We start from the raw sequence: 144,179 nt of genomic DNA, 5'->3' as shown, positions 1-144,179 counted from the left end.
ACCCTTAGAATTTTAAATAGTTTAAAGTTCAACCCTTATACTATTAAAATATTATACGTTTAATATTTATATATATATATATATATATATATATATATATATATATATATATATATATATATATATATGTATAAGAGTAAGTTAGTCTTACCATTAGTAGGCCTCATTCACGAAGTCAATCTATAAGCGGGTATAAGGTTACTGCCTATAAAATTGCATTTTAATGGGTGTCTACTCTCACCCACCGCTTCCTTGACTGGTGGAGGGTCGTTAGCCGAACGGGTAGGACATGACTATAATTCTCCCTTCATTAAAAGTATAATGATAAATATAAAGTAACTAAACGTTATTAAATTCCTAATCTTAGTTACTTTAGGAAAATGTGAATTTGGTGCTAACCTGTGACTTCCCCAAAATCTCGGCCATAAAAGACACATTTTCATTTATGCTTTTAAAATATTTTCAGAGTAAATCCTTTTGATTTGAAAGAGTTGCGGAATTTGTTCCCAAAAACAAAACATGATAAAACAATGTTTACCAAAGCATTTCATAAAAGAAATGTATTTTCATTATAATCAAAACTCGGGGTGTCATGTTCCGATACAGACCAATAAGCATAAACGATAACATTACAAGTCATTCAACAAATATATACATATACAGACTTGTAATCAAAACAACTGATGGTTCATCCATCTCATGCCCTTGTGCCACTTCATGTAATACAATTAAAACTGAGTGGGTCAGGCTTGGGAGCCTGGTGAGCATATAGGGTTTTCAACCCACAATAAATAATCATATTTAATTTTCAACAACCAACAATAACTCAATTACCCATTCTCGTTATTCTCACTTTATGTCCCTAAGACAACTAACATAACGGACCTAGTCTAAGAATATTTCATCGGTGCGACAACACATGCTTCGGGGGTACCTCAGCAATATAAGTCAAATAAGGCAACCATGAGGGGGATGGAGTACAACGAATGAACACCCAAGTTCATTAACACCTACAGGTGGCGAAACTGCTAATGTTTCTACAAGACTATCTAGAAAAGTATGTGGTCGTCATCTGAACTCCGCTAGATGACTAAATCAAACAACAACGAGGCCTCTCATCTGTTTATTACACACCAACTATCTACCCATGTTCTACCCAACATATTAGTAGATAAAAAAATATACATTTGTATACATAGTTTAAAAACCTGTATAGCATGCTTTATTCAACACATATTTCACATAACAGATGAGGCATACACACACATAACACATATCTCATAGAGAATACATCATATCTATGAGTTAGAAGAAAGTGAATACACATTCACACTAATAAACAACAATATACTTAATACACTCGAACCATACTTGTATTATTATCGTGTTTATGAAAGGTAGTATACACTCACTTGTTCAGAAGATGATCGGATAGCACTACGACTTGCAGAAGTAGTAATCCTCAGCAGATCTGGAAGATCTTCACAAAAATCGAACTTCTCGCGGGCAGAGCTTCGGCTCGGGAACCGCACTTCTCGGGATCTTCGGGATCTCGGGACTTGCCTCGGGGCTAGAGTATGATACCGGGGCTTCGGGATATTTCTGGCACGCAAAACGATGCAAAATGGGAGAGAGAAGAGAAGAAATTGGCAAAAGACTCGGCTGCCTTCGGATCCTATTTATAGGAGGCTGGAGCCTCGGAGTACGCGGGGCGTACTGCAGTACGCAGTGCGTACTGCTTCCGAAATCGTCACTGCATGCGTCATCCGAAGTGTCGACACTCTTCGTTGTACGCGGGGCGTACGTCGGATCGGACCGGTGACTCGCCTTCGGATAATGCCGGATTTAAAGATTAAAAATAAATACAATTTATTTAATAAACTTCGGAACTTCATATCTTCTTCATACGAACTCCGTTTTCGATGTTCTTTATATCCACGCGAAGGTGAGACTACGCTCTACAACTTTCGTTTAGACTCCGTCTGCTAATTTCGACTTTATTTTTATTATTTATTTTTAATAGGCCGCGACAGAAAAACTTCGTTATAAATTCATAACTTCTTCGTTTGACGTCCGTTCTCGCCTAACTGTTTATCGCTTCGATACCAACAATGAGATCTTCGATTCTCATTTAGATTGCTTCGGCTAAAAACCGCTCGATCTCAAATCGAGTATTTCGGGCTGCGCACCGCTAAGCCGAAACTTCGATAAATCATAACTTCCTCATACGAAGTCAGATTTTGACGCTCTATATATATTTGGAAACCTCGTTTCAACTACTACACCATTATTCAAAGATATTAAGTTTATTTTACACTTAAATTTTGACGCTTATTTTTACTCTTAATTAATCAAACCACATAATTAAGCAATTAAGCACCAAAACACATAATACTCAAATAATACAATCTTATTATTTCAAAACGGGTTACAAAGGTTAACCTAGACTATTACATTGCTAAAAGTGGCAAGCCCGGAAACACAGGCGTTACAATTCTCTCCACCTTAGAATGATTCCGTCCGCGGAATCACACATCAACAAACAAATGCGGATAGCGACTCAACATGTCACTCTCCGTCTCCCAGGTGAGAATCGGCCCATTCGTGTGTTTCCATCGGACAAGCACTAATCCAACCATTTTGCGTCGCAACTTCTTAGTCTTTCGGTCAACAATTGCCTCTGGTTCTTCAATCAACCTTTTGTTCTCATCAATTCTCAATTCAGAAATTGGAATTATGTCGGGAACTTCTCCCGTGAACTTCCTCAAATAACACACATGAAAAGTGTTGTGAATTCTATTCAGTTCTTCGGGTAATTCGAGCTTGTAAGCTTGGTTCCCAACCCTATGAAGAACTTTAAACGATCCCTAATTATTTTCAACTTTTCAGCAGTTTGATGAACCATCTCTGGTCCCATAAACTGCTTTTCCCCAGCCTCAAGCTAACAAGACGGCGTACGACACTTCTGTCCATACAAAGCTTGATAAGGTGCCATCTTAATGCTCGAGTGAAAACTGTTATTATAGGAAAATTCTACCAAAGGTAAATGTTCATCCCAATTACCTAGGAATTCCAAGGTACATGCTCTCAGCATATCTTCAAGTGTTTGTATTGTTCTTTCACTCTGACCATCAGTCTGCGGATGGTAAGGTGTGCTTAAACATAACTTGGTACACATTTCCTCTTGTAGACTTTTCCAAAACCTTGAGGTGAAACGGCTATCACGATCCGATACAATCGTTAACGGAACACCGTGAAGCCTCACAATTTCCTTCATGTAAGAATTCGCAAGCTTTTCCATAGACCATTTCTCCTTGGCTGCTATGAAATGCGCACTCTTAGTGAATCGATCAACGACCACCCAAATCATGTCATGACCATTCTTCGTTCTGGGCAGTTTAGTGACAAAATCCATAGCAATGTCTTCCCACTTACCCATAGACACAGGCAATGGTTCTAAACTCCCGTACGGTTTCTGATGTTGTGTCTTGACTCTCGCACAAGTCACACACTCGGCCACATATTTTGCAACATCAAGCTTCATCGTCGGCCACCAGTAGTAGGGTTTCAGGTCCCTATACATTTTAGTGCTACCCGGATGAATTGAGTACATGGTTTTGTGAGCTTCTTCCATCAGAAGATCCCTAATTCCTCCTGACTTAGGTACCCAAATACGATCTTGGAATACCTTCAGTCCATGACCGTTTGTACCAAACACGAACGTTTTACCCAAACGTTCCTCCTTTCGGTCATTTTTCTCAGAAGCTTCCTCTTGAGCTTTCTTTATACTTTCCACAATGGTCGAGACAACTTCAAATTCTCAACGCTCTAGGCCTTTTCCTTTCAAGATTGACTTTCCGACTGAGAGCATCAGCAACAACATTAGCTTTACCGGGATGGTAAAGTATCTCATAGTTGTAGTCTTTAAGTAATTCTAGCCAGCGTCGTTGCCTCATATTCACTTCTTTCTGATTAAAGAGATATTGGAGACTCTTATGATCAGTGAAAAGTTTGCACTTCGTGCCATAGAGGTAATGCCTCCATATTTTCAGAGCGAAAACTACCGCTGCCAACTCCAAATCATGAGTCAGGTAATTCTTTTCGTGCTCTTTCAGCTGTCGAGACGCATATGCTATCACCTTTTCTGTTTGGGTCAAAACACAACCCAATCTGTCACACCCCCAAACCGGAACGGCGGAAACGTTCGGGGGCGGATGACTTCATGTGGTAACGTAACAAATGAATACATAGTAAAGAAGGCAATACAACCATCATATATATAATTGAAAGTTTACATTGTTAAAAGGTACAGGTTCAAAACCAATTACAATATGATGCCAAAATATGAATTTAAACTGGCGCCGCAGCGTCCCTTCTTCAAAAGCTGTTTGTTACCTGTAATTACTGAATCCCTGGGACATACATGTAGTTTTGAAAGAGTAGATCAGCATTTAAGCTGGTGAGTTTCATAAGTATTAAATGACAATGTTTGTATGAAATGAAATGTTTTGTTCTTGTTTGTTGCTTCTAGAAAATCCTATATTTTCTACTAGTATAAATGTAGCCTTCTCTCAAGACCAATGTTTGTTTCTAAAAATGTATGTAAGTATAAAATTTCCAATACGTCTGAAAAACCCCGTAAATCAATGTGTTTTCAATACTCCATGTGAGTTTTATAACCATTCTATTGACTAGAAATTCCTATACACAACGTTCTTCAGGCGTTGGAATGTTCTGACGTTTGTCACCCCAAATGGTGGACTGTAGCTAACAGTCAGGGCGCGGGTTGTCAAGCCCGTATAGATCTATACACAAACACCATGCTCCCCCTCCAAGGGATTCTGGTATATAATATACTACTTGAAATGCGTACTCGAACGTACGTGAAGTTGATGTCTCACAAAACTTAGTATAAAACAGATTTACGTGAAAAAAATGTTCGTTTGTTCTTGTATATGAAAGTAAACTTCTTGAAATAGTGTTTCTAGTATGTAAAAGTTTGTAATGCTCTCGTAAAACTATACCTATTATAGTTTTCTAAAAATGTGTCTCGTTTGCATAGTAATCCCTAGTAAAATGTTCACTTGTTATGAAAAGTGTAATTTTTGATGTAGAAGACAAGTTTGTAAACAAAACATATATATGTATATTTTCGATGTAGAAGACAAGTTTGTAAACAAAACATATATATGTATATGGTTATATATATATATATATATATATATATATATATATATATATATATATATATATATATATGTATAAATTTTAAAAGATGATTTGGTATGTTTCGTAATTGTTGTTCATATTCTTACGTTTTTATTAGAAACTTTGCATGAAATAATCCTTAAGTTTGATACTAAAGACCTTTTTGTACTTATCACTTTTGTAAAAATGGTAATTAAACATATTTAAATGATTGTGTTTTAACTTCCTTAATATATAAACATTGCTCAAAAATGTTAGAAGGTGTTAATAAATCTATAAACCACTTTTGACAGTTTTACCCTTTACTGTCCCTGTTTTTAGAAAACTCATAGAAAAATCCTCGTAGGTCAAAAACTGAATCCGTCACCTCTAAGAGTTTATAAAATGAGTCTACCGTGTTCCTAATTTTTATTATGATTTTTAGTGGTCTCAAACTAGTGTGAAAATGAACATCTTCATAGACTGGTCCGAAATCACTTCTGAAATGACAGGCAATTTTATAAAAATCGCCATAAATTGTAGAAAAATCGTATGAACGCGTGCGAGTAGTAATTAGAAAGGTATAAACTTGAACTATTTGCATGTTGTACAGTTTTGAAAGATATTAAGTTTAAGATGGTCAAAACAGTCCGTGAACAGGACTCAACTTTTCTGTAGAAAGCTGTCATTTAAATTTAAGTTATGTTTAGTGTTGTAACTTGTATTCCCCCCCCCCCCCCCCCTTAAAACTTGAATAAAACATGAAAATATAGGGGTATGAACTCACCTTATGTGAATACTTGAAGAATGGAAGGTTGAAGATGAACTTTTGGTTGTTGGTTTGATGCTCCAAAACAGCCACTCTTTTGGCTATGTTGCTGTCACGAAATTTCACAGCAAAAGAGCAAGAAAAAGGGTAGTTTACTCACTGTTTTGAATCAATACTTTTGAGTATCATAACAAGTAACTTCCAGGGGTATTTGGTGGTAAAAATATCAAGCAAAAGGAAGGTGTAGATGGGTGAAATGGTGGCTGAAACACAAAAGGGACAGCAACCCTTTAGTTCATGGTTTTGATGGCTTTGGAAGGAAGTTCTTGTGCTTGAAAATGAGATGAAGGTTGAGAGTAATTCCCTGGAGTATTGGCTGGTCAAATGAGGGTAAAATGAAGATGAAATTTCGTGATTATGAAGGAGGAAAGAATGGAAGAGGATAAGGGGACAAAACCTAGACTAGCTTGTGATGGGATGTGAGTTTAAGTGATGTGATCTTGTCTAGCCACTTGCTTGGGTGGTTGCTTAGAGATAGAGTTAGTTAACTAACTAACTACTAGTTATTTAGTTAGTTAGGAGTTCTAGTTAAGGAGAGGGAAGGTCTTAATCTCGAAAATTAGAAGATGGATTAATAAGCATTCTTAGTAAAATGCCTTAAGTGATTAAGCACTTATTAGTTAAGTTGGCACTTATCTCCACCAATTCTCTTATTTTAATTGATTTAGACATCATAAAACTTACATGAAATCACTTTAATTCATGACCCATAACTAGTCATTCACTAGATAATAATACATATATACAAATACATACATGTATACTTAGTATAAAATAACAATGTAGTTTTTGTGTATTTGAACTTTAATGTTTATGTTTTATTCTTTTTATTCAAAAACACTTAAATACATTTTAATTATACCTTATAATAATTCATTTTATATTTTAATTTATTGAGCAATGTATAATTTCGTGACATTTAACCGGTTAACCATATCGTTAAACACGTTTTGTCACTTTGGTTCGTATATTTGTCAAATTTAGATCCTTCACATCTATTAAGCAAACGTTTTACATAGAACCTAACTTACTTACCAACTAGAGACATGTTGATACAAAAATTAAGTTTGTTGCGTTTAAATGATGTTATATGCTAATTTCACAAACCGGTGATGGTTCGTAGTCATACATCATAACGAAATTTATCAATAGTTACTTGTTTTATATTTCACAATAACTTATTTAAATAAAAGAGGTTAAATTCCTTCAACCCTTCTTAATAAAATACTCATATTGCTTAATAATCAAAACATAACATCGCACGATCATTCCTATTTTTACCAATTGTTACACAATCCAACACCAGACGCATCGCTATAAACAGCGAAGTCTTCAACTCCATCGGGTAGAGAAAGTATCGGTGCCTCGCATAGCTTCTTCTTTAACTTCTCGAATGCTTCTTTATGCTTATCACTCCAAGCATAAGTAGGTCCTTTGTGGGTCAAAGCTGTCAATGGAGTAGCGATCGAGGAAAAACCTTCGATAAACCTGCGGTAATATCCGGCTAATCCTAAAAAGCTTCGAATCTCCGTGGGACTTTTCGGTTGTTCCCACTTCATCACAGCTTCGATCTTCGTTGGATCAACCATTATCCCTTCCTGGTTGACCACGTGACCCAAGAATTGGACTTCACGAATCCAAAAATCACATTTGGAGAACTTTGCATACAACTTCTCCTTCTTCAAAACTTCCAACACTTCTCGCAAGTGTCTGCCATGTTCCTCCTGGCTTTTCGAGTAAATCAGAATGTCGTCTATGAACACTATTACGGATTTATCAAGGAAAGGATTACAAACCCTATTCATCAAATCCATGAATGCTGCCGGAGCATTGGTTAGTCCAAACGACATAACTAAGAACTCGTAGTGTCCATATCTAGTCCTGAATGCAGTCTTCTCGATATCTTGCTCTCTTACTTTCAGCTGATGATATCCTGACCTAAGATCGATCTTCGAGAAATAGCTCGAACCTTGCAATTGATCAAACAGGTCATCAATCCTCGGCAACGGGTATCTATTCTTTATTGTTGCCTTGTTCAGCTCTCTGTAATCGATGCACATTCTCATACTTCCATCTTTCTTCTTCACAAATAACATCGGAGCTCCCCAAGGCGATGAACTAGGTCTAATGAAACCTTTGTCCAATAACTCCTGAAGTTGCATCATCAGCTCCTTCATCTCCGTCGGTGCTAATCGATAAGGTGCTTTTGCTATTGGCGTGGTTTCTGGTAACAAGTCTATTCTGAACTCCACTTGTCTATCTGGTGGTAATCCAGGAAGATCCTCGGGGAATACTTCCGGATAATCACACACCACTGGAATACTCTGCATCACCTTCTTTTCTTTCTTAGCATCAATCACGAATGCTAAATATGATGTACATCCCTTGGTCAAACACTTTCTAGCTTTCATTAGAGAAATGATTCCAGAATTCACTCTACGTTTGTCCCCATACACCATAAATGAATCTTTACCAGGCAGGTTTACTTTAACTATCTTCTTCTTGCATAAAATCTCGGCATCATTGGCGCTAAGCCAATCCATTCCCAACACGATGTCGAAACCATTAAGATCGATGGGTAATAATTCCTCGTGAAACTTATTCCCATTAAGGTCGATTAAGATGTCTTTCATATGATGGCTAACAGGTACAAACTTGCCACTAGCTACTTCGACTAATAAAGCATTATCTAGTCTATCAACAGGCAAAGCTAGCTTTCTACCAAACTCATGCGAAATAAAGGAGTAGTTGGCTCCAGAATCAAACAATATTTGAGCAGGTAATTCGTTTACGAGAAAGGTACCTGAAGCGACATCAGCTTCATCTTTAGCAGCCTCAAGTGTCATCTGGAAGGCTCTCGCCTTCGGCTTTGGTGGAATGTTGGGCCTAGCTGCCTCCTTCTTCTTCGGACAGTCTTTCAAAATATGCCCCTGTTCATTGCACCCAAAACACATCCTTTTGTTGTTCGGACATTCATTGGCAAAATGTCCAACCTTTCCACACTTGTAGCAGGTCACATCCTCGCTACATTTCCCAAAGTGCTTTTTCTTACACTTCTCACACCACTTTGCTTCGCCTCCTTTTCCTCCAAACTTTTTCGAATCAGATTTCGAAAATTTGCTTTTCTTACCGGAACCAGACGTTCCCTCAAACTTCCTTTTCTCACCAACATCAACCTTGTCGGTGGTTCTCCCCTTGATCATGTTCTCAACAGACTTGGCAGCCCAGATAGCTGCCTCCAGAGAAAGTGCCTGACGTACTGGCACCTCGTACTCCCATGGGAGTCCCTTTGCATACCGATCCACCTTTGTCAGCTCATCTGGAACGATGCGCAAAGAAAACTCCATCTTATCGGTGAAGTTATTGGTGTATTCATCAACTGACATGCTGCCTTTCGTCAATGTCAGAAACTTGTTCTCTAGTTCCAACAGATTTTGAGCCGAGCAGAACTTGCCCTTGAACTGCACCAAGAACTCTGCCCATGACAATTGCAGTGGGTCATTAGGGCTTAACATCTTCCCTAGAGTGTTCCACCAACGAACGGCTCCACCTCGGAATTGACGCACGGCGTAGATAGTCCGCAACTTGCCTCTGCAGCCACAAGTCATAAAGGCTAGCTCCATTTCGGAGATCCAATCCATAACCCCAATTGGATCCTCCTTTCCATTAAAGGTCGATGGTTTGCAAGTTAAAAATTCCTTGTACTTGCATCCCATTCCATCATTTCTCCCATCACGGTTATCTTGCCTAACTATCGGTGGGTTGGCTGGACCAACAGACCCACTGAAGTTTCCACCTTCCGAGTGCCCTTCATTTAAATCAGGCTCTTCCACACAAATTGACAGTTCTTCACGATTCTGTTGAAGCAACCATCTAGTTTCATCCATCTGACGATCCAACATCGTCTGAATCATCATTTGCACACCAGCCATGGTTATTGGCTCAGGTGCTGCTGCTACGACAGGTATTTGTTCAATCACTGGTGGTTGATTCCTGTTTTCGTCAGCATTTCCAACTCCACTTCTTGTTCTCACCATTTTGATCTACACACTGAATAAGGTGAAATTAGACCCTCAATCACGATAGATATTCAAATCATCCTTATCACTCCGAAACGTTTACATGCTAGTTCTAATATCGTAGACGCACGCTTAGAATCCTACACACATAAGGTTTCTAGATCCGGTCGGCAACAGACCATAGATCCGAAAAAATAATATCATACATAGCAACATATAACATTTAGCACATAAAGCATTTTAGGCAACTTTCCTAAAATAAACTAGTGCTCGTGTCTAAAACATAACAGACACACATCTCAAAACTTCACTTAGCATTCTAAGTTTAAGTCTAGAAATCCTACAAATTCCTAGTTCGCTTAAACTAATGCTCTGATACAAACTGTGACATCCCCAAAATCTCGGCCAGAAAAGACCAATTTTCATTTATGCTTTTAAAATATTTTCAGAGTAAATCCTTTTGATTTGAAAGAGTTGCGGAATTTGTTCCCAAAAACAAAACATGATAAAACAATGTTTACCAAAGCATTTCATAAAAGAAATGTATTTTCATTATAATCAAAACTCGGGGTGTCATGTTCCGATACAGACCAATAAGCATAAACGATAACATTACAAGTCATTCAACAAATATATACATATACAGACTTGTAATCAAAACAACTGATGGTTCATCCATCTCATGCCCTTGTGACACTTCCTGTAATACAATTAAAACTGAGTGGGTCAGGCTTGGGAGCCTGGTGAGCATATAGGGTTTTCAACCCACAATAAATAATCATATTTAATTTTCACCAACCAACAATAACCCAATTACCCATTCTCGTTATTCTCACTTTATGTCCCTAAGACAACTAACATAAGGGACCTAGTCTAAGAATATTTCATCGGGGCGACAACACATGCTTCGGGGGTACCTCAGCAATATAAGTCAAATAAGGCAACTATGAGGGGGATGGAGTACAGCGAATGAACACCCAAGTTCATTAACACCTACAGGTGGCGAACCTGCTAATGTTTCCACAAGACTATCTAGAAATGTATGTGGTCGTCATCTAAACTCCGCTAGATGACTAAATCAAACAACAACGAGGCCTCTCATCTGTTTATTACACACCAACTATCTACCCATGTTCTACCCAACATATTAGTAGATAAAAAAATATACATTTGTATACATAGTTTAAAAACCTGTATAGCATGCTTTATTCAACACATATTTCACATAACAGATGAGGCATACACACACATAACACATATCTCATAGAGAATACATCATATCTATGAGTTAGAAGAAAGTGAATACACATTCACACTAATAAACAACAATATACTTAATACACTTGAACCATACTTGTATTATTATCGTGTTTATGAAAGGTAGTATACACTCACTTGTTCAGAAGATGATCGGATAGCACTACGACTTGCAGAAGTAGTAATCCTCAGCAGATCTGGAAGATCTTCACAAAAATCGAACTTCTCGCGGGCAGAGCTTCGGCTCGGGAACCGCACTTCTCGGGATCTTCGGGATCTCGGGACTTGCCTCGGGGCTAGAGTATGATACCGGGGCTTCGGGATATTTCTGGCATGCAAAACGATGCAAAACGGGAGAGAGAAGAGAAGAAATTGGCAAAAGACTCGGCTGCCTTCGGATCCTATTTATAGGAGGCTGGAGCCTCGGAGTACGCGGGGCGTACTGCAGTACACAGCGCGTACTGCTTCCAAAATCGTCACTGCATGTGTCATCCGAAGTGTCAACACTCTTCGGAGTATGCGGGCCGTTCTTGCGTACGTCGGATCGGATCGGTGACTCGCCTTCGGATAATGCCGGATTTAAAGATTAAAAATAAACAATTTATTTAATAAACTTCGTAAATTCATATCTTCTTCATACAAAGTCCGTTTTCAACGTTCTTTATATCCACGCGAAGGTGAGACTACGCTCTACAACTTTCGTTTAGACTCCGTCGGCTAATTTCGAATTTATTTTTACTATTTATTTTTAATTGGCCGCGACAGAAAAACTTCGTTATAAATTCATAACTTTTTCATTTGACGTCCGTTCTCGCCTAACTTTTTATCGCTTCGATACCAACAATGAGATCTTCGATTCTCATTTAGATTGCTTCGGCTAAAAACCGCTTGATCTCAAATCGAGTATTTCGGGCTGCACACCGCTAAGCCGAAACTTCGATAAATCATAACTTTCTCATACGAAGTCAGATTTGGGCGCTCTATATATATTTGGAAACCTCGTTTCAACAACTACAACATTATTCAAAGATATTAAGTTTATTTTACACTTAAATTTTGATGCTTATTTTTACTCTTAATTAATAAAACCACATAATTAAGCAATTAAGCACCAAAACACATAATACTCAAATAATACAATCTTATTATTTCAAAACGGGTTACAAAGGTTAACCTAGACTATTACATTGCTAAAAGTGGCAAGCCCGGAAACACAGGCGTTACATAACCCATGAAATTACACTTTGTACCTTACCAAGTCGTTAGTGGAGCATGTGTGGGTAACCAACACACTAACTTGGACTAGTAAGAGTGGCAAAGGATAACTTAATGTTTATCATAGATTGGTGGAGCATGTTTGGGTAACCGACACATCGATTAGGTGATAAAAATTAAGGGTACCAAGTTAATTTGCATGGTTATTCACACCTTGTTTGTGATCCTCAGCATCCCAGCCACAAACTTGAGAGGGCACAACCGAGTTTTAAACATGCCATTGAAAAGTTCAATGAATCTCAAAAGATCTAGGAGTTTCAATCCAATTAAGACCCAATACCTTCTTTTCATGGTGGAAATTGGTGAATCGTCATTCACTTACCTTCAAATATTTTATAGCTTGGATTACGACATCCCACTTCAAAGTTATAAAATATTATGTTGGGTCCTAGCCTTAATATTTCATATTGGGTGTTATATTAAGGACTTGAATCAACTAACTTGAATTTCTCCTATTGTAGATGTCTGGTTCAGACAACTAGGATCTTTCCAAATCTCTTGGAACAAGTTTTCTCCATCTCCTCCAATAATTCTCCCTAACCCACAAGTTTAAAGACTTGAATAGTTCAAGGTCACTCAAGACCTAATGGCAAGTTTATGTGCACTCGCATCTTGGAGATGAAGTCATATATTGACAGGCTGGGAGAGTTGGGTGTCAAAGTCTCAAGGAAGTTGGTTGTTGACTGGGCTCTTCAATCACTTCCTAAGTCACATAGTGGGTTCTTTAAGGACTACTATGTAACAGACTATGACATGACCCTTAATGATCTTACCTATTTGCTTGTTGCTGCTGAATCAACAATGATTTAGGGCACTGGTAAAGCAAATTTGATTGGAAGATCTACTTCCCAAAATTCCATGGACATTGACAATCGTGACATTAGAAGTCCAGAAAAGTCTCCTCTTCCCAATGGAAAGGGATCGGCCATAGTCAAACCAGTAGGCCAAATGGTAAAGAGAAAGGCTAAGTCTGAGATAGTCCCATGTACCATTACCAAAGAGTCCATATGTTTCTATTTCCAAAAGAAGGGGATTTGATTGCGAATCTGTCCAATTAACCTGAAAGTCCATAAGTGTGGTAAAAGTCAACAAATTTGACTATGCTTCAGGTAAAGTTCATTATCTGACTCTATTAAGTTCCTATTTGGAGATTCTTATTACATGATGTGACTAGGTCACATTTTGATGTTTTGTAGAATCAAAGAAAGGAAGCTTAAAGGAAGACTAAGCTAATTCTGATCGTGGAGAGATGGATTTCAATCGCATGACCTGAAGATCAGAATTTTGAGCTGCTACTTAAGAGTTATGATATATTGCTTAGGAATTGATAACATGTTTTTCGTATGCATTTGCATTGTAAGGATAAGTTTTCCCGCAAGTTTTAAATAAAAGAAAAGTTTTGATTTTATTTATTTTAAATTTCTTTACAATGACATTTGTGAAAAATTGGTTTTTATATGATTCCATTGATAGCAACATTAGAAAATGGATTTGATTCTTTCGTTTGTGGTAGTGTCATAATTTACCAAATAAGGAAAGATTCTCATCACCCAAGGTTCAGTTGGATAGAAACTTGGAATCATGAAACTTGTATTGTATGTTGAATGAGAATTTTTATCTTTGGAAAATTAAGATTAATGCCTTGTTCACATGTATATGTGAGTCAAATGAAGGACTAGGAAATCGGGTACACTTAGTTGTGCGCTGATCAGATCCACCACAAAGAACGATAAGGCTATTCGTCATGATTTACTAAAGTTTAGTAAATATGGTTGTCCATACAAGTTTAAGTATAATTCTGAAACATTGGAAAAGTTTCAATATATGGCAGGACGAATGAGAAGAATCAAATTAGGCAGAAAGATAAACATTTCTCCATGTCACACCCCCGGACCAAGGATGGCGGAAACATCCGGGGGTGGAGAACTTCATGTATAGTATCACAACAAGAGTATAATAGTACTCAAAGTAAACACAACCATCATAAATATATTTGAAAAAGTTACACCATAGTATGAGTTTATATGTTTGAAATTCAATTACACAATGATGACCAAAAATGAAATGTTTGACGATTTAACATCCCATCCTCAAAAGCTGTAGATTTCCTGTTTCACTGATTTCCTGAGAATACAAGTAATTTCGAAAAAGTGTCAACAATTAAGTTGGTGAGTTTATAAGCTTTTGGATGAAGAGTTTGAAATCACTTGTTTGTAAATGTATTGTATACCAAAGAAAAATCCCTTATTTTCCTTAATAAATGTTATGTAGTCTTAAATCCCAAGACCGAGTGTATGTGTGCTTCGAAATTTTAACGAAGTATGCAGTTTTAAATAGATAAAACCCTTTTTAAAATAGAATTTCCTGTAAACTTGAAGTGTTGTTAACTCCCTATGTGACTCGCTATAACCATACTGTGACTAGATGACCTACAACAACGTTTGTTAGACGTTTAGAATTTGTTATCACATTTGTCACTCGTAGACCTGCAAGTCCCGTTGTAGCTAGTAGCAAGGTGTGGGGTGTCAATCCCAATATAGATCTATACACAATTCTCACACTCTCCCTACAAGAGACTCTGGTTATAACTTACAGGAATTTTAATCCATACTCTAAGAGTACAATGAAGACGTGTCTCATAATTTCCGATAACGAGTTTACGTGTAGTATGTTTAGTAATTCATAACTACGGTTCTTATGTTCCATCTTGTATATTTGTAATGCTAAAGGAATCTTACCATATAAAAAGTACCTTCTGTTATTTAATTGTAACTTGTCACACCCCCGAACCAGACGGCGGAAACGTCCGAGGGCTGTCGTGACTTAATTGAATACCATAACATTGAATATATATGAAACGTAACAATATTCGTCACCATGCATTAATATAGTACAACCAATAAAGTTTACATGAAGTACACTGTTTAAACATTACATTCCCAAAAATAAATTGTTCGATTCATTAATAAGTAAACTGCAAGCCATCACTGAGTACATTTTCCTTTGATTCACTGGTTCCCTGAGAATACAAGTATTTTGAAAAACGTCAACATGTGAAATGTTGGTGAGTTCATAAGCGGTATTTGAAAAGCAATGTTTTGTATCATTTTGAAAACCACCAGAAAATCCGATATTTTCTGAAAAGAGTTCTTGAAAACATTTGTGAAGATCCATAAGTATGCTTGTTTGTTTCTATAGTTGTAGAGAAAATGTTCATCAAGCTTGTGTACGTTTTGAAAACCCTGTGTATAAAAAAAACCCTAGGAAAACCCGATGTTTTCCTAATTCTTTGAATTCCATGAAGTTAAAATAAAACCATTGCAACGCGTGAAGTTATCAATTCCAGGCGACGTCGGATTATTTTTGAGCATGATTAGTTGCTATAAACACGCGTTACACAAACGACCAGTTTATCACTATACTAACGATCCCGTAGGCGTCGTCCGTACTAATCACGTTATCCGACCGCCCTGACTTCGAGTTATCCCACATCCGAAGAGAAAGAGGACACGAAGACCCCGATGACTCCATTAACCGGCTGGGGATAAAAAAAGGTATGAGGGGTCCCTGACCCGCCTCGCATGAAATACCGACTTTACTAGCAATACCAAAGGACCCTTGGGGACCGATAGTATACAAGCCATTGAAAGTCCTTTTACGCTGTGTTAGATCGTGTAAGACCCAACAACTCGTAAGGTAGAAGTCTTCGGGCCTTAAGATCAGTTCATTGGGCTAGCTAGGCCCAACAAACAAGATTTTACACTTTTGGGGCCCAAAGATAGTGCGTAGATGTCTGTGTACTCTCACGTGTATATTGAATTCCCAAATGTTACTTGTATGAATCGAGGTATCGTCGCGTTAGTAGTTTCGGATTTTTATTGGTTCGAGACCGAACCAATTCGTTTAACAACGACTTTTGGTATTGTTGTGTATTGTATTTCGTCGGTAGTCGCGGTGCCATTATTTGATCAAATTGCGTGTATTGAATTAGCCTTGAAAGTTTTCTGTTTTCAGCTACTCATTGTTTGTAAAATTTACTTTTTCAACCCTCTAATTAAATAACTTTCCGGTTTGGTCCTTAAATCATTTTTCTTGACATTTTAACACCAAAAATTATTGAAATTAATATTTTTCAGCATATTTTTCATTGAAAACAGTTTAAGTCCCTGAAAATGCAGTTTTCTCGGTTATAACCCCTCTTTTTCGTAGTTTTGACAATTTTGGCCCAAATTGGAAAAATTTTGCAACTTTGGTCGTTTTTAAATTTAAAAAGCATTTTAAACCTTTGAAAAGTACTTGGAACACTAGTAGTCCACTGTTTTATAGAAAAACACAGTTTTGGCCCTCCAAAACAGAAATTTCGCATAATGGGCCTTATTGGGCCGAAAATGTCATTTTTAGCCCATTAAGCTTGAAATTTATGTTTTTAATCCTCCAACAAGTATATTTTCAGAAAATACATTATGGAAACTGTTTTGACTCATCTCCCCCATCAGATTTCGAAATATTTCAATTTGGGCCCTTTAACTTTATATTTTTAACATTTTATGTCCAAAAATTGAGTTTTTAGCCCAAAGAAAATGTTACTAAGCCATTTAGCTATTTTTCTTGGAACACTTTATATGTAGAAATATATTTGATGCTAGTGTCATTTAACATAAAGTATATCTCGATTTTTAGGGGTTTATGACTAGATCCAACATTATAAACACACAAAAACACACATATAAGCATAGAAATCATACAAGGCATACAAAACACATATAGATCTACACTTTCACTTGTATTCCCCCCCCCCCCCCCCACAAAACTCATAAAAACAGAAAATAGGGGGTATGAAGCTCACCTTAGGGTGTGATTTCGGTTTTTGAAGAAAAGATGGAAGAAAACTTGGTGATTTTTGGCCTTAGCACCCTTTTCTTGAAGATCTCGAGTTTGATGTGCTTCTAAGAGGTAAGATCACGGTTTTGGCATGGATTAGGAAAAGATTTTGATGACAAAAAAAATCTAAGTCATAGATCCAAGTATAACCTTACCTTAGATGAAGAATTTGTGGAAATATCCTCTTGAAAGCTTCTTAAATTTCGAGATCTTTGAGTGGAGAGGGAGGAAGTTTTCTTGAGTGTTCTTGAGAGAGTTTGTGAGATGTGTGTGTGTTTGAGATGGCCGAGAGTGAAGGAGGGAAAAGAAGAAGTGATCTTTGAAGTGATACTTGCATGGAGGTATGTGATATGTTGCATGGAAATCCCTTGGGTAATGGTGAGGTGTCACACACAAAGTCAACCCTCTCTTCTTTTGGGCTTGGGCCGAGAATGAGGAGGGTGTGAGGAGATTTTTGGGCTTTTTGCCCTTAAGCCCATGTTATAGCTAAGTTTTGATGATTGTTGGTCCAAAAGAAATATAACATGATTTTCACACTTTGTTGGGCTAGTTTTGGTTAATCATGGTTCAAAACTTTTAATTTATTTCATTCTAGGCCCAACATGGCCCAAAATGTGAAAATAAATTAATGTGGGTCCAATTAGAGCCCAATTAAAGGTTCTATGCCCATGATAGTCAAATTGGAAGCTTATTGGTCCATTGAGTCCAACAAGGAAGTCCTAGTCCAATGTGGACCTAAATAAGAACTTCTAGGGTTTCCAATTGTTTGATGACTATTTGTAGCACTGGTATGATGTATTTGATTGAAGTTTTTGATGTCATAATGGTAGGTATCACACATGCTCTTAAGTTTTTGATTCACATTAACTTGAGTGTATAGATTACATGACACAAAATTTCCAGTTGTGACATCATCCCCCCGTTAGAGGAATTTCGTCCCGAAATTCTGTTTGAAAGCTAGATTTGAGAATGTTAGAATAGGTGAGGGTACTTTAGCTTCATTTGGTCTTCGAGTTCCCACATGAATTCTAGCTCACGCTTTGCGTTCCACCGTACCTTCACGATCGGGATGCGACTTTGCTTAGTACGCTTCACCTCCCTGTCCATGATTTCGATTGGTTCTTCAACGAACAGGAGATTCTCATTAATTTCGATTTCGTCAAGAGGAATGACAAGGGTTTCATCTGATAGGCACTTCTTCAGGTTAGAGACATGAAACACGGGGTGTACACCGTTTAGCTCTGCGGGTAGTTGTAGTCTGTAGGCTACCGGACCTATTCGGGCGACGATTTCAAAAGGTCCCATGTATCGCGGGTTTAGCTTTCCCCGTTTTCCGAAACATATAACCCCTTTCCAGGGTGAGACTTTCAACAGTACTCGATCGCCGACCTGAAATTCTAAGGGCTTTCGCCGTTTGTCGGCGTAGCTCTTTTGTCGGTCACGCGATGCTTGCAATCGAGCTCTGATTTGAACGATCTTTTCTGTGGTTTCGCAAATGATCTCCGGTCCCGTTAGTGCCTTGTCCGACATATGTGTTCTTGCTAGCTGGGTATCACCTACTTCAGCTCAACATAACGGTGATCTACATTTACGCTCGTACAGTGCTTCGAAAGGAGCCACCTTGATGCTCGAATGATAACTGTTGTTATACGAGAACTCGATCAAAGGTAGGTGGGTATCCCAAGACTTCCCAAAGTCTATCACACATGCACGAAGCATGTCTTCAAGCATTTGAATGGTTCGCTCACTTTGGCCGTCCGTTTGTGGGTGATACGCGGTGCTCATGTCGAGATGAGTTCCCATTGCCTTGTGGAGTGATTGCCAAAAGCGCGATGTGAACCTACTGTCCCTATCCGAGATAATAGACTTTGGCACTCCATGGAGTCTCACAATTTCTCGTAGGTACAAACGCGTCAATCTCTCCATCTTGTAGGATTCTTTGATTGGCAGGAAATGGGCAGATTTTGTCAGTCGGTCGATTATTACCCATATGGTGTCCAGTCCGTCCGACGTCTTGGGTAGCTTGGTCACGAAATCCATAGAAATCCCCTCCCATTTCCACTCAGGGATTGCCGGTTGCTGTAACAATCCTGAGGGCTTCTGGTATTCCACCTTTACTTTGGCGCACGTAAGGCACTTACTAACGTAGGTCGCGATTTCCGCCTTCATGTTAGGCCACCAATAGTGTTGTTTAATATCCAAATACATCTTGTCTGAACCAGGATGAATGGAGTATCGCGTCTTGTGGGCTTCCTTCATAACAACCTCCCTAAATCCTCCGATTTTTGGGACCCAAATACGGTTCATGAAGTAGTATACCCCATCCTCCTTTGCTTCTAGGTTCTTCTCCATCCCGCGCAATGCTTCGCTTGCCTTGTTTTCCGTCCTCATGGCCTCCGACTGGACTGATGCAATTTGAGTGGCCAGATGAGATTGAATGGTTATCGAGAGAGTTTTTGTACGGCGATTAGAGTACTCCTTCCGACTTAATGCATCAGCTACCACGTTGGCCTTGCCTGGGTGGTACTTGATTTCGCACTCGTAGTCGTTTAGCAATTCAACCCATCTTCGTTGTCTCATGTTCAGCTCCTTCTGGTTCAGATGTGTTGGAGACTCTTATGGTCCGTGAAGATGGTGCACTTCGTACCGTACAGGTAGTGCCTCCAAATTTTCAGGGCGAACACCACGACTCCCAATTCTAGGTCATGGGTCGTATAATTTACTTCGTGCGTCTTTAGTTGGCGGGACGCGTATGCTATCACTCTTCCACGTTGCGTGAGAACGCAACCTAAGCCCTGATTCGACGCGTCGCAGTAGACTACGAAATCTCCCGTTCCTTCAGGTAGAGATAGTACGGGAGCGCTACAGAGAGCTTGCTTCAAGGTTCGAAACGCAATCACTTGTTTGTCTGTCCATTTGAATGGTACGCCCTTTTGAATGAATCTCCTATAGTAGCCCGCTAGGCCTAAGAATTGACGAATTTCAGTGGGCGTGGTCGGAGTTGCCCATCCTTCCACAGCTTTGACCTTAGAGGGATCCACATGAATTCCGTCTTGGCTAACTACGTGGCCTAGGAAATTCACACTCCGGAGCCAGAACTCACACTTGGAGAGTTTGGCGTAAAGCTTTTCCGATCGCAGAGTGTCTAGGACTTGTCGGAGATGTTGGCCATGCTCCTCTTTGCTTCGAGAATAGACGAGAATGTCATCGATAAATACAATGACGAAGTTGTCGAGGAACGGTCGGCAGATTCGATTCATTAGGTCCATAAATGCGGCAGGTGCATTTGTTAGACCGAAGGGCATTACGACGAATTCATAATGTCCGTAGCGGGTTCGGAAAGCGGTTTTAGGAATATCCTCTTCCCAGACTTCGAGTTGGTGGTATCCGGACCGTAGGTCTATTTTAGAAAAATAACTAGCTCCTTGGAGCTGGTCGAATAGATCATCGATTCGTGGGAGTGGGTAGCGGTTTTTAACAGTGAGTTTATTTAACTCTCTGTAATCGATGCACATTCTGAAAGATCCGTCCTTCTTTTTGACAAAGAGCACCGGAGGTCCCCATGGCGAGTAGCTAGGTCGGATAAATCCCTTGTCCAGAAGCTCACTGAGTTGGCTGGACAATTCCTGCATTTCAGCAGGAGCCAACCGATAGGGTGATTTAGCGAGAGGAGTTACTCCTAGAACAAGGTCGATTCGGAACTCAACCTGTCTCTCTGGGGGTACTCCCGGAAGATCTTCAGGAAACACGTCTGGAAATTCACACGCTACCGGAATATCTCGGATGTTAGTTTCTTCCTTGGTCTTATCCACTATGTGAGCCAAGAACGCCAAATTGTTCTTTCACAGATGTTTTTGTGCCTTGATGCACGAGATGAGACGAAGATTCGTGTTGGGTTTGTCTCCGTAAATTACTAGGGTTTCGTGATTTGGAAGACGAAGACGAATGGCCTTCTCGTGGCACATAATCTCAGCATGGTGGGGGCTTAACCAATCCATGCCGATAATCACATCGAAACTCCTAATTGATACTGGCATTAGGTCTATTCGGAAGACGTGTTGGTTAAGGGTTAGGGTACATCCGATGTAGATTTCCCCAGTGGATTCGGTTTTCCCATTGGCCATTTCCACCGTATAGGTTTCATTTAGCTTTTGGGGTTGTTGTTTTAATAAGTGTTTAAACTTCTCGCTTACGAAACTTCGCTCCGCTCCGGTGTCAAATAAGATGCATGCATAAGTGTGGTTTAGGAGAAACGTACCGGTCACAACTGCGGGGTCCTGAACTGCCTCACCCTGACCCATAGTCAGCATCCTTCCTGCTCCTTTGTTTCCTGAATTGTTGTTGTTAGGGCAATCTCGGCGGAAATGCCCCGTCCTTCCACACCCGAAGCAGGTGTGGCTAGGCCCTGCATTGTTGCCGTCGGCATTGATGTTGTGGTTATTGCGGTGGTTGTTGTTGTTGTTGTTGTGGTTGTTTCCCTGACTTTGGTTCTGAGGAGGATAAGTCCTGCAGAACCTTACAGTGTGTCCCCTTCTGTTGCAACTGGTGCAATGTAATTCCCTGCATTCGCCGTGATGATGGAGACCGCACTTATTGCATTTGGGAAGATTACCGGAATAGGGTCTTGAAGCAATTGAAGCAGCTGAGGCTGGAGCATGTGGTGTGGCTGGAACCGGTGCGGTGACAGCGTTAACTGCCACTGTCTGCTGCTTTTTAGAGGTCCCGGGGCCCTGACGTCCCTTCCTCTTGTTGTTCTTCCCTTTCCTGCCATCACCCTCCCTTTTCTTCTCAGTCTCCACTGGCTTCTCGCCCTTCTTGTTGTTATGATCATACAACCTCTTCGCCAATCTCTTCGCACTGTCAAACGTTTCAGGGTTCGCAGCTATCACATTCCCTTGAATGGGTGATGTTAGTCCCCAGATGAATCGTTCAATCTTCTTTCCTTCTGATGTGATCATACCCGGGCACAGCAGAGATAGTTCGCTAAATCTCGATATGTAGGCATCGATGTTCGCATTCTGCACAGTGAGGTTCCATAGCTCTTGCTCCATCTTCTGTATTTCGCCTCGGGGGCAGTACTCAGCCATTAACATTTCTTTCATTTCTGCCCATGGTATAGAGTTGGCTACAGAGAGCGTCATAGCTTCTACGTGTCCGTTCCACCAAGTAAGTGCTTGGTCCACAAAAGTGCAGGCCACGAACTTCACCTTCATCTGCTCGGGGCAATCGCATATCTCGAATACCGACTCCACCTTTTCAATCCATCGCTTCAGAGTGATCACCCCTCCAGTGCCGTTGAAAGTTCGTGGTTTAGCGTTCGTGAAGTCCTTGTAGGTACATGTTTTGGTAGATCCTTGGTTCATCCCGTTGTTCGAACTTCCTGCCCCTTGCCCGTTGCCTCCTCCATTATTCCCCTGATGGAGTTGTGCCATAGCTGCAGTGACCGCAGCAGACACGGCTGCCTGGAACGCAGTGGAGTCAATCTCAGGTGGGGTTGGTCCTGGGTTTCCGCGAGTAGGTCGGAGAGGCATCTTTCTGTCACGAAACGGAAAGATGTTGAGTGTATGTGGTTTCGGTGAGGTTGTGATCCTACTAACTAGGGGTATGGTACGGACTTAGACATTACTACCATCGGACATACAATTATAACTTCTCAACACATAGCAATTTGTAATATCATAGTAAAGCACACAAAAGTTCATTAATATTATCCGCATTTAATACAAGAAAATTTTGCTCGTAAGAGCATACATAAGTGACGCTATTTCGACAGCATAACGGATCTATGAGTAGTGTAGTCACTTAAACATAGAGTCGGAGTACATAGCATAGTTCCTAACAACCTACTAAGACAAGTCTATCCCTAACCGTGACAAGCTGCATCCGGAGGTGGTGCCGAGGTCATATGCCGAAATGTTGCGCCAGTAACTGCGCCATCTCTGCCATGTCACCAATAACCTCGTCCCTCTCATGCTCTGCACGCACTGCCCGAGCTTCCATAGCATACAGCTGTTGTTGCAGTGCGGAGATCTCAGCTTCGGGGGAACGGTTCCCCCTTGGGGGGTTCACTGGTGGAGTGGGGTGGTCTGGTTGTGCCTCGTTCTCATAGGGCGGGACGGGGTCCTGGTCCTCGACTTGGCCTTCCCCGTCGTCGTTGTCGATCTCCCCAAATTCGTAGTCGGTGTCTACGTATTCGTCGGGTCCGACGTCGTATGCTTCCCCTGGATTCTCTCCCGGTTCATCCTCAAGCATCCCGTGAGCTACTAGGACCTGATGGAACTGGATACCCTGCTGCTCTTCCTCCATGACGACTGGGGAAAAGTACAAACTATCGTCACTCTTCTGACTATGACTTATGCTAACTAGACGCTCTCTTTTTGGTGATAAAAGGTATAGTTTTAGGTTCCCTAGCTATCCCGATCTCATCAAGACGTGTGTTAGTTTTACTTTGGAGAGAATGTAGTTGATCAGGCTACATCCACTCCTTGGTATCACTAAGAACAGTCCCGAATTAACCGAGATACTAGCATTATTGTGTTTGGTTCGGAGTTATGTTCCTATTCCTAATGCAAGCAAGAGTGTTTTATTTACATTGTTTTGTTCAGAGTTATGTTAGTCCCTCTTTTTGGTTTATAGTTGCATATCAATGTGTGGCTCGACATGCTAGTTCACTATAAACAAAGCTCTAATACCAACCTGTCACACCCCCGAACCAGACGGCGGAAACGTCCGAGGGCTGTCGTGACTTAATTGAATACCATAACATTGAATATATATGAAACGTAACAACATTCGTCACCATGCATTAATATAGTACAACCAATAAAGTTTACATGAAGTACACTGTTTAAACATTACATTCCCAAAAATAAATTGTTCGATTCGTTAATAAGTAAACTGCAAGCCATCACTGAGTACATTTTCCTTTGATTCACTGGTTCCCTGAGAATACAAGTATTTTGAAAAACGTCAACATGTGAAATGTTGGTGAGTTCATAAGCGGTATTTGAAAAGCAATGTTTTGTATCATTTTGAAAACCACCAGAAAATCCGATATTTTCTGAAAAGAGTTCTTGAAAACATTTGTGAAGATCCATAAGTATGCTTGTTTGTTTCTATAGTTGTAGAGAAAATGTTCATCAAGCTTGTGTACGTTTTGAAAACCCTGTGTATAAAAAAAAACCCTAGGAAAACCCGATGTTTTCCTAATTCTTTGAATTCCATGAAGTTAAAATAAAACCATTGCAACGCGTGAAGTTATCAATTCCAGGCGACGTCGGATTATTTTTGAGCATGATTAGTTGCTATAAACAAGCGTTACACAAACGACCAGTTTATAACTATACTAACGATCCCGTAGGCGTCGTTCGTACTAATCACGTTATCCGACCACCCTGACTTCGAGTAATCCCACATCCGAAGAGAAAGAGGACACGAAGACCCCGATGACTCCATTAACCAGTTGGGGATAAAAAAAGGTACGAGGGGTCCCTGACCCGCCTCGCATGAAATACCGACTTTACTAGCAATACCAAAGGACCCTTGGGGACCGATAGTATACAAGCCATTGAAAGTCCTTTTACGCTGTGTTAGATCGTGTAAGACCCAACAACTCGTAAGGTAGAAGTCTTCGGGCCTTAAGATCAGGTCATTGGGCTAGCTAGGCCCAACAAACAAGATTTTACACTTTTGGGGCCCAAAGATAGTGCGTAGATGTCTGTGCACTCTCACGTGTATATTGAATTCCCAAATGTTACTTGTATGAATCGAGGTATCGTCACGTTAGTAGTTTCGGATTTTTATTGGTTCGAGACCGAACCAATTCGTTTAACAACGACTTTTGGTATTGTTGTGTATTGTATTTCGTCGGTAGTCGCGGTGCCATTATTTGATCAAATTGCGTGTACTGAATTAGCCTTGAAAGTTTTCTGTTTTCAGCCACTCATTGTTTGTAAAATTTACTTTTTCAACCCTCTAATTAAATAACTTTCCGGTTTGGTCCTTAAATCATTTTTCTTGACATTTTAACACCAAAAATTATTGAAATTAATATTTTTCAGCATATTTTTCATTGAAAACAGTTTAAGTCCCTGGAAATGCAGTTTTCTCGGTTATAACCCCTCTTTTTCGCAGTTTTGACAATTTTGGCCCAAATTGGAAAAAATTTGCAACTTTGGTCGTTTTTAAATTTAAAAAGCATTTTAAACCTTTGAAAAGTACTTGGAACACTAGTAGTCCACTGTTTTACAGAAAAACACAGTTTTGGCCCTCCAAAACAGAAATTTCGCATAATGGGCCTTATTGGGCCGAAAATGTCATTTTTAGCCCATTAAGCTTGAAATTTATGTTTTTAATCCTCCAACAAGTATATTTTCAGAAAATACATTATGGAAACTGTTTTGACTCATCTCCGCCATCAGATTTCGAAATATTTCAATTTGGGCCCTTTAACTTTATATTTTTAACATTTTATGTCCAAAAATTGAGTTTTTAGCCCAAAGAAAATGTTACTAAGCCATTTAGCTATTTTTCTTGGAACACTTTATATGTAGAAATATATTTGATGCTAGTGTCATTTAACATAAAGTATATCTCGATTTTTAGGGGTTTATGACTAGATCCAACATTATAAACACACAAAAACAAACATATAAGCATAGATATCATACAAGGCATACAAAACACATATAGATCTACACTTTCACTTGTATTCCCCCCCCCCCCCACAAAACTCATAAAAACAGAAAATAGGGGGTATGAAGCTCACCTTAGGGTGTGATTTCGGTTTTTGAAGAAAAGATGGAAGAAAACTTGGTGATTTTTGGCCTTAGCACCCTTTTCTTGAAGATCTCGAGTTTGATGTGCTTCTAAGAGGTAAGATCACGGTTTTGGCATGGATTAGGAAAAGATTTTGATGACAAAAAAAATCTAAGTCATAGATCCAAGTATAACCTTACCTTAGATGAAGAATTTGTGGAAATATCCTCTTGAAAGCTTCTTAAATTTCGAGATCTTTGAGTGGAGAGGGAGGAAGTTTTCTTGAGTGTTCTTGAGAGAGTTTGTGAGATGTGTGTGTGTTTGAGATGGCCGAGAGTGAAGGAGAGAAAAGAAGAAGTGATCTTTGAAGTGATACTTGCATGGAGGTATGTGAGATGTTGCATGGAAATCCCTTGGGTAATGGTGAGGTGTCACACACAAAGTCAACCCTCTCTTCTTTTGGGCTTGGGCCGAGAATGAGGAGGGTGTGAGGAGATTTTTGGGCTTTTTGCCCTTAAGCCCATGCTATAGCTAAGTTTTGATGATTGTTGGTCCAAAAGAAATATAACATGATTTTCACACTTTGTTGTGCTAGTTTTGGTTAATCATGGTTCAAAACTTTTAATTTATTTCATTCTAGGCCCAACATGGCCCAAAATGTGAAAATAAATTAATGTGGGTCCAATTAGAGCCCAATTAAGGGTTCTAAGCCCATGATAGTCAAATTGGAAGCTTATTGGTCCATTGAGTCCAACAAGGAAGTCCTAGTCCAATGTGGACCTAAATAAGAACTTCTAGGGTTTCCAATTGTTTGATGACTATTTGTAGCACTGGTATGATGTATTTGATTGAAGTTTTTGATGTCATAATAGTAGGTATCACACATGCTCTTAAGTTTTTGATTCACATTAACTTGAGTGTATAGATTACATGACACAAAATTTCCAGTTGTGACATAACTTAACAGAAAACATATGTAAAATATGAAGTCATCAAAGACAAACACCTTGCTCAACATGTTACAAAGTGTTATGAAAGTTGAATGCTATGAACTAGGTTTTAACCTTTCTGCACTGTTTTAGAAAAATCATGGAAAAATAATACATAGTCGAAAACCAAATCCGTGAACTCTCAGAGTTTAGGAAATTTGTCTAGTTTGTTCACAAATTTTATTATGATTTTTAGAAGTCTCAAACTTGTGTGAAAATGTTCATATTCACAGACTCGTCCGGATTCATTTCTGAAATGATAGGCAGTTTTGTAAAAATCACCATAAATTGTGGAAAATTCTTATGGAGATGTGCAAATAGTCATTTTAAAGGTATAAACCTGAAATACATTCATATGAAATAGTTTTGAAAGATATTAAGTTTAAGATAGTCAAAATAGTCCGTGAATAGAACTCAACTTTTCTGTGAAGAGCTGGTGTATGAGTTTGAGTTATATTATGTTGTATTAACTTGTATTCCCCCCACCTCCTAAAACTTGAAGAAAACATGAAAATGTAGGGGTATGAACTCACCTTGAGTGATTTCCTTAGATTAATGCTGAAGAGAAAGGGTTCCTAAGTCAAGATCACTTGGTAGAAGCTTGGAGAGTTGAAGATCTAAGAACAATTATGGTGACCTTTATTATAAGAGATTCATAATCGAAGTGAAGGAGTGAATAATTTTCAATGTAGGATGAGAATACTTACTGATCGAGGGTGAAAATCTCAAAGGCAGCCTTGGAGTCTCGAGTTCTTAGAGAGGGAAATGAGAGAGAAGTGTTTGTTTCTTGGTGAGAGTGTGAGTAAAGTGGAAGGAGAGATGGGGATTTCCAACTTTTGATCAAGTTACCAGCTGGAGGAGAGGTGTGAGAGGACAAATAGTTGACTAGGTAGGGGTGAATAGTGACTGGGGGTTGTCCTAAGTGGGTATGGAGGATAGCTTGTGTCACACTCTATGGGAAATCAACACTCTAACACAATATCTCACCCAATAGATATTGTCCTTGGTTTAACTTCCTCTCCTAAACTATAGTTTAAAATATGATAATATAGGGTCTTATAAATCAAAATATGAGTTTGGAGTGTTTAAAGTATGAAAAATAAAAGTCTGAGGAAATTTTCGGAGTAAAAATCACTTAAAATCACTAAAAAGTCTGAAATTGATAAAAATCCGGAGCGAAGGGGTGAAATCCGCAGCCATAGCAAAAATTCTGAAGCTCCTTTTAGCATTCCGGAGCGATAACCCAATTTTCAGAGGAGAGGATTAGGGCTGTGAGGGTCCGAAGTGGGTAGGCAAGAAGTTTCAGAGGCACTGGGCGAGGTCCAAAGCATTCTTCTCGGATCCGAGGTCTGGAGCAAAGCTGTCCGGTTCAGCTTGGAGGTCCGAACCGCCCCACATTTTCCGGAGTCAGAAGAAGGTTCCGAAGCAGGAGGATAGTCCGGACTAAGGGAGATCTGAAGTGGGAAGCTTCTTGGTTTCTTATAAGGCATCCGAACTAAGAGGGTTCCGGACCAAGAGGAGCCCAGACCAAGAGGGTTCCGGACCATGAGGGTTCCAGAGTAAGAGGGTCCTTTTGGGTTTTCTCCTTTTGTTTTGGGTTGTTTTCGACTGAGGAAGGTACTTAGAGAGATTTCACATACTTGGAGAGATTTGGGAGAGATTTAGATACAACGGGATAGATTGAGAGAGAATTTGTTGGGGGTCTTTATTAATGTTTTTCTTCATAGATCAAAGACTGTAGGCTTAGTTACATCCCATTGTGAGTCTTATATGCCCCCGAAGGTTACGTATAGTGTTTTATAAAGTTGTTATTTCCCTCAATCTGATTAGGGTTTAGAATTTTGAACAGTTGAAACATTCAAGTGTTACATTGCATTAAGATTTAGAGTTATACATTAGTAAACATGAAGTAATCCCTAACATATTAGCAATAATTGAGTTGACCAGTTTGACTTGTTGACTTTCTTTGACTTTGACTTGACCAGAAAGTGACGGTTGTCATACTCCAATCTGAAAAGATGGGAGAGTACTTTAGTATCATGTTTTATGATTATCTTAGTGATTATGTAACTATATCACAATTGATCCTCTAAGGACATCTTAGTGCATTCGTATGACTAAGAAGAGGAATCGTGAATTGTTGAAATGGTTAAATCAAAAGATGAATCATACTTCGTTCCAAAATTGAGTCTTAGAGTAATACTCCAAGATTGTAACTTGAGTGACATAATCTTAAGAAGGTTTATAACACTTTTCAAATGTATAGTAGAATGTTTTCTTACTCTTGTACATTTAAAATTGGTAAGTTGTGATGTTTTGGATAAAACAAAGACCAACTAAGACCAATTGTGTGAAGTGTTTATCTTGATAAGAATCCGCATTACTTCTTGAATATTTGCTTTGTCAAGGAATGGTTATTGTCAAGAGGTCAGTGGGAGTCTTAAAGATCTTGAAAAATTTCAAGAATAAAACCTATTGTTTATCACTAGCACATGACTTGAGGTTTGTAGCCTATCATGTTGACATATTCTTTTTTCTATGCCCATTCTAGTTAAAGGTGACTTTGCATGTGAGTTCTATGAGTTCTCGATTGTTTGCATAACTACTTGGAAGCAATGGTAGGCCTTTATGCTGCCAGGTGGCAAGAAGTTAAGATTGAAAAAGTTCACTCAATATGAGTTTGGATTTGTCACTAACCTCCTCTTCTGGTTATGAAAAATTCACATGGATAGGAAAAAATACACCATAAAAATCTAAGTTTCATAAGGTTTCTCTCAAATTCATGAAAATGATGGTGAGGAAACGCTTTCACTAAGTAGATTTTAAGTAGATAACAATTGTGATATTTGCATTCTCAAAGTCGTTAGTGGAGAGTGTATGGTTAACCGGCACTAAGTAGATTTTAAGTGGATAGCAATTGTGATATTATGATTACGGCATCCCTCTTCATAATTGTTTAGACACACATGTGAGCTATCTAAGGAAAGGTGTATGACTTTGGATACATGTCAAAGCTAGTGGGAGCATAAGTGTTATGCTAATAATTATTATGTTAGTGGGAGCATGATTATTATGTTAAGTTTTGCAAGTTAGCAATGTTAATTATAGAAAACAAAAGTTTCAATTTTCAAAATTGTAGGGTTTGAAAAGTTGTTTCACTATAATTAAGGGAGAGAAAATTATACATCATTTCAAATCTAAAATCTTAGATTGTGAGATTTTAATCAAATTTAGTCATGATTACTTTATTTGCGTTCTAAAATTCGATTATGATTACGACATCCCTTTTCATAATTCGAATTATAAGAACATGGAAAATTATAAGTAATATTGTAGCAAAAGACTGGTAAAGTATCATGTCTTTATGTGAGACATCATGAATCGTGTCTTGTATGCTTCGGATATAGGATCAACTCATGTGCTATAATACTTATCCGTTCTAAATCTTCCAAATGCCTAGGGCATTAAGAGGGAAAAAGGACTAGAACTAGGTATGACTAAAATGATTAAGCAATTGTCGAGGATAATCTGAGGTTTACCAAAGATTGGTTGCTCATGGACAGTTGGAAGTATAGTGTTAATTTTGGAAGGACCATATTGACATATTCTGAAAAAGGCAACTCTTGTTTAGAAGTGATAGTCAAAATGGAAATGTGGAAATGTTTGCATAGGTGGAAGTTATTCTTTAAATCTGTGTAAGATTAGAAAAATTAATGCAAGAAGGATGTTCAAAGGAATGTACTTTGAATTTGAGACTTCGTTTCCATGGAATTGATCTTAATTTGGAATACTATGTAATGTCTATTGATAAGTCTCTGTGACTTTGTGCATAGTCATTACAAGAGGATCAATGCATATAAGTTTAGAATCCAACGGATTTCGGTAAATGGCACGAATTTGGAATTCTTACATTTACGATAAGGATTTGGGATTGTGAAATGAGTATCATTGGAATCATAGACAAACATAGTGTGCATACTTGGAGTATGGCATAACTGCTATTTAGACAAACATAGTGTGCATGCTTGGAGCATGGTATGACTATTGTTTCAGATTCAAGTATAAAGTTGATTATTTGAAACATTATACTATGAATAATGAGCAATTAATATGGTGATTAAATAAAAGGTGTTTTATTTACTCTCACAGGTGTTTGGGGACATATAGGATTAGTATTATTTTTGTGTATCACTTTGCATATTTTGACTTCCCGAATAACTAGTTTATTCAAACTCTCCACAGTCAATCATACTTTGGAAGTAGGTATGAATCAAGACTGTCATGAATTGGGCTTGTAGATTTCTAAAGTGTTTAGACATAGCAAAAGTTGTTGCAACATTCATGAGTGCTCCTGGAATGAGATTCGAGAATTGGATTAAACCCACACTCATTTGAATCACTTCATGGATTTTATCATGAGTGATCATTAGACGATAATATCTTATATTCTTCAAACGGAGACGTGTGAGTTGTAGTCGCGCGTCGGTTGCACATTGACATATGTAAACGCAACCAGTAACTTGTTTGTTATAAAACATATCGTTGGGTGTGATTTGATGAGTACGTACAAGCGAGCATTTGGGTCGAAGTTTACCCATTCCTTTTACCCTTGGAGGGATAAAAGCGATATCCGTGGGCCCCTCGATGATTTAGTGATGACAAAGGTAAGTGCTCGGCCAGGCCTGGACTGATTTAATTTGTTCAATTAGTCGGTCGTCATAAATCGGATATCAGGAAACAACAAATGGACAGAGAGAATGATTATAATCCATGTCTCAGACCACATGATATCAAGAATAGAGAAATATATGATCCCTTATCTAATAGACACGTCATTGACTAGGTCAGAGTTAGACAACAGCTTTTAAGAGCTATAATTGCTAGTCGGGATCTTGGAGTCATATTTGCAATAATAGTTTTAGACTTATCCAAGTGGGAGACTGTTGGATTAGATGTCTAAGCCCATAAATCCTATTGGTATGTACTCGACCCGAGAGTAGCATGGTCCATTTGGGTTGCATAACACCAGGACAATTTGTTAGGATGGACTCTTGAGAAAAGGTTATATATGATGATTTATTAATATATTATAAGTTCTAATATATTAATATGAAATCACATGTCTTAATTAGAATTGATCAAGAATTAATTTGGAATTAATATAGTGATCAAGAGAGACTAATTAAATCTATGGGGACTAATTATGGTAATTAGTTATATTTATATGTATTGGGCTTATGATCCATGTTGGACCAAGTTTATGTATGGATACATAAAGTGTTAGGCCCCATGAACCATGGATCATAAAACCCATGGGTATGGATTTGGGTTATACCCATGACCTTTTGAATCCTACATATAAATAGGTCACTCCATAGCCAACATCGCCACTTCTAGTTCTTGGAGCTCATGGAGTTGATTTAGGTGTGGAAGGAATTTTGTGTCAATAGTCATCTTTGTTTTAGGTGAGTTGTGTAACATCCCAAAATATCAAGAGTAGAGTTGAAGGGCTAAAAGAGTAAATTGGGAAAGAGTGACTCGGTGAGTCCATGGATGGACTCGGCGAGTAGAGTCGCGATTGGGTCGCGTGTTAAGTAGCCGACTCGGTGAGTCAATGAGGTGGACTCGGCGAGTAGGCGCTGAGTGGAGAAAACCCTAATTCTCGGGGTTGAGACCTATATAAAGAACATTATGTTTCCTTCCCAGCCTCTTTATCACCCCCCCCCCCCCCTTGAGTCCCAAAAACCCTAATTTCGTGGAGAAACCCCATTGTTGAGCAAATTGGAGCTTGGAGAGGTGGTTGTTGAACAGATCTTAGAGAAGGAGAGGCTTGGAGCAAGGGGCTTTGCTTGGATCCAAGTTTCATTGCAGTTGGGGCGTTCTTTTGAGGTAATATCTCGTCTTTGAGCTGCTATTTCCTTGGTGCATCATTTTGGGGGTATTAGAGATTATATATTTGGATGTGTTGGAGTTTAGAGGTTAGATCTGAGGTTGCTACCTCAGATCTGGAATGGAGAAGAGTTGGAATGCATGAAAGTCCCTGTGTTGAGTGTTGGATGAAGCCATCATGTCCCAAGCCTTAGCCCTAATGTGCAAAATGCATAGATCTCTTTGGATTCACGTAAAGTTTGCCACTTTACGTGATGGATGAGTTGTAGGAGGCTAGATCTATGTTTTGGATCAATTGCATGGCCTAGAATGCTTCTGTATGGATTCAGACCAGTGGTACTCGGCGAGTCACATGTGTGTACTCGACGAGTTGCTTGAAGATGAGCTGGAACTCGACGAGTTGGAAGAACAACTCGGCGAGTTGGATGAAGATGGCTTGGAACTCGGCGAGTTGTATGAACAACTCGGTGAGTAGGTTAAAGATAGCCTTAGACTCGGCGAGTCTGTTCTTGGACTCGGCGAGTCTTGTCGAAGAGACCTAATATTTTCTGGTCGAGTCGAGAATCGGTGAGTCAAGGGATTACTCGGTGAGTTGTGTGCGAGTGGACTCAGAGTTGTTGGACTCGGCGAGTCTCGGGGTGACTCGGCGAGTTAGGTCGCGGATTGAGGGAAGTTCTGAGTATGGGGACTCGGTGAGTCATCGGGTTGACTCAGCGAGTAGAGTCAGTCAGGGGTTGATTTTGACCTTGTCCAAGGGTTGACCAGTTGTCTTTCAGGGGTATTTTGGTGATTAAGGGTATTTATTGAGTGAGTGTGTTGGTGTCCAGTGGAGGAGTTCGTGTCGGAGCTTGGAGCAGCGGGATCTTATCCTTTCAGCCGGCAGTTTCGAGGTGAGTTATCCTCACTATATCAACATGGTCTAAGGCACCAAGGTCGGCCCTTATCGGATTGAGATCCGGGTAGTTGTTATTATGTTTCTGCTTTGATATGTTTGCATCCTGTGAGTTAGGATGGTATATGTTAGAGACCTGATTGAGATCGGTATCCTGAGAGATAGGGAGATGCTGTGTTAGTGACCTGTTAGGTCGGTATCCTGGTTAGGATGGTGGTATGTTATGTGATCTGTTTGATCTGCTTGTTGACTGTGAATTGCTATATGATTGTATGTATATGTGCACATGGTTGTTTGGACTAGAGTTGGGTTGAGGCGGGTCCTGCTGTGTGCTGTAGGCTAAGATACCCAGGGCGGACCGGTTGTCCCGAAGGCCCAGCGAGCGGTCCGGATAGGCTGTAGGCCCCGAAAGGGCGGACCAGACGTGCCGAAGGCTCGGAGAGTGTAACATCAGGGATTTCAGGTATATTAATTAATCTTTTTTACTTTGAGTTTTGAGAAGGGACTCGGCGAGTTGGTGCGTAGACTCGCCGAGTTAAGACGCGGGTTCTCATCCGGATTGATGCTCGGACTCGGCGAGTCACCTTAGTGGACTCGGCGAGTCACCTTAGTGGACTCGGCGAGTCTGCGTCGTTTAATGAAACCCTCATTTCTCGGGTTTGTGGCCTATTTAAAGGGCCTTATGGCCGTCATTTGCGCTCATTAGTCCCCAGAGTGAAACCCTAGAACATTTGAGTGATTCAAGTGAGGGAAGGAGCCATTGTTGATTCTTGGAGTTATTGTCTAGCAAGGGAAGAGAAGATCTAGCCAAGAGGAAGCAAGAGAGGGGTGGATTCTTGAAGAGCTAAGGTCCAGGACATCACATCTGAGGTACCATTCGAATCCTTCTTTGTTATTGTGATGTTCATATAGATTTAGGGTTTTTGAACCCATTTGTGGCTAGATCTAGCATCATCATGGTCCCTTGGCGAGTTATGGCTCTGAATCTAGACCCATAGAGGTCCATAGCACCTCCTTGCCCAAGCTTTATGTGCATCCATGGAGGTTTTAGATTGGGATCTATGTATTTGAGGCTAAACCTCCATTAATGAGCTATTTGATGCTTAATGAGCACCAAGACTCGGACTTTACGTGGTCATTAAGCTTAAGGGGACTGGATCTATGAGTTACTAGAGTGGATCTGACCTCAGAAGGTTGTTTGAGGTTGTGCATGGAGTGCACTCGCCGAGTCCAATCCCAGACTCGGCGAGTTGGTGCGGGTTGTTCTGAGACTTCGGACCAGGGACTGTGTAACCGAGTCGGGTGAGTGACTCGGTGAGTTAGAAGAGATTCAGAGGGAATCGGGTTCCTGTAGGGACTCGGCGAGTCCATGCCAGACTCGGCGAGTCGGGTTGACCGTTGACCAGTGTTGACTGGTTTGACTTGGTGGTATTAGTCATCCAGAGTCAAGTAGTATTAAGTAAAAATACACCTGTGTTGTAGGAGGACGATAGCTCAGGAGATCGAGCACTAGTGGTTGAGAGCTTTACGAGTTACCGAGACACACGAGGTGAGTCTTCTCACTATACGTTACCTTGAGTGGTATTATGAGTTGAACAGAGGGTCTTATGTGCTATGTATGAGATTATGTGCTATTTATGAGATTGTATGCTATGTGTTATTTGTATGTTGTATGACTATATAGACCGGACCGGAGGGTCCAACGATTTAGATCGGGCCAGAGGGCCCAATGAGCTATGACTGGACCAGAGGGTCCGACGAGCTACGGGACTGGAAGGTCCCGCTGAGACATCTTGACCAGAGGGTCGGGTTAGCCTCGAGTGGCGTATTTGTAGTATGTGGTATTTTGGGGAACTCACTAAGCATTTATGCTTACAGTTGTTATGTTTGATGTCTCATGTACCAGCGAGGACCGTGGGAAGGCGATGGCTTGACATGTACACACACACTGATGGAGATTTTTATATGTAGAGATCTTGGGATTGTTTTGAAAACAGAATTGATTATGGATATTGATTTGTGATGTGATACATTATGTGATTTTGAAAATGAAAAATTATTTTGAAAAATTACGGTGTTACAAGTTGGTATCAGAGCCTTGGTTTGAGGGATTCGGATGCACCTTCGGGCGTATTTGAACTCAAACCGAGGATTTGAGAAATTTTCAAATAAAACAAAAAATTTCTAAAAAGAAAAAGAGGTTTTGGGAAACGAGCAGAGTGGAAGGTGTGTACGGTCAGCCAGCGCCCGAACGGTGAATCCCCAAAATACCTTTACATTATATGTTATGAGTTATGTGATAATTATGTGGTGCATGTTAGAGAGGCTAGGTATTCCTATTAGGACTAGAGTGGGCCTGATTTGTGATGCCTTAGCTTAGCAGATCGCTGCTGCTAGGAGACACTTTGAGAGAGTGAGTAGGTAGCAGTGAAGAGCTCAGGGGAGGGCTATTGAGAGTATCCAGTGCATAGCAAGAGTAGAGTGTTTACGATTTGGGATCCTAGGAGGAGGACTTGGGTTGTATATCGATTCGGTGTGGACGATAGTATTGGGCCCGTACTATCGAAGACACCGGATTGGTGCGCAGTCCAAGTAAGAATCCTTGGGAGTACCAGGAGAGAGGATGTTTGAGTTATCGAGTGTGAGTATACTCAAGAGTATTCCTAATATTTCTTATGTTGTATTTCAGAGGTTGATCATGGTTGGGACACGCCACAACCCCGAGAACAGTGGGGTGAGCGATGAGATCCGTCGGATCATCCATGAGGAGGTGGCCGCTGCCATCTGAGCCGAGATTCCGGAGATGTTTGGGTCTATTAAGACCACACTGATCGAGACGTTTGACGAGCGTTATGCTGCTTTGACTGATGCTGTTGTTGCTGCAGCCACCACAGCTATTGCTGCTGCGAGACCCCAGGGTGGTGATTCGTTGCTGTACCGAGAGTTCAGCAACACGAAACCACCGGAGTTCGATGGTACACAGGATCCGATTGCCGCTATGAGGTGGATCTCAGACATGGAGGGGTGTTTCTATACGTGCTCGTGTCCAGAGCAATTGAGGGTGCGATTCGCACTCAACCAGCTTCGCTTGGGGGCGAAGGACTGGTGGAAATTCGTGACCGCGAGCTATTCTACGGCTGAGCTAACTGCAGTGTAACGCCCGCAAATCCGGGCTAGTCAAATTAGAGGCAATAGGGGTCAAAAACGAATTTTCGACAAAAGATTATTTAGAATAAATAATCTTAACCAATTTTTAGAGTATGTCACAAGGTTTCCGTACGTATAAGGAACGCCGAAATCCGAGTTATAACGAAGAAGTTATGACCCGTTGAAGTTTCGCGACGGAACCGGCACAATACCGGGAAGCGTAAATAGTGAATTTATGATAGAGCGAGATTTAGCCTTAGCGATCTAAACGGAAGTCGTAGAATATGTTAAACTAAGAACATCGATAAAAAGAACGCCCAAATCTGACTTCGTATGAAGAAGTTGTGATTTTTCGAAGTTTCGGACTAGCAGTGTACAGCCCGAAATTCGAATATTTGATCGAGCGGTTTTTAGCTGACATGACCTAAACGAGAATCGAAGATCTCGTTGAGAGTAGCATAACGAGAAAAAGATGGGCAAAAACGGATGTCGGATGAAGAAGTTATGAGGATTTAACGGACCAATCGCGTCCCGGCCCGTTAATAATATAAAATTTAAAATCGAGCCAAAATTAGCCGACGAAGTCTAAACGAAAGTTGTAGAGTACGTTCCCACCTTCGCGTGGATATAAAGAACGTCAAAAACGGAGTTCGTACGCGAAAGTTATGAATTTTTAAAGTTGGAAAGGGAACTTGCGAAACTGATGCATGAAGTGATGACGTGGCCGAACTCCCAGCCGTCGGATGAAACCGCTTCTGATGATGACACCTGGTGCGAGGGTTACGCCCAGTGTAGCGAAGAGACGCCTAGCGTCCGGAGTACGCCCCGCGTCCGAAGCTGGGTACGCGCAGCGTACTTGATCTGGTCCGGGTCCGAGAATGGGTGCGAGCCAGCTGGTGCGAAGCTGGCATCCTTATCCGAGAGAACGCGCCGCGTAGCCGAGGATTACGCCCTGCGTAGTCCGAGGCCTCGCAGCTATAAAAAGGGGGCGAGGGTCTCCGGATTTTTCACACTTTTTCAAACCAATTTCTTTCTCTCTCTAAAATTCTTTCTCTCTCTAAAGGGTTTTAACCCCCCCTAAGCCCTAGTTAAACCCCTAGCACCCTAGGGAAGCCCCGAGGCTCCCGGAGTCCCGAGAAAAAGGAGTTTTTCGGTTTCGAAACGCTGCTCCAATTAAGTCCCGGTTTTCGATAAAATTCGCTGTAAGTGTGCTACGCTTACGCAATTTTTTTATATAGCTTTCAAATAATTATAGGAATGTTATTAGGTCCTTAAAATAATTATTTGAGCTATTATTATGAGTTATATTGAGCGTTATTAACGCTTAATAATAGTCAGACTAATTAATTTGTCGCGGTTATCATTAAACTAAACCCTAGTGGTATCGGTACTAGGTTTTATCGAAGGAATATCGTTTTGAGAGTATCGAAGCGCTGTCCGAGTACCGAGTCACCACCTACTCAGGTGAGTGCATAGTTACTTTCAGCTTACACATAGATATGAAGTATTTTACGTGCTGTGTGTGTATATTATCTGTATACTTGCTATCTATATTGGAAGAACGTTTTATACATGTTTTCAGTGATTCAAACTGTATAAGTATTTTATATCTACATAATGTGCGGGGTAAAACACGGGTAGATATAATAGTTGCTGTGTGACAAAATAAAATAATGAGAGGCCTCGTTATAGCTGTTCTTGATGATCTAGTCATCTAGCGGAGTATAGATGACAACCACGGACTATTCTAGACACTCCAGTGGAACACTAGCAGGCTCGCAACCTGTAGGTGTTTATTCGAACTGTGTGTTTAACCGAACTGTGTGTTTATTCGAACTGTGTGTTTATTCGAACTGTGTGAACTGTGTGCTCACTAGGTATACTCCATCCCAATGATAGTCCTTTGACTAGGTCCCTTGTGTTAGATGTTTTAGGGACGTAATGTGAGGATAACGGGAATGGGTAATTGGGTTGAGTGTTTGATGTTTAACAATAATAATTATATTATTGTGGGTTGAAAACCCTATGTACTCACCAGGTTTCCCAACCTGACCCACTCAGTTTATTTACATCACAGGTGACGATATGAAGTGACATTACACTGAGAGATTTAAAGAGATGTAGATCACTAGTGTAAATAATTGTAAGTTCTGTTTATGCTTATGTTTCTGTATTAACAATGACATCCCAAACGTTTTAAAATGAAATAGATACGTTTCTTCGAAAATGTTTTAATAACGTATTTACCATGTTTTTCTGGGAACAAATTCCGCAACATTTTTATAAAATGAAGTACTCTGATTTTTATAAAGCATAAACAAACCGGTCTTTTCTGGCCGTGATTTTGGGGATGTCACATGGAGTGACCTGGGAGAGGTTTACTACGATGTTTCGTGACGAGTATGTTCCCCAGGTGGAGAGGGAACGTTTAGCTCAGGAGTTTCTGACCCTCAAACAGGGGACCGAGTCGGTGGCAGTGGTTACGAGGATGTTTCATGAGCGGGCGTTGTTTTGCGCGGAGTTGGTGTCCACTGAGCAGGCTCGCATGAGCCGTTATCTGAGCATCTTGAGGAGGGACATCCGTGAGTTCGTGGCGAACTCGACTTATCAGACATTTTCCGAGCTCCAGGCAAATGCCAGGAAGAGGGAGATCGAGCTTGAGACACAGGCGAGGGAGGAGACTGAGTTGCAGAGGGGTGATCGGCGACCGGCACAGTCGCAGCCGGCCGCCAAGCGGGCAAAGCCCGCTGATTCGAGGACAGGCAGTTCGAGGGGCCGCACTTGTGGGAAGTGCGGCAAGAGCCATGACGGGTCGTGCAAGACTGGGGTATGCTACAAATGTGGGAAGGAAGGACATTTTGCGAGGGACTGTCCGAAGGGGTTCTCGGTTTGCTTCCATTGCAACCAGACTGGCCATCGGAAGGCCGAGTGCCCCCAGCTTCAAAGATCAGCGCAGGGATCTGCACCTGTGGTTCGAGCTACCGAGACCCGGCCAGTGAAGGCTGGAGCACCGAAGGCTAGGGGGAGAGCCTTCCAGCTGACTACGGAGGAGGTCCGCGCAGCACCTGACGTCGTGGCGGGTATGTAATCTTTATCTATTTTATGTTGAGTTTATGCTATTGTAATTGCTATATGTTATGCGTAGGTACTTTTCTTGTGAGTTCTATACCTGCATTGGTTTTATTCGACTCGGGTGCGAGTCGGTCTTTCATATCTTTAGCTTTTAGTCGGCACATTAGTATTCCGAGAGAGGCGTTGAGTCGACCTCTGCGGGTTTCCATAGCAGATGAGCGTGAGGTATGTGCTACCGAGGTGATACGTGGATGCGTGCTGGAGATCTTCGGGGTGGAGTTCCCGATTGATTTGATTCTAATTGCTATGGGGGATGTATGTGTCATAGTAGGCATGGATTGGTTGAGCCGTTTCGGGGTTGTCATAGATTGTGAGCGTCAGTTGGTGACGATCCGAGATCCTAGTGGGGGAGTGCTGATAGTTTATGGAGAGGGGACTCGTGGTGGTTCGGTATTCTGTTCGGTTGCCAGAGCGAGGTGGAGTTTGCAGCAGGGCTGCAAGGGATTCGTGGCCTATGAGACAGATGTACGAGAGGCCGTTGAGAGGCCAAGTTCAGTGGATGATGTGCCGATAGTGCGTGAGTTCCGGGACGTGTTCCCCGAGGAGTTGCCGGGCGTACCTCCCGAGAGGCAAGTGGAGTTTCGTATCGATTTGATTCACGGGGCTGCGCCTATCGCTAAGGCGCCATATCGGCTGGCACCGCCAGAGATGCAGGAGTTATCCTCACAGCTGCAAGAGCTGTTGGGGAAAGGGTTCATCCATCCCAGTAGCTCTCCTGGAGAGCGCCGATCCTTTTTGTCAAGAAAAAGGATGGTTCACACCGGATGTGCATTGATTACCGGGAGTTGAACAAGTTGACGGTCAAGAACCGTTATCCGTTGCCGAGGATCGACGATCTATTCGATCAATTGCAGGGGGCGTCTTGGTTCTCCAAGATTGACTTGAGATCGGGATATCACTAGATGAGAGTTCGGGATGAGGATATCCAGAAGACGGCGTTTAGGACTCGTTACGGGCATTACGAGTTCATGGTGATGCCATTCGGGCTCACCAATGCACCAGCGGCATTCATGGATCTCATGAACAGGGTGTGTAGGCCGATATTGGATCGTTCAGTCATTGTATTCATTGATGATATCTTGGTGTATTCGAGGACCAGAGAGCAGCATGAGGAGCATTTGAGGGAGCTTCTTGGGGTTCTGAGGTCGGAGAGGCTATTCGCCAAATTCTCCAAGTGCGATTTTTGGTTACGGGAGGTCCAGTTCTTAGGGCATCTCGTTAACCAGAATGGGATATTGGTTGACCCGGCCAAGATCGAGGCCGTGATGAGTTGGGAAGTGCCGAGGTCACCTGCGGAGATCCGCAGTTTCTTGGGGCTGGCAGGCTACTATCGGAGATTTATCAGGGACTTCTCCAAAATTGCTGTGCCACTTACCAAGTTAACCCGGAAGGGTGTTACTTTCTCATGGGGTCCGGAGCAGTAGACCTCATTTGAGACTCTTCGCCAGAGATTGTGCGAAGCTCTCGTGCTTGCATTGCCGGAAGGGATGGAGGATTTTGTGGTGTACTGTGATGCATCGATATCAGGGTTGGGAGCGGTGTTGATGCAGAGATGGCATGTGATCGCGTATGCATCGAGGCAGTTAAAGCCTCATGAGACGAGATATCCCACCCACGATCTGGAGTTGGGGGCTGTGGTCTTCGCCCTCAAGATCTGGCAGGGTTCGGTGTATGATATACACGGACCACAAGAGTTTGAAGTACCTGATGGATCAGCCAAATCTGAATATGCGGCAGAGGAGATGGTTGGATGTGGTAAAGGATTATGATTGTGAGGTCCTGTACCACCCGGGCAAGGCTAATGTGGTAGCGGACGCCCTGAGTCGTAGGGCAGAGAGTGCCCCATTGCGAGACATCTGTTTGAGGTTGACGGTGACGACTCCGATTTTGGACACCATCCGAGGGGCTCAGGCTGAGGCTGCGAGATCAGAAAATCAAAAGAGGGAGTGAGTGGTTGGTCAGGTATCGGAATTCGTTACCGATGGTCGGGGACTTATGACGTTTCAGGGTCGGATTTGGGTACCTTTTGTGGGCGGGACGCATACCATTTTGATGGAGGGGCACATCGATCGAAGTTCTCGATCCATCCTGGGGCTACCAAGATGTATTTGGACCTAAAGAACGAGTATTGGTGGCCCTGTATGAAGAGGGATGTTGCTTGGTTCGTCGAGAGGTGCCTAACTTGTCGCCAAGTTAAGGCCGAGCACCAGCGTCCACATGGTAAGCTGCAACCGTTGGAGATTCCCGAGTGGAAGTGGGAACAGATTACCATGGATTTTATCACCAAATTGCCAAGGATTTCGAGAGGAGCTAATGCGATTTGGGTGATCGTGGATAGATTGACGAAGAGCGCTCATTTTCTAGCCATCAGCGAGAGCTCTTCTGCGGAGAAATTGGCGGAATTATATGTGAGAGAGGTAGTATCGCGGCATGGGGTTCCGATGTCGATTGTTTCAGACCGGGATGTGCGTTTTACTTCCAAGTTTTGGAAGAAGTTTCATGAGGAGCTGGGTACAAGATTGCATTTCAGTACTGCATACCACCCGCAGACGGACGGACAGAGCGAGCGAACGATTCAAACGCTTGAGGATATGCTCCGAGCATGTGTTCTGGATTTTGGAGGGAGCTGGGACACCTACCTACCTTTAGCAGAGTTTTCGTATATCAACAGCCATTATTCGAGCATTGGTATGCCACCCTTTGAGCTGTTGTATGGGCGGAGGTGTCGCGCCCCCATCTGCTGGGGAGAGGTGGGGCAGCGGGTGATGGGTAGCACGGAGATTGTACTCCAGACGACCGAGCAGATTCAACAGGTCAGGTAGAGGTTGTTGACCGCACAGAGTCGCCAGAAGAGTTATGCGGACATGCGTAGGTCCGAGCTCGAGTTTCAGGTCGGTGATCTTGTGCTCCTAAAGGTCTCTCCTTGGAAAGGAGTGATACGATTCAAGAAGAGGGGCAAGTTGGGACCCCGGTACATTGGACCCTTCAGGGTAATTGCTAGGGTAGGCAGGATAGCCTACCGGTTGGACCTACCTGCTGAGTTGGGGCAGATCCATGATACCTTTCATGTCTCGCAGTTGAGGAAATGTATTGCCGACGAGTTGGCAGTGGTGCCGTTGGAGGATATTCAGGTGGATGCGAGCCTGAACTACGCAGAGAGACCAGTTGTGATTGTGGATCGAAAGATCAAGGTTCTGAGGAACAAGGAAGTGCCTCTGGTACAGGTTCAGTGGCAGCATCGGAAGGGATCTGAGTTGACCTGGGAACCTGAGCGGGAGATGCAGGAGCAGCATCCAGAGTTATTTTAGGAATGAGACTTCGAGGGCGAAGTCAGATTCTAGTGGGGGAGAATTGTAACATCCGGGATTTCAGGTATATTAATTAATCTTTTTACTATGAGTTTTAAGAAGGTACCCGGTGAGTTGGTGCGTAGACTCGCCGAGTTAAGACGCGGGTTCTCATCCGGATTGATGCTCGGACTCGGCGAGTCGCCTTAGTGGACTCGGCAAGTCTGCGTCGTTTAATGAAACCCTCATTTCTCGGGTTTGTGGCCTATTTAAAGGGCCTTATGGCCGTCATTTGCGCTCATTAGTCCCCAGAGTGAAACCCTAGAACATTTGAGTGATTCAAGTGAGGGAAGGAGCCATTGTTGATTCTTGGAGTTATTGTCTAGCAAGGGAAGAGAAGATCTAGCCAAGAGGAAGCAAGAGAGGGGTGGATTCTTGAAGAGCTAAGGTCCAGGACATCACATCTGAGGTACTATTCGAATCCTTCTTTGTTATTGTGATGTTCATATAGATTTAGGGTTTTTGAACCCATTTGTGGCTAGATCTAGCATCATCATGGTCCCTTGGCGAGTTATGGCTCTGAATCTAGACCCATAGAGGTCCATAGCACCTCCTTGCCCAAGCTTTATGTGCATCCATGGAGGTTTTAGATTGGGATCTATGTATTTGAGGCTAAACCTCCATTAATGAGCTATTTGATGCTTAATGAGCACCAAGACTCGGACTTTACGTGGTCATTAAGCTTAAGGGGACTGGATCTATGAGTTACTAGAGTGGATCTGACCTTAGAAGGTTGTTTGAGGTTGTGCATGGAGTGCACTCGCCGAGTCCAATCCCAGACTCGGCGAGTTGGTGCGGGTTGTTCTGAGACTTCGGACCAGGGACTGTGTAACCGAGTCGGGTGAGTGACTCGGTGAGTTGGAAGAGATTCAGAGGGAATCGGGTTCCTGTAGGGACTCGGCGAGTCCACGCCAGACTCGGCGAGTCGGGTTGACCGTTGACCAGTGTTGACTGGTTTGACTTCGTGGTATTAGTCAGCCAGAGTCAAGTAGTATTAAGTAAAAATACACCTGCGTTATAGGAGGACGATAGCTCGGGAGATCGAGCACTAGTGGTTGAGAGCTATACGAGTTACCGAGACACGCGAAGTGAGTCTTCTCACTATACGTTACCTTAAGTGGTATTATGAGTTGACCAAAGGGTCTTATGTGCTATGTATGAGATTATGTGCTATTTATGAGATTGTATGCTATGTGTTATTTGTATGCTGTATGACTATATAGACCGGACCAGAGGGTCCAACGATTTAGATCGGGCCAGAGGGCCCAATGAGCTATGACTGGACCAGAGGGTCCGACGAGCTGCGGGACTAGAAGGTCCCGCTGAGACATCTTGACCAGAGGGTCGGGTTAGCCTCGAGTGGCGTATTTGTAGTATGTGGTATTTTGGGGAACTCACTAAGCATTTATGCTTACAGTTGTTATGTTTGATGTCTCAGGTACCAGCGAGGACCGTGGGAAGGCGACGGCTTGACACGTACACACACACTGATGGAGATTTTTATATGTAGAGATCTTGGGATTGTTTTGAAAACAGAATTGATTATGGATTTTGATTTGTGATGTGATACATTATGTGATTTTGAAAATGAAAAATTATTTTGAAAATTTACGGTGTTACAGAGAGTGGACCAGATAGACTGAAGGCCCGGTGCGGGCGGACCAGTCATACTGTAGACTCAGAGAGTGGACCAGGTGGATTGAAGGCCCGGGAGTGGGCGGACCAATCACACTGCAGACTCGATGTATATGGATAGACTTAGAGGGTGGACTAGGTGGACTGTACGCCGGTGTGGTGGACCAGTCACACAGTAGACCCGAAGTGCATGGATGTTCTATGATCTGATATGTTGTGGCATGTTATGCGTGTATGGTGTTAGTGGTTGGTATTTTGGGGATATCTCACTAAGCTTTCGGGCTTACAGTTGTGGTTTCATGTTTTTCAGGTTCCTCAGGAGACTGTGGCAAGGCGAAGGCGTGATCGTACCGTTCCTCGCGATTTTGTAGTAATGTGATTCTGGGAATACGTTAAATGTTTTGTATTGAAAACCTTTTTGCAAAGATTTAATGAAATCGAGCTGTTTTGAAAAATTTAAAATTGGTTGTATTTTTCGGTTGTTACAAGTTGTGATTCCATTTGAGGTGCAACACTTGGGGTACTAAACTCTTAAGGCCAAATACATCAAGACTTCAAGCTACACAAAAGGTATGTTACCCTAACTAGTCACTTGCACGATATATGAAAATTTCATGCTAGTTATAGGCTTAATACCTTGGAAACACCTTTGCATGTATAATTAGTGAAAACATAGATCCAAGGTATTTAGGGTTGTATGTGCACCATAGAATGTTGTAGTATACAAAACCCATCACTAATTACCATATCCTCAAACATACACTAACTCGACCGTCAGAGCTTCGTCACGGGATCACCTTCCGGACGTCGACTGATGTTATCTCTTCATTGTTGTGATTATAGGGCTCAACCCAACCGAAATCAGCAAGTGGCGGTGTTAAGTTCAAGGTCCATATCATAATAGGCCCAAAGGACAATTTGGGAAGCATGGAATGGAATTAAGGATTCCATAATTAATTTATGTACTTACAATGAGATTAATGATGGTTTTATCTATTTGACAACTTTCATTTGAGTATTCAATCAGTTAGGAACAAAATATGTGAGTTTTGGAATGTGAAATTGAATAATAGACTAGTTAACCTTTCTTTTACAACCTTAAGATCATAATGTTCTTAAAGTTTTCAATGAGCACTTAATAGATTTAGTGAGATATTTTTGGAACCATGCAAACTCACGAAGGCCACTCTCAGTATACACCTCCCAATCGGAATGTAAGAGCTCGGTTATAGTTTGGATTGGTAGCTTTGTATTCAAAGTTCACAATAGCAAAGAATTCGACTAATAACTCCCGATAAATGGGTTCTTGAATACAGAAAAGATTCCTCCATCTGTTGCATGGAAATGAAAATCCGTCTCCAACAAATAACTTAGACCAATGTCTCTCCACTTCTGCAACCATTCGTACCCCACACAACCATGACCAATCCACAATCGGAGCAACCGCAAACTCTCGGTTGTACAACCACCCCAATCAGTTCATATAATTATTAGCATTGCTTGAGAGATATTTTAAGGGAATCGGTAGAGCGGATGAATGCTTGACACGTCAATGTGATCTTTCTCTTGTGGAACTGCTCGATGAGGCCCCATTATTACTGAAGAATAACAAATAGCAAAGAAAACAAACAAAACACCAAGGAATAAAATCAATAACCTAGAATAGAAGGTCGTTCGCCCAGATTTCATCATGGACGTAAAGTCCACTTCGTGAAGTGAATTTGTGATGTGATTCTGATCGGTCATTGTAGGGTCAAAACAAACTAAAACTTTCACTTGGGATTTGTCTAATTTGTAATTCTAAGGCTCAATATCAAACATGCAATCAAAATTTATCAACTAATTGACTCAATTTTGGGCATTTCAACTCCATGAACAACCCTAGACGCTAAATGCTATAATGGGAAGAAATTAACAAGAACATGGAATGGAAAACTTACCAAATGTAGATATGAGACACTAAATCAAGAAATTGTGGAAGAAAAGTCTAAAAATACGGATTGAGTCTACTATCTGTGTTCGTCCGTGAGTATGAGTGGTGTAAGTTATAGTTTGGTCAAAGCTTAGGTATAAAATCCCCCCACCCCCTCCCCGGTGACTTTTAAATTTCATGTCGTGAATTGGAATTCACGTCGTGATGTTGTCTACTGGACTACTAATCGGGCCTAATAAAAGGAAGCACGAGGTGGGCCTTGAACCCATGACGTGTTGTCGCAATTTTTCATCAAAAATCCAATTTTTTTCTTAAAACTTCAATTTATTTATCACTCAATACTTATGAACCCCACACTTGATTTATACCATTTTTAAAAATAATTTGGATGACTTGATGATTAATATCCAAAAATTCAATTAAAAATGAAAAAATTAAAAATGCAAGCGAACGAAAAGAAAAATTGCAAACCAAACTTGGGTTGCCTCCCGAGAAGCGCTTCTTTTTGTTGGAGTCATAAGCCGGACTCCGTGTCACCTCACGTTGAATTTTCTGGAGTTTCCATCACCAGTTGCACCTTTTAAACCTTCCATCGTTTCTTGTATGCTTGAACTCTTCTAAGATAAGCTTTTTTAGAGTTCTCCTTTTTACCCTTAGCATCACCCTCTTCAAGCTTTCTTTTCACTCCCTTATTCACCATAAGTTTATGTCCCTCTTTTTCTTCACTCTTTAGCTCCATAGGTACCACCTTCTTGTCCCAAGTTAGTTGTTTTTCTTTTGAAATAACCTCTTCCTCATCACTCGATACTAATCCTTCTTCACTCCCCTTACTCACCTAAGATGTTGGAGTTTTATAAGAAAATACTTCAAAAACTACTAGAATGGATGCTCTTCGCCTCGTATGTTTGACTTGTTGAATTGACTGAATTTCTTCTTCCATTAACTTTTCCAATTCCTCAAGTTCATTTTCTTCATCTATGTTGAAAACTTCACCTTGAGCATTATCATTCTGAAATCTATCCGCCACTCCAAAGGTAACTTCTTCCTCTCCAAATCTTAATGTAAGTTTGCACTCCCAAATGTCTACCAAATATCTCGCAATATTACGTAAAGGGCGCCCACGAATTATTGGGACATTGGTATCTTCTTTCATATCCAATACGACAAAATCAATTGTGAAAACAAACCTTCCAATTTTCACCAAAATATCCTCCATTATGCCTCATGGATGAGTCACTGAACGATTAGCCATGTGAATCGTCATTCTAGTAGCCTTTAAATCCAGAAGATTTAGCATCTAATAGAACGAGTAAGGGCTTCAAGGAATTCAGAGATGGTATCTTCTTCAGTTTCGGTCACCATAACTTGAGGTTGTGGCTTTTGTTGGGAATTTTTGAAGAAAGTCGTACATTAACCGAAGTGGTTAATTGTCCAAGTTGAGCTTCGATGTTTTGAATTGATGCTTGATGATTCCTTAGCAAATCTTACTGGTCACTCATGAGAATTTCTTGGTCTCTTATCACCGCATCATGTATTTTTTTTTTGAAGCCTCCATAACCTAGTGAGCATGGACTCTAAATCGACCTTCTTTTCAATTCGTTGCTCTTTTGATAAAAGCCTAGACCAGTTTGAGTAAATTTTTCTTATTTTTTCTTTCTATATTCATCATATGGCAACCACTCTTTCTTTTTCTTCATCCAATCTTCATCATATTTGTCTCCACTTGAGTAGGAAACTTAAACCTTTTTATTCTCGTTCTCATCCAAGTGGTAATCGTTGGTCAAATGTGGACCATTTCATCTTTCACAACCAACTCGAATAGCATGTATGGATTGGTCCATCTTTGTTTCCTTCGGTCCATAGTGTTCACCATAGCTGAAACAGAAACTATATCTTCAGAGGTGCCACTCCCAATTCCGTTCACTCTGTCATGTCTATGATTGTAGTATTCACGCGAATGCATGGAAAACTCTTCAATTGTCACACCCCCAAACCAAGGATGGCGGAAACGTCCGGGGGTGGAGGACTTCATGTAGAGTATCACAACAACGAGTATAATAATGCTCAAAGTAAATACAACCATCATAAATATAATTGAAAAAGTTACACCAAAGTATATGTTTACATGATTCAAATCAATTACATTATGATACAAAATGAACTGTTTGACGATTTATCGTCCCATCCTCAAAACGTGGTTGATTTCCTGTTTCACTGAATTCCTGAGAATACAAGTAATTTTGAAAAGTGTCAACACAAAGGTTGGTGAGTTCATAAGCTTTTGACAGTAAGAGTTTGAAAATCGATCTTTGTAAAGAGATGTATGTTACCAAGAAAAATTCAATATTTTCCTTACAAAATTTAAAGTGGTCCTAAATACCAGGACCGAAAATGAACAAATATTTGTCATACTTAAAGATATAAAAGTGGTTTCAAATCGGCATAAAACCCTTTCTGATGTGAGAAAAATCCCGTAATGAATGATGTGTAGTCTTAAATACCAAGACCGAAAGTATACAATAAAGTATGTAATTGTTGATGTAAAAAGTGATTTTAAATCGACATAAAACCTTTTTTGATATGAAGGCGTACAAGTATTTTTCCATACTTAAAGTAATTTCAGTGAGCTAAATAGACATAACTCGCTAATTTAAAGTTAGAACCCGTAAATCTTATGATTGTTAATACCACATGTGAGCTATCATAACCATACTTGACATAGACGGCCTCGTAATACGACATTCTTCAGGCGTCGCCGTTAAATGACACTTGTCACCACAGACCTGCCGGTCTAGCTGTTGCAAGCAGCTCTGGTGTGGGTTTGTCAAACCCAATATAGATCTATACACAACTATCACGTTCTCCCTACAAGAGACTCTGGTTACAATTTACAGGACTTTTTCACTTTGTTACTTTGGAAGTAACCCGAAGTGAATGACTCACAAATTTATTCATTAACAGATTTACGTGAACTAAACTGAAAAACCTTTGATAAATAAGTTTGAAAAGTAATTTATACATAAAGTATACCTATTATAGTTTATCCAAAACATTTGTAATGTATAAGAACTCTTTTATGAAAACATATTTGTGTTATGAATCCATAAACTATGCTCATTATAGCTTAGTATACGTGTTCTAAATGAATGAATAATCTTATCATGAATGACTAAGTTTCAGTTTATGATGATAAACTAACAAGGAAACACATTCAATACTTAGATCTTATTGTTATACACTTTGCTCAACATAATACAAAGTGTTATGAAAGTTATATGCTGTTAACTAAATTTAACATTTCTGTGTTGTTTTAGAAAAGTCATAGAAAAATCATACAAAGTCAAGAACTAAATCCGTACATTCTGAGAGTTCCCAAAATGTGTCTAGTTTACTCATAATTTTTATCATGATTTTTAATGACCTTCAACTTGGGTGAAATAGTCCATAATCACAGACTGGTCCGGATTGGTGTTTGAAATGATAGGCAGTTTTGTAAAAATCACCATAAATTGTAGAAAAATCGTATGGAGATGTGAAAGTAGTCATTTTAAAGCTAAGAACTGGAAATACTTACAACTAAAACAGGTTTTCAAAAAAAAAATGTTTAAGTTGTCCAAAACAGTCCGTGAATGGAGTTCAACTTTCCTGATGAAAGCTGTTAGAAAAATTTAGTTATGTTCTTGGTGTTTTAACTTGTATTCCCCCCTAAAACTCGAGAAAACATGAAAATATAGGGGTATGAACTCACTTTGAGTGATTTCAGTAGATAAGCGTTGAAGAAGAGAAGTGTTCAACTCAAGAACACTTGATGAATCACTTGAAGATTCGAAGATCTAACAAGAAGATGATGATGTTTGTGTAAGCAATCTATGATTTTGAGTAGGAGGATGTGTAATAATCATAAGAAAGATGATGATACTTACTAAATGAAGGAGAAAAGTCTTGGAGTATGCCTTGAAGTTCTCGAATTTGAGAGAGAAAGATGAGAGAGTTTGGAGTGTGGTTCTTGGTGGAAGAATGAGAGAATGAATAAAGTGTGAGGAGAGAGGGTGGATGTTCCAGCTCTAAGAGCTTGGGAATGGCTGAAAATAATGAGAAAAGACTTATGAAGTGACTAGGGATGGGCTGATGGTGAATAGTGACATGGAGTGGGTATGGGAGTGGTTGCTTGTGTCATAGAATAAAGTAAAGTCAACACTCTACCTATATACTTCACCCACTCTTTTGGATAAGGTTTTATCCTTAAAAACATGATTAATTAATAATTAAGGGTCCTTATATGTTAAAATAAAGTTTTGGGTGAAAATCCCGTGTTAAAACAATTAAAAACGGGCCTAAAACGCAACATTAGTCGAAAACCGGGAGAAAAGAGGCTTCCCAGCGAGACCTCTCGGTCCTGGCCGAGGTTCGGTCCTCCTGAGGCTGGGTTCGGTCCCTAATGCTGCTAGGCGTGAAGCGAAGGGGGCGAGGAAGCGAAGGGGCGAGGGCTCGGTAGGTCATCAGAAGCGAAGGCTCGGTCTTCGGTCTTCAGAAGAGAAGGTGATCAGACCCGAAATGTACCGAACGTTCGGGTTCGGGTGATGTGCGAGGTTCGGTTCCAGGAGCCTTCGGGTTCGGTTCTTTGAGTGAGGTTCGGTTCAGCAGCCTTCGGCTCAGAAGGGTTCGGGTCCTAAGAGGACTTGCGGGTCCTAAGAGGGGTTTCGGTTCCTCAAGTCCGTTTTTCGCGTAGACTTCCGCTTTTGGGCTGTTTTTGCCAAATTCGAGGGTCGGGACGCCCCGAGTGATTATAGAAAGTTGAGAGAGATTTTGAAAGAGATATTTGGGAGAGATTTCACATACTTAGAGAGATTTGGGAGAGATTTGACATTCTTGGAGAGATTTCTCATACAAAGAGATATTTGGGAGAGATTTCACATACTTAGAGAGATTTGGGAGAGATTTGACATTCTTGGAGAGATTTCTCATACAAAGAGATATTTGGGAGAGATTTCACATACTTAGAGACATTTGGGAGAGATTTGACATTCTTGGAGAGATTTCTCATACAAAGAGATATTTGGGAGAGATTTCACATACTTAGAGAGATTTGGGAGAGATTTGACATTCTTGGAGAGATTTCTCATACAAAGAGATATTTGGGAGAGATTCTCGATAAGAAGAGATAGAGTGAAAACGATTGAGAGCGGTTTCGTGTGTGACGAATGTGAGTGTCCGGCTTCGCAATGCAAGGTCTGTAAACCCCGTTAAGTCTTGTTTAAGGATCTTGCATACTCCCGATGAGTATGCAACATTGTTTTATCGGTTTGGCTCGCCACGTACCACAATTTTAGGTTAAGGAGATCTAGATGTATGCACTTTTCGATTTATGATCTCTCATTAGAATAGAGAGTTGTTTAGAAATTACATAACGTAAACTATAGTACCTACGGGAAAATTGAGTTGACCGGTTTGACTTGTTGACTTTAGTTGACTTTGACTTGACCGAAAATTGACGGTTGTCACATCAATCAATTCCTTAATCTCACCGGGATTTTGCTTGTTTAACGGTCCTTGAGATTCAAGGAATTGCCTTTTCATCACGTTTACCCCATCATAGAAGATTGATACTTCTTGTTGCTCATTCAAATCATTTTGGGGAAAATTTCTTATCAGTCCTTTGCAGCGCTTCCATGCCTCATAGAGTGACTCACTCGGTTGTTGCTCGAAATTTGCTATAGCTTTTTTGATTTTAGCAACCCTGGAAGGTGGGAAAAATGTTCTAGGAATTGTTCATGAATTTTCGCCCAAGTAGTAATTGCACCGGGTAGTAGCGCCTTTAGCAAATCTTTAGCAGCTCCCTTAAAAGTAAAGGGAAGCATTCTCAAAAGCACCGTCTCTCTTGGAACAAAAGGGATGTTGAAGTAATCAGCTATGTCATTGACTTCATCAAGATGCTTGTAAGCATCCTCATGATCTTTCTCGGAAAATGGGACTTCCTTAAGCGTGAAAAGAATACGTCCTTCAACTCGAATGTTGTTGTGGCAGGAATTGCAGGTTGCACGAGACTAGGACCGGTGTCCTCTCAGATTCTTTTGTTATATGCCTGCATGGACATGTTGGAAATGTTCGCCATCTCTTCTTTTGGCTCTTCTTCGCGTTTGCTCTTCGGAATCGGATTCGTGAAGATTAGGATTTGCTCAAATCTTTTTAACTTGCTTTCGTTCTTTGCATAATTGCTTGATTCACCCATGTTCTTCCCCTTCTTCTTTCCAAAAATCGATTTAAGGTCTTTCAAAGGTGATTTCCTTCGTGGGTTTGTTTCTCCTTTGTTTTTGTCTGTCTTTTTGTGAAGGGCTGACTTTGGATCGTCAAGTGGTGGTACAAAGGTGTGTTGGATCCTCGGGTCATGTACTACTGCAACAAAAAAACGTAAAATTGAACTAAAACTAGTAAAAAAAGTCATGTTGAACGCTCACCACGTAATGGCTAATTATACCATGTCGTGATGTTGTAGAAATCCTAAACAGAAACAAAAAACAAAAACAAACATGAAAAAACCAAATTCACGTCGTGAGCTTAAGGCCCACACCGTAACTTCAGTTCTAAAAAAAACTAATGCTCAAAATTAACTTTTTGCAGGTTTTACCCCACAAAAAGGATCTATTAACCTAAAGCAAATAAATTTTAATCTAAATAGTCGTTCCCCGGGAACGGCGCCAAAAACTTGATGTCGAAATATTACTACACCTAATTTTACCTATTATCTAACTAGCTATCCGACTAAAGGAAGTGTGCCTTTTCGCAAATAGTATAGAAAAAACAGTTGGGTATCGATCACAGGGAACAGTTTTAATTAACTAATTTAACTACTAAAGATTAATCTAAGAAAAGCAAAAGTTAATTGGGTTTTATTCGATTTTGCAAGTTCAGACAAACTTATTTACTCAAATATCAAATTCAATCAATGACTAAAAATGCTTCTATTTAATTTGAATCCACTTCTCCTCAATGGTTAGCTACTAATTATGGATAATGCACGTTGGTTACCATTCATGTAGAAATATGTATAGTCACACATAATTTAATACATAATCAATTATGAACTATGAAAGGATTGAGCTATGTAAGATTGATTAAACAAACACAATTATGGTCATAATCTATATTCTCCAGCATAGAAAAATTTAATAACTTTAATTACTTATCTAAGATTGGTTCGATCCTAGCTCTAGTAATTTAATGGTCACTAAATTACTAGGTGTCAAGTTCATGTAATTTAGTATTCACTAAGCTACACAGAACATGAATTCAAGCAATTTAACTATCAAATATTACCATACTAGGTATTAATAATCAAACACAAGCATTTAACCAACTCGTAAGATCCATAACTAATAAACCAAACCATGAACTAAAGCTTCATCTAGATAAATAGAAGCAGCTAGATTCAGCTACTCATGGCTGAATTCAAACACACAAATTCAATGATTAAAAATATAGTCAATTGTACCAACTTAAAATTGAAAGTTATGATCTTCAACTTCTTCTTCTTCCATGGGTGCTAAAATTTGACTTCTCTGGCTTAATTGGCTTCAGAAATCATCTTCTGAAACCTCCAAATCTCCAAGAGAACTCCCAAAATCGAATGTACCAAGGATATATATAGTTTTCGTGATTATTGCACTCCACATCGTGAAATTAGACTTCACATTGTGATTTGAGGTGAATCCTTATTAGGCAAGGACTCTGACTTCTCGTGTACTCATCTTCTAGAAACACCTACTCCACGCCGTGTAAGTGAAGTCCACATCGTGAATTGAACTTATTGTTGGGATTTCCTTCTTTTAAATCTTCAAACCTCCAAAGTTCCGCTACTTGTCGCATTTGGTCCTTATTCTTCAAGATTGCTCCTTTTGGCTGCAAAATACAATTAAATGAATAGTAGTACCATTTATCTTTGTAAATAACCGAAATATGTATAAAAATTTATTCAAATATTGCCTAAAAATGTGTATAAATATGGCAATATCAAATACCCCCACACTTATCTTTTGCTTTCCCTCGAGGCAAATCTGATTAATTTTAAGTCAAACTATCATCACCAATATCACATAAGACAATCTATTTTGAACTCAACCATTATACCAAGACCTCAATGCGCATATTAGTGTCTAAGGTTCCTAAAAACTTCCCAATCCTGAATACTCACAATTCTTATGAACCTTCAACCCTTAGTTTATACGACACTCATTTCTGCAACCCTCTGAATCAATTCTTAGAAATCTTTCTAAACCTCAAGGTATTTTTGTTAAGCTACCCAAGCATACATAATCTAAAAAAATTACAACTTTTGATACTATAATGGAGCTCTTGGAATTCTTCATTTCTTTGATATTTGCTCTTTGATTTCTTTGAATTCACCATCTTTTTGTTTGATTTTTAGTATTTTTCAACTTTTTATTCTTCAGAATTATTGATCTTTGATCTTCATACTTTGATAGCTCTAAATTTTCTTACAACTTTTTGGTGATTTCTCTCTTTTTTTATATAACTCACTTTTTCGCTCAAATCTTATATGCTTAAGCAAGGGAGTTTAGCTTCAACCTTTATTGGTTAGAGATATTAGTCTAAGTGCAATGACTACATAACTTTTCCTAGATAGATTTTAGGTTTAGGCTGCAAAACATATTATGCCATATAAACTATCAAATTCCCTTTCATATCTTATGACTTTTCACTAGAACTTGGGAAGCAACAAATATAATATAACATATGTTGGCTCAATAAAACATTTGAGCTCACATCAGATCATCCCATATAACACTAGAAACTTAAGTTCAAACTATTACTAGATTTAATTTTTAGATTATTATTTCAAATCTATTAAAATTTTTAAATTTTAAGTTTTCCTAAATTTTCCTAACAATTTACTTTTTCGACCCCCTACCCCACACTTATTACATACAATGCCCTCATTCTATGCATAAAATAATTTAAAAGAAATAAAAGGGAGTAAAAGGAACATACTCCCCTGGGATAGTAGCGGTGACATCAAATTTTGAACGTGTGTGAAAACTTGAACATCTTGAATACGGATATCTTCAAATATGGAGAATGGAACTTGGATCTTAAGCGATATGTGAATGCACCGGCAAAATTTGAATCCGAGACTTGAATCTTTAGTAAATGTAGTGTAGTAAATCTTCAAAGTATCAATGTGGGAAAGCATACACCACATTTTATTGTTAAAAGAAAGAGAATATTCCAATTATCCAGATCTCATCGCGGTGTTAGAGTACACGACGTGTTGTCGATTGAAATCGTCTCTGATACCATGATGGTTTCTAAATTCACGACATGTACTTCAACTCCATGTCGTGTAAACTGGTTGCACAGTAGGTAATTGCATAATAACACTTTGAATCAAGTCAAGTGCAACCTAATTATATAGATGCTTTTAGACCCTTCCAAAACTCTATGATTTCTTTGACTCTTCCTTTATTTCTTTACTCTTATGAAATTAACCCCACACTTAAAAATTGTGGGTCTCGAATCTTGACTATAAATGACACAGTTTCACTTGAACGCTCCTATCTCTAATCTTTCATCATCCTGATCATGAAAGTTCACGAAATCTGCATCAAAGCAAGTAATAATGGAAAGAAGAAAACAACCATCCCATATTTGGTTACAAGTTGAAAACAAACCAAGTAAAAACAAAACAAACTTAAAAACCAAATAAAAAGTAAAAGATAAAACTAATAATCATCCTCATCTCCTTGGGCTCCACTCGTTCCAGCTCCATCCCCTTGTCTTTCCCTATACTCACTCCATGTCGGACAAACCGGATAGTGATCTCCCAAATGTGGTGGTTGTGTAACGTTGAAGTGTCGGACCATATTCTCCATCGTCCCTCCAATCTAATTCATGCTCAAAGTCATTTGATCAAAATAACCAACCATATTAGGCTCGCCAAAAGTAGCAGCTCCCACTGGTGCATGTTGATGCACTGGTTTCCTCTTTCGCCATGCCCCCGTGCATTCCTCCTTCCCCTTGGACGTGGTTTCTCTTCTTGTTGACCAATGGGTTGCTCAACATCTTCCGGGGGTATAACAAATCCTCCACCCGTGTTCACCACCACCCGCATAACACTCAAGAATTGGACCGTCAAATCATTGTCCTTGAAGCGTGTAAGGTTCCTAATAAAAATAGGACTCACAATACCATAAGATAGGGCTAGGCGGGTGACTAAATGTCCACCCGTAATAGGACTACCGGGCCGAGAACTAGCATCTTTTTCCCAAAAATCATGCAAGCATATAAGGAAGGTCGCAAAAAACTCTGGGTGTAATGATACTCCATAGATAAAATAATTTTTGAGTAGGCACCTTGTCCCCAGGATGTTTATGGTAGATTGAGAAAGTGATAAGACGATGTAGAAACCGATAAATGGGAGACCAAATTTTCCCTTCATATGCATCATGAGAATTGTACTCATGATTCAAAATGCTCCTCCAAAACTGAACATCAACCAACCCCAATATAAAATCTTGAACACAACCTTGTAAGAAAAACACAAAATGAGGTGATTGCGTCTCTTCTTCGGTATAAATCCCCATTCGCCACGCAAACTCACAAAGGCTACACCCTCGGTATACACTTCCCAATCGGAACGCCAGAGCTCGTTTGTAGTTTGGATCGGTAGTTTTGTCTTCAAAGTTCACAGTAGCAAAGAATTCGACTAATAACTCCCGATAAAAGGGTTCTTGAAAAGAGAAAAGATTCCTCCATCTGTTGCATGCAAATGAAAATCTGTCTCCAACAAATAACTTAGACCAATGTCTCTCCATTTCTGCAACCATTCCTACCCCACATAGCCATGCCCAATCCACAATCGGAGCAGTCACAAACACCCGGTTGTACAACCAACCCAATCGGTTCATATAATTATTTAACATTGCTTGAGAGATGTTTTGAGGGAATTGGTAGAACGGATAAATGGATGGCACGTCAATGTGATCTTGCTCTTGTGGAACTGCTCGATGAGGCCCTATTATTCCTAAAAAAAATAACAAATAGCAAACAAAACAATCAAAACACCAAGAAATAAAATCAATAACCCAAAACAGAAGGCCGTTTACCCAGATTTTACGTCGTGGACGTCAAGTCTACTTCGTGAAGTGAGTGTGTGACGTGTGTCACAACTAACATTTTTGGCTAGGAAATTCGGTCCTCATATACTCAACTTTTGTGTAACGTGTAAATCAAGTTGATGTTATATACTAATGCTCATTCCAAAAATAACAATTTGAACCAAAACTCACTCGTGAAGTTCAAATCTAATTCAATACATCTCATATACTCAGTTGTGGGTTTGTAACCCTAATTTCCCGGTTCAAACATTTTAATAGGCCAGGAATCATTTATTGGGCCTAACGGGCCAGTAAACTTTCAATTTAGCTATTTTGGGCCAAGGAACTCCCTTTGGGCTCTATATGGACCTACATTCATTGAGTTATAGCATTATGAGCCTTATTGGACCTAAAATGTCTCACTTCATCTTCAAAAGCCCTATAGTGCCGTAAATAATCTTCTTGGGCTTCATTGGTCCGAAAACCCAATTCCTTTAACATTTTGGGCCGTAAACCCTCATATGGGCCCAATAGACCAAAAACTTCCACTTTGGGCCTTATAATTTTGAATATATTCAATAATAACCCAAAATCCATGTTTTTCCTTCATCCTCACTCCATTCTCAGTTATGTGTGTGTGTGTGTGTGTGTATATATATATATATATATATATATATACACACACACATTGTAAAAAATAGTAGGATAATATGGGAAATACTAATGGTGACACCTACATATTGCATGGTGGTAATACATGCAATAACCACCAAATATCTAGGAAATTTGAAACTAATCCACCATGTATTAACCACTTGATCTTCTCTCCCCTTTCTCCTTAGAAATTCTCGGCCAATAGCTATTTCACCTCACACAAAAATTTCTCCAACCACATTTCACTCCTAATTTCCTCTCAAAACTTCAAGGAAATTCACTCACTACCTCTTGCAAATTCTGTGGCCTTAGTGTGGGACTTCAAGAGTTTTGCATCAAGTATTATCATCTTAAACCATCTAAATTTCGAAACTTTTCCAAGAAAGCATCCAAGACCGAAAACACCTTCAATCTCCTTCAATTCTTCTTCAAAACCCAAATCCATTCCCAAGCTGAGTTCATACCCTCCCTATTTTCAGTTTTTACTATGTTTTGGGGGAGAATACAAGTTGTTTTGTGTAGATCTATGTGTATATGCATGATTTTGTGTGTTTTTCATGATATAAGTGTGATTATGTGTTATAAACTTCATAAACTTGAAAATATACCAACTTATGATGATATTTATAGAACATAGCACTTATTACAACTTATTATGGAAAGAAAAGGTTTAAAACACTTCAAAGTTGTTCAAAACTAAGAAAAATTGCATAAGAGGGCCAAAAATGATAAAATAATCAAATGTGAGGTTATTTATATAACTCACAACTTTAAGGGACCACAAAGGGTTTATTTTTGATAAATATGAATCCTTATGGCATTTGTAAGTTTAAAAGGGCTAAAAGTGTAAATTATCACAAATGGGCCTCATTTTGGGCTTCCACTGCTTTTCGGCCAAAATTGTAAATTTTTGGACTTTTGTGGGCTTAAGTCTCATTTTAAACAAAGTTGAGCCAAAAATGTAGATTTCGATAAAAAAAAAGAGCTGAAAATGTAAATTTATTAAATCTTGGGCCAAAAAGATAAATTTATTTATAAATGGGGCCAAGAATGAAAGTTTTCATAAAATTGAGGCAAAAAATGATATTTTGACAAAAGTGGGTTAAAAATGTTATTTTTACTTGAGACTAGCCTTAAATGTAAACTTTTGGACTTAAAGGACCTAAAGTGTCATTTTTACCAAAAATGTGCCTTAATTGTAAATCTTCGATTTTAAGGACCAAAAATGTCATTTTTACAAAAAGTGGTCCTTTTATGTCATTTTGGTAAATAACTAACGCAACAACAAACAGATCAATTACGTCATTTACATGCTTATTAGGCCTGAAATATAAATTTACGTGTTTAGTGGGCCTTAGTTATCCTCTTACATGTTTAATGGGTCTGGAATATACCTATTATGCTTAATGGGCCTGGAATATAATTTACATGTTTAGTGGGCCTTAGTTGTCCTCTTACATGTCTATTGGGCCTTGAATATACCTTATATGCTTAATGGGTCTAGAATATAATCTACATGTTTAGCGGGCTTTAGTTGTCCTCTTACATATTTATGGGGCCTAGAATATACCTTACATGCTCATCTGTGTAAATTTGGTTAAGAATCTAGTGATACATTTCGATTGGCACCTATCGAATGCACAGTCGTAGCCTGTAGTTATAACCATAGTCTCCTGGAGGGAGAGTGGGAGTTTGTGTATAGTACTATACGGGGGTGACACCCCACACCTGAGATGTTCGCTACAGTTAGACTAGGCCAGTGTAGGGTGAGAAAAACCTTACCTCAAACACGTTGGCATCCGAAAGATGTCATGACAGGCGGAATCGTCATTATCTAGTATGGTTATAAGGATTCACTTAAAGGAATTAACACCATTATAAAATTTACGGAATAGAACATTTGTTGATAATACGGGAACCTACACGCATTAGGACACAGTTTTAGGGTGTTGAAATCACCATGTTTTATATAAATACAACATCGGGTTGTATGGGATTCATTCACTTCATATACTTACAAATATTAACACACATGCTTTAATACGAGATCAGACACAAACATTTTAAACCATTTTTCAGAAAATATCAGATTTTCTAATGTTTACCAAGTAATACAAAACATTTTACTCAAACATGCTTATGAACTCACCAACATTTTTATGTTGACCTTTTTAAATTAACTTGTATTCTCAAGAAATCGTTGAGCAGGTTGGTCTGCAAGAATATCTGGATATTTTGTTGTATTTTGTCATCACCATATTTTGGATATTTTGGCATGTAATATTGAAATACAATACTCGATGTAAACAATGACAGTTGTAATATTGCATGTGTGATGATGATGATGTTTTGTTTCAATTATATGCAATGTGATGATATTACAAGATGAAGTCACCCAAGCCCCCAGACGTTTCCGTCGTCTGGTTAGGGGGTGTGACAGCTTAGTATCAGGGCATTGTTTATAGTGAACTAGCATATCTAATCATACAAGATATGCAACTATATATACAATGGGACTAAACTACTCTGAACAAAATAATTAAAATCCATACCTAGGACGTGTGAATTAATACAATAACACTAAAAGTCTTTAGAGGAAATTGAACACCGTGGTTAAACCCAGACAGTTATGTAGTCGTATTGGGAATAAATAGAGCCTGATCAACTATATTTATTCAAAATACAACCAACATGTGTTTGGGAGTGATCATGGTGGGCAATGAATTTAGAAACTTACCTTGTATCCAAAAAGCTTTAAGGAACTCAAACATAAACAAATAAAATACTATAGGAGTATTTAGAATGTTATCTACATACACTCCCCTGACATACTTCTCACCCCTCCGTTTCTTGCGCAGTCATCATGAAAGAGTTCCAACAGGGTGTCCTTTACTATCAGGCCCTGGTGGTAAATGGGTTGATCGAAGGAGAACCTGGTATGATTCAAGGGGCAGATCCAGGTTTAGGACATGAGGAGTATGTGGAGACAGACTATGAGTACGAGAAATCCTATGAGGAGATGGAAGAAATGGAGGACATTGAGGAAGTCCCCAGTGAACCTCACTCTTCAGAGATGATACAAGACCATCCCGCAGCACCAGAGGAATCCTTAGCGAGCCTTACCCATCGGGAGTAATACCAATCTAGCCTGTAGAGCAGGAGGACCCACCGACCATCTACGGTTTAGTGTGCGTGATCCCGTTCAATCTTCTGTTCCTTGTGTGGTTATAGATTTAGGACAGAGCCCCTCATTTTTACAGCTTTCCATTCTTAACTATACATGCTTCTTACCCGCCAAGCGATTATAGAAAGACCTGGTGAGGACCATACTATCCAATTTCATCGCTAATAATCGAAACACTCATACTGCTAATACTCACTAAACGTGGTACAAAAACGTTTACGGTAGTGATAACAAGGATGAAACCGGGAACATTACCACAAACTATCACCACAAACGAATACATGAAACACACTCTCATTTCCGAACAACCATCCCTTCCATGTCAATCCAACATCTATTACCACAAACTCTAAGGAACCCAACAACAACACTTGACAGAGGCTAGCTAGATCCTCACCATAAAAATTTCATGTAGAGACCCTACGCCTTAACCAATCGACTAACGAAATCCCTACAGCTTATAAGGACAAATCCCCGAATCATTCCTGGCATTTAGATTCCTAAGTACCTATGTAAGAAATACCACGCTCGCTCCTATGCCACATTAGAGATAAGAAACGAGAAGCAAAGGACATCGAGGGTAACCTAGAGAATTATAATCTTTCCGAAGTGGATTCCAGAAGTCCTTTCAGAAATTGTATCTATACGTGGCAAGTTGAGTTCAGAAATTGACTCAACTAATGAAGCCATTTCCATAGCCAAACCACCAAGGACACTAAGTGCCAGCAAGAACACCGAAGCCATCCGGTCAAGGGAATGACCTAGTAAGTATGAGAGTTACCAAACCAAGACTGGAACCTCAGAGAACACCTATCCAACTTATAAAGAGGAAAGGCTAAGTATCCATAGGACCACTGACTACTAAGAATCAAACGAACCCATCTTTAAGGATCGAGATCCCCTATCCCGAAATGAAGACTTGCTCGACCTTCCCCCAGAAACAAGCAAAGATCAACATCCTACTAAGTTTAGAATCCCACAGTAAGAAACTCCAATGGCAACCTAAACAGTAGGAGGCCAACTACATCACATGACCATAACCTTAACGATAATAGTGTTCACCTTAGGGTTTGGAGGTACTACTTTTGGGACATCCAGTAGACAATCCTCATTAACCATGACCATCAATCCACCTCACCATAGAGGACGTGAAGGCAGAATACCTTTGTGTTGGGCTGAGATGACCAGCACCCAATTAGCAAGAGGACAGGCATCGAACAGCACTCTTACAGACGTCGAGATCATTCGGGAAACGACAGAGAAAATAGTTCAAATAAAGTCAAGTCACGACCCCTAGCATCGCGGGAACGACAATAGGGTGATGTTGATAGACGATAAAAGCCTCTAGAGTTTCAAGTCGGAGATCGGGTGCTATTAAAGGTCCCTCCCTGGAAAAAGGAAGACCTGAGTCGGAAAGCGGTAAAAGCTAGACCCACGATATATCAGGCCATTCGGGCTTCTTTTTTCTGATCGGTCCGGTGCCCTACAGACTACTACTACCCTCAAAACTTAACAATGTACACCCAACATTCCACGTGTCAAAATAAAAAAGGTGCTTATCAGATAAAACCCTCACCATTTCCTTGGATGGGATCGAGATAAACAAGAATTTTCTATTTGTCGAAGAGCCGGTATAGATAATGGATAGGGAAATGAAGCATACAAAACAAAGCCGCATTCCGACTGTGAAGGTTTGATGGAACGCTAAGCGTGGACCGGAATTCACGTGGGAGCGTGAAGACCATAGGAAGTAGAAGTACCCTCACCTATTCTCTCGTTCGTAGTTCTACCTTTCAAAAGAATTCTGGGACAAAATTTCCTCTAATGGGGGGATGATGTCACAACTAGCATTTTTGGCTAGAAAATTATGTCCTCATATACTCAACTTTTGTGTAACTTGTAAATTAAGTTGATGTTATGTACTAATGCTCATTCCAAAAACAACAATTTGAACCAAAACTCACTCATGAAGTTCAAAACCTAATTCAATACATCTTATATACTCAACTGTGGGTTTGTAACGCTAATTTCCCGGTTCAAACATTCTAACAGACCAGGAATTATTTATTGGGCCTAACGGGCCAGTAAACTTTCAATTTAGCTATTTTGGGCCAAGGAGCTCTCTTTTGGCTTTAAATGGACCTACATTCATTGAGTTATTGCATTATGGGCCTTATTGGACCTAAAATGTCTCACTTCATCTTCATAAGCCCTATTGGGTCGTAAACAATCTTCTTGGGCTTCATTGGGCCGAAAACCCAATTCCTTTATCATTTTGGGTCGTAAACCCTCATATGGGACCAATGGGCCGAAAACTTCCACATTGGGCCTTATAATTTCGAATATATTCGATAATAACCCAAAAGCCATGTTTTCCTTTATCCTCACCCCATTCTCGGTTATATATATATATATATATATATATATATATATATATATATATATATATATATATATACGTGCATTTTTGTAGTAAATTCTAATATTAGTTTTAACATTTGACTATTCATTTATTCTTTGTTGAATAATCACATAAAGTTGTCGATACAAAATTCATTGTAGAATAATAACATTAAAAAGTGTTTTTACGTTCTCACACTATCTACTGTTTTTATTTGAATATATATATATATATATATATATATATATATATATATATATATATATATATATATATATATATATACAAACATTGTAAAAAAAAGAGGGATAATATGGGAAATACTAATGGTGACACCTACATATTGCATGGTGGTAATACATGCAATAACCACCAAATATCTAGGAAATTTGAAACTAATCCACCATGTATTAACTACTTGATCTTCTCTCCCCTTTCTCCTTAGAAATTCTCGGCCAATAGCTATTTCACCTCACACAAAAATTTCTCCAACCACATTTCACTCCTAATTTCCTCCCAAAACTTCAAGGAAATTCACTCACTACCTCTTGCAAATTCTGTGGCCTTGGTGTGGGACTTCAAGAGTTTTGCATCAAGTATTATCATCTTAAACCATCTAAATTTCGAAACTTCTTCCAAGAAAGCATCGAAGACTGAAAACACCTTCAATCTCCTTCAATTCTTCTTCAAAAACCGAATCTATTCCCAAGTTGAGTTCATACCCCCCCCCCCCCTATTTTCAGTTTTTACTATGTTTTGGGGGAGAATACAAGTTGTTTTGTGTAGATCTATGTGTATATGCATGATTTTGTGTGTTTTTCATGATATAAGTGTGATTATGTGTTATAAACTTCATAAACTTGAAAATATACCAACTTATGATGATATTTATAGAACATAACACTTATTACAACTTATTATGGAAAGAAAAGGTTTAAAACACTTCAAAGTTGTTCAAAACTAAGAAAAATTGCATAAGAGGGCGAAAAGTGACAAAATAATCAAATGTGAGGTTATTTATATAACTCACAACTTTAAGGGACCACAAAGGGTTTATTTTTAATAAATATGAATCCTTATGGCATTTGTAAGTTTAAAAGGGCTAAAAGTGTAAATTATCACAAATGGGCCTCATTTTGGGCTTCCACTGCTTTTGGGCCAAAGTTGTAAAATTTTGGACTTTTGTGGGCTTAAGTGTCATTTTAAACAAACTTGAGCCAAAAATGTAGATTTTCGATAAAAAAAAAAGAGCTAAAAATGTAAATTTATTACATCTTTGGCCAAAAAGATAAATTTATTTATAAATGGGGCCGAGAATGAAAGTTTTCATAAAATTGAGGCAAAAAATGATATTTTGACAAAATTGGGTTAAAAATGTTATTTTTACTTGAGACTAGCCTTAAATGTAAACGTTTGATCATAAAGGACCTAAAGTGTCATTTTTACCAAAAATGTGCCTTAATTGTAAATTTTCGGTTTTAAGGACCAAAAATGTCATTTTTACAAAAAGTGGTCCTCTTATGTCATTTTGGTAAACAACTAAACTTAACAACTAACGCAACAACAAACAGATCAATTACGTCATTTACATGCTTATTGGGCCTGAAATATAAATTTATGTGTTTATTAGGCCTTAGTTATCCTCTTACATGTTTAATGGGTCTGGAATATACCTATTATGCTTAATGGGTCTGGAATATACCTATTATGCTTAATGGGCCTGGAATATAATTTACATGTTTAGTGGGCCTTAGTTGTCCTCTTACATGTCTATTGGGCCTTGAATATACCTTATATGCTTAATGGGTCTGGAATATAATCTACATGTTTAGTGGGATTTACTTGTCCTCTTACATATTTATTAGGCCTGGAATATACCTTACATGCTCATTCGTGTAAATTTGGTTAAGAATCTAGTGAGACATTTCGATTGGCACCTATCGAGTGCACAATCGTAGTCTGTAGTTATAACCAGAGTCTCCTGGAGAGAGAGTGAGAGTTTGTGTATAGTACTATACGGGGGTGACACCCCACACCTGAGCGGCTCGCTACAGTTAGACTAGGCCAATGTAGGGTGACAAAAACCTTACCTCAAACACGTCGGCGTCCGAAAGATGTCATGACAGGCGGAATCGTCAGTACTCAGTATGGTTATAACGACTCACTTAGAGGAATTAACACCATTATAAAATTTACGGAATACAACATCTATTGATAATACGGGAACCTACATGCATTAGTACTCAGTTTTAGGGTGTTGAAATCACAACGTTTTATATACAGACAACATCGGGTTGTATGGGATTCATTCACTTCATATACTTACAAATACTAACACACGTGTATTAATACGAGATCGGACACAAACATTTTAAACCATTTTTTAGAAAATATCGGATTTTCTGGTGTTTACCAAGTGATACAAAACATTTTACTCAAACATGCTTATAAACTCACCAACATTTTTATGTTGACATTTTTAAATTAACTTGTATTCTCAGGAAATCGTTGAGCAGGTTGGTCAGCAAGAATACCTGGATATTTTTTTGTATATTTTGGATACTTTGACATGTAATATTGAAATACAATACTCGATGTAAATAATGACATTTGTAATATTGCATGTGTGATGATGATGATGTTTTCTTTCAATTATATGCACTGTGATGATATTACAAGATGAAGTCACCCAATCCCCAGACGTTTCCGTCGTCTTTTTCGGGGGTGTGACAACGTGATTCTGATCGGTCATTGTAGGATCAAAATGAACTAAAATTTTTACCTGGAGTTTGTCTAATCTGTAATTCTAAGGCTCTATATCACACATGCAATCAGAATTTATCAACCAATTGACTCAATTTTGGCACTTCAACTGCAAGAACAACCCTAGATGCTAAATGCATATAATAGGAATAAATTAACAAGAACATGGATTGGAAAACTTACCAAATGTAGATATGAGACAGTAAATCAAAAAATTGTGGACGAAAAATGAAAAAATTTGGATTGGGTTGCTATCCGTGTTTGTTCGTACGTATGAGTGGTGTAAGTTATGGTTTGGTCAAAGCATAGGTATAAAATGGTCCCCCCCCCCCCCCCCCCCCCCCGGTGACTTTTAAAGTTTACATCCTGAATTGGAAGTCAAGTCGTGTTGTTGTCTACTAGACTACTAATCAGGCCTAATCAAAAGAAACACGAGGTAGGCCTTGAACCCACGACTTGTTGTCGCGATTTTTCATCAAAAATCCAATTTTTTTTCTTAAAGCTTCAATTTATTTACCACTCAATACTTATGAACCCCACACTTAATTTTTACAATTTTCTAAACTAATTTAGATGACTTGATGATTAATATCCTAAAATTAAATTAAAAATGCAAGCAAACGAAAAGAAAAATTGCAAACCAAACTCGGGTTGCCTCCCGAGAAGTGCTTCTTTTTGTTGGAGTCATAAGTCGGACTCCGTGCCGCCTCACATTGAATTTTCTGGAGTTTCCATCACCAATTTCAGCTTTTGAACCTTCCATCGTTTCTTGTATGCTTGAACTCTTCTAAGATAAGCTTTTTTAGAGTTCTCCTTTTTACCTTTAGCATCACCCTCTTTAAGCTTTCTTTTCACTCCCTTATTTACCACAAGTTTATGTCCCACTTTTTCTACTCTCTTTAGCTCCATAGGTACCACCTTCTTGTTCGAAGTTAGTCATTTTTCATCTAAAGTAACCTCTTCCTCATCACTCGATACTAAGCCTTCTTCACTCCCCTTACTCACCCAAGATGTTGGAGTTTTATAAGCAAATACTTCAAAAACTGTTGGAATGGATGCTCTTGGCTTCGTACGTTTGACTTGTTGAATTGAGTGAGTTTCTTCTTCCATTAACTTTTCTAATTCCCCAAGTTCATTTTCTTCATCTATGTTGAAAACTTTACCTTGGCATTATCATTCTGAAATCCATCTGCCACTCCAAAGTTAACGTCTTCCTCTCCAACTCTTAATGTAATTTTAGACTCCTGAATGTCTACCAAAGCTCTAGCAGTATTGAGCAAAGGGTGCCCAAGAATTATTGGGACATTGGTATCTTCTTTCATATCCAATACGACAAAATCAATTGGAAAAACAAACTTCCCAATTTTCACCAAAATATCCTCCTCTATGCCTCGATGATGAGTCATTCAACGACTAGCCATGTGAATCGTCATTCTAGTAGCCTTTAAATCCGAAAGATTTAGCTTTTGATAGAACGATTAAGGCATTAAATTTATGCTTGCCCTAGAATCAGCTGAAGCATAAGTCTTCATGTTATTTGCAAATTCACACGGAAGAGTGAGGTGTCCATGATCTGTCATCTTCTTTGGTAATTCGCCCATTATTAATCTAGAAATATGCTCGCTAAGGATCACCTTGGAATTATTCTCTAATTGTTGGCGAGTATCGAGCAAGTCTTGCAAAAACATAGCATATTCAGGAACTTGGGATAATGATTTAGTAAAAGGAGTTTTAATTGGAATATCCTTTACTTGCTTTATAAAATTCAAATGTTCCAGCTCCTGCAGGTGAATATTAGTTCGTGATGAAAATGGTAGCGGAGGATGGAAAACTTGAGTATCAACAAACTTTTGTTGTTCAGACTGTCTCCACGTTGTGGAGGTTAAATCGCCATGTCGTAGTCTCGTGATTTCAACATTATTTTTTTTCTTCGAATTTTGACCTCTTCGGCTGTGGTCCGGGCTGATGTGGCTTAACTTCAAGGGCTTCAAGGAATTCATAGATGGTATTTTCATCAGTTTCGATCTCCATAACTTGCGGTTGAGGCTTTTTGTCAGGAATTTTTGGAGAAAGTCAGTCATTAACCAAAGTAGTTAATTGTCCAAGTTGAGCTTCGATGTTTTGAATTGATGCTTGATGATTCCTTAGCAAAGCTTGCTGGTCCCTCATGAGAATTTGCTGGTCTCTTATCACCGCATCGATCTCATCATGTCTTTTTCTGAAGCCTCCATGAATCTAGTGAGCATGGACTATAAATCCACCTTTTTTTCAGGTGGTTGCACTTTTTGATAAAAGTCTCAGCCAGTTTGCCTAAAATTTTCTTCTTTTTGCTTTCTATATTCATCATATGGCAACCACTCTTTCTTTATTTTCCTCCAATATTCATCGTATTTGTCTCCACTAGAGTAGCAAACTTGAACCTTTTTCTCGTTCTCATCCAAGTAGCAATCTTTGTTCAAATGTAGACCATTGCATCTTTCATAACCAACTCAAATAACATGTATGGATTGGTCCATCTTTGTCATCCTTTGCTCCATAGTGTTCAACATAGCTAAAATAGCAGCCATGTCTTCAGAGGTGCCACTCCCAATTCCTTTCACCCTCTCATGTCTTGGATTATGGTATTCATGTGAATTCTTGGAAAACTCTTCAATCAATTCCTTAATCTCACCCGGATTTTTCTTGGTTAATGGTCCTTAAGAGTCAAGGAGTTCCTTGTCATCCCATTTACCCCATCATAGAAGACTGATACTTCTTGTTGCTCATTCAAATCATTTTGGGGACAATTCCTTATCAATACTTTGCAGCGCTCCCATGCCTCGTAGAGTGACTCACCCGGTTGTTGCTTGAAATTTTCTATAGCTTTATTCAGTTTAGCAACCTTGGAAGGTGGGAAAAAATGTTCTAGGAATTTTTCACGCATTTACGCCCAATTAGTAATTGCACTGGGTGGTAACGCCTTTAGCCAATCCTTAGCAGCTCCCTTAAAAGTAACGGGAAGCACTCTCAAAAGCACTATCTCTCTTGGAACATTAAGTAATCATCTATGTCATTGACTTCATCAAGATGATTGTAAGCATCCTCTTGATCTTTCCTAGAAAATGGGACTTCCTTAAGCACGAAAAGAATATGTCCATTCAGCTTGAATGCTATTGTGACAGGAATTGCAGGTTGCGAGAGATCGGGACCGGTGTCCTCTTGGATTCTTTTCTTATATGCCTCCATGGACATGTTGGCAATGTTCATCATCTCGTCTTTTGGCTCGTCTTTAGGTTCGCTTTCTTCTTTATCATTTTCTGATTCGGAATCAGATTCGTGAAGATTAGGATTTGCTCAAAGCTTTCTAACTTGCTTTCGTTCTATGCAGAATTGCTTGATTTACCCACATTCTTCCCCTTCTTCTTTCCTAAAACTGATTTAAGGTCTGTGAAAGGTGACTTCCTTGGTATGTTGGTTTCTCCTACGTATTTATCCGTCTTTTTGTGAAGGGCTGACTCTGGATCTTCAAGTGGTGTTATCAAAGGTGTGTTGGATCCACGGGTCATCTACTACTACAACAAAAACAAAAATAAAAATGTAAAATTGAACTAAAACTACTAAAAAAGACACGATGAACGTTCACCGCATCATGGCTAATTATACCACGTCATGATGTCGCAGAAATCCTAAGCATAAACAAAAAACAAAAACAAACGTGAAATAACCGAATTTACATCGTGAGCTTCAGGCCCACGCCGTGACTTCGGTTCTTAAAAAAAACTAATGCTCAAAATTAACTTTTTGTAGGTTTTACCCCACCAAAAGGATCTATTAACCTAAAGCAAATAAATTTTAAACTAAATAGTCATTCCCCGGCAACGGCGCCAAAAAAATTGATGTCGAAATATTACTACACCTAATTTTACCTACTATCTAACTAGCTATTCGACTAAAGGCAATGTACCTTTTCACAAATAGTACAAACAGTCGGGTATCGATCACAGGGAACGATTTTAATTAACTAATTTAACTAGTAAAGATTAATCTAATAAAAGCAAACGTTAATTGGGTTTTTATCCGATTTTTCAAGTTCAGACAAACTTATTCACACATCTATCAAATTCAATCAATGACTAAAAACACTTTTGTTTAGTTTGAATCCACTTCTCCTTAATGGTTAGCTACTAATTATGGATAATTCACATTTGTTACTGTTTATTATATTATTAGTAATTTAAGTCCAAATATACTAATGTTTAACTAATTCATGTAGAGCTATGTATAGTTGCACATAATTTAACATAGAATCAACTATGAATTATGAAAGGAGCTATGTAAGATTGATTAAACAAACACAAGTATGGTCATAAACTATGTTTTCCAGCACAGCCAAATTTAATAACTTTAATTACTTATCTAAGATTGCTTTGATCCTAGCTCTATTAATTTAATGGTCACTAAATTACTAGGTGTCAAGTTCATGTAATTTAATATTCACTAAGCTACACAAAACATAAATTCAAGCAATTTGAGTATCAAATATTAGCATGCTAGGTATTAACAATCAAACACAAGCTTTTAACCAACTAGTAAGATCCATAACTAATAAACCAAACCATGAATTGAAGCTTCATCTAGCTAAATAGAAGTAGCTAGATTCAACTACTCATGGTTGAATTCAAATACACAAATTCAATGATTAAAAACATAGTCAGTTGTACCAACTTAAAAGTGAAAGTTATGATCTTCAACTTCTTCTTCTTCCTTGGGTGCTAAAACATGACTTCTCTGGCTTAATTGGCTTCAGAATTCATCTTCTCAAACCTCCAAATCTCTAGAAGAAATCCCAAAATCGTAAGTACCAAGGATATATATAGTTTTCGTGATTTTACACTCCACGTCGTGAAATTACACTTCACGTCGTAAATTGAGGTGAATCCTTATCGGGAAAGGACTCTGACTTTCCCTGTACTCATCATCTAGAAACATACACTCCATGTCGTGTAAGTGAAGTGTTGGATAAGGTGTCTAAGTCCATAACTATATTTGGTATGTACTTGACCTGAGAGTAGCATGGTCCATTTGGGTTGCACTTCACCGGAACAATTTGAAGGATGGACTTTTGAGAAGAGGATAATTATGATTTATTAATATATTATGAGTTCTAATATATTAATATGAAATCATATATTTAATTAGTATTGATCAAGAATTAATTTGGAATTAATTTTATGAACAAAAGAGACTAATTAAACATATAGGGATTGATTGTGTAAATCATTCATTCTTATAAAGTGGGCTAATTATCCATGATTCCTTATGTCAGGCTAAACTCATGTGATGACCCATGGATACTCCATGGAGGTTAAAAATCATGGAGCATGAGGAATGTGGAAAGTCATGCACATTAGGTTTTGCATGGTGTAACCCTATTGTAGCCACACTATATAAGAAGCCCTTTGGTTCATGAAATCAGCACCTAGAGTTCTTGTATGAGTGCTAGCTGATTTTGAGTGCATATTATCTCCTCTTAAGTTGTTCCATTTGTTGGTGGTGATTTGTGGTTCCACTTGAGGCATTCAAACTATTGGTGCTAGGCTCTTAAAGCTTCAAGGTTTCAATTACACTAAAAGGTATGTCATCTAACTAGATTTTGTATTATAGTTACTCCATTGTATGCTAGTTAGGATGATGTTTTGGAATTTTGAAAGTTTGCATGTATATTAGAGAAAACATAGATCCAAAGCATCTAGGGTTGCATGTACACCATAGGAGTGTTAGAATGCTCAAAACTCATCAGTGGTATCAGAGTCTAGGATTGTTTTCCAATATACTTGATGCTACTTCCTTGGAAATGCTTTAAAAATAGAATTTCAGCTTTTTGTATAGTGGACTTGCCGAGTCCACTGGGGAACTCGCTAAGTCCCTTCACAATTCTGACCATCTCATCGAGTTGGTTCCTACACTCGACGAGTTGGAGCTCCAAAGTGTAGATTTTCGAGTTTTAAGGCTGGAATTGGACTAGGATCATTACCCTAAACTGTTTTTGAACTTATAAACATGTTTTTGATGTGGTAATGATCATGTTAATCCAATTTAAAAGATAATTGTCAAAAGTTTCATGTTTTGTATTAGTTTACACGGTTAGGCTACTTACATGAAATTTGTTTTGATTTGAATTGTCTTGTTCATATGAGGTTCACTGAATCTTCTATGAATTGTTTGATTATTGTGTTAGTTAGATAATGTTTTAAATGTTTTTAATGGACTCCATAACTTGTCCTCAAGTTATGGATGTTATGGAACATGAAATGTTTTTCTATTAAAGATGTCATTAAACTCATATGTTATGAACTTGAAGAGTTTTAACAAGTTTCGAAACTTGCCCTCAAGTTTTGGAATTTGTAAAGTCTCACTAAATGAAACTTTAATTCTAAACCTTAGAATTTTAAAATTTAAAATTCAACCCTTATACTATTATAGTATTATAGGTTTAATATATATATATATATATATATATATATATATAGGACAAGTCGGTTTTACCATTAGTAGGCTTCATTCACGAAGCCGATCTATAAGGGGGGTATAAGGTTACTGCCTATAAAATGGTGGTTTAATGGGTGTCCACTCTCACCCACCGCTTCCTTGACTGGTGGAGGGTCGTTAGCCGAACGGGTAGGACAAAGACTATAATTCTCATTAAAAGTATAATGACAGTAATAAAGTAACTAAACCTTTTATAAATTCCTAATCTCAGTTACTTTAGGAAAATGTGAAATTGATGCTAATCCATGAAATTACACTTTGCACCTTACCAAGTCGTTGATGGAGCATGTGTGGTTAACCGGCACATTAACTTGGACTAGTAAGGGTGGCAAAGGGTAGCTTAATATTTATCATAAGGTCAATGGAGCGTGTGTGGTTAACCGACACATTGATTAAGGTGATAATTGACATTAAGAGTACCAAGTACATTTGCATGGTTATTCACACAATGTTTGTGATCCTCGGTATCCTAGTCACAAACCTGAAGGGCATAATCGAGATTTAAACATGCCATTGAATTGTTCAATGAATCTCAAAGGATCTAGGAATTTCTGTCGAATTAAAACTTAATTAACACATTTCGTTTTCATGGTGGAAATTGGTAAAATGTCATTTACCTACCTTCAAATATTTTTCAAGTTGGATTACGGCATCCCTCTTCCAAATTATAAAATATTGTGTTGGGCCCTAGCCTTAATATTTCATTTTAGGTGTTGTATTAAGGACTCTTTATCTAATCTAAACTTTGTCTTTCTTTCTTTTCAGATGTCTTCTAACACTGCTTCTGGCTCAAACCTTACCGGCTCTTTCTCTTTCATGAACCTTTGTGGGAGAGTCATCTTTGATGGGACTAATTTCAATGATTGGATTAGGAACATCAGGATGGTCGATCTCTATGTGGACAAGGAATATGTCCTTGACAAGGAGATTAAGGAAATCGATGAGTCTGCTGCTACTCCTCAGGAGATTGCTGATTTCAGGGCACATGAGAAAGATACCACCAAGGTAGCTTGTATCATGCTTGCCACCATGTCTCCTGAACTCCAAAAGTCCTATTAGGACTTCTACTCTTTTGAGATGCACCAGGACCTGATTGAGAGATACCATCAGAGTGCTCGTCAAGAGCAGTATGAAATCATCTGCTCCATGATTACAAAAAAGATGAAGGATGGTGAACCCATCACGGGCCACTTGCAGAAAATGCAAAGTTTTGTGGACTGTCTGCTCAAATACAATGTGAACTTTGATGAGGAGCTGGCTATAGATATTATTCCACACTCCTTACCTCCATGTTATGATCAGTTCCGCATGAATTATCATATGAACAAGTAGGAAGTCACTCTGAGCAAGTTTCAGGGCCTTTTGAGGACTGTTGAAAGTAGTCTCAAGGTAAATCTACTATAACCACTCCTACAGCTAATTCCTCTGTTCTGGCAAATGGGCAAGGTAAAGGGAAGAGGAGGAAGGCTCCTACCAAGATCCGCAAGGGAAATTCTCTTGATGAATCCTCTTCAAGTGGAACCAAATGAGGTTCTGCTACTCCTTCGACCATCCCAAAAGAAGCAGAGTGTTTCTATTGCCATGAAAAAGGGCACTGGAAGCGAAGCTGCCCCAAGTACTTGCAGGATGTCAAGGATGGGAAGCTTAAACCCACCCATGCAAGTATTTATACTATTCTATCTAAAAACTCAACATATACTAACTCTTGGGTGCTTGAAACAGGTTGTGAATTTCACATTTTTTCTGATATGCAGGGCCTAAAGAAAAGTAAGGATGTGGAGCACGGGAAAATAAACTTGATCATGGGGAATAGGAAGGTTCCACCTATCACCAAGATTGGAGTTTACTCTTTATTGCTTAGTAGTGGGTTAGAAATAGATTTGAAAAATTGTTGCTACTCGTCTGATATGGTGAAAATTATTATTTCCTTTCATGGTTTATACAAACAAGGTTTCACATTTTCGTTTGATAATGAAAATGGTGCAATAAATGCTTATTATAATGGTGTTTTTTTTTTTATTTTAGAGCATTACCTTGTAATGGTGTATATGAAACTATGATGGTTGTAGACAACTTAGGAAATAATGTGTTGCATATTGATTCTTCTAATGATTTGGATAAGGTATCCTTGTGGCATTGTCGTCTTGGACATGTCAACAAGAAGCGCATAGGCCAACTCCAGAAGGCTGGAGTTTTGGAGTCATTCGACGTAAGGTCAGATGACACTTGCGAGTCTTGTTTGATTGGAAAAATGACTAAGTCACCTTTCGCTGGTTCTTGTGAAAGGGGTGAGGGTTTGTTGGATCTCATACACACCGATGTGTGTGGGACCTTCATAACCGCCACAAGGGATGCTAACCGCTTCTATGTGACTTTTACTGACGATTACAGCAGATATCGCTATATCTACTTAATCAAGAATAAGTCAAAACCCTTTAAGAGATTCAAAGAGTTTAAACAGGAAGTGGAGAATCAGTTAGGCAGGAAGATACAGATGATCCGATCCGATCGGGGTGGTGAGTATCTTAGTACCGAGTTCCTAGACTATCTTAAGGAGTGTGGAATTGTTTCATAGTTGATGCCACTTAGGACACCACAGCTTAATGGTGTGGTTGAGAGGCGCAACCGACCCTTGTTGGACATGGTTCGTTCCATGATGAGTCGAGCTTCGTTACCAATCTTATTCTGGCGGTATGCCTTGGAGACCGCCGCCCATATCCTTAATCGAGTCCCAACTAAAAAGGTTGCCAAAACACCTCACGAGATGTGGACAGGGAAGGCTCCCTCTTTAGCACGCATCTAGGTTTAGGGTTGCGAGGCTTTTATGAAGCGTGAGACTCACAACAAGCTCGAACCTCGGAGTGAGCGGTGTATTTTCATCGACTACCCACAGAAATCCTTTGGTTATCTCTTCTACAGACCGAGTGACAATGTTGTCTTCGTTGTGAGGAGATGAGTCTTTTACGAGGAGAACTCATAGGCTAAGAAGACAGTGGGAGGCAAATTGACCTTGAAGAAATTCAAGAGTCAAGTGGTGAAGGAATCTCAAACACTGGCGATAAACCTGAGCAGGAAACTCCTGTTGAACCAATTGACGAGTTTGTACCTCTGAGGCGTTCCGGTAGAGTTAGAGTTCCACCTGAGTTTTATGATTTCCATATTACTGTAGAAGGTGATACATTTATCAGTGATAGCACAATGGTAAATCTGGACGAACCTAACAACTACAAGGAAGCCATTGCAGGCCCCGAGTCTGCTAAATGGAAAGAGGCGATGGACGGCGAGATTCTATCCATATATGACAATCAAGTTTGGAACTTGGTTGACAATGTACCAGGTCGTAAGACAGTCGGGTGAAAATGGATCTTCATAAAGAAGACCGACATGGATGGGAAAGTACACACTTATAAGGCGCGACTGGTCGTGAAGGGCTTTACTCAAACTCCGGGAGTTGACTATGATAAGACCTTCTCGCCAGTAGCGAAGATTAAGTCTATTAGGGTTATGCTAGCCATAGCTACATTTCATGACTATGAAATATGGCAAATGGATATCAAAATCGATTTCCTTAATGGAAAGTTGGCTGAGGATGTTTACATGAGTCGGCCAGAGAGTTTTGTCGATGCAAAGTACCCTAATAGAGTGTGTAAACTTGAGAAATCCATTTATGGATTGAAACAAGCATCTCACAGATGGAATCTTTGTTTCGATGAGAAAGTCAAAGAGTTTGGCTTTTTTGAGAAGTGAGGATGAGTCATGTGTATATGTTAGAGCTAGTGGGGGTATAGTTAGCTTTTTGGTACTGTATGTGGATGCCATACTACTCATAGGAAATGACATCCCAACCTTGCAGGAGGTGAAATCCTGGCTTGGGAAGTGTTTCGTTATGAAGGACCTTAGAGAAGCTGCCTATATTCTAGGGATAAGGATATTGAGAGACAGTAGTAAGAGACTAATTGGACTTAGTCAAAGTACCTACTTGGACAAAGTGTTAAAGAGGTTCAACATGCATAATTCCAAGAAAGGTGACTTACCGATCCATCACAATGCCAGACTGAGCAAGGCTTAGTGTCCGAGGCTAAAATAGCTAAGATAAGTCGATTGCCATATGCTTCCACTGTTGGCTTGATCACGTATGCTATGACTTGTACTCGCCCTGATGTGGCATTTGCTTTGAGCATGGTCAACAAATATCAAGGGAATCCTGGCAAGGCTCATTGGACTGCGGTGAAAAACATTCTCAAGTACCTGTGGACGACTAACGATTGGGTCCTTACACTTAGTGGGAGTGATGACTTGAGAGTGGTGGGGTATACTGACGCCAGTTTTCAAACCGAAAGTGATAATTTCTGCTCTCAGTCGGGTTGGGTGTTTACCCTGAATGGAGGAGCAATTACTTGGAAAAGTTCCAAACAGGAGACTATAGCTGATTCAACGTGCGAATTAGAGTACATAGCAGCAAGCGAAGCGAAAAAGGAGGCGATATGGCTGAAGAACTTCATCGAAGACCTTGGAGTCGTACTAGCTATAAAGGAGCCTGTGGAGATTTTATGTGGCAGCGATAGTGCGGTTGCCTTGGACAAGGTACCAAGGGATCATGGCAGATCCAGACAAATTGATCGGAAATATCACTTCATAAGACACAAGATAGAAGAAGGACTCCTCGTGGAAAAGAGGGTATCATCAGATGAGAACCCGATAGATCCCCTCATGAAGGGACTGAGTAGGGTTAAGCATTTACAGCATGCTAGGCACATTGGGCTGAGGGATGATATTAGTTTTAATGATTAGATAGCTTTTGAAACTTGTAATAGATAGACTGTAACTGACATTTGATGCTTAAATAAAAGGTGCTTTTTATTTACTAGTATGGTACTGTCTCATGTCAATTGTTTACTATTGTTTCATTTTGCATGTTTTGACTTCCAGAATAATTGGATTATTCAAACCATCCATAGTTGATCATACTTTGGAAGTAGGTATTGAATTAATACTATCATGAATTTGGCTTGTAGATTGTCAGAAATGGTTAGACATTTCTATGACATTCATGAGTGCTCATAAGGTCTAAGTATTGGATTCAACCCACGCTCACTTATATCACTTCATGGAATTTATCTCGAGTGATCGTGAGACGATAATATCATATAATCTTCAAACCTAGATATATGATTTGTTGATTATGAGTTGATCGTACATTGATAGTACGAAAACACATCGATAACTCGATGTTATAAAATGTGTTGTTGTGTTGATTTAATAAATAGTTAGTACAAGCATATACTGTCGAAGTTTATCTATTCCTTTTAGTCCTTGGAGGATTAAAAGCGATATCTTGGGCCCCTCGATGATTATGTTTTGACTTATGTGTCGGGACCAGTCAGAACTAAATTGATGTGTTTGATTAAGTTCTATGTCAAACAAATCAGAAATCGGGAAACAAACTGTTGTACAATAAGATTGACTGTGTTCCATGTGTTTGTCTGGCTGATATCTTGAGAACAGAGGATTCTGTGATCACTTATCTAAAATTGTACGTCTAAGATTGACAAAGGCATTTAAGAGCCATGATTGCTAGTCGGATCCTAAAGTTATACTTACAAATATAGTTATTAGACTTATCCAAGTGGGAGACTGTTTGATAAGGTGTCTAAGTCCATAACTATATTTGGTATGTACTTGACCCGAGAGTAGCATGGTCCATTTGGGTTGCACTTCACCGGAACAATTTGAAGGATGGACTTTTGAGAAAAAGATAATTATGATTTATTAATATATTATAAGTTCTAATATATTATTATGAAATCATATTATTTAATTAGTATTGATCAAGAATTAATTTGGAATTAATTTTGTGATCAAAAGAGACTAATTAAATATATAGGGATTTATTATGTAAATCATTCATTCTTATAAAGTGGTCTAATGATCAATGATTCCTTATGTTGGGCTAAACCCATGTGGTGACCCATGGATACTCCATGGAGGTTAAAACCCATGGAGCATGAGGAATGTGGAAAGTCATACACATTAGGGTTTGCATGGTGTAACCCTAATGTAGCCACATTATATAAGAAGCCCTTTGGTTCATGAAATTGACACCTAGAGTTCTTTTATGAGTGCTAGCCGATTTTGAGTGCATATTATCTCTTCTCAAGTTCTTCCATTTGTTGGTGGTGATTTGTGGTTCCACTTGAGGCATTCACACTATTGGTGCTAGGCTCTTAAAGCTTCAAGGTTTCAACTACACTAAAAGGTATGTCATCTAACTAGATTTTTGTAGTATAGTTACTCCATTATATGCTAGTTAGGATGATGTTTTGGAATTTTGGATGTTTGCATCTATATTAGAGAAAACATAGATCCAAAGCATCTAGGGGGAAGTTAAGGAGAATGAGAGAGATATATAAAAGAGAGTAGAAATAGAGAAATAGAGAGTGTGAGAAAAAAGATAGATAGATAGATAGATAGATAGATAGAGAGAGAGAGAGAGAGAGAAAAAAAAAAGAGAGAGATATAGATAGATAGTACATAGAGAGAAAGTGAATAAGTATAGAGAAAGAGAGAAAGCGACAGAGAAAAAGAAAGAATATAGAAAAGAGAGAAAGAGAGGGAGAGAGAGAGAGAGAGAGAGAGAGAGAGAGAAATTTTTTTTTGGAGAAAGGTGGAGAAAGAAAGACAATGAGTATAGAGAAAGAATATTGTGAGTCACATAACGAGCTTCTTGTGATAATACCCAGTAAGTAGAGATTGTGAGTATGGTAAACCACATAACGAGTACTTTATGGCAATGCCTTTTGAACAAGTATGGTATAGCTATATTGTAGTGAGTTGAGTATAACTTTTCTATGTGTTGAGAGCATAAAGTCGAGATTGTGTATAGCTGTTTAGAGTTATTGAGTAAAATACATCACATAACGAGTTTCTAGTGATATCTAGTAACAAGAGAATTGAGGTCACTTAACAACTACCTTGTAACGATTGTAATGATAGCCTGAGTAGAGTAGCTGTAATTTCATTACTGAGAACTATAACTCGAAATGGTGTCTTTGGTAGCCATGAACCATGTTTGGTTGTGAACTTTGATTGATAAATATATATTAAGTAATTATACACCTAGTGACTAGAGTATCCATGTGATGATATTTTTCAGAAATATATCGTGAGTTATGTGAAAGGCTTTAGAAATCTTTAATTGAGTTCATGCTGACTCGTTCATATAATTGATGTGATGACTATTATGTACTTTGTTGTTAAGGATTACTCACTAATCTCTTTGTAGCTTACCCTTTCTGTTATTGCACACATTCCAGGTGAATACATTAGGAAGCGAGGAGTTATAGAAGAGAAGTTGTTATACCCGACTCAAATAATTGTATTTTATTCTTTGATGTGATCATGTTGATAACTAATTGTGCTTGATTGTTAATATATGTGTACATCGATGTGTTTTACAAATAAATAGTGAAATGTTTTGGGTGTACATTGTGTTAAAAATCCTATATACACACACACATGTACATATACAATTATATGCAATGCATGATGTTGAACATGGCTTCCTTGGAATTCTTTGAAGCATTGAATATATGCATGGAGAGTGGGTAAACATACACCAAATTCCTGGGGATGTCAATAAACGTAAGGTGATCATGGAGTCCCGACAATATACTATAAGCAGCGACGTCATTCGTTATATGAATTTGGCATGCATTTTTTTTGGTGTTGTTTGGTCCAACGAAGATCTCGATGCTCTTCATGAACCGCATAAAATTCACCTAAGTGTTGATGGGATATATCCATAGTGTTCTGCAATAATCAAATCTTTTACGTTTTCTGAAGATGAAAATGAAATATTTTCAAGATGGCGCAAGAATCGGCAAAAAAGATGTGGACTACGTATTTGGAGTTCTTAAGAGTCGTTTGGCATATAGTTTAAAAGTTGCCACGAGCATGGGATCCGTGACAAAAACAAAGGACAAAATGTACACTTGATCATATTACATAATATGATACTAGAAGATAAATATCAAATCATTTATATGTATACCGTTGAAGATCGACTTCCACCCCTTCATGTACCAACAATGTTTACCAAGATTAATATAAATTCAACAGCTAAGATATGCATAACATTCACCATGATTTGATGGAACATTTAAACAACCAACATAATGACGAGTAGATGCATTTTTTACTATTTTTATTATATAATTATAATTTTTATTAACTAATAAAATGTTTTTAATTTTAATTAATCTTATATTTATATTTATTTTAGTAAATAATATTTGTATTAAATAAATTAATATATTTAGTGTGCTAGAAAGTGATGATCACACCCGGCACACCCTAGGAAGTGGTGTGAACTAGTTTGCAGTGAAAAATAATGTTGTGTTAACGTGACAAACTGATGTAGAATAATGAGGTGGTGACTATACCTTATAACCACGATAGGTTTATGGTGAATATTGCATTCTTTAAATTCAAAGCAGGTTCCTATTTTTTTTAGAAAATGGAAAGAAATTTCTTATATTGTTTAAAAGTCTAAAATTTTACAAAATGAATGTGGGCCTAGCTTTTGTTTGTTTTTTCGTTTTTGCTAAATAAAAGAGTCGAGCTTGAGCTGAGCTCAAACATTTCACTAACCAAGCTTGAGCACCAAAGGGCCAATGGCCTAGCATATACATACAAAAGAAAAAAAAAAAAAAAAAAAAAAAACATAAGCATTAGTTATAAATAAAATTCAATTCAATTTCATATCCAACTAACCAAATTACAATTCCCTTATATTCGATTCCTTTTATAGATTCTATTAACATTCTGCAAACCAGCATTGTTATAAATTCGAGTATTGCTACTAACAAACCGAACCAAAATTAAACCATATACTCCTCAACATGAATCCATTTTGTAGACGACCATTTGTTCCCCTTAATAACAGGACATCCACCTATGTAACAAACAAACATTAAAGACCTTTAACAAATTATGCACCAAAATTTAAATTGAAATTCAAGATTTACTAACCATGCAAACTTGAAGAATCTAGAGATGCATCGGGTCTCATGCTCCAAAAAAGCAAAGCATCCCCCATTTTTGGCTTAACAGATAACCCTTCTTTCCCACATTCAGACAGTTCATTCCACCATGACACCGCACTAATGTTGCCTTTTGCAGCAGGGAAAACCGTCTCTCCTCCTTCTTCAACATCTGACCTGTAAATAATAATTAAAAGTAGTCAAAGTTTCACGATTAGTCCCTATGCTTTACAAAAAGTCATACATTCGGTCCCTATCTTTTTTGTTTTACTCGAATGGTCTCTCTGGTTTCAATTTCTAGCATGGTTGACAAAATTTCACAATTGGTCTTGTGGTTTACAAAAAATCGCGCTTTCAGTCCCTATCATTTTTACGTGAATGGTCCCTGTAGTTTAATTTCGTGTGTGGTTGATCCACACAATTAAAATTGGTCTGTGGTTTACAAAAAGTCACGCTTTCGGTCCCCATCTTTTTTTTTACGCCAATGGTCCTTGTGGAGGTCCTCACAATAACTAAAAATAGACAAAATTTCATGATTGGTCCCTGTGGTTTACAAAAAGTCACGCATTCGGTACATATCTTTTTTTTATGCAGAAGATCCCTGTTGTTCCACATAAATAAAGTCTAAAATAAATTAAAAAGGGTATAAATGTCAATTTACATGTGTCAAAGATCACCCACGCAAGAATTGAAACCACATATACCATCCACATCAAACAAAAGACAGGGACTGAACGTGTGACTTTTTGTAAACCATAGGGACCAATTTTGAAATTTTTTTTTGTGTTATTTATATTTCATAAATTTAGGTAATCACTTACAGGTACATGAGAACTGTAGCCATTCGTTGACCACCATTTTTTGCATTAAACTGATCAAGAAAGTAGTCATAGTGAGGTTCATATTTCTGGCCAACTTCATAATGTAAAACTTGAAGTCCTTCACCATTTTCTGTTACATAGAAAGTGGATTAGTTTGTGAAAAATTGAGTGAACATGTATGTACATATGTGAATTGTTGTATGATAATACAAAGGTGTGTGCATACCTAAGGGCAAAAAGGTAAAATCTGCAATTCTTTTTTCAATGGTGGTGACTGTTTCATCGAGTCCTCGGGCTAGAAATGTTCCGGAACTTGTACGCACCCTAAATGAGAACATAGTTGTAGGGGGATAAGAAATTAATAATAGTACAAAGTAATAAAAATAAGGGATATTATAACATATAAACCCTTAAGTTTTTTAAACCGGAATTTTGCAAGTTTTTTTTTGACAAAATTGCAAAAATGGTCCCTGTGGTTGTCAAAATTATGTGGTTTTGGTCCAAAAATGTTTGGTGGTGCATCAGTGGTCCAATTTTTGTCCAAAAAACGTTGACTTTTAAAGTTTGGCTGTTGACTTTTTTAAAATGAGAATTTTACCTTCAAGGATCATTTCTGCAACCAAACTATAAGGACCACTTCTGCATCTCTTCTTTTTAATTTTATTGAATTATTATACATTAATTCTTTTAATTATTTCTTTTCATTGGAGTATTATATATTAATAAATATTATTTAATTGGATTATTAATTTCTTTTAAATAATTCTTTTTTAATTTCTTTTTTATTGGATTATTATATATAAATAAATATTATTTTTAATCTATAACATTAATATATTAATAAATATTACCTTATTGGATTATTAATTTTTTTAATTTCATTTATATATTAATAAATATCGTTTAATTAACATCAAATCATTTAATTAACTAAAAGAAACTAAAAGAGTTAATCCAATAAAAAAGAAACTAAAATAAATTAATAATCCAATAAAGTAATATTTATTAATATATAAATATTATACATTAAAAATAATATTTATTAATATATAATCATCCAATAAAAAAGAATTAATCCCTTAAAAAGGAAATTAAAAAATAATTAATCAAATGAAAATAATAATCTAATAAAGTAATATTTGTTAATATATAAAATATTATATATTAAAAATAAGTTTATTAATATATAATAATACAATAAAAAAAGTAATCCAATAAAAAGAAATTAAAAAAAAAAGAATTAATTAAAAAAATTAATATATAATAATTGAATAAAATTAAAAAGAAGAGATGCATAAATAGCCCTTGTAGTTTGGTTGCAGAAATGGTCTCTGAGGTTAAAATTGTCATTTTAAAAAAGTTAACAGCCATCTTGTTAAAATTAACATTTTTGGACCAAAAACACACAAGGTATCCAAAATTGGACGAATGATGCACCACCAAACATTTTTGGACCAAAATCACATAATTTTGAAAACCACAAGGACCATTTTTGCAATTTTGTCTTTTTTATTCTACTTTTGCCCTTGGTATCTGCTATTACATGTTTACAAGTTACCTTGAAATAAAATTTGCATGAAAACCCTTACGTTTACAAATTTTTTAAGTTTTTAACCTAAATATTTTTTTTCTTGATATTATATATGTTCATGTATAAAAACGTATTTTTACACAAAAAAAATATTTAATTAAACATCGTAATTATATTTTTTTAAATGCTATTTATATGGTTTAAAACGTAAAATATGCTTTTGGAAGTAAAAATACGTATTTAGAAGTATAGATACATTTTTAGAAGTATAAATGCGTACGCTTACGTTTTTTTAGAAGTATAAATACATTTTTTAGAAATGTTAATATATTTTTTAGAAGTATAAATATGTATTTTTACGTATTTTAAAGTATATCAATCAAAACAAATGTGTTTATATGGAAAAAATGTATTTATATTAATAAAAAAATGTAATTATACTCCTAAAAACATAAAAATATAATTTATACTTCTAAAAAATGTATCTATAGTTCTGCAAACATAAAATATGTATGTATATTGTTGGTGATTTGTTATCATCAATGTTATTTAAGTGTAATAAGATTAATTTGTTGACCAAAAATGATCTTTACAAATATTAAACAAGTAAGGGAGGTGTGGAGTGCACACTTGTTTAAATTTGATCAAGTTTAAAAATACACTGTCATTTAGGGCGAAGCCCCTAAACGAACGGGGGTCCGGGGGAAGCGCCCCTGGGAGCGGGTCCAAGGGATGGCAGCCCCTGGTGAGGTCTAAGGGGCATAGCCCCTAGCTTGTAGCTTTTATGACCTTGGTTATGTTGCTATATTAAAAATGCATCAGAAATTCGGTTTTTTAAATAATTGACCCTTGGTTTGACCCTTATCCAAATACCCGTTTTGTATGTCAGTTTTGGTAGTTTTATGACGGTTTGAAACTGTCATATAACAGTTTTCAGACAGAGATTATAAATCGGTTTTTGGTCTCATTTTCTAGTACACTTGAAAATTATAACAATCACATTCTCTGTTCTTGCTCTCATATTCTGAATCTTATCCGATTAAAGATTGGGAGTACCACCCAAATACTTTAATCTGAAAATGATTTCACAATTCTCAGAATCTTCAAGCCTTTCTATATCCCAAATTTCTAACATATATTTCTAAAAAATGTGTCTATAGTTCTGCAAACGTAAAATATGTATGTACATTTCTAAAAAAACATATTAATATTTTAAAAATGTATTTATACTTCTAAAAAATGTAACAAACCTCAAAATATGTATTTATTCATCTAAAAAAAGTATTTATACATAATAAAAATCATATTATTACGAATACCTATAACATGAAAAAAAATACTTAGGGTATCATATGAAAAAAAAAAATACTTAGAGTAAAAACGTAAAAAGTTTGTAAACTTGAGGGTTTTCTTGCGAATTTTATTTGATAACTTGCAAAATTCAAGTTTTTTCTCACCAAAAAGTGATGTTAAGGTAAAACCCTATTTTTTTAAAGAACTCGAGGGTTTTTATGTCAATATCCCTAAAAATAATAACAACAGTGAAAATGAAGAAAATACAGACCTGCTGTCTTTACTCTTGCCCGTTTCGTTATCAACAACAGTTGACTTTTCCATATGAGGTGTAGCAAGATTAATTAGATGATTGCATTCATCCTGGGACTATAGTCAAAATTTTCAAAAAAAAAAAAACAATTAGTTTGGAGAATATGTAAATGATTTAAGATATCTTACTAGTGTGTTAATGAGGACTAGAATTCAGCATAGAAATTCAAATCTCAAACCATGTTTGCTTATAAAAGGATGTCAAAATTCTATGAAGTAAGCAAGATCATGTATAACCAAAAGAGAGTTCTAATAATATCATAGTTTGACTCCCTATTTGGCACTCTATTAATTCCAATTACATAAAACGACTGATGACATTAAAAAATCACCAACATTTCAAATAATGTGAAATCAACTTTCTTTTGGTTAGATTTCATAAAGAACTATACATGACACAACCTAAGGCTTTCAATATGTCAATATGAACACCTTTTTGCTAGTTAAATAATCAATAAATGGGCTAATGCATGCGTCTTTTTGAATCAATGAAGAAAATCCGTTATAATTCGGTCTTATAATGTAACCCCTAATTTAAGGGGACTAGTTTCAGCTTCTTCACAAATAATGCTTAACAGCACTCAAGCTTCTTGTACAGGATTAGTATTTCAGAATGCATTCCAACTTTTTGATTCGGGAATTGCAAACATAAATTACTTAATTTCTGGTTATGTAAGAAGAATTAGTTGATAACATGACTTTTCAAACTGGAATGATAATGAAATTGAGATATGCATTGACATAATCAAAAGGTACTAACCAAGAAATTATGATAAATAACAGCTCTAGGCTCCCATGAAATCACTTCAACCCATTGATCAGCTCTTTCCTCGATGTCCTCCCTCCTACATTCACCAAAATCAAAAATTTCCTTCAAATCTATAATCAAATCAGATGACAGCAGCAAATTCTAACAAAATTCAACTGACCTTTCAATAGTAGAAGAATCATGAACGATGGAATTGACTTCATGAGCTTTCGGAGAATCAGATGGAGTTTTCGGAATCGAAAGAGTTACATATGCAAGAAGGATTAAAACAAAGAATGAACAGATTGTGAGTACTGAAAAGAGGAGCGTTGACGATGACGATTTTCGAGAAGAACCTCGAGGGTAGAATCTCCCTTTCGACGCCATTGTAGGAGATTAAAGAGCACAAATTGATAGCGAATTCTGATTTTTGAAAGATCAACATCTAAAGGAAATCGGTGTTGTTTATATGCGCCCATTGTTCAACTCCAAGCTGTAATTCGAAAATGAAATCGTCAACGGGAGTGGGTTCTTCAACATGTCTCATGTCGGTTTCCTTTTTTAGCTAATTACAGTTTAGTCCTTCATGTTTGTTTGTTATGACAAACTAAGAAAAACGTGTAAAATACAATTATTTGAGTTGTCCTATTTTTTGTACATACTTAATCATTATATATGCAAAACGTATTTTAAAGTTATGTTATGTTGATTTAAAACAATAAAAAAGATTAGGTTTGTTAGTGAAAGACTTGTTCTATAAAATACAACAATTATCTTACACATTTGATACATACTATATTTTCTAAATGATTTATAATTTATGTAAAGTCTTTATTATGTTGATTGAAAAATAGTTTTGATATATAATTTATAACTGTTATAGGAAATAAAAGATTGTTCAGATAATTTGTATAATGTTGAACTAGGTGTGAAACTCATGGTTTGATTCAAAAGTAATAAAAATTAAAATGTAAACCTTTAATATCTTTAAAATAAATATTTAAAATAGAAAAAATAAAAATAAAAACATATTTATTGCAATTTACTATAACATTTATTACAATTAATACTTTACATATATAATATATGATTTTTTAATTTTTAAAATTAAAAAAAACCCAAAAATTGACATGTGGATATTATTTATTTTAAAAATACTACAAAATGACAAGTGTCAAAACTAATGAAAGATTGACATGTGGCAAAATAGATCTTTATTTATTAGAATATATTAATACTTACGTATCAAACGGCCTAAGTAAAACACTTTTTTTCATTATACAATGATTACATATGACCAAAGAATAACATAAATGAAATAATAAAAAATATAGTAATATTCAAAATAAATGAAACAAATTAATCAAAAAATATATTGCTACTATATTACACAGTAATATTCAAATGAAAGGGCAAACTACATCTCGTCTCAACAAATGACCAAATACTAATAATATTTTAAATCGGGACATAATGTTCAAATTATGTTTTCACCATTAATTTTTATAAGACCTTAATATTTTATTTTGCATTTATTTTTTACTTGAAACTAATATGTATTATACAAACTTAATATAAATATAAGCCTTGTTTATTTATAACAAAAAAATGTGTTTAAATAATATTCAAGGAATAAATACGTTGCTACCGTTCATGTGATATGTGGGTAAGTTTGTATTAGAATAAAATATAGTTATACTCTATTAAATATCATTTCGTTTTATTTTTATAGTAATAAGCAAAAGCATTGTTTAGACTTTTTGGGCAAGAGGCACATCTTAGATACATTTATTAATATTGTTTAGATTTTTCTAAGAGCGACTAACTTGATATTTAAATTTAATAAAAATATTAAAATGTATAAAACTGCTCTAATTAATAAGGATATAGTTGAACAATTTGTAGATTATAGTCATTATACTGATCACTGATCATCAGTCGCAATCGCTGGGTGAAATCCATTGGGCTGGCTGCCCACCGAATACAGAAACCAAAAGTTGTGCTCCCCAATTTCAAATAAGACATGAGTTGACCGTGGCATTGTAATATAAAAAGGTTTTCGTAAACTATTTATTAAGTGTTGTAGTTGGATATGTATTTATAGATATGGATTGAGAATTTCTATAAAATATTAAAAACGATATTATAAATGTGTTTTCATATTAATATAATATAAAAATAACGTAGTTGAAGTGGCAATAATATTGTTTTTGCTTTCAAACAAGTATTCTCCCGTAGAAACCCTTGTGAAACTTTTTTTTTTTTCTTTAGTAGAATCTTCCTAGAATTCTAGCTAAAAGCATATAGAAAGTTTCCATATATTAAAAACCGCAATTTTGTTTTGACTCGATGATTGGAGTTTCATTTATTAATGTGTGAATACAAATAACCCTAACAAACATGTTAACATACAATATCATAAGAAATAATACATCATCAAAGCACCATTGCATGTGTACACTGAAAAACCTTAAATTTCTTGTGAAAAACCTTAAATTTCTAGTTTAATTATACCCGTCGAAAAAATGCAGGAAATTTAGGCGTAAGTGAACGTAACGGCGGATGCCTTTGACCATCTCCCCACAACGCATAAGCTTCTTCACCATGAATCGCATCATCTCCAATATCCAAATCATCTTCATGCATCTTCAAGTCAACTATTCGACTAACAAATATACATATAAGACTCGTTACAACAACGTTCCACGCAGCAATAAACAATGCTCCGAGGATCTGGTACCCCATTTGCTTGAATCCATCCTTCGCATAAACAACCTCATTAGCATTGACTATGCTGTATAACAACCCCGGACCTTGTTGCGACTCTGAATGCTCTGTTTTGTAGAACTTTCGTATAAGGTTCGGTTTAGCAAACATCCCCGAAGATAAACCTCCCAAAACACCCGCAACTGCATGCGTATGAAACACCCCTAAAGTATCATCAACACGTTGAAAAAATGCCGATTTTTTATGTAGAATCATCATGGTGTACCATGGCACTGATCCAGCTAACACTCCCATAAACATCGCTGCCCAAGTATCAACAACTCCTACATACATTTTATCGTTTTTAGTGTTATATAAACACTATCTGAATTTGGAAAAATAGGAGAGCTAGATCGATCGATCTAACCTGCAGCCGGAGTGATGCACACAAGACCAGTCATCATGCCTTGAACTCCGCCAATCACCGAGCTTTTGGAGTGGAAGATCAAGTCGAAGAACATCCAAACCAAGAGGCTGGTAGCGGTGCAAAGATGGGTGTTTAGAACCGCAAGGGCGGTGATTTCATTCGCCGCCAGTGGTGATCCGCCGTTGAATCCGCTCCAACCCATCCAAAGAAACCCAGCTCCGGCCATCATGTGGATTATGTTGTTCGGTGGAAAATGCTCCCTATCACTTGGATTCCGAGGCCCCACCTACAATATCACTTTATATATACATATATATATCTCATCAAGATGTTTGTTTTCAACTCTTTCGTACGCAAATATGAAAACTAACCCAATAAGCGGCAGTGAAACCAGCAACTCCAGATGACAAATGAATAACATAACCACCGGAGAAGTCAATAATATGTCGGGAAAGAAACCCTTTGTCCCAGATCGTGTAAGCACCTACGGTGTATGAGAAAGTGAGCCATAAAGGCACAAAAAGCATCCAAGCGTAGAAGTTCATCCGCCCTAACAATGAACCACCGAGTAATATAACAGTTATGGCTGCAAATGCAAACTGATAAAACACATAATCAGCTACCGGAATCATTTTATCGTATTGTTTTTCGAGTAGATACTTTTGGGTCACAGCGACATTAGGTTTGCCCATGATGCCTGTAAATTTGTCGCCAAAGGAGAGTTGGTGTGCCCACATGACCCAACATAATAAAACGGAAGCAAAGGCGTATAACGCCATGAAAGCTGAGTTCACCGCCCATTTTTTCTTCACCATGCTGCCGTAGAGGATCACTAGGCCGGGGACGCTTTGAAGACCCACCATGGCAGCCGCGGTGAGCTGCCATGCGTTGTCACCTTTGTTTAGCCACTCCGGCGAGGTCTCGTCTGGTAGGAGGCCTGAGGGGAAAGAATTGATGGGTTCGCCCATTGGTTTGAGATGAAAGTTTTAGTGGGAAATGAGGGAAGAGGGTTGGTTTGGTATATAAAGGAAAGTTGAGGAGATTGAGGTTGAGTCATTGGGATCATCTTTTTGTAGCATTGGTTGCATCTTTTGATTGATTGGTTATATGTTAGAATCTAGAAATAATTGGCAGCAAGATTCATCAAACAAGCCATTAGAAACAACAAATATATTGCGTCATTAGAATCCGTAATCTTTAAGAATTAAGATATTGTTTTGTTAGAGCATGCGGTATGGGCCAAAAACGAGAAGCAACAGGCTGATGTGGCATGCCTTAACGGCGTCATGATGGGGGAACACCGCCCCCAACTCGTTGAAGCTCGTTATGGTGGATCTTGTGGTAACGAGGACGAGATAAAACAAGAATGATGATTGACTATCTCCTTCATCAATTAATCAAATAATTTTCTCTATTTTCTTTCTCTACCTCTTAACATGATATAACATCTAGAACATCATTTACCCATTGGTGTTATGGATGAGATGGCACCAATTTGGTGTAACATACCATTGCCCACACTCAATGCTCTTAGGAATGGGTTTCGTACATCTTAACATCAAACAAGCGGTTTTTTTTCTTTCAGAAATAGTGTGTTTTTACTTTTTATTCTTTTTGAATAAATTATAGGAATGGTCCTTGTGTTATTGTGTTTTTATGCGTTTAGTCCCTAAGTCGGATTTTCCACATGTGAAATCCTTAAATACCAAATTTGTTGAGTCTAACGTCTATGTTTGACATAAAAAATTATTGTGCCCTTAATTTCTTTTATAATTAAATTTATGATTTATATATTTATTTTATAATTAAATTTATGATTTATATATTAAAAAATTAAAAAATAATAATAATTTAAAAAAAAAACATTTTCTTTAACCTACATCCTCTTTACAACTAACCTACATTGATTATGCCTCCAACCCACATCCATTCATCCCCCAACAACTGGTCTAGTCGGAATTGATTATTATCGACAAACATGCAAAATGGTTGTTTCATTGCCTTGGATGTTTTCGGTGAACCAAGAACACTCTCTTATCTCCCTTTCTCAACTTTAGTGAGCACACCACCATCAAGTTTCTCTCATCTCATTTCCCTCTTTCTCAAATCCGATAAACACCCTAGCCCCTGCAATATCAAAATGCCAGTCGCGGAGATCTAAGTCGATATAGGGAAGTCGAAACACTGTCGTTTTCCAATATGATATCGAGCAGTGGTACTGGTGGTTTGTCTATGCCCTCAGCCCCCTCTTCTTCCCCTCTACTCTTCCACTATCACCCACCATCTGCATTATTGGCGCAACTTGTTTACGTTTGATGGCCACAACTTGTTTACATCTGGAGACCATAACAATCACCATAATCAAGTTCTTCTTTGACTTCTCCTTGCCATTATAACCTAGAAAAATCTCTATTGATTTCCAATTGTAGAAAAAAAAACATCATCGACATCTTCAACCCGACACCATTAACCCTCTCTTCAATCTTACACGATGAATTAGACTAAAAAAATGATTTCAAACCAAAATACAAAAAAATGATTTCCAAGTTTTCCTCACTTATTCAGAAAAGAAAAAAATGAAATCGGAGATCCACCAAGCTAAGAATGTATTTTATGGACAATCGGAGAGAGCGAGCGAGCGAGAGAGAGAGAGAGAGAGAGAGAGAGAGAGAGAGATTCCAACCCCTAGTGCACTCGTGAGGTCCGACTTCGGTTTCGATTTCAATAAAAACAGCAATCGATTATGTAGTGTTGACTTCAATTCCGATTGCAATAGAAGATTACAGAGCTTCGAACCTGTAAATCTTTGAAGTGATTGTAGAGAGAAGATAGATATAGTCTGGAAAGACATCTTCGAATACTTCAACCCTGCAAATCTTTGAAGTTAAGCCCTAGGCCTACCAGTGGTTTTGAAGTTGAAGGGGTTGAATACATTGTAGTCTTGGGGATTAAAAGGGGTTAGAGATAATATACGGGGAGGGTGAGACATTAGGTGGTGGGACCATTTTATTTATTAAACATCAGGTGTGAGACTCCTGTATTACATGAGTTTATTTAAAAGTCATTTAACACTCTTTGCAATTGTTGCTTTTGATGGCATCGGTGAATGGTTAGAGAAAGTATGATTGAGATCGATTGAAGCACATTTTTTCTGTTATAATTTTTTTCTACTTTTTCGTTCAGTGTAAATAGGTTTTACATAGTTATGTTCCATTCTTATTTCATTGCTTTATTTAATATTCCTGTTGCTTTCATCAATACATATGGGTCTGTGAAATTACTAGATTTTGGGTTTGAGATTTTTACTGTTTTTTTAATGAGGTACAGATTCGGTGGGTGATTTCACTGAAGCTATTGTCAAGTATGAATCGTATTTGAAAAAAAAATGGCATGGAAAGATGTATGTGAAAGGACTGTATAAAAAGGTATCATAATTTGATTTTTAAAGAATATATAGATCATCATCTCATCTATCTATTGTACATTTATAACTTTTTTTTTATGAAATTGTACCTATGATGGAATTATAGCACAGATCAGATATTTAGAACATTCAGATGTATATGTACAATGGTAAACAACGGGATGGGTAATAGGATTTGTCCATGATTGTTATTCTAAGTTGGTACAGAAAGATATGCATGTTTTAAAACTTTCCCATAATACAAAAAAAATGAAAAACTAAAAACTTTCAGATTTGATATTTGGACTTTGGGGGACTATAAGTCAATGAATATAAAACTAAAAATAGCAAATTTATTGTCTAAAATCATGTACAAGCTCTAAACTACTTGTTGGAAAAAACCGCATGTCAATCGGAGTTGAAACGAATGAGATATGCATGTTTTAAACGTTTCACAAAAACCAGTTCCGGACCTAAAAGTGGTTCCGGTTCCTAACACCGGTTCCGGTTTTTAGACCCGGTTTACCCGGACCTGATGGACCCAAACCCGGATTACCCGGAACCCGGATAAAGCCAATTTTTAAACCCGAAATCGGAACCGGTTGTTTATATTCTGGTTCTAACGGTTTTGGTTCCGGTCCGATTCCAGTTTGATTTTCCTGTTCTAAATCTCATCCCTAACGTGCGGTCTCTACTTGGGCAAAAGAAATGGACCCCCCTGCAATGAGAGGAGTGGAGTGGGCATGAGGAAGGGATATTAGCACAAGTGTCGTCTTCATGGTCGACGACCAGCCGCTCAGGAGATCTCGGGATGGGCTCGGGGGCATGTGGAATGGAATTTGCAGAAGTATTCTTTGGTAGACACCACCGAGTTTGAGGGATGTCCTGTTGGAGCTAGAGGGAACTGAAGTCCCCAGCAAGAACTCGGAAATGGGGCTCACCCTGCACCAACCATGTGAGACTACCATCACTTTCACTAGGGAAGAAAGACGAGGCTACAAGGACATTAGATGTGATGGTATTGGAGCCTTGTATGATTTTCTAAAGATTCGAGCAGTTGATCTCAAAAATCTCGGGACAAGTAAGGCGGGTGGAAAGATAAGTGATAATCCCGCAATAGTGAATAGGGTCGGAATCGCTAGTGGGGTCCTTGAGAAGTTTGGAAGCAAGAAAGGCGCCAAAATATGGTCTCTTCAAGTCGGTGAGCATGCACCAACGAATTTCTAGCTCCATCTTACCGAGTTTGCTAACGTCTTCTTGGGGGAAGAAAATATTAGCAATAATTCAGAGAGCCACCCTTAAGATTGGATGAATGATTTGGGATGCTTTGGCAGATCGAGCCTCATACACATCAAGTCCTGTGATTTCCTTCTAAAAGGCTTTAGCTTGGGTATTGAGAGGGGTATTTTTCTCTCGCATGTATCTGAATTTGGGACCATAAGTATTGTATGTAGAAATCCTAACAATCCCACTAAGATCGTTTAGACTCAGAAAAAATTGCAATTGCATGAGACGAAATGAGAGACTTTTGACATTGTCATTGAATTCCAAAGATTGTAAGAATTCAATGGTTGTGTTTTTATATGATTCCATTGGTGCCAAAGTGAGAAGACTCTCCCATGTGATATTGCTAAACAACCTAAAGACACCATCATAAACTCCTAGTTCTTGGAGAGTGGGAATATCTACAAACTGTTGTTGAGACTATTCACGGTCCTTTAGGTGAAGGTAGCGGTCACGGTGCTCAAGAAAAATATGCACAAAGGTGGTGGAACCCTATTTGGATTCCAATGGTTCCTTTGGCTTTGGATTCTTGTGTTTTGGCATGATGAAAAATCAAGTATATAACAGACAAGTGGTGACCAAAGACTAAAGCACAGCTAGACAAGCACGAATGAACAACTATATGAAGCAAAAGAACGGATTCACAATAATTATTGTAGAGTCTGTGTATTGTAAAAGTTGAAGTGGTTGTTTCCTTTTGGGTTTCGCATATAAGTTATTTTACTAAGTCACAGTTTTATGCGAAGTGTATTGTAATAGACTTAGTATATTTTTTGTACACTCAGGTTTCCTATAAATAGGGACTGAGGTTAGAAGTAGAGAGAAATTTTGAACTCGAGTATTCTTTCTGCTTAAAGCATTGTAATCAGTCTTCATCAATATAAGATCTGATTAATATTTACTCGTTGTGTTCTTACTTTTCAATCATTCAATCATAATTGCTTTCATAATCTCGATAACAATTCTCTTCAATTGGCATCAGAGCTGGATTCAAACTGCATCTATCTGATTTTTGTGTTAGAATCATTTGCTTTTTGAGTAGTAACTTTACTCAAAATTTTCCGCACATTTTGGTTTTGAAAATCACTTTTGATCTTCAGATTTGAACCGATTCTGCCTTTGAATTGTTTAGTCAAGTGATCGATTAGCAATTTGTGGTCATTTCATTTGATCTATTCTCAAATTCATCAGTTTTTCAAGCTTTTTGAAATTCTCGTGTTCATCAATGGCGAACTTCAATATGAATACCATGACTTCCTTCTCTCACTTACTCGGTTCTTCAACCAAAATTCCGATGTTAATCCATGAATACTATGATCAATGGGCTGATAGGATGGAGGATTACTTAAATGGAATTGATGAAGAACTTTGGAATTGTATCAATGAAACAGTTCAAGCTCCTGCTAATGTTCAATCAATTGGACCATCTACTACTTCTGCTGAAGTTGCTGAACAACAAAACCGTCTGAAGAAAAATGAAAAGAGATGCATGAGGGAACTAAGAGGTGCTCTACCTCCTGTGGTTTACAATTACATCCGTAGTTGTAAAATAGCCAAGGAGATCTGGATCACTCTGAAAGAGAAGTATCAAGGTAGCAAAAAGACGGAGATCAACTCTGTGAAGCAATGTCTTGTTGAACTGAAGGAATTCAGACAAAAGGATGTTGAAACTCTTGAAAGTTACTATGATCGTCTGAATTGTAACAACGGCAATTTCTAAACAAATTTTTTTCATTTCAAAAGGAAGTATTTTCGTCCAAAACAAGGCATAAACATTCAACGTGTCATATCATAATACAAATCATATGAATCCCAAGATCATAAATCATCTATCAGTGTGTACAGATCACGCCGGCGCCTTCCCATGGTCTTCGCTAGTACCTGAAACACATACACAAAAACTGTAAGCATAATCGCTTAGTGAGTTCCCCAAAATACAACTTACGCACATACGCCTTTCCAGGCCCTGACCTTCCGGTCCATGTGTCTCAGGGGACTTCCGTCCCTACTGGGTAAACCTTCCGGTCCTACCCACGCCAACCCTTCGGTCCACACTACAATGCCTTCCGGCCCATGACATATTCGCCTTTCGGCCCATATCATAATGCCTTCCGGCCCACATTAAACATATCATACATAGCACATATAAAAATTAACTTATCACATATAACACATATGTCTCATATCATAACCGACCTTCCGGTCACACAATCAAACCCTTCCGGGTACAGTATAGTGAGAAGACTCACCTCGTGAATATCGATAGCTAGCAAATCCCGAAATCACTCGTGCTCGATCCTCCGAGCTACAATCTCCCTATAACATCATACATCTCTTATTAACACTTTTTATCTCTAAGGTTGACTATCCCTAAGAAGTCAACACAGGTCAACTCTGGTCAACGGTCAACGGTCAACTTTGACCGGACTCGGCGAGTGCACAAGGGCAACTCGGCGAGTCTAGACGTTTTCACCAACTCTCTAGGATTCCCTTCTTACACGTCGAGTACTCCCCCTGACTCGACGAGTTCCACCTGGAAGAATCGCGGGGCCACCCCGACTCAACTCGCCGAGTCTTAAGAACAACTCGGCGAGTCCCAGCTCGACTCAGTCCACCTGTCAACCCTCTCTAACTCACCCTGACTCACTGAGTCAACCTATGACTCGTCTGGACCACTCACTGAGCAAACTCAAGGAAATCTTCAAGCTACTCGCCGAGTCTGCTCATCGGACTCGGCGAGTCCATACCATGCAGTCACTCAAACTCGCTTCTAAGGTCAGATCTGCTCCAACAATTCATAGATCTGGCCTTCCTAGACTGATTCATCACGTAAAGCCCCAAACTTGGTGTACATACAACCTCTAAATGTCCATATATGAAGAATTATTAACAAATATCACAACTCAAGGTCATAACCTCCATTGTTCTTCATAAAGCTTGATGAATGAGGCTCTCTGGACCTTTATGGATCCAGATACAAAGCCTCATCACTAGCAAGGGACTATTTGACCATCAAATCAACCCAACAAAGGCCACAAGAAGCCCTAAATCCAAATATACTTCACAAAACAGAAGATGAGCCGAAATCATACCTTTAGATCGATGATCTAAGCTTCAAATCCACAGAATAGCAACCTCATTTGCTTCCTCTTGGCTAGGACTTCCCTCTTCTTTGCTAAACAACACACAAAGGTCAAGAAATGCTTCCTTTCTCTCTCTCAAATCGCTAAAGCACTCTAGGGTTTCTCTCTACGGACTGTTGGGTACAAATGACGGCCATAAGGCCCTTTAAATAGGTCCCAAACCCGAGAAATTAGGGTTTCATTAAACAGCACGGACTCGCCGAGTCCATATCCTGGACTCGCCGAGTCCAGGCGAATCCCACGTCCAGAATCGCGTCCCTACTCGGCGAGTCTGAGCTCCAACTCGCCGAGTCCCCTCTCAAAACACCAAAATCATAAACAATAAAGATACCTGGAAATTCGGGCTGTTATAATTCTCCCCCACTAGAACTAGACTTCGCCCTCGAAGTCTCGCTCTGAAAACAGCTCTGGATGCTGCTCCCGCATCTCGCGCTCCGGCTCCCAGGTCATCTCCGATCCCTTCCGGTGTTGCCACTGAACCAACACCAGAGGTACCTCCTTGTTCCTCAGAACCTTGATCTTCCGATCCCTGATGGCCACTGGCCTCTCGGCATAATTCAGGCTCGCATCCACCTGAATATCCTCTAATGGAACCACTGCCGACTCATCGGCTATACACTTCCTCAATTGCGACACATGAAAAGTGTCGTGGATCTGCCCCAACGCTGCTGGCAACTCCAAACGATAGGCTACCCGGCCTACCCTCACAATCACACGAAATGGCCCAATATACCGGGGCCCCAACTTGCCCCTCTTCCTGAATCGAATCACTCCTTTCCAAGGAGAGACCTTCAGGAGAACGAAGTCGCCGACCTGAAACTCAAGCTCGGACCGGCGTCTGTCTGCATAACTCTTCTGTCGGCTCTGGGCGGTCAATAACCTCTGTCTGACCTGCTGAATCTGCTCTGTCGTCTGAAGCACAATCTCTGTACTGCCCATCACTCTCTGCCCAACCTCTCCCCAATAAATGGGGGTCCGACACCTCCTACCATACAACAGCTCAAAGGGTGGCATACCAATGCTCGAATGATGGCTGTTGTTGTAGGAAAACTCTGCCAAGGGTAAATACGCATCCCAGTTACCCCCGAAATCTAATACACACGCTCGAAGCATGTCCTCAAGCGTCTGAATCGTCCGCTCGCTCTGGCCGTCTGTATGGGGATGATACGCGGCACTAAAATGCAATCTAGTACCCAAATCCTCATGAAATTTCTTCCAGAATCTGGAAATGAAACGCACATCACGGTCCGAAACAATCGAGATCGGCACCCCATGCCGAGATACCACTTCCCTCACATATATCTCCGCCAACTTCTCCGCTGAAGAACTCTCACTGATGGCAAGGAAGTGAGCGCTTTTCGTCAACCTATCCACAATCACCCAAATTGCATCAACTCCTCTGGCAGTCCTCGGCAATTTGGTGATGAAATCCATGGTGATCTGTTCCCGCTTCCACTCGGGAACCTCCAATGGCTGCAACTTGCCATGCGGTCTCTGGTGCTCGGCCTTGACCCTACAGCAGGTCAAGCACCTCTCAACAAACCAGGCGACGTCCCTCTTCATACAGGGCCACCAATACTCTTTCCTCAAATCCAAATACATCTTCGTGGGCCCCGGATGGATCGAAAATTTCGACCGATGAGCCTCTTCCATCAAAGTAATACGGGTACCGCCCACAAACGGTACCCAAATCCGACCCTGAAAGGTCATAAGCCCTCGCCCATCCGTAACGAACTCCGAAACCAACCCAACGACCCGCTCCTTCTTCTGCATCTCCGGTTGCACAGCCTCGGCCTGTGCCCCACGAATGGCATCCAGTACCGGTGCTATCACGGTCAATCTCAAACATACATCTCGCAGTGGAGTGCTCCCCGCCCTGCGGCTCAACGCATCGGCTACCACATTAGCCTTGCCTGGGTGGTACAGGATCTCACAATCATAATCCTTGACCACATCCAACCACCTCCTCTGACGCATATTTAGGTCGGGCTGATCCATCAAGTACTTCAACCTCTTATGGTCCGTGTATATCGTACACCGAACCCCATACAAGTAGTGACGCCAAATATTGAGGGCGAACACTACTGCCCCCAACTCTAGATCATGCGTGGGATATCTCGTCTCATGAGGCTTCAGCTGCCTCGATGCATATGCTATCATATGTCCCCTCTGCATCAACATCGCACCCAGCCCCAAAATCGATGCATCACAATATACTACAAAATCATCCATCCCTTCCGGGAGAGCTAATACCCGGGGCTTCGCACAACCTTTGGCGAAGTGTCTCAAAGGAGGTCTGCTGCTCGGGACCCCATGAGAATGCAACACCCTTCCGGGTCAATCTGGTGAGCGGCACTGCGATCTTGGAGAAATCCTTGATAAATCTCCGATAATACCCTGCCAACCCAAGGAAGCTCCTAATCTCAGATGGTGACTTCGGCACCTCCAAACTCATCACTGCCTCAACCTTGGCCGGATCGACCAGAATCCCTTCCTGGTTAATGAGATGTCCTAGGAACTGAACCTCCCGCAACCAGAAATCACACTTGGAGAACTTTGCATAAAGCTTCTCCGATCTCAAAACCCCAAGGACCTCCCTCAAATGCTCCTCATGCTGCTCTCTAGATCTCGAATACACCAGAATATCATCGATAAATACAATCACCGACCGATCCAACATCGGCCTGCATACCCTGTTCATGAGATCCATGAACACAGCCGGGGCATTGGTGAGCCCAAAAGGCATCACCACAAACTCATAATGCCCATATCGCGTCCTGAACGCTGTCTTTTGGACGTCCTCATCCCGCACTCTCACCTGATGATATCCTGACCTCAAATCGATCTTGGAACTGATCGAATAAATCGTCGATCCTCGCTAACGGGTAACGGTTCTTGACCGTTAGCTTGTTCAACTCCCGGTAATCAATGCACATCTGGTGTGAACCATCCTTCTTTTTGACGAACAGAATAGGTGCTCCCCACGGCGAGCTGCTCGGCCGAATGAATCCCTTCCCCAGCAACTCCTGAAGCTGCGAGGATAACTCTTGCATCTCTGGAGGTGCAAGACGATAAGGCACCTTAGCGATAGGCGCGGGCCCCGGAACCAAATCAATACCAAACTCCACTTGCCTCATAGGAGGTACACCCGACAACTCCTCGGGGAAAACATCTGGAAACTCACGCACCACCGGAACCTCCTCAACTGAACTCGGTCTCTCGGAAGCCACCCGCATATCCATCACATACGCCACAAAACCCTTACAGCCCTGTTGTAGACACTGCCTCGCCCTAGCGGCCGAACAAAAAGCTGATCCAGAACGTGTACCCTCGCCGTACACTGAAAGAACTCCCCCACTAGGGTCTCGTATGGTCACCAGCTGACGCTCACAGTCGATGACTACACCAAATCGGCTCAACCAGTCCATGCCCACAATGACACAGACATCACCCATCGCAATAGGAATCAGATCAATCGGAAACTCAACCCCGAAAATCTCTAACACACATCTCTGGAGAACCTCCGTGGCACAAATTACTCTCTCATCTGCTATAGAAACTCTCAGAGGCCGACTCAACAGCTCACGACTAACACCGATCTGCTGACTAAAGGCCAAAGATACGAAAGACCGACTCGCACCCGAGTCAAATAACACTAAAGCAGGTACAGAGTTCACAAGGAAAGTACCTACGCATATCATAGCATAAGCATAATATCTCAACATCAAAATAAATACATGAAATAAAGCATACCTGCCATAACATCGGGCGCAGCGCGGACCTCCTCCGCAGTCAGCTGAAAGGCTCTCCCATGAGCCCTCGGGGCCTCGGCCTTCACTGGTCGAGTCTCAGTAGCCCTGGCAGCAGGTGCAGATCCCTGAAGAAGCTAAGGGCACTCGGCCTTCCGATGGCCGGTCTGGTTGCAATGAAAGCAAACCATAAACCCCTTGGGGCAATCCCTAGCGATGTGCCCCTCCTTGCCACACTTGTAGCAAGCACCAGACTGACATGTCCCCTCGTGACCCTTGCCGCAATTTCCGCAAGTGCGGCCCTTCGGACCTCCCGTCCTCGAATCGGCGGACTTAGTCTGCTTGGCTGCCGGCTGAGACTGAGCCGGCCGCCGATCCACCCGTTGAGACTCGGCCTCCTCCCTGGCCTGGGTCTCCAACTCGATCTCGCACTTCCTGGCATTCGCCTGAAGCTTAGCAAAGGTATGATATGTGGAGTTCAACACGAACTCCCGGATATCCCTCCTCAACACACCCAAATACCGGCTCATCCGAGCCTGCTCTGTGGACACCTGCTCGGGGCAGAACATCGCCCTCTCATGAAACTTCCGCGTGATCACCGTAACCGAATCAGTACCCTGCTTGGGGGTCAAGAACTCATGAACCAACCGTTCCCTCTCCACCGACGGAATGTACTCGTCTCTGAACATAGAGGTAAACCTCTCCCACGACACAGCTGAAATCTCTGCCAAAGTGAAGTTCGCCGTCACGAACTTCCACCAATCCTTCGCTCCCAGACGGAGCTGGTTCAAGGCGAACCGTACCCTCAGATGCTCCGGACATGAACAAGTGTAGAAGCATCCCTCGATATCAGCAATCCACCTCATAACAGCGATCGGATCTTGCGTCCCGTCAAACTCAGGTGGCTTCGTGTTGCTGAACTCCCGAAACAGCAACGAGTCACCTCCCTATGGCGTGGCAGCGGCCACAGCTGCGGTAGCTGCAGCGGCTGCAGCCTCAGTCAACGCGGCGTACCGCTCATCAAAGGTCTCCATCAAAGTGGTCTTAATAGACCCAAACATCTCCGAAATCTCGGCCCGGATCGCCGCAGCCACCTCCTCATGAATCATATGACGAATCTCCTCGTCACTCACACTGCTCGTACTCGGTCTGTGGCGTGGTCCAACCATGATGCCTCTGAAATACAACATAGAACTTATCAGAGACTCTATCGAGCATAATCGTACTCGATAACGCAACCCTACTCAGTCTCCGATACCTAGGGATTCCTACTTGGGTTGCCCACTGACCCGGTGTCTTCGGTAGTACGGGCCCAATACTACCGACCACACCGCATCAGCATTCATCCCAAGTTCTCCTCCCCAAACCCCGGATCGTGAGTACTCTACTCTTGTTATGCACTAACTACCTGCTCGCTATCACAGCATCTCATAGCAACAGACTTCCCTAGACTAAGGCATCACAAATTAGGCCACTCTAGTCCTATCATGAATACCTAGTCTTCTAGCATGCATAACAATTCATATCATATCATATCTCTTAATACAACATTGTAAGAGTATTTTGGGGATCTTTACCGTTCGGGCGCTGGCTGATCGTACACACTGCTTCATTCTTGTTTACCACGATTACTTTATAAAGATTTTATGTCTTTATTTTAAAAGTTTTCCTCAAGTCCTCGTTTTGAGTTCAGTTACGCCCGAAGGTGTACCCGAATCCCTCAAACCAAGGCTCTGATACCAATTTGTAACAACGGCAATTTCTAAACAAATTTTTTTCATTTCAAAAGGAAGTATTTTCGTCCAAAACAAGGCATAAACATTCAACGTGTCATATCATAATACAAATCATATGAATCCCAAGATCATAAATCATCTATCAGTGTGTACAGATCACGCCGGCGCCTTCCCATGGTCCTCGCTAGTACCTGAAACACATACACAAAAACTGTAAGCATAATCGCTTAGTGAGTTCCCCAAAATACAACTTACGCACATACGCCTTTCCAGGCCCTGACCTTCCGGTCCATGTGTCTCAGGGGACTTCCGTCCCTACTGGGTAAACCTTCCGGTCCTACCCACGCCAACCCTTCGGTCCACACTACAATGCCTTCCGGCCCATGACATATTCGCCTTTCGGCCCATATCATAATGCCTTCCGGCCCACATTAAACATATCATACATAGCACATATAAAAATTAACTTATCACATATAACACATATGTCTCATATCATAACCGACCTTCCGGTCACACAATCAAACCCTTCCGGGTACAGTATAGTGAGAAGACTCACCTCGTGAATATCGATAGCTAGCAAATCCCGAAATCACTCGTGCTCGATCCTCCGAGCTACAATCTCCCTATAACATCATACATCTCTTATTAACACTTTTTATCTCTAAGGTTGACTATCCCTAAGAAGTCAACACAGGTCAACTCTGGTCAACGGTCAACGGTCAACTTTGACCGGACTCGGCGAGTGCACAAGGGCAACTCGGCGAGTCTAGACGTTTTCACCAACTCTCTAGGATTCCCTTCTTACACGTCGAGTACTCCCCCTGACTCGACGAGTTCCACCTGGAAGAATCGCGGGGCCACCCCGACTCAACTCGCCGAGTCTCAAGAACAACTGGGCGAGTCCCAGCTCGACTCAGTCCACCTGTCAACCCTCTCTAACTCACCCTGACTCACTGAGTCAACCTATGACTCGTCTGGACCACTCACTGAGCGAACTCAAGGCAATCTTCAAGCTACTCGCCGAGTCTGCTCATCGGACTCGGCGAGTCCATACCATGCAGTCACTCAAACTCGCTTCTAAGGTCAGATCTGCTCCAACAATTCATAGATCTGGCCTTCCTAGACTGATTCATCACGTAAAGCCCCAAACTTGGTGTACATACAACCTCTAAATGTCCATATATGAAGAATTATCAACAAATATCACAACTCAAGGTCATAACCTCCATTGTTCTTCATAAAGCTTGATGAATGAGGCTCTCTGGACCTCTATGGATCCAGATCCAAAGCCTCATCACTAGCAAGGGACTATTTGACCATCAAATCAACCCAACAAAGGCCACAAGAAGCCCTAAATCCAAATATACTTCACAAAACAGAAGATGAGCCGAAATCATACCTTTAGATCGATGATCTAAGCTTCAAATCCACATAATAGCAACCTCCTTTGCTTCCTCTTGGCTAGGACTTCCCTCTTCTTTGCTAAACAACACACAAAGGTCAAGAAATGCTTCCTTTCTCTCTCAAATCGCTAAAGCAGTCTAGGGTTTCTCTCTATGGACTGCTTGGTACAAATGACGGCCATAAGGCCCTTTAAATAGGTCCCAAATCCGAGAAATTAGGGTTTCATTAAACAGCGCGGACTCGCCGAGTCCATATCTTGGACTCGCCGAGTCCAGGCGAATCCCGCATCCAGAATCGCGTCCCTACTCGGCGAGTCTGAGCTCCAACTCGCCGAGTCCCCTCTCAAAACACCAAAATCATAAACAATAAAGATACCTGGAAATTCAGGCTGTTACATGAATGAGCTTGTGTATCGCTGAAATAGGTATGGAATCACTAGGTCTCTCATGGAGTTCAATTTAACATTCATCATGGGTCTTCGCAAGGAATGGCGATGTGTGAGTATGATGATTAAGAATCAACAGAGTTTTGATACAACCAGCTTGAATGATCTCTTCAATCAGCTGAAAACACACGAAAGTAAAGTTTCAGAAATGTATGATGAATCAAAACAAAGTATAGGAGGACCTTTGGCTCTTTTTTCAAAGGTATCAGAAGTCGAAATTAATGAAACAGATGGTTCAGAGAATGAAGGTTTCCTAATGAACTCTGATGATGAAGCTGTGGCACTCTACTCAAACAACAGAGTTAAGAAATTTTTCAAGAAGCCTTTTAATCCAAAAAGAAAGGCAAATGATGCGAAGAGTGGAGTCGCAAAAGCTGGAGGAGAGGAGAAGAAGAAAATGGAAAAAGTTGATGAAAAGCAAAAAAGATGTGAAGGAAGTGAAGAAACTGAAAGGTGATTCTGGAATCTATTGTCACTACTGCAATGGTGCAAATCACTTCGCAACTGATTGCATGTTGCGAAAGAAAGAGGAGAAGAAGAATAAAGTTAAAGATGAATCTTACTATTAAGAAAAGATTGAAGAGTTGTGTGCAAAGACAAAAGGAATGTCACTAGTTGCGAAGGGTGAGTCTGATGAGGAAGAGAGTGGAACATATCAGATCTGGTCTTCAGGATCTGATGACGAAGAAATGAGGCATCCAACTCATGGAGCTATGTTCGCAAGCTTTGAAGAAAATTGCGAAGAGGATGTTTCAGGTCGGTGCTTCGTATCCAAATCAACAGACAAATCACCAATGACCACCAAGGTACGTGCTATTCTTGAATCTTTTAATATTCCTTTATCTGCTTATGATGCTGAAATTACTTCTTTTGATGATATTGTTGCTTATTTTGATTCTGTTATTGTGTCTGCTAGTACTGAAGCTCAAAATTTAAATATGCAACCAGTTGAGACACGAAGAGAGTTAGAAATAAAATGAAGCAGAGTAGACAAACTTGAACTGCAAATCAAAAATGTAAATTATGATAGGGACAATCTTGGAAATGAAGTTAGGTTGTTGCTAGCACAAAGAAATATATACTGTAACTCTGCTAAGCGTTTGTATGCAAAATTAACTGCTTTACATCATTCATCTGACATTAGCAAAGAACAACATAGGAAACTTTTACCTTTTCTTGAATATGATTGTGAAAAAGTTGATGTTGTGTCTTATGATAGTGAAAACACAATTGCTCAATTTGACAAAATACTTGATGATAGATTTGCATATGGTATTGTAAAAATTGATGAATACTTGAATGCTGATGAGTTGGTTAGTATTGTCAATGAAAGTTTGACAAAGAATGAACAAGTGAAAATCTTAAAGAAAACCGACACCTCAACTCTTGATTCTCAACTCAATTATGCTGATGTCGATGACAATTCAGATAATGTGAGTGAAATCACTGAGATTGAAGAGGAAGAAGAGGTTGATTGTTCTCAATTATCAATCATTAATATCACATCTAAGATCAAAGGTAAAGAAATTTTAGTTGATTCGATAGTCAAAGATGACATTGAAAAACCCTCTACTTCGCAACATTGTAATTTTGATAATGTGGAAGTTGAAAGCTGAAAGTCTGATGACACTAATGAAAACAAAGAAGATGTGAACGATTCACATGAAATACCTCCACGAGTTGTGGTTGATCAAGTGTTTGGAGATACAAAAGAATTCGACAAAATTCTAAGTGACAAAGGTGCACATTATTTGGAAACTAACACTGTGGTTTATCCAAATTTTATATGCACTGATAACACCATTTTTCCAAATCAAAATTTTGTGACTACTGGGAATACTGAGAAAATTAACCTTGAATTCAACAAAATGGTTGAAAAAGATAATCAAAGGTCAACTACTGAAGGTTTCTTCGTAAATCAAAACACAGTAGAAAACAATTTAACTCAAAATTCTTATGTTTTTCAAAGACAAAAATCATCAAAAAAATGGGTGGTTAAAGGTGAAAAAGCAAACAAAGTTTTTGAAAAAGTTGAAAAACCAAAGGTTGAAGTGAAATTCAATTCTCATGAATTCAAATTGATGGTTGGGAATTATTTAACAGAAAATAATGTTTCAAAAAGAAAAGCAAGAAAAGCAATATTTTGGCAAGTTGTGTCCAATGATAAATCAAAAGTTGAAAAAGGACAAATATCAAAGTCAAAATCATCAAAATTTCAAAGCATAAATAAACAAAAGGATACAAGTTTTCATAAACCAATCAATTTTGTTGACAAAATTCCAATGAAAATTAATGATAAACTTGTTCGCAAATATGACAACAATCAAAAATTTGAGACTTCGCAAAAATTTGTGAAAAATCAAAAGTTTCATAAAGTTGGCAAATTCACGAATGATTCATCATCTTTGAATGTCACAACTCAAACAAAAATAAAGTTTTCTCCTAAACAACCAAATTTTCCAAATCCTTCAGTCTCAAAACTGACCAAAGTTTCGTATACAAAAGGAAAATCTGATGTAGGTATGATTAATCATTGGCTTGAAGGGAAAGGAAGACAATATCAAAATGGGAAGTTTTCAAAGCAACAAATAAAGAAAGCATTTGACAAGTTCGCAAATAACTCTTCCACTGGTAGTTCATCATCTTATAATTCGCAAGTTCCGGTACAAAAATGGAAACCGGTTATCAAAGTTGCGAATGTTGTGAAAGATGAGATGAAACTCAATGAAAATCCAAAACTGTTGAACAACTATATTTCAATATCTCGATCTGATGATGTTGATATAATTGATAGTGTCACAGACAAAGTGAAAACATGGTTTTTAAATTCAAAGCATTTGTTCAAAACTACTAATGGAGGACCCAATAAGTCTTGGGTTCCTAAAAATTTTCAATTAATGCAGGTGATGTGTGACGAGCAATATGATACGAAATGGTATATTGATAGTGGTTGCTCTCGTCACATGACTGGAAGAAAGGAAAACTTGCGAGATTATCGAAGCTTAGAAAAGGCTGGAGTAGTCAAATTTGGGAATAATCACAAGTGTCAAGTGAAGGGTGATGGAAAAGTCACAAATGGACAATTCACAGTTAACAGGGTTGCTTATGTTGAAGGTCTTCAACATAACTTGATTAGTGTTTCACCACTTGTCGTGGGTACTGGAAATCAAGTTATGTTTAATGAAGAAGGAAGTATCATTTCAATTGCGAAGACAAATGAAGTACTTCTCAAATCCAAAAGATATGGTGATATGTTTACACTGGACATCAAACCAATCGTGGGCAAACATGCTGTGTGTTTACTATCAAAGGCATCTAATGATGTCAGCTGGCTTTGGCATAGAAGATTGTCACATTTGAATTTTCGCAAAATTAACAAACTTGTCACTGAAGATTTAGTTCGAGGTTTACCTATACTAAAATTTGACAATGATACTCTGTGTGCAGCTTGCGAACAAGGAAAACAACATAGAAAAGGTCATCCGATTGTGATAGATTCAAAAATCGTAGAACCATTGGAACTTCTTCACATTGACTTATGTGGACCGTCGACTATTGCTACAATCAATAAAAAACGGTACATTTTAGTTATTGTTGATGATTTTTCTCGATTCACATGGGTATTTTTTCTCAGGTTAAAATCAGAAGTTGCTCACACGATGATTGATTTTATCAAAAAGATTGAGATTAGCCTTAAAAAGAATGTTCGCAGAGTTAAAAGTGATAATGGTTCTGAGTTTAAAAATCAAACACTGGACTCTTTTCTCACAGACAAAGGCATTTCGCATAATTTCGCTTCACCATATACTCCACAACAGAATGGTGTTGTTGAAAGAAGAAATAGGTCTTTATGCGAAGCAGCCATTACCATGTTGACATATGCAAACTTACCTCAATATCTTTGGGCTGAAGCAGTATCTACTACTTGTTTTACTCAGAATCGGTCCTTCATTCATCGCAGATTCAATGTCACTCCATATGAAATACTCAACAATCGAAAACCTAATATCAAATTTTTTCATGTTTTTGGTTGTAGGTGTTTTATAATGAATCTAAAAGATAATCTGACCAAGTTCCAAGCTAAAACTGATGAAGGCATATTCTTAGGATATTCACAAAATTCAGTTGCATACAGGGTGTTAAACAAGCGAACAAGAAAAGTTGAAGAAACTTTCAACTTAACTTTCGATGATTACCATCTTAAACAAACGGATAGTAAATTTGAAAATAAATCAATTCTTGTTGATTCAGATACTCAAATTGATAATTCTGAAATAAATGATTTTGATTATGACTTAATTTTTGGAATTCCTGACAGGGCAATTAATGCGGAAACTAATGCTCCTGATAATCAAACATCAGAATCCTCAAAACATACTGATGATTCAACAATCACTACAAGTTCAATATCTTGCGAAAGTGTTCCTGAAGTTCGTATGGAGGGGGAGCATACGATTAACAATGAACACAGACAACAAACTTTCGAGGGGGAGAATGAAAATATGAATCATCAAGTTGAGGGGGAGCATTCGCAAACTCAACAAAATCATCAAGTTGAGGGGGAGCATTCGCAAATTCAACAGGATCGTCATTTTGAGGGGGAGCATCAAGATGAACATCATGTTGAGGGGGAGCATGATGAAACAGAAACAATTAATCTTGATGAAAATGATGAGTTTCATGAATTAAATGATAATTTTTCTGTTGCAGGATCTGAAAATGAAGATATGTATGAAGATGCACCATTGGAATTTAATCCTGATTTTCCACCACTTGAGAAATGGACAAGAAATCATCCCAAAGAACAGGTAATCGGGAATCCACAAGATGGTGTGTTGACAAGAGCTCAAATTCGTGCGAAAAATGAGACTCGAAGCAGTTCGCATATTTTTAGCTTATGCAGCTCACAAACACTTTGATGTTTTTCACATGGATGTTAAATGCGCATTCTTAAATGGGGAACTTGAAGAAACAGTGTATGTTGAACAACCACCGGGATTTATAAATGTAGAACATCCGGGTCATGTCTACATTCTAGACAAAGTAGTTTATGGGTTAAAACAAGCACCAAGAGCCTGGTATGCAACACTTACAAATTTCTTGAAACAATCTAAATTTAAACAAGGATCAGTTGACCCCACATTATTTCGCAAGAAAGTTGGGAATCATCTCATGCTTGTTCAAATTTATGTTGATGATATTATTTTTGGATCAACTAACCCAGCATTATCAATTGAATTTGAAAATCTAATGAAAAGTCAATTTGAAATGAGTATGATGGGAAAAATCAATAATTTTCTTGGTTTGAATATAAGACAGAACAGGGATGGAATTTTAATCAATCAAGAAAAATACACAAAGAACTTGCTTGAAAAGTTTGGAATGACCAACAGCACGAAGCTGAGAGTACCAATGGCAGTGGGAACAAGACTAACTCCTTCATTAGATGCTCCTGCTGTTGACTTAACACTTTATCGAAGCATGATAGGGTCTTTATTGTACTTAACTACAAGTAGACCTGATATTATGTTTTCGGTATGTAATTGTGCTAGATATCAAGCTAATCCCAGAGAACCTCATTTGACTGTAGTGAAAAATATTTTTCCCTATCTAAAGGGGACAGTTTCGTTCGGACTTTGGTATCCTTCGAAATCGGGATTCTTCATTCAAGCTTTTTCAGACTCTGATCTAGGAGGATGTACTTTGGATAGGAAAAGTACAAGTGGTGGTTGTCAACTATTGGATGGGAAGTTGGTGAGTTGGCAATCAAAGAAGCAAACTTGTGTTGCTATATCAACTACTGAGGCTGAATATATTTCAGCTGCTACTTGCACTTCGCAAATTATCTGGATTCAGAGTCAACTCCGTGACTATGCGATAAACATGAAAAAGAATCCCTTGTATTGTGATTCACAAAGTGCAATTCGCATTTGTCATAATCTAGTACAACATTCAAAGACAAAACACATTGCTCTTCGATATCATTTTATCAAAGATCATGTTGAAGATGGGAATATTGAAATTCATTTTGTTAAAACCACTGAACAACTTGCTGATATTTTTACTAAACCTCTTGATGAAAAATCATTTGTAAGAATTTTAGCAGGTTTGGGGATGATTGATGCGAATTCAGTTTCAAAATATCAAGAATGAAAGGTCCATTCAGCAGTTATGAGTCAGAATCGTTCAGAAGTTACTGTTCATTCAGAGGCTTCGCATGGCTTCGCATCCACATTTCTTCGCATTCGCACACATAATAACTAAGGTAAGTTTAACATTTATTTTGTGTTTTAAAATTTTTTTAAGAAAAACTTGAAAAATCAAAAATATTTTGTTTTGTTTTGTTTTTATTTTCGAAAAAAAAAACTTGAAAAATCAAAAATATTTTCTTTTGATTCATTTTCATTTTCGAAAAATCAAAAATCCAAAAAGATTTTATTTTGTTATGTTTTTATTTGCGAAAAACTTGAAAAATCAAAAATATTTTTTTTGTTTTGTTTTTATTTTCGAAAAATAACTTGAAAAATCAAAAATATTTTCTTTTGTTTTGTTCTTATTTTTGAAAAATTCAAAAATCACAAAAATATATTTTTTGTTACCCTTGTTCTTTAAGTATTGTGTGTTTTGAGTTTAGTCAAGAGCTTAATGCGAAGAGGTCATGCTTATATGTTTCTATGGGAAGGTATCAATTCTTTCAAATTTGTACTAGTTAGGATGTCCCTAGAAGCATGCCGCAGCATGTTGACTCAAGCCTCGTATGACTCTATGTGTGAGAAATGAAAGCCTTAATGAAATCATCTCATGAAAATTTCTTCCCGAAAAGGCTTGTATTCGCATTAGTCAAAAGAGCTACCTTACTCTTCTCATATGAGTTAAGAGTTTTCTGTTTGGTCCACACATAACAGAGGTACATTTGATCTAATAACCAATCTTTTTCATCACAAAATTCTTAACACAAATCACACACAAAGACGTATGTCCGAGAGGTCTCTGATCAAACCCATCGAGACCTAGATATACAAACATTATGTGTTAATGATCTGACATCATGAGTCCGTGATGAAGGTGAAACCCAAACATCTTTTCACTTAAAGAATTGACGGGGAACATTGTTCCAGATATTAACGAAACTTTTGTTTCAGTACCAAAATTTCGAAACTCCAAATCATATTCAATTCGCATGCGTGGTCTTGATCAAACATTCGCAACCCACGATGTTTGTTACCCAACAAGATCCAGTACAACAATTTTTATGAATATGATTTCTATGTGAGTTTCATTCGCAAATCCTAGTCATGATAAATATTTTCAAAAGCCAACTTGTCACTGACTACACTGGTCATACAAGTAATTTCAGTTACAATTTCTCACCTTATGTTAAGGTTGATATGTAATGAAATTTGAAACCAACCCAAAAATATCTTTCAAAAGAAGCCCTTTGATACTTATCAAAAAGTATTTGATTGTAATTCACGGGAACATACACAAGCTGTTGATCATCTTTCTTGATGATTAACGAAGCAACCTTTTCCTGGGGTTTAACTGCCTTTGTGTCAAATTGATTTTTTTTTGACATCACAGAATTCCAATTTTTTTTGTTGTTTCTTATCTTATTTCTTTGGAACACTGCACTCACGAAATCCTTGAGGTTCTGAGTAATACCAACTCAGGCTAATGATTTCGCAAGTCTGGCATATGACTTCGCTTCTCATCCCAAAAGTGAAAGAGCCTTGCCTCCATGCGAAGGGTTCTAATGGTTCCAATTCTATAACGGGAAAATTGACAGGCTGTGTACTCGAGATGGTTGGTATTCTGTCCGGTTTTCTACGAGATGTGACCGCTACTTTTTGCAGCATGGCTACCTTTTTGCTGTCATGGTCCAATTATCAAGGTGCCACATCGGATAACATTAAATGCATCCCACTTTTATTTCAAATCGATTAGGGTTACCTATAAAAGGGGCTTCAAGATCATTGTATACGGTTACACGAACAAACATACTCACTCCTAAATTTCTTCATCTTCTTCTGAAGAAGCGAAAGTTGATCATTCGCAACGAGTCTTCTGATGAAGAGGTGGTTCCAGAGACTCCACCTATTTCTACACCGGTAACTGTTTCTATTCCACTCGTTTCAATAACACCTACTTTGCAAATTTCTACCACAAGCCCACTATCCATTCCACTTGAAATAGTCACTACCAAATCAGTTTCTGAGGAGGTACCTATTTTTGATACGGTTGTCAACGTATCTGATACGGGGGCACCTATCACAAGTGTTGCAACCACTTTGCCCATTAGCCTACCTGCTACATTACCTATTTCATCTGTGACAGTCTCTACTTCATTACCACCGGTTTCACTTCCAACTCCTACACTTTCTATCTCATCCATTTTTGACCATCCTCTACAACATCCATTCACAACCTTATTTCCATCACAATCACCTGAAACTCCTCAACCTTCGCAACCCATGTCCGATGATGAAACTGAAGGAGGAGGTTTTGGAGGAATATTTGAGGATTTACATTTTGATTCAGAGGAGGAGGAGATACCTGATCATATGCTTATGACAGGAAAGCAGTTCAAAATCCTGAATCAAAAGTTGAATGCCATTATTCAATCACAAGCTGATTCTGGTACAACGTCATCTATATCAAGATTGGAGGTTGAAGCTATGATCAAAGCTGTTGAAAAGAGAATACTTGATAAAGTTGATCAGTCAGATAAGAATAATGAGCTTTGCATTCAAGCTGAAGCGAGTTCATTTAATGGTGTTGTTAAAGAATTGAAGACTGTTGCAAAAGAACGTCACGTTCTTTTTGTATAGGATATAAAGAAGGTTAGGGAGGATGTCAACTTTAAAGTTGAGGAATTAAAGAAAGAACTTGCGAAGGAGCTTCTAGATATTACTTCTCAAATTTTGGAAGTACAGAAGAGGGTTGATGTGATTGCAACAGCCCTGAAAAAAGTTATCAATGATTTTCCATCTCCTGCTCCGATTCTTGAAGCCAATCAGAAAGAAAACAAGGAGAAACTTGATCAGTTGATTTAGTTGATAACTAGGTTGAAAACTTTGGTTTCGCAACCTACATCTCAGACCATTCTCACTCATAAATTCTTGTCTCTCAAAGTCAATACTTTGGAACAATCAATTCAGAAGGCACTTGCTCCTATTGCGAACTTTACCTCTTTACTACCGAAGAATGCCCCACCTGCTTTCACAGGGGTGCAAGGGGGAGAGAAGAATACAAGTAAAGAGGATGATGTGAGGACTGTGGGGAAAGTGATATCCACTCAGCTCAAAACTACTCTTCCAATATTCACTATGCCGATTTCCTCAACAATAATGACCACAAGACCAATAGCCAAAGGAATATCTATTGGGTCAAAAAAAGGAAGTTCTAGTGCAAAACCTCCAACTGATGATGTGGGAAAAGGGAAAGGGATTACGTATGAAAAGTTGAAGGAGGAGAAGAAAGCTGAAGCAGAGGCTGAATTGGAAAGACTGAGGCAAGTTCAGAGCATAATGAGGCAAAGGGCAAGTGATCCTCCCACAATGAATAAAGGAGATCCTGCGAAGCTTTATTCTTATGAAACTATAGAGTCGAAAGTGGTGGGGAGAGGGATGTACGAATTTGAGAAAAAGCCTAAGAGGAGTTATGACATTGCGAATTCGGACAAATGCCAATTGGATTTTCCGATTAATGAAATGCTATTCATAACAACTCGGTACAAGATAAGTGAGAAGTTTAAAAAGGTGTTGACGATTAAGAAGGATTCGATGTTTGAAGACATGCTTCAGAACTTTCGATACTTTGTCATTCGAGCTGATAACAAACAATATGACTTCACAATAGCTGACTTCCCTCTGATGAATTGCAATGATCTTATCCAAGTGGCTCTTATTTTGAAACATATGGAAGACCACAAGCTCAAAGGATCTGAAACTGAAGTGTTTAGAATCGGTTTCGCACATGTCAAGACTTTTATTGATAACTACTTTGATTGTTTGGCATTAACCGATGAAGAACTCGCAACGACCTTGGGAAGGGAAGTGAATGTCCCCTGGGAAGATACCTTGTCACACCCCAAAACCTAGAACGGCGGAAACGTTCTGAGGCGGAGGACGTCATGTATAGTATCACAACACAGTAAATGTAAATAAGAAAACAACATCATCCATTGCATTAAATATATATAATTTTATTACAAGTGTGTTCTGTACAGCTATAGACACCAAAAATAATGTAACACAAAATAATATGAGATGAGTCTTGAATGCACTCCATCTTCTCAAAAGCTGGCCTCAGTACCTGTCTACTGATGACCTGAGAATACAAGTTATTTTGAAAGAGTTTATCAGCATTAAGCTGGTGAGTTCATAAGTATTTTAGTGTCAATGTTTGTTGTCAAAAACGTTTGAACCTGTCTCAATGTATAAGTTAGTAAAAGTGTAAGTAAATGTTTGAAAGTGTTTGTAAAAGTTTGAATCCCTCAGAAAATCCTATATTTTCTATTAAAGTAACCTTCTACCAAGGCTTAACTGTTTTGTAAACTCGTCTGTTGTAAAAGTGTGTAATTACCCAAGTATAACTATCATTTGATAAAATATAGTTTGTACATTAATGCTTAAGTGAGATTATCACTAAAATATGTAATGGGTAAATCATTGTAGTACTGTAGCTTTGTATAATAAGAACTACTGCTGTACTAATTACTACCACCTTAAACCGGATTTACATTAAGGTATAATGTGATAAATTGCACCATGCTATCGACTGGTAACAACGACATAATGAATGGTCGTAATAAAAAGAAATGACGTTTGGCACCCGCAGACCTGCAGGTCTGGCTGTAGCTAGCAGCAAGGTGTAGGATAGTCAATCCAGTATAGATCTATACGCAAACTCACGCTCTCCCTCCAAGAGATTTCTGGCTACAACTCGGGCCATGACATTTAAGGCATGCTCCGACACAGTGGATCACAACTGTTAACGTATTCATGTATATGTAATGTTTCTTGTTCTAGTATAGTTGTATATGTCCTGTTTCTAGTATAGATGTATATGTACATGTTTCTAGTATAGTTGTGTATCTTCATGTTTCTAGTATAACTATATATGTACATGGTTCTGGTATAGCTGTATATGTACTTGTTTCTAGTATAGCTGTATATGTACTTGTTTCTAGTATAGCTGTATATGTACTTGTTTCTAGTATAGCTGTATATGTTCCCGTGTTACCCCGATGGTAACTAACTATTGATGTACTGATAAGTATAAAAATGGAAGTACTTTTATGTCTATACATGTATATATGATATATAAGTAATATGGAAACGACCTTCGGATGGTCACCCGAAATCCCATCAGACCACATCCAAATCGAGAAAAAGGAAATAGGGCGGATGGCCTTCCTAAGCCCTTTAAACATTATTTATATATCTATACATATACGGGCATGCAATTGAATATATAAAAGCATAAATAAGTTTTCATAAGACATTTGAAGCATAAATATAATTTCAACAGAAGATCGACTTGATGTCGATCTATAAAACAATTTGAAGGCATAAGTTGATGAAAAAGTTTAAGTATAAGAAGCATTTGTTTGAATCACAGTCTATAAATAAGTTTGGATAGTAAAAGAGTTTGTAAAACATTTCAAAGTAAAGTAGTTTGATAAACAGTTTGAACAGTGGTAAAAATCGTTGTTTTCCTAGTTATTAATCACATGTGATTAAATGCAATCACATGTGATTGAAGCAATAACTATAAGTATTTGACTTGTATTCCCCCCCCCCCCCATAAAGTATTTAAAATCATTTCAAAGGTTGATTTAAGGGGTATGAACTCACTTGTGGTGAGTCGTTTGAATTGTAGTGTCGGATACTGTGCTAGGTGGCAAACGGAGACTTGTTTACTCGCACGAGCCTAGTTATCATATAATAAGCATATATATAACTAATTAGACAAATAATAACTTAATAAATAAGTTAAGACACTTAGGAACATGTAAACACTTTTTATAAGTGTTTAAGGTCCAAATGGTTGCATCTAAGTTGCTACGGGACAATGCAAAAGGGTTTGAAACATCAAATGGCCTTGCATAAGAGTTCACCACCCAACAAACCCCACCCTTTGGAGTTTACGGCCGTAAACTCATGGGTTTATGGCCGTGAACTCCTCACATGGTGGTTTTGGGTGTTTTAAAGTGTTATCTTGATCCTAGAACACTCCTAGCTTTGTTGGAATAACACATGAAGTAGTTTAAGGCCTTGGAATGCTCCTTTGGGGAGTTTACGGCCAAAGGACCTTATCCCCTAGAGTTTACGGCCGTAAAATCCTATGGGGTGTTGGTTTTAATTCATTTGAGGCCCTTGCATGTGTAGGATAGCTTCTATACTTTTATCTAAGGCTAATGGGGACAAGAGGCACACATTTGTGTCATTACTTGGAGTTTACGGCCCAAGATATGTTCCTTGGCCGTAAACTCCTTTTAAGGAGTGATTATGATGTCTTTTGTTCTCCATTCAAGTCCCATGTGTTCAAGGTAATTGTCTTAAGGCCTAAGGTGTGTTTGGAGTGCTTTTAGCCTTTGCAAAAGGGGTTTACGGCCCAAGAGAGGTTGTTGGCCGTAAACTCCTATAAACTTATGATTTTGAAGTGTTTTGATGTCCAAAATAGGTACAAGCATTTGAGGGTTAAAGTCCTTAAGCTTTAAGGGTAGTTTAGGGCACATTTAGCCCTTGAAAAGGGGTTTACGGCCCAAGAGAAGTTCTTGGCCGTAAACTCCTATTACTTGATGATTTTGGATGCTTTCTAATCTATAAAGATCATACACAAGGTCCTTATTAAGTTGCCTAACATGGGGATGGGTCTAGGAAGCCTTAAAGTTCCATTTTGGAGTTTACTCCCCAAGAACGTTCTTGGGCGGTAAACTCCCGGATCTTGCAATCTAAACATGTAATTGATGTTAAAAAGCATCTAACAAGTATTGAATCACATTTAGTAAAGTAGACTCACAATCTGGGATGAAAACCCGAAGATCCGTCAGAGAGAATATGGATTTTCTCTAATTGGAATTGTAAATAATGAATTAATTTAGTTCAGAAAATTATTTATAGTCCTGGAATATTTTGACAGAAAATATTTTTATTCTGGATATTGGACTGCAACAATATGAAACTTGAAATGCCCAAATTTCACAAACCCAGGAGCATCCACTCTCCTGATATCTCCTTAAACATAAACCCTAATGTACACAAACTTGTTTGGAAAAGTATGAAAATCACTGAAACTGAACTAGCTTTTACTGAATAGATGGTGTTCGTACAATGGAAATTTCGGGTTGTCACATCATCCCCCCGTTAGAGGGAATTTTGTCCCGAAATTAGAATTTAAGCAAATAAGAGTTACAAACAATTAAGCGAAAAGATGAGGGTATTTCAACTTCATCTGATCCTCGCGTTCCCAAGTGAATTCCGGTCCTCGCTTGGCGTTCCAGCGAACCTTCATGATAGGGATACGGCTTTGTTTCGTCTGCTTGACTTCACGGTCCATGATTTCTACAGGTTCTTCCACGAAGTTGAGGCTCTCGTTGATCTCGATCTTGTCGAGTGGGATTACGAGAGTCTCGTCGGACAGACACTTTTTCAAGTTAGATACGTGGAATGTAGAATGTACGTTATGAAGTGTGTCAGGTAGGTCGAGTTTGTAAGCTACGGGGCCGACTCTGGCAAGAATCTCGAAGGGCCCTATGTACCTCGGATTAAGCTTCCCACGCTTGCCGAAACGTATCAAGCCTTTCCAGGGTGAGACTTTGAGAAGGACTCGGTCTCCCACCTGAAATTTCAAAGGTTTTCTTCGTTTATCGGCGTAGCTCTTCTGTCGGTCTCTAGAGGCTTTCAATCGTTCACGGATCTGAACGATTTTCTCTGTTGTTTCCCGAATGATTTCCGGACCGGTGAGAGTACTGTCGGAAGCTTGCCCCCTTGCTAATTGGGTATCACCCACCTCAGCCCAGCACAGAGGGGATCTGCACTTTCGGCCGTAGAGAGCTTCGAATGGAGCAGCCTTGATGCTCGTGTGATAACTGTTATTATAGGAAAATTCGACAAGGGGTAAATGAGTATCCCATGCTTTCCCAAAATCAATCACACAGGCTCGCAACATATCTTCCAGTGTTTGGATGGTCCTCTCACTCTGTCTGTCGGTCTGTGGATGGTAGGCTGTGCTCATGTCCAGCCTTGTTCCTAGGGAATGTTGTAGTGATTGCCAAAATTTTGAGGTGAACCTACTATCTCTATCGGAGATAATGGAAATAGGTACACCATGTAGCCGTACTATTTCCCTAATGTATGTTCTCATAAGTTTCTCCATCTTGTCGGTTTCTTTGATAGGCAGGAAGTGTGCAGACTTGGTCAATCTATCAACGATGACCCATATGGTGTCAAGTCCACCCGTTGTCTTGGGCAACTTGGTTATGAAATCCATAGTGATCCGCTCCCACTTCCACTCTGGAATCTCTGGTTGTTGCAGTAAACCAAAGGGCTTCTGGTACTCGACCTTAACCTTTGCGCAAGTAAGGCATTTACTTACAAAGGTAGCAATCTCTGCTTTCATATTAGGCCACCAGTATAGCTTTTTAAGATCCAGATACATCTTATCTGAACCTGGGTGGACGGAATACCGAGTGTTGTGCGCCTCGGTCATGACCAAGTCTCGGAAACCACCGTGTTTCGGTGTCCAGATCCGGTTGATGAAATATAAAGCTCCGTCACCCTTGGCTTCGAAGTTCTTGTCCATTCCCCTAAGGGATTCACTCGACACCTTTTCAGGTTTCATGGCCTCAAGTTGAGCCGCCTGAATTTGCTTAGACAGGTGTGAACGGATGGTTATTGATAATGACTTGACTTTGCGACCAGAATATTCCTTCCGACTTAGGGTGTCTGCTACTACGTTGGCTTTACCCGGATGATAACGAATATCGCATTCGTAGTCACTGAGTAGCTCGACCCACCGTCGTTGTCTCATGTTGAGCTCCTTCTGATCGAAAATATGTTGTAAACTCTTGTGGTCGGTAAAGATAGTGCTCTTCGTTCCATACAAGTAATGTCTCCAGATCTTCAGAGCAAACACTACTGCTCCTAGTTCAAGATCGTGGGTCGTGTAGTTAACCTCGTGTGTCTTCAACTGTCTCGAGGCGTAGACGATGACCTTACCTCGCTGCATCAGAACACATCCGAGTCCTTGATTTGATGCATCGCAATAGACTACGAAGTCTTCTATCCCTTCGGGGAGGGATAGTATTGGCGCGGTGCACAAGGCTCGTTTGAGCATTTGGAATGCTCTTTCTTGTTTCTCTTCCCAGTCAAAGGCCACGCCTTTCTAGGTCAGGGTCGTAAGAGGTTTCGCTATTCGGGAGAAGTTCTGAATGAACCTGCGGTAGTAGCCAGCGAGACCTAGAAATTGACGAATTTCTGTAGGCGTCTTTGGTGCTGACCAGTTCTCAATGGCTTTTATTTTGGATGGGTCCACGTGGATTCCGTCTTCGCTTACCACGTGTCCTAAGAATTCGACTCTTCGGATCCAAAATTCACATTTCGAGAACTTCGCATAAAGTTTCTCTTTTCGTAATGTCTCTAGAACTTGTCGTAGGTGATCGCCATGCTCTTTCTTACTTCGGGAGTAGATCAGGATGTCGTCAATGAAAACGATGACGAACTGATCCAAGTAAGGTCGGCATACTCTATTCATCAGATCCATGAAGACTGCGGGCGCATTGGTCAATCCGAATGGCATCACCACGAACTCGTAGTGTCCGTAACGAGTTCGGAAGGCTGTCTTCGGCACATCCTCCTTTAGCACTCGTAACTGGTGATATCCGGATCTCAAATCAATCTTGGAAAAATAGTTCGCCCCCTGCAGTTGGTCGAATAGATCATCTATGCGCGGCAGAGGGTAACGATTTTTGATCGTCAATTTGTTGAGTTCTCTGTAGTCGATACACATACGGAATGATCCGTCTTTCTTCTTAACGAACAAGACCGGTGCTCCCCAAGGTGAGAAACTTGGTCTTATAAAGCCCTTGCTGAGCAGTTCGTTAAGTTGACCAGAGAGTTCCTGCATCTCGGCTGGTGCTAAGCGGTAGGGCGACTTGGCTACTGGGGTAGCTCCTGGGACTAAGTCGATTATGAACTCGACTTGTCGTTGCGGAGGTAATCCGGGTAACTCTTCTGGGAAAATGTCGGGGAAGTCGCTCACTACTGGGATGTTCTTTAGTTCTTTCGTTTCTAGGTTCGTGTCGACGACATGAGCAAGGAATGCGTGGTATTCTTTGCGCAGATATTTCTGTGCTTGAATACTAGATATTATGCGAAGACTCGCACCAGGTTTGTCGTCGTAGACTATAAGAGTTTCGTTAGACGGGAGGTTTAGTCGGACTGCTTTCTCGTAGCACATGATGTCGGCGCGATGAAGACTTAACCAATCCATGCCGATAATAACGTCGAAACTTTTTATTGAGACCGACATAAGGTCGATTGGGAATGAATGGTTATCTAAGGTTAGAAGACAACCTAAGTATATGCTATTAGTACTTTCAGTTTTCCCATTTGCCATTTCTACTATGAATTGTTCATTAAGTGCGTGTGGTTGTTGCTTAAGCATGCGAGCAAATTTGTGGTTTACGAAGCTTCGCTCCGCTCCACTATCGAACAGAATGCATGCATAGGAGTTATCAAGGAGGAACGTACCAGTTACCATTGTCGGGTCAGCAACTGCTTCCCCGTGGCCTATAGCTAGTACCCTCCCTGCTCCTCCAGTATTCCTCGCCTTGGGGCAGTCCCTTTTAAAATGGCCTGTTTCGCCACATCCATAGCAAGTTGGGCTCGCGCCTGAGCCAGGAACTTGGGAGATCGGTTGTGCCGGGAACTTACAGAAACGGACGGTGTGTCCTTTTCGGTTGCAGTTAGAACACTGCATTTCACGGCAGGCGCCGTTGTGGTGGAAGTTGCATTTGTTGCACTTCGGCAAACTTCCAGCATACTGCTTCCCCGGAGCAGTAACAGCAGTAGGGGTTACCGCAGCATGTACTGCCACGATTTGTTGTTTCTTTGAAGCTCGCTGCTTCTTCTTCTCATCCCAGAACTTCCGCTTGGTGCCAGCGGGTTTGGAGGGTTCTGGGATGGCTAGGGTGGTTGTGGTTGCAGGGGTCTTGACTCCATGGTCAATGAGTCTTTGTGCCAAATGCTTGGCACTGTCGAAGGTAGCGGGGTTCGATGCTAAGACATTCCCCTGGTACGGAGGCATTAGCCCCCATACGTACCGTTCGATCTTTTTCCCTTCAGTGGGAACCATATTGGGGCATAGGGCCACCAGTTCGCTAAATCGGGCAGTATAAGCGATCACATTGGTGCCCTTCATGGTCAGATTCCAGAGTTCATGTTCTAACTTCTGGACTTCGCCCCTCGGGCAGTATTCCTCAGTCATGAGGTCCTTCATCGTTTCCCAGCCCATGTCGTTAGCCACGACGAGAGTTAGGGCTTTGACGTGGCCGTTCCACCACGTTAGGGCTTTACCCTCAAAGGTGCATGCGGCATATTTCACTTTGCACGCAGCAGGGCATGAACAGATTTCGAAGACTGATTCAGTCTTCTCGAACCATTGCGAGAGGGCAATGACTCCGCCGGTGCCATAGAAAGGCTTCGGCTTGCAGTTTGTGAAATCCTTGTAGGAGCACTCCCTTGAGTGCACAGGGATTTCGATCGGAATAGATTCCACAGGGGTTCCACCTCTGCTGGCATCTGATGAGTGATACTGAGCCATGGCAGTTGCCACTGCTGCAGCTACGACAACATTCAGGGCTGCAGTATCGATGACCGGAGGCGGTGGAGGCGGTGGAGGTGCAGGATTATTCCTATTCCTGGGAGATTTGCGAGGAGTCATCTTTCAGCTATAAGTTTATAAAGATAAGAAAGATGGTAAGAATCAATTTGCAAGCAACGTGAGAGTGACACATGGACTAACTAACCATAGCCCAACTGTTGAATGAGTGTTTGAAATCACAATAAGAAATATTAGTAGGAATACACAAGTGTACAAATTATTCCCACAGATTAGATAGATTTCAATGGTACGGGTATTACTGATGTAATAAGTTCAATGAAAATCGACCTAACAGTAGGTCTTAACATCATACCAAAAGGATAAGACTGACAGTCCTAGATTCCTAATTTAGAGTATCGAAAGTTAGGAATATTTTACAGACAAGTGCTACTTAGAGCACATAAGTTCAAGGCTATGCCTAAATCAAAAGACATAGATGTACTAGACATCATCTATTGGCGATGGGAATTCCTCGGGCGAGCCCTGAGGTCGGACACTTGGCGAAACACCTCTTGAAGGTGTCGGTCTTGAGCTCTCTGATGAGCTCGAAGTTCTAAGACTTCAGCACGGGAGGCAGCCAGCTGTTGCTGCAGGGTTTCGTTGGTTCTACGGGTCCATTCCATGTCTTCTTCAAGACGGCGGATGCGGACCGTGTTGACACCTGAATTGGCATCAATCTCCATGACCCGGTCGATGGCTGCTCGACCTTGCTCGACATTACGAGCTATTCTGCGGATGATTACCGGCAGAGCTCTGTCAGCAGAGCCACCATCGCTGATGTTGTAAAAGGTTCGGTCCCCAAAGTATGGTAAGGGTTGACCCTGTTCATCACTCCAGCGGTTCAGGTTGTTTGCCCACATGGGTGTAGGACCTGGAAACGCTGGTCGAGGGTTGTTGTTCGGGGCTTGACCTACAAGAGGTAGGTTGTTGACTTCAGGCTCGGAGTCAGATCCATCAGAAAAGCCTTCTACGAGGTGATCATCCAAAGGGATTGGATGCTCATCTTCGGGCTCTTCATCGATCCACCCGGCATTGCCTTCATTGGGAAAGTACGGGTCGCCATGATGGAATCCAGCCATTTAGGTCTACGCGAGAAGAGAGGTATAAGAATATAGTATACGTGTAACTAGTAATACAAAAATACACCTATTGTATTTTAAGTTTAAGTTCTACTGATCTTCTTGTGGTATTGTTGGTAAGTTTTTAGACTTGTTAACATATCACAACCATTCTAGGGCATATGCTAATCACTCCTAGGACCAGCATAGTTGATCAGGCTATGCCATTCCCAGGACTGACCATACATCCCCGAGCTCACTTGGGATATTTAACAATCGTAATACTTTTGTTCTTGTCATTGCGACACTGATTTTAGTATGAATGCAGACTAGTATACTTAATTAAATATTTTAATATTTAAAGTATAGACTCTTGGTCAGAGAGCTTCAATCCCTTTTGGGTTTATAGTTTAGTATATCTTTTATGGGTTAATATACTTGATTCACTATAAACAATGCTCTGATACCAATCTGTCACACCCCAAAACCTAGAACGGCGGAAACGTTCTGGGGCGGAGGGCGTCATGTATAGTATCACAACACAGTAAATGTAAATAAGCAAACAACATTATCCATTGCATTAAATATATATAATTTTATTACAAGTGTGTTTTGTACAGCTATAGACACCAAAAATAATGTAACACAAAATAATATGAGATGAGTCTTGAATGCACTCCATCTTCTCAAAAGCTGGCCTCGGTACCTGTCTACTGATGACCTGAGAATACAAGTTATTTTGAAAGAGTTTATCAACATTAAGCTGGTGAGTTCATAAGTATTTTAGTGTCAATGTTTGTTGTCAAAAACGTTTGAACCTGTCTCAATGTATAAGTTAGTAAAAGTGTAAGTAAATGTTTGAAAGTGTTTGTAAAAGTTTGAATCCCTTAGAAAATCTTATATTTTCTATTAAAGTAACCTTCTACCAAGGCTTAACTGTTTTGTAAACTCGTCTGTTGTAAAAGTGTGTAATTACCCAAGTATAACTATCATTTGATAAAATATAGTTTGTACATTAATGCTTAAGTGAGATTATCACTAAAATATGTAATAGGTAAATCATTGTAGTACTGTAGCTTTGTATAATAAGAACTACTATTGTACTAATTACTACCACCTTCAACCGGATTTATATTAAGGTATAATGTGATAAATTGCACCATGCTATCGACTGGTAACAACGACATAATGAATGGTCGTAATAAAAAGAAATGACATTTGGCACCCGCAGACCTGCAGGTCCGGCTGTAGCTAGCAGCAAGGTGTAGGATAGTCAATCCAGTATAGATCTATACGCAAACTAACGCTCTCCCTCCAAGAGATTTCTGGCTATAACTCGGGCCATGACATTTAAGGCATGCTCCGACACAGTGGATCACAACTGATAACGTATTCATGTATATGTAATGTTTCTTGTTCTAGTATAGTTGTATATGTCCTGTTTCTAGTATAGATGTATATGTACATGTTTCTAGTATAGTTGTGTATGTTCATGTTTCTAGTATAACTATATATGTACATGGTTCTGGTATAGCTGTATATGTACTTGTTTCTAGTATAGCTGTATATGTACTTGTTTCTAGTATAGCTGTATATGTACTTGTTTCTAGTATAGCTGTATATGTTCCCGTGTTACCCCGATGGTAACTAACTATTGATGTACTGATAAGTATAAAAATGGAAGTACTTTTATGTCTATACATGTATATATGATATATAAGTAATATGGAAACGACCTTCGGATGGTCACCCGAAATCCCACCAGACCACATCCAAATCGAGAAAAAGGAAATAGGGCGGATAGCCTTCCTAAGCCCTTTAAACATTATTTATATATCTATACATATATGGGCATGCAATTGAATATATAAAAGCATAAATAAGTTTTCATAAGACATTTGAAGCATAAATATAATTTCAAGAGAAGATCGACTTGATGTCGATCTATAAAACAATTTGAAGGCATAAGTTGATGAAACAGTTTAAGTATAAGAAGCATTTGTTTGAATCATAGTCTATAAATAAGTTTGGATAGTAAATAAGTTTGTAAAACATTTCAAAGTAAAGTAGTTTGATAAACAGTTTGAACAGTGGTAAAAATCGTTGTTTTCCTAGTTATTAATCACATGTGATTAAATGCAATCACATGTGATTGAAGCAATAACTATAAGTATTTGACTTGTATTCCCCCCATAAAGTATTTAAAATCATTTCAAAGGTTGATTTAAGGGGTATGAACTCACTTGTGGTGAGTCGTTTGAATTGTAGTGTCGGATACCGTGCTAGGTGGCAAACGGAGACTTGTTTACTCGCACGAGCCTAGTTATCAATATAAGATCTGATTAATAATTACTCGTTGTGTTCTTACTTTTCAATCATTCAATCATAATTGCTTTCATAATCTCGATAACAATTCTCTTCAATTATAACCAAACAAACTTAAAATTAATGCATAAAACTTGAGATATGGAAGGAATGTACCATTTAAATGCTTGAATTTGTGATGTTTTCTTGAATTGTTTACTTCATCTTCAACCTTAAGAAAGCTTGAACTCTTTAATGGTGGAATGCACAACTGGAGATAAAAGCTTCCAATTTCCTTCTAAAATACGTCCCAAGCTTTCTCTTCAAACCCTATACAAGAATTTAAAACTCAATACAAGAATCAATTCAAAATTTACAAATCAAAAACTACGGTTTTTGAAGAAAAATCTGATTTTTACCCAATAATGGAGGAATTCGACCCAGATGATGAATGAGATGAAGTAGGAACTTAAAAATAACATAGATTGGAGTTTTAATGTTGGGTTAATTGAAGGAAATCGATACTTTGGTTAGGGTTTAAGAGGGTTCAACCGAAGATGGATTTAGAGGGGGAAGACGCACGCTTGTGAGGGTTAGAGATAAAAGGAAAATAAGAGCGTGAGGTAGAGAGGATAAAACGCAAGGTGTCAATTTTGTTAGGCAGCCCCAAAACGCATGCCTCGTGAGTTTTCAGACATGCAAATTGACGCATGACTTGTGCTTGTGGCTCAAAACGCACGGTCATAAAATTGGATCATGCTTTTTTTCTTAACCGTATGTTTTTAATACATGCCCATGTGAACTTTTTTTATTTGAGAATTTGCGATGTCGAGGCATGGTCTAGCTCTAGGTCGTGCATTTTTTGATTTAGTCTATGCGTTTCGAGCATGCTCTGTGTGCTTCGTATCTGTTTCTTGTAATCCTCGATGACACGCACGGTCTAAGGCTTAGGCCGTGCAATTTTTGGACCTTACCCGTGCATTTTGCAAGTTTTCCCGTGCACAATTTTTTTTCTTTCAAAACCTCTAAGTCCATGCACGGGAAAAAAAACTAGGTCGTGTGTTTTATGCCTATCCCATGCGATTTTTGTACATGCCCATGCGTTTTCGTCTGTAATCCTAAATTTTTATTTTACTTTATTATTTTATTCAAAACCAATTTGCTCTCGAACCTTATATAAGAAAATTATTTTGCACTGACCCCCCGAAAAGACTCAAAAACATTGCAACACGGATGAAATAAAGTAAAAGAAAGAAAATGAAAAGAAATACTTCCGATTTGCCTCTCGGTTATTTACCCTTGTTTCAAGTCTTTGGCTCGACCTTGCCCATAGATTTTACTCGATGTAGTCCGGGCATTCCAAGCTATCAACCTCCATGTCCTTCTCTTGGAAACCTTCATAAAAGACCTTTAACCTGTGACCATTAACTTTGAACATTTTTCCCATTTTGTTACTTTTAATCTCGACTGCACCATGATCATATACGTTAGTAACAATGAACACGTTAGTAACAAGGAAAAGGTCCTACCCAGCGGGACCGTAACTTACCGGAAAACCATTTAAGACAAGAGTCATCGAGTAATAACTTTTGACCAATCTCAAATGTCTTATGGGAGAGGTACTTATCATGGAATGCTTTGGTCTTGTCTTTATAGATGTGTGAGCTCTCGAATGCTTCATTTCTTATCTCCTCCAACTCTTGAACCTCTAAATTTCGGTGAACATCCGCTTCATCAATCTTCATGTTTAGCTTTTTGACAACCAAGAAAGCTTTATGCTCCAGTTGAACAGGAAGATGAAAGGCTTTTCCAAACACAAGTCTATAAGGTGACATCCCAATTGGAATTTTATATGCGGTTTGGTATGCCCAAATAGCATCTTCTAGTCTCAAACTCCATCTTTGCGATTTTTGTTCACTGTCTTCTCAAGTACAGACTTGATTTCTCTGTTTGACACTTTAGTTTGTCCATTTGTTTGCGGGTGATATGTTGTGGACAACCGATGTTGGACTCCATACTTCTTAAGAACTGATCCGAGATTTTGTTGCATAAGTGTGTGCCTCTATGACTAATAAAATATTTTGGAGCTCCAAACCTACATAACAAGTTAGCCTTGAAAAAATCTACAAGAACTTTAGCATCATCGGTTCTTGTTGCCTTTGCCTCTACCCATTTGGAAACATAATCAATGGCCCAAAGGATGTATAAGTTCCCAAAGGATGAAGGAAAAGAACCCATAAAATCAATACCCCATATATCAAATATTTCACAAACCAAGATGGGGTTCAAAGGCATTTGGTTTCGAGAACTCAAAGAACCGGTCATTTGACATCTCTCACAACTTTTGCAAAAAGTTTAAGAGTCATGAAAGAGTCGAGGCCAATAAAATCCATAATCTAATTTTTTTTTTTTTCTGGCGGTTCTTTGAGGACCGAAATGCCCTCCACAAGCATCACTATGAAAAAAGTTGAGTATGGATTGTACCTCATATTCTTCAACACATCTTCTTATTACCTGATTTGCATAATGTTTCCAAAGGTACGGTTCATCAAAAATGTATATTTTCGCATCTTTCTTGATCTTATCTCTCAGTGACCTCATGAGATCGGGTGGGAACTTCCTCGTGACCATGAAATTGCATATATCTGCATACCAAGGTGGCGTCTGGATAGCAAACAAGTACTCGTCTGGGAATATGTCATGAATGGGTGTCGCATCTTCGGGTTGAACTATTCGGCTCAAATGATTGGCGACCAGGTTCTCCTTCCCACTTTTATCTTTGATATCAATATCGAACTCTTGCAAAAGCAACGTCCATCATCTTAACTTCGGCTTCGAATCTTTCTTGGTAAGTAAGTGCTTTATAGATGCATGGTATGAATACATTATCGTTTTAGTTCCAAGGAGGTATTGCCGGAACTTCTCTAATGAAAAAACAATAGCAAGCAACTTTTTTCTGTTGTGGTGTAGTTGCTTTGTGCACTATCAAGGGTTTTGGACGCGTAGTAGATGACATGATGTGCCCGATCCACCTTTTGACCCAATACCGCCCGAACAGCCGTGTTGCTCGCGTCACACATGATCTCACACGGGAGATCCTAATTATGTGGTTGGATGATTGGAGCGGAGGTGATAAATTCCTTCAAACGATCAAAAACATCCTTGCATGACTGAGTAAACTCAAATTCAGCGTCTTTTTGGAGTAGTTGACACATCGACACCGTAATCTTTGAGAAAACTTTTGATGAGCTGTCGATAGAAACCTGCATGACCAAGAAACGAACGAACTTCCCGAACATTTTTCGGGTAAGGAAGACTCTTGATAAAATATATCTTGGATTTGTCAACTTCCAAGCCTTTTTGGGACACAATATGACCTAAAATCAATCCTTTTTCCACCATGAAAAGACATTTTTCATAGTTAAGCACAAGATCCGTGTCAATGCACCTTTGTATATATTTTGTTAGATTGCTTAAAAAATCATCAAATGAGTCTCTATAAATTGTGAAACCATCCATCAAGACTTCGATGATGTTTTCAACATATTCAGAAAAAATGCTCACTACGCATCTTTAAAATGTTGCGGGTGCATTGCACAGACCAAAAGGCATACGCCTATAAGCAAATGTGCCAAAGGGACAAGTGAAGGTGGTTTTCTCATGATCTTCCACGGCTACGGGAATTTGATAAAAACCCGAGAAACCATCTAAGCAACAGTAGTGAGATTTTCCCACTAATCTTTCTAACATTTGGTCAATGAACGGCAAGGGAAATGGTATTTTCTCGATGAGGCATTCAAATTTCTATAGTTAATAAGAACTCTCCACCCGTTTTGTACACGAGTTGGCACCAAATCTCCCTCAGAATTCTTGACAACTGTGACCCTGATTTTTTTTCGGGACAACCTGAACGAGGCTCACCCATTTACTATCAGAGATGGGGTAAATCATGTTGGGTTTTGTGTACTATAACACTACTATGGTGCACATACAACCCTAATAGCTTTGGATCTAAGTTTTATCTAGTTATACATGTAATAAAATTTCCAAAGCATGAAGCCTACAACTAGCATACAATTTTGATACATGAATCATAAAACTAGTTAGAATAATACCTCTTAATTGTAGCTTGTAGTTTGGCCTTTCAAGAGCTTAGCACTTCAACTGTGATGCCTCAAATGGTTCACAAACACCATGAACAAAAGAGGACTTTGAGAGAGAGGCTAGACACACTCAAATCGGTTATGATTCTCTTAGAATACATAGGTATCAATTTTGGCTAAGGGATAACACATATATATTGTAGGATTCCAAGAGTCATGGGTAAACCCTAATTCATACAATTGGGCTATGATCCATATCTCATATGGGCTAACTCTTCATGGATACTAAACTTATCCCATCATGGATCAATAGCCCAAACAATATATATCACTGATTTACATAATCAGTCACCGTTAATTTAATTAGTCTCTTTTGATCACTAAATTAATTTCAAATGAATTCTTAATCAATAATAAGTAAATATTATGATTTCTCAATTAATATATTATACTTATAATATATTAACAAATCATAAATAGCCTTTTTTCAAATATCCATCCTGTCAGATTGTTCTGGGGAAGGCAACCCAAATGGACCATGTTACTCTTGGGTCAAGTACATACCAATTATATTTATAGGCTTAAACACCTAATCCAACAGTCTCCCACTTGGATAAGTCTAATAACTATGATTGCAAGTACGACTCCGAAATCCCGACTAGCAATCGTAGCTCTCAAAAGCCGTTGTCGAACTCTGACCTAGTCAAAGGACGGGTCCATTAGATAAGGGATCATATATTCCTCCATTCTAGATATCGTATGGACTGAGACATGGATTATAATCATTCTCTCTGTCCATGTATTGTTTCCTGATTTCCGATTTATGATGACCGACTAATTGAACAAATCAAATCAGTCCAGGCTTGGCCAAGCACTTAGTGTTGTCATCACTAAATCATCGAGGGGACCGCAAATATCTCTTTTATCCCACATTGGGTAAAAGGAATGGATAAACTTCGACTCAAATAATTGCTTTTACTTACTCATCAAATCACACACAACAATATGTTTTTATAACACCAAGTTACTGGTGCGTTTACATATGTCAATGTGCAACGGACTTGTAAACTACAACTCACATGTCTTGGTTTCAAGAATATAAGATATTATTGTCTCACAATCACTCGTGATAAAATCCATGAAGTGATTCAGATGAGCATGGGTTTAATCCAATACTCGAACCTTATTCCATAAGTACTCATGAACACTGCAACAAACTTGTTCTATGTCTAAAACACTTCAGCCAGTCTACAGACGGATTCATGACAGTCTTTCCTCAATACCTACTTCCAAAGTATGATCAAATGTGGATAGTTTGGATAACCTAGTTACTCAGGAATTCAAAACATGCAAAGTGAAGCACAAGAATAATCGAATCTAATATGGTCTCAGAACTTTTGAATATAAATAAAACACCTTTTATTTAACCACCATATTGATTACACATTATTCATTGTATAATGTTTCGATTAATCAACTTAATACTTGAATTAAAACAATAGTTATCCCATGCTCCAAGCATGCACGGTATGTTTACCTATGGTCCTTACTTTGTGAAATAGATCAATTGTAATCATTTCCAATGACACTCATTTCACAATTCCAAATCCTTATCGTAAGTGTAAGAATACCAAGTCCTTGTCACTTGCTGTAATCTGTTAGATTCCAAGCTTATATGCAGTGATCCTTTTGTAATGACTATGTACACAAGTCACAGAGACTTTGCCAATTACAAAACTTTCCATTGGAGATTGTTACAAGACAATTCCATAGATACGAAGTCTCATAATCAAAGTACATTCCTTTGAACATCCTTCTTGCATAAAAGTTTCTAACTTACTCATAGATTCTTAATATCCAACTCCCATTATGGAACCTTTTCCATAATTTCCATATGACTATCCAATCTTAATAGAATCCTATCTATTCAGAATTATATTAATATGGTTCATTCCTTACTATACTTCCAATTGCCTACAAGTGACCAATCCTTAGCGAACCTTGGATTGTCCTTAGCAATTGTTTAACAACTTCATTCATATCCGGTTCTAGTCCTTTTTCCCTCTTAATGTCCTATGTCACACCCCAAAACCGGAACGGTGGAAACGTTCTAGGGTGGATGACGTCATGTCAAGTATCACAACATATGCAGTATAGTAATCAAAGTACAACAACCATTGCATTAATAGTAATAATTTTACATAGGTTACATTTCATAGAAACATCAAAGTAAATACAGAACATAACATAGATGCAGCTCAGTTCTAGGCTGACTTCGCAAAAGCTCCCGGGATGTACCTGTCTACGATGACCTGAGGATACAAGTTATTTTGAAAGCGAGTATCAGCATTTTTATAATGCTGGTGAATTCATAAGTATTTAGTGTCATTTGTATAAATACACATTTTTATTCGAAATAACTTTATGACAGATAGTAGTTTAGAATCTACGGTGTATTAGCGTTCTTTCCATAAAATCCTATATTTTCTAAATAATAGTAGTCTTCTACCAAGACTTGACAAATTTATGTTTTAAGAGTAATTTTCCCCAAAATACTATCATTACCAAAATACGGTTTTGACCTTAAAGGAATTATTAGAGAATCACAAGTAAAATACTAGGGAAAATAACATATACCTCAGCAGTAATACTGCTGACTAAGGCAAATGAAAACATAGACTCCAGGAGAGTATCGAATGAATGATACGCCTGGCTCAGTCTATCACAAGGAAATACAGACTCCAGACAGTATCGAATGAACGATACAGCTAGCAAAGTCTAAAACAAGGAAATACAAACTCCAGACAATATCGAATGAACGGTACAACTAGCAAAGTCTAAAACAAGGAAATACAGACTCCAGACAGTATCGAATGAACGATACAGCTAGCAAAGTCTAAAATATCTGGTAATCCTAAGTGGGTTGGTTTAAAGGTTTATAACGTGACCTAGTATATAGCTAGGAAAATAGGTCAAGATGGTTTCAAAAATACTGTGATAATTCTTGTTACCTTAAAGCCATGAATTATAAGGTAAACATAAAGATACTCGTAACCATACTAATTGACAATCGAATACTTGACGACCTGCTGGCGTCGGAATGAATGTAACATTTGTCACCCCTTGGCTTGATCGGCCGAGACTGTAGCTAGCAGTCAGGGTGTGGGAGTGTCTGTCCCATATAGATCTATACACACAATGCCCGCTCTCCCTCCAGGAGACTCTGGTTACCAACTTGACAACGGTGGAATCCGTGTCCCGAGGATGTATCTCGTATTTTGAATTCTATTATAAGTATTGGAATAATGATATAGGCTCACGAATGAACTGACTCCTTTGGAATTCTTCGTACTAGAAAGAGTAAATAGAAATCTCCTAACTATTCCTATAATAGTTACTAATGTTTCAGGTATATGATTGGTGAATGGAAGGATGCCCTTGCTACCCAAGGGAAACGAACTGGTTGATGGAAACCTTTATGTCTACACATCTATACATGATATATAATTAATAATTAAACGACCTTCGGACAGATAACCGATACCCACCAGACCACATCCCAACAAGCAAAAGGAAATAGGGCGAACGAGCCGTTCTAAGTGCTTTAAACATTATTTATATAACTATACAAATATAGGCATGCATTTAACGAAATAAAAGCATAGAAGACACTATGGTAAAACCTTTGGAAAATCCTTACAAATAAGAATTTATGACTCGATCTCAGTTTATAAAACAAGCTTTTGAAAATGATTTGATAAAATAGTTGAAGTGAAGAAAACCTTTGGAAAGCCTTTAACAAGATATTACGACTTGATGTCTCTTTAGTAAACAAGCTTTGAAAAACTTTGGATAACCTTTTAATAATTTAAAAAGGGATATTCCTACTTTAACAAGATTCGAAAACATGATTTGGAAATCTTAAGCTGGATAAAGCAGTTTAATATACAAAAATCTATTTTGCTATACAGTTATTAATCACATGTGATTTATCTAATAACTGTACAGTTCAACTTGTATTCCCCCCTATAAAAGCAATTAAAATCATTTAAAAGGTTGTTTCAGGGGTAAAAAATTGAGTTTATGGACATAAACAATTGAGTTTATGGACGTAAACAATTGAGTTTATGGACGTAAACTCATGTTTGTCCATTCTTCATGTGTTTTGGTGGTTGTAGGCTAAGCATGCAAAGTTCTAGACCCAAATACAAGCCATACAAGATTTTAAAAGCATTTAAACACCCCTTTGGAGGTGTTTACGGTTTTGGGAGATCCCCAAACCGTAAACTCATGTTTACCCTCTTAAATTCATGTTTTCGGGTTCTTAGATCATTCATGGAAGTCCCTAGGCCATTTGCTAAGCATTGGAAAGGTTTTGGGAGAGTTTTTTGGGCATCAAAACCCTCTTTTAAGGTGTTTACGATTTTGGGATGTTCCCAAATTGTAAACTCTTGTTCTTGGGGTTTTTGGATGATTAAGCCACGAATTTGCAAGTGTGATAAGCTAAACAACAAACTAGGAAGGTTAACTTACCGTTTTGAAGCTCGAAGGGGCGATTTTTGACCAAAACCTGATTTGTAGAGAGAGAAAGTAGAGAGAGGAGGCTCCTAAGGTGTGAAAAGGTTGGAATGAAACCCACTCAACCCTTATATAGGGTTGAGTTTACAGCCTGGGTAGGGTCAACCCAACACCAACCGCAAACGGGGTTTTTCACGACTTTCGTTAAACACGACAATTTTTAAATTATACCTCCTTAGTTTGGGTTCGCTTGACGGATATTATTTAAAATATTCCAACGGGCTTAAATCCGGCCAAAATATTTTGAAATAAATGTGGCAATTTTTTGGATTGCTTAAATGCGGAGATGAAACAATTGAAAATTTCGGGTTGTCACATCCTAGGCATTTGGAAAATCAGAATAGGAGAATATTATAGCACATGCAACTGATCCTATATCCGAAGCATATGGGACATGATTCATAATGTCTTACATAAAGACCTGATACTTTACCAGTCTCTTGCTATAACATTTCCATATATAGAATTTCCTTATGTCGAATCTTTTCAACATAACATTCATATATGTCCTTGACTAAATTTAGTTAAAATCTCAATCTACACTTTTAGAATTGAAATGAAATATAAGTTCCTCTCCCTTAATTATAGCAAAACAACTTTTCAACCCCTGCAACTTTGCGAATTGAAACATTTGTTTTCTATAATTAACATTGCTAACTCGCAACACTTATCATAATAATTATGCTCCCACTAGCATAATAATTATTAATTATTATCTTACTAGCATAACACTTATGCTCCCACTAGCTTTGACATGTACTCAGAAATCAGTTGGACTTCTAGAAATCAATACTTATTGACTTTCTTACCAAAGTTTAGATTTATGATACAAGATGCTTCGATAAGCCTTTATCTAAGCTCATACACCTTTTATTAGAAAGTTGATATGTGTGTCTAAACTATTCATAACTTACAACAATAAGTTTCGAATGTTCAAACTATTTGCCATTTCTCACAATTCGAACTATGAAAAGGGATATCGTAATCATAATCGAATTTGAGAATGCAAATATCACAATTGTTATCTCCTTAAAATCTACTTAGTGAAAGCGTTTCCTCACAATCATTTTCATGAATTAGAGAGAAACCTTATGACACTTAGATTTTATGGTGTATGTGTTCCTATCAATGCAAATTTGTTATAACCATAATCAAAAGACAAGGTTAGTGACAAATCCAAACCCATATGGACTGAACTTGTTCAATCTTAATTTCTTGCCACCTGACAGCACAAGGGCCTACCACTGCTTCCAAGTTGTTATGTAAACAATTGAGCACTCATAGAACTCACATGCATTGTCACCTTCAACTGGAATGGGCATGAAAACAAGAATATGTCAACACAATAGGTTAAAACCTCAAGTCGTGGGCTAGTTATTGAGAATAGGTTTATTCTTGATTAGTTCTTGAAGCTTTTCAAGATCTTTAAGACTCACACTGACCTCTTGACATATAAGACTCTCTTTGTCAAGAAACATTACTTGACAAATAAATATTCAAGAGTTAGTGTGGTTTCTTATCAAGACAAAACACTTCACACAATTGGTCTTAATTGAGCATTGTCTTATCCAAGACATCACAACTTACCAAATTCAAATGTACAAGAGTAAGAAACATTTTACTCTACATTTGATAAGTGTTATAAACATTTCTTAAGATTATGTCACTCAAGGAACAATCTTAGAGTATGACTCTAAGACTTGATTTTGGAACGAAGTATGATTCACCTTAATTGATTTAACCATTTCAAACATTCTTGATTCCTCTTCTTAGCCATACAAGTGCACTAAGGTGTCCTTAGAGGATCAATTGTGATATGGTTTTCATAATCATTAATATGATCATAAAACATGATACTAAAGTACTCTTCTTTCCTTTCAGATTGGAGAAACTTTTATCTTTCTGCCTAATTTGATTCTTCATATTCGTTCTGCTATCTATTGAAACTTTTTCAACGATTCAGAATTATACTTAATTTGTAAGTATAACCATATTTACTAAACTTTAGTAAATCATAACGAATAGCCTTATCGTTCTTCGTGGTGAACCTGACCAGTGCACAACCAAGTGTACCCGATCCCATAGTCCTTCACTTGACTCACATATACATGTGAACAAGGAGTTAGTCTTAATTTTCCAACGACGAAAATTCTCATTCATCATACAATACAAGTTGCACGATTTCAAGTTTCTATCCAATTGAAGCTTGGGTGATGAGAATCTTTCCTTATTTGGTAAATTTTGACACTACTCCCAACGAAAGAATCAAATCCATATTGCAAAAAATAGAAAAATACAAACATCAATTTTCACAAATGTCATTGCAAGGAAATATAAATAAGATAAAATCAAAATTTTATTCTATATTTATAAAATGCGGAAAACCTTTCCTTACAATGCAAGTACATATGAAAACTATGTTTCTAAATATTCCTAAGAAATCTATCATAACTCCTAGGATCTACTCAAAAATCCGATCATCGAACCATAAGATCGAAATCCATCTCTTCGCGATCAGACTCAACATGCTTTTCCTTTAAGCTTCCTTTGATCCTACAAAACATCAAAATGTAATCTTATCACATCATGTATTAAGAATCTACAAATAGGAACTTAATAGAGTTAGAGAGTTGACTTACCTAAAGCAGAGTCAAACTTTTTGACTTTACCATCCTTATGGTCCTTTAGGTAGATACGGCAGCTTCGCAACCAATGCCCCTTCTCTTGGTAATAGAAACAAACAAACTCTATCGGAATGATACATGGGAAAATCACAAACTTAGCTTTTCTCTTTGATTCTTTCCCATTGGGATGAGAAGACTTTTCTGGACTCCCAATGTTGCCATTGCAATGTCCATGGAAGTTTGGTAAGTAGATCTTCCAATAAAATTTGTTTTACTAGTACGCCAAATCATTTCTAATTCGGAAACAATTAGCAAGTAGGTAAGATCGATAAGGGACATGTCGTGGACTGTCATATAGTAGTCTTTAACAAACTGACTATACGACTTGGGAAGTGACTGAAGAACCAAGTCAACAACCAAATTCCTTGACACAACGACTCCAAACATTGTCAGCCTATCAATGTGTGACTTCATCTCCAAGACATGTGTACACACAGACCTTCCATCTTGGTGTTTGTTAGTCCATAGGGCTTGAGTGACCTTGAACTTTTCAAGTCTTTGTGGGTCAAGGAGAACTATTGGAGGAGCCGGAGGAATTGAAGTTCCACTACAACATGAAGAAGGGATTAATCTTTCACCTTGATTGTCTTGTGGAATATCATCTTCATAAGGAAAGCTTTTTCCATAAGATTCAGGAAGACCATAGTTTTCTGACCTAGACATCTATAATGGGAGAATATTCAAGTTAGTTGATTTAAGTCCTTAATATAACATCCAAATGAAATATTAAGGCTAGGACCCAACACAATATTCTACAATTCGAAAGAGGGATGCTGTAATCCAATTGTAAAATATTTGAAGGTAGGTAAATGACGATTTACCAATTTCCACCATGAAAAACGAAGTTGATTATTAAGTTTTAAATGAATTGAAATTCATAGATTCTTTTGAGATTCATTGAACTTTTCAATGGCATGTTTAATCTCGATTATGCCCTTCAATTTTATGACTGGTATGCCGAGGATCACAAACAAGGTGTGAATAATCATCCAAATTAGCTTGGTACACTTAATGTTACAAATCATTCAATCAATGTGCCAGTTAACCACACACGCTCCATTGATCCATGATTAACATCAAGTTACCCTTTGCCACACATTGTCAGTCCCAAATTAGTGTGTCGGTTAACCACACACGCTCCATTAACGACTTAACAAGGTGCAAAGTGCAATTTCATGGGTTAGCACCAAATTCACATTTTTCCTAAGTAACTAAGATTGGGAATTTATAAGTGTTTAGTTACTTGGTATTTTCATTATACTTTTAATGAGAATTAATGTCCTATCGTACCTGTTCGGGTAACGACCCTCCACCAGTCAAGGAAGCGGTGGGTGAGAGTGGACACACATTAAACCACCATTTTATAGGCAGTAACCTTATACCCACCTTATAGACCAGCTTCGTGAATGAGGTCTACTAACGGTAAGACTGACTTTTTACTTATACATATAATGTATTAAACTTTTTAATTTTATATAGTATAAGGGTGTATTTTACACATTTAAAATACTTGGTGGTTTAATCTATTAATAAATTATACTCTTAATTTAATTAATCTTAAACCATGTTCTATTGGATTTATTAAACTTCTATCTTAATTAAACACTTTAATTAATTTAATAAAGTCTATAAGATGTAATTGAACTATTCAAGGCATCTAGGTTATTAAAAATTCAAAATTAAAACTATTTAATTAATTTTTAAGTTATGAACCCAAGAGATGAATCTTTTGAAACCTTTCAATTACTAGATGTTTTGGAATTCAATATTACAAATTAAAACATTTTAATTAAAGTTTTCAAATTCCAAAACTTGAGGGCAAGTTTTGTAACTCTTGAAAACCTTTTTATTTCCATAACTTATGAGCTTAATGTCATTTTAATGGGTGAGACCTTTCATATTACATAACTTGAGGACAAGTTATGGAAGTCATTAAAAAACATTTAGATCAATTTTAATAAATAGAATTATCATATAATCTAGGATTGATCTAATTTAACTCATAAGGCAAGATAATTCATATCAACAATTTACAAGTAACTTTGTTTATCATATAACCAACAATTATCTTAAAACTTTGACAATTATCTTTTTATTGGATGAGTATAATCACTACCATATAAGAAAAAAACAGATTTTATGATACAAAACAGTTTGTGGTAGTGATCCTAATCCAATATAGGCCAAAAAACCCGAAAATCTGCCATCTGCCAGTGTAACTCGTCAAGCCAGGCTTTAGACTCATCGAGTTCATCATGAACTCGTCGAGTTCATTTATGGACTCGGCGAGTTCAGCCTGGCAGAAGGTTTCTTTTTCAGTTTTTTTCAACTTTGAACAATTTCCAAATGCAACTATATAATAGAAAACTACCCATGTCTCTGATACCATTGTTGGGTTTTGTGTACTATAACACTCCCATTGTGCACATACAACCCTAATAGCTTTGGATCTAAGTTTTATCTAGTTATACATGCAATAAAATTTCCAAAGAATGAAGCCTACAACTAGCATACAATTTTGGTACATGAATCATAAAACTAGTTAGAATAATACCTCTTAATTGTAGCTTGTAGTTTTGGCCTTTCAAGAGCTTAGCACCTTAAGTGTGATGCCTCAAATGGTTCACAAACACCATGAACAAAGGAGGACTTTGAGAGAGAGGCTAGACACACTCAAATTGGTTATGATTCTATTAGAATACATAGGTATCGATTTTGGCTAAGTGATAACACATATATAGTGTAGGATTCCAAGAGTCATGGGTAAACCCTAATCCATACACTTGGGTTATGATCCATATCTCATGTGGGCTAACTCTTCATGGATACTTACATAAACTTACCCCATCATGGATCAATAACCCAAACAATATATATCACCGATTTACATAATCAGTCCCCGTTAATTTAACTAGTCTCTTTTGATAACTAAATTAATTCCAAATTAATTCTTGATCAATACTAATTAAATATTATGATTTCTCAATTAATATATTATACTTATAATATATTAGAAAATCATAAATAGCCTATTTCTCAAATATCCATCCTGTCAGATTGTTCTGGTGAAGGCAACCCAAATAGACCATGCTACTCTCCGGTCAAGTACATACCAATTATAGTTATGGGCTTAGACACCTAATCCAACAGATCATACTGGCATCCAAAAGCTTCATTATTTCTTTATTTACTACCTCCATCACGGGTGGTTTTAATCTTGTTTGTGCCTCTCGGGTTGGTTTGAAGTCTTTCTCCATGAGAATCTTGTGCATGCATAATGAGGGACTTAACCCCTTTATGTCGGCAATTGTCCACCCAATATCCTTCTTATACTTTTTCATTCAAGTCACCAACTCATCTTCTTCTGCAATGGACGTCTTGTTGTAGATAACGACATGCAAAGTCTTCTCTTCTCCAAGGTATGTATACTTCAAATGATCTGGAAGAGTCTTTAGTTTTAGCTTAGGTGCTTGCACCATAGAAGGAAAAAGTTTTGTGTTAGAAATGGGCAATTTCACATTGGTATTATCATACCTCATTTTCTTCCTTTCTTCCATGAATTCCACAATTTCCAAAAAATCTTCATCTAACTTGAAATTTTCTGCAATCTCTTTGACTGAATTGTTATCAAAATTCATGCTTAAAACTAACTCCAACGAATCACGGTTAGTCAACTCAAAACACTTTTGAGTCAAAGGTTGGATTATATCAACAAAATTTATACAATGAACATCACTTTGGTATCTCAGTGCTTCATAGATATTGAAGTTGATGACCTCCCCATAGAATTCCATAGACAATGTACCACTATGGACATCAATTTTGGTTCTTGTTGTTTTTAAGAAACGTCTGCCTAAAAGTATGGAAATCGAGGTTGGGTAGTCATCATCTCCCATATCAAGCACATAAAAATATGTAGGAAAGACAAGTTCATTAACTTGCACTAGAACATCCTCTAATACACCTTTTAAGTGCACTATAGAACGATCTGCAAGTTGGATAATCACCCCGATTTTTGTTAAAGTGCCTATGCTAATAGATTTATAAACAAAATATGGTAAAACATTAATTGAAGCTCCTAAATCTAGCATAGCACTGGGGACATAAAGGTTTTCTAGTTTACAAGGAACGATCAAAACACTCGGATCCTTGCATTTTGAGGGCATCCTTTTCTGCAAAACTGCAGAAACATTTTCACTTACTTTCACTATCTCATTACCTTGCAGATTCTTTTTGATGTGTAAATTTCCTTAAGGAACTTAGCATATCTAGGTACATGTTTGATCGCGTATAAGAGATGGATGTTAACTTTAACTTTCCAGAACATTGCCATGATTTCACTATCTTCTCTATCTTTTTTATTGTTGCTCAATCTTGATGGAAAAGGTGGTGGTGTGATCTTTGCTTCTTTCTCTTACGACTTCTTTTTCTCCACCATTATTTCTTTCTTTTTTTCTTTCTTTGGTGGTTCTTCTATCACCAACTCCTCTTTTACTTCTTCTCCGGGCACCTTTGGGTAATCATATTTCCTTCCACTCCTCAAGATAATTCCACAAGCATTATGCTTTGGGTTCTTTTCGATTTGAGGAGGCAACTTTCCTTGATTCTCCATTTTCTCACCGATTGAGAAAGTTGTGCCATTTGTTGCTCAACATTCTTGATGCTTGCTGAAAACTTTGACTGCTAGTGGCAAGGCTTTTAACTATCTCTTCTAAGGACATGTCTGAGGATCCGGCTTGTTGAGGAAGAGGTTGTGGTTCCCTCGGTTGGTAATTGTTGGTTTTTGAGAATTCTAACACTCCTAAGGTGTACATGCAACCCTAAATACCTTGGATCTATTTTTTATCTATTATACATGCAAACTTTGATCTTTCTAAGGTATTACCCTAACTAGAATAAAAAACTTTGAAACTTGGGTAATAAAATAAGTTAGATGACATACCTTTTCTTGTAGCTTGTTGCTTGGAGCTTGAAGAGTTTAGTGCCCCAAGTGTTGCACCTCAAATGGAATCACACAACACCACCAACAAATGGAGGAACTTGAGAAGAGGTCACTTGCACTTCATAAAATCGGCTTGCCCTCTTGTGTTTCCACTAGTCACTCCTTAGTGATCACTTAAGTGCCAATTTCATGAGCTAGAGGGGTTCTTATATAGTGTGGAAAACTAGGGGTACACCATGTAAACCCTAATGACTTTCCATATCCCCCATGTTCCATGGGTTAAAACCTCCATGGAGTATCCATGGGTTACCACATGGGTTTAGCCCAACATAAAGAACTATGGATCATAAACCCACTTTATAAGAATGAATGATTTACCAAATCAACCCCTTATATTTATTTAGTCTCTTTTAATCACAAAATTAATTCCAAATCAATTCTTGATCAATACTAATTAAATAATATGATTTCGTATTAATATATTAGAACTAATAATATATTAATAAACCATAAATATCCTCTTCTCAATTATCCATCCTTCAGATTGTTCCGGTGCCATGCAACCCAAATGGACCATGCTACTGATTGTTCCGGTGCCATGCAACCCAAATGGACCATGCTACTCTTGGGTCAAGTACATACCAATTATAGTTATGGACTTACACTAATCCAAAAGTAATTTTGTTATGGAAATGGCGACCTTGCTTGGTAATGGGGTGGTTTTCTTTGTTGATAGCCCATGTTTTGGTTGTTGTTCCACCCTTG

At 38.6% G+C, this 144,179-nt stretch overlaps 3 protein-coding genes and 1 non-coding gene across 4 annotated transcripts; 1 reads left to right on the top strand and 3 right to left on the bottom strand.

Moving 5' to 3' along the window:
- The first annotated feature begins 52,792 nt into the window (after positions 1-52,792).
- LOC111915467 (small nucleolar RNA R71) lies at positions 52,793-52,899 on the top strand. The gene has a single exon (XR_002858174.1). It is a non-coding gene; the product is annotated as a small nucleolar RNA R71 (small nucleolar RNA).
- A 29,640-nt stretch (positions 52,900-82,539) lies between these two features.
- On the bottom strand, positions 82,540-88,043 carry LOC111915462 (probable prolyl 4-hydroxylase 10). The gene is made up of 7 exons (XM_023911124.3): positions 87,738-88,043; positions 87,569-87,653; positions 86,768-86,865; positions 83,899-83,996; positions 83,673-83,802; positions 82,841-83,028; positions 82,540-82,763 (listed from the first exon to the last, which is right to left on the bottom strand). Exons 1-7 carry the CDS (start codon positions 87,941-87,943, stop codon positions 82,690-82,692), a joined length of 879 nt encoding a protein of 292 aa, XP_023766892.1. The 5' UTR covers positions 87,944-88,043; the 3' UTR covers positions 82,540-82,689.
- Positions 88,044-90,003: 1,960 nt separating this feature from the next.
- On the bottom strand, positions 90,004-91,671 carry LOC111915429 (ammonium transporter 2 member 3). Its single transcript, XM_023911086.2, has 3 exons — positions 91,061-91,671; positions 90,690-90,975; positions 90,004-90,606 (listed from the first exon to the last, which is right to left on the bottom strand). Exons 1-3 carry the CDS (start codon positions 91,655-91,657, stop codon positions 90,065-90,067), a joined length of 1,425 nt encoding a protein of 474 aa, XP_023766854.1. The 5' UTR covers positions 91,658-91,671; the 3' UTR covers positions 90,004-90,064.
- Positions 91,672-128,443: 36,772 nt separating this feature from the next.
- LOC111915430 (uncharacterized) lies at positions 128,444-128,942 on the bottom strand. Its single transcript, XM_023911087.1, has 2 exons — positions 128,657-128,942; positions 128,444-128,574 (listed from the first exon to the last, which is right to left on the bottom strand). Exons 1-2 carry the CDS (start codon positions 128,940-128,942, stop codon positions 128,444-128,446), a joined length of 417 nt encoding a protein of 138 aa, XP_023766855.1.
- Between the last annotated feature and the right edge of the window lie 15,237 nt (positions 128,943-144,179).

This window comes from Lactuca sativa, chromosome 3, assembly GCF_002870075.4.
Source record: "Lactuca sativa cultivar Salinas chromosome 3, Lsat_Salinas_v11, whole genome shotgun sequence".
In the NCBI taxonomy this organism is placed as follows: Eukaryota; Viridiplantae; Streptophyta; class Magnoliopsida; order Asterales; family Asteraceae; genus Lactuca; species Lactuca sativa.
Note: the sequence above shows the minus strand (reverse complement) of the source record. Positions and strands in the feature narration are given on the sequence as shown.

Bases quoted from the DNA above. Each gene is read 5' to 3' on its own strand.
- LOC111915462 (XM_023911124.3), bottom strand. From the start codon at position 87,943: ATGGCGTCGAAAGGGAGATTCTACCCTCGAGGTTCTTCTCGAAAATCG. The intron at 87,654-87,737 runs GTCAGTTGAATT...TGGTGAATGTAG, and splicing joins GATTCTTCTACTATTGAAAG to GAGGGAGGACATCGAGGAAA. The intron at 83,029-83,672 runs GTAAGTGATTAC...TATTATTTACAG, and splicing joins GCTACAGTTCTCATGTACCT to GTCAGATGTTGAAGAAGGAG.
- LOC111915429 (XM_023911086.2), bottom strand. From the start codon at position 91,657: ATGGGCGAACCCATCAATTCTTTCCCCTCAGGCCTCCTACCAGACGAG. The intron at 90,976-91,060 runs GTTAGTTTTCAT...GTGATATTGTAG, and splicing joins GTTTCACTGCCGCTTATTGG to GTGGGGCCTCGGAATCCAAG. The intron at 90,607-90,689 runs GTTAGATCGATC...AAATGTATGTAG, and splicing joins GTGCATCACTCCGGCTGCAG to GAGTTGTTGATACTTGGGCA.
- LOC111915430 (XM_023911087.1), bottom strand. From the start codon at position 128,942: ATGTCACCTTATAGACTTGTGTTTGGAAAAGCCTTTCATCTTCCTGTT. The intron at 128,575-128,656 runs GTAAGTTACGGT...ATCATGGTGCAG, and splicing joins TTGTCTTAAATGGTTTTCCG to TCGAGATTAAAAGTAACAAA.